The sequence below is a fragment of the Pongo abelii genome, chromosome 9, assembly GCF_028885655.2.
Source record: "Pongo abelii isolate AG06213 chromosome 9, NHGRI_mPonAbe1-v2.0_pri, whole genome shotgun sequence".
In the NCBI taxonomy this organism is placed as follows: domain Eukaryota; kingdom Metazoa; phylum Chordata; class Mammalia; order Primates; family Hominidae; genus Pongo; species Pongo abelii.
The window spans coordinates 77,646,381-77,768,276 of NC_071994.2; the positions used below are offsets into that span (position 1 = coordinate 77,646,381).

A 121,896-nucleotide genomic window follows, 5' to 3' on the forward strand; every position below is an offset into this window, starting at 1 on the left:
GGTCCGCAGTTGCTGTGACCTCTCACAAAACTGCCCCTTTCATGGGAGCAGAGACAGTTATTAGTCAGAGAAGAGCCTTGTGGAGGCACCATGGTGAATGTGGAGGCAGACAGTGAATCTTATCATTCATTCACTCACTCATTTTTCATTCAGTGAGCACTTTAGAAGACACTCTCTATGGTAGGCTTTGAACCAGAAGCTAGGGCTACAAAGGTGAACAGAGACCTGGCCCTTGCCCTGGGGGAGCATGGTCTAGTAAGGGGGATTACACACATGAGCGGATGACACAGTACATGTGGCAAGTTCCATCATGAAGACACACAGGGAGCAGCTTACCCAGCTTGGGAGGTGCGGGAAAGGTTTCCTGGAGCTGTCCCCTGAGCGGAGTCTTGAAGGATGAGTTAGCCAGGTGGAGAAGCAGGAGAAGGGCATTCCAGGCAGGTGGACAGCGAGGGTAAAGGCATGGAGGTGAGAAGCAGCATGGTGCACCGAGGGAACAAGAAGCTTCTGCGCCACGAGGAGCCCACGGATGGTTTAAAGCACGGGGTGACATGGTCAGATTTGCATAAAGATCCCTCTAGCAGCTTAAACCAGTAGCAAGCAGTGGCAGTAACTTTTAAATCTCAGCATCTGAAGCTCTCTTGGCCCCAGATAAGAGTTCTGGGGCCATCTGTTGAGATCACTATATACAATGCCAGGTTAACAAGTAATTGAGGCTCATTACATGAGGACAAGGGACAGAAATTTAAGCTCAATTCCACTGGCTGAAATAAAATGCTCAAAATGGCAGTCTCAGATCCAATACTCATATATTGCAGATAATAATGGATACTAGTTTTATCTTGGTACCTCCAGGACTGAGTATATTTCTTGTGAATGAAGAATCTGCTGGACCATTCTGCATTTAGTAACCTACATTGCAGTCACCCAGGCAAGCTAGTACCAGAAGGAGAAAAACTGTGTATTGGCTGTGATAATTGGTCAGTACAGCCAGGACGTCTGAGCTAGATGTATATGGATCTGACCCCATTCTTATTTTCCCTCAGTTTGTATCCGGGTCCCAAGATTTAAAGAGGGTACTAGGCAAGCTTGCTGGAGGACCTGGAATGGCCCAGCCAGAGTGTAGCACTGTGGGGTATGGGCTTAGTTTTTATTGGGGGTCCCACTTGTCTGAAACCTGATTCTTTTCAGGCCAGCTGAGCCTCCTTCAGGTGAGAGGGATAGACAGCAGGCTATGGAGCTAGAAGCCTGGATTCCAGTGCTTCCTCCATCTTCCAAGCCTGACCAGGCTGGCAGGTGCTCCCTCCTCTTTGAGCTTCCCTTTCTCCTCTGTTACGTGGGGCCAACACCTGCCCCATAACATTGGGAGGGTTCAGTGGAATGGCACAGAAAGAAACGCTTCGTAAGCAACGCATACATATACATTGTTAGAATATTACCATTTAGGTCTGTGGACTCAAGGTAATTCAATAGCTGTAATTCTTTAAAAGCAATCTTCTTAAGAATGTTTGCCTCAATCAACTTCATGTATTACTAACAGCTAAGTATAGATCTGTCAGAAAGTGGACAAGTACTTTCAAGTACTCTAAAGGGAGGGGAAGGGCGTGAAGTGACACGTTTAGTGTCCTCCAGGGGTTCCCTACAGCCCTCATGTCATTTCATCCTCACTGTGCTCCTCTGAGGGGGGTATTAGTGTCCCCATTTTCAGAGGAGGACACTAATGCTCCAGGAGGTTAGTGAGAGACACAGCGTTGCACGGCAGCACTGATTTCCACTCACGAACCTTGTAAATGCCTAAGTGCACTGTCCATGTTAACCAGTATTCATAGGGTAAATAACACAATACATAATGGTGTTAATTCTAGTTCTCCTTGTTGCAGGAATCCTAGGATGGTCTAGGTGTTATGAGGATATATGCATCAAATGGCAGCGGGGTGGAAGTGGGGGTTGAAACACATGCCTGGTTCTGTGAGAGTGGAGTTTGGGCTCCCTTTGTTTGAAGTAGCTGTCTTTCCTGTTTCAGTGGCCTTGGCTGCCCCAGCCGCTTTGCTAGCCCTGCTGGTCTCAGGTGGTGCTAGGGGTGGAGCCTTGCTTTAACGCAGATGGTCCACAGGTTACATCCTGAAAGAAACTTCTGTACCTATGGTCCTGAAAATGTGAACTGCTTTGAGACACTTTAGCAGTAAAAGGAGCCTTAAACCACAATGACACACTAAAGGAGTCCATAGCCTTTGTGAAATGAGACTTGACGCTCCTCAAATCTATGAGAAGCAGGTTGTAAAATCTTAAACCCTAGTGAAACAAAAGAGGGAAGAATTTCACGAAGAACACACAAACTCTAAGGAAGAATTGAAATACATTTATAGCTAACTTAGCAACAACGACCTATTTTGAAAATAGGGGGCTGGTTTGAATTTTGTTTGTTTGCTGTTTCAGGGAGGCAATGTGAGTGATGGGTTATAGATTTGCCTCCTGGGGCTCTGGGCAGCAGAGGGGAGCATGGTGGGAACCACAGGCAGAAGAGCCTCTGGGGGAGCCCTGAGCACGTGGGCAGCACTGACAAAGCTGGCAAGGCCCCTGCCTTCCTGCCTCCTCCATTGCCCAACGCTTGTCCTTTCTCTGACTCTGAGCGTGTCTCACCTTCTCGCACTCTCTTAGGTTACTCTAGGTGTCTTCATATGTGTGCTTTCCCGTGTCTTTTTCTCTCTGTGCCGCTATTTCTACCTCTCTATTTCTCGCCTGTCTTTCTTACCACCTCTCTCAATCCCTGTTTTGTCTCTCTCCCTTAATTCGTCAAAAGAGAGCTTAATAATATGCTTTTATGTATTTGTTTTATTTCTTGAGCAGCTTTTGTGTTTTCTGCCTCATACAAAAGTAGACAGGTGGGTGGGATGTTTTCTATTCATCTGGAAAACAAATACATACGGCTTTTCATTTATACCACCCTTGATTGATTTCTACCCCTGCCTCCCCCAAAACTCAGCAATCAGGTCCAGCAATAAAAGCCCACCCTAGGGCTCCTAGCTTAGAGCAAGAGAGGATCTGTGGTGTCGCCTGACGCATAAGCAAGCAAGAGAAGCATGACAGGGGAGCATGCAGGGGTGTAGGTACGATCTGGGCATATGGAAATGGAGATCCCTGTTAGCAACCGCCCACTCATGTGCACCAGGCCTCTCCACCACCGAGCTCTGCCACTCTCCAGCCTGTGCCATGACCCTCCCAAGGGAGCTACCCCCCAGAACTGAAGTTCACCTGGTGTTTGATGGCCCCCCTCCGACCTCTGCTTGGGCAGACCCCTCTATCTGGCATGCCTTGGCCACCCCCGGCTCTGTTCACCTGGTCAACACCTACCCATCGCTGAAGTCCTCCCTGATCCATGGAACCAGCTAGAATGGCCTCCTCCTTCGTGCCCTACTGTGATCAGAGGCGGGGTCTCAGTCATCCTGGTTTCCCTAGTGCCCAGCACAGTGCCTGGCACATAATAGGTATTCAATCAACATATGTTGGAAAAATGAAGAGTATAAAATCTTTTGTCTTCCACTTTACCAGAAGGATAACAAAGTGGGCAAACTTGGTCCTAGCTTTCAGGTTCCCACCCAGCCCCCCAATTTTCCATTTCTAGACTTGCTCCCTGCAGTGGCCTTGTCCTTACATATCCACACCCCAGCTGCTTTCCAGGGCTCCCTCTGCCACAAAGCCTTCCGCGACTCCCCAGCCCTAGCTGGAAGAAGCCTGTCCTTCATCTGAGTTCCCAACTACCTGATCTGTTGTTGCTTGGTGGCCTGTCTGGTGGCTGTTTCAGCACCCCCACATAAGGCACACACACGACTGTCACCCCCACAACCCACAGTGAGCCAGCCCCCTATGGGTGGAACATCCACAGTGACCATAGATTAACTGAGCAAGTGAAGGCATCTCTGCCATCCCTTGGGAGGAGAAAAAGCCAGAAACGACAGTCCTGCCAGTCGACAGGAAGGAGGCAGACAGTCAGAGCCCAGCCTCCCAGCGTGGCAAGGTGGTGCTCAGTGCAGGCGGTCGCTCTTCCCGGCAACATTGGATCAAAATGTTACACTACCTTTTTGGCCAGTGCGTCTCCCGGTCCATCTTCGCTTTCCCAAAACTTAGCTCTGACTGCTTGCCAATAGTATCTGAGAAGCAATCTAAAAGAGTCAAGCTGCATTATGGAGAGCCCCAGGAAGACTGCAGGGCACAGCTCATCTTGCAGAGAATGGCTCAAATGGAAAAGGTTCGTTCCTTCACCTACTCAGGTGGGCCTCACCAAGGAAATAAGATCAAGAAAGTGGTGTTCGTCTTTAGCATTTATTTATAATTGGAAAAACTGTTTGTTTGTTTGTTTTTCTGAGCAAGCACAGACCACAAGCACGTCACAATCAATTGGCTATACATGAATATTTTTGTCATTCTCTTACAGCAGGAATGAAATAGCACCAAGAGAGGTGTGCGCTACATGTTACATAGACAATCTGTGGTATGCAACAAAACCCAGGCCACAAAATCGTAATTAGACACTTCCTGTCTGCCTCAGAGAGGCAAAGCTATGTGGACCGAATGGGAGCACAGACAGGACAGATTGCTGAGGGAAGCCAATGCGCAGCTCTTGGGGCTGCTTTTGCAGGCAGGGAAACAGCGGGAAAGCTTCAGTCCCAGCTCCCTCACCAGGGAAGGACGGGGAACCACAGGGAAATGTACAGAGGCCAGTGGGACAAGCTTTGGAAGCTTGGTCACCATCAGGAAGGCAACACCCAAACACTGCTTGTGGAACCAAAATCGGTTTCATTCAGTACATTTGGGATATAGAATGAGACTGGCTGAGTTTTATTTGTAAACAGCAGAAATCAAAGGAAGTCTCTTGCCAGTAAAGTGACACATTCAAGAGTCAAAGTGACAAACAGGGTTTTCTCAGTGGGTGTGTTAAGCAGAAGGGGATACTGACAGGTTGAAAAAGACATGCTACAGGTCCTCTAAAGCCTTGGGTGGGCAGGGCAGGAAGTTGGTCCCTGGGGCAGTGAGTGGAGGTAGGGGGTGGGGAAGCCTGTGGGACCCTTATGGCAAACTGCGATTTGGGCAACACCAACTTGACTTGGTCATAGGGATCAAGTCATGTGCACTCTCTGGTTGTGCGGCTGTGGAGACAGATTTCTTTATACTGCCCACCACGCCTAGCACAGTGCCTGGCACACAGGCTTCTAACAAGGGAATGCTAAATAAATGATCCCCTGTGCATTGTAAACTCTGATTTATTTGATCTGCAAAAATAAATGATTATTCTATGGAGAAATCCAAATTGTGGCTAGCATCAACATGTCTGACTAATGCCAAATCTTGAGAGACTGAACATACATTGGCAAATTCTCTGGATACAATTAAAATCATGTTGCTAGAGCTTTCTGCTAAATGTTAAGATTAGCTGGCAAAGAGTTGGAATCAGTACTGGGATCCATCTAGTCATTTCCTGATAGCTTTCAAAATCTGTGACTCATAAACACGGAGACCCACCAGCATTTTCTACGTTCCTTCATACTTCTCCTTCCTCACAGTTTCAAACCCTGAGATAGAAAGGAAGGTCGCAGTGGGCCTGATCAACAACTTCGTTTCTGATATTCCTGTTCTGTTAATAATTATGGCTCATGTAGCACATGCCGAATTAATTTGCAAAAGACTTCTCACTCAGCCCCAAGGTGACAACCAAAATGATGTAAGCAGAGACTTTGCTGCCTGAATGGTCAGAGTAACAGAGAGTTCGTGGAGGCTCCACTTCCTCCAAACCAGAAGGACCTAAAGGGACTTTGAGGTAAGGAACTGTGAGACCCTCACTCTTCACCCCTTTCATTATAAAAGAAAAGCAGGCCTGCGCCGGGGCTTGACACCGGATGGCAGCCCAGTGTGTCAGAATGCCGGGGACAAGAGGATTTTAAGGACAGGAGATACAGAGTGTGCTGAGCAATATACACGTCACATTGGCAAATATTATTTTTCTGGTAACTATTTTGCGTTCCCTCACAAGCACTGGGGTTTTTTTTTCACAACAACTCCCTGACTAATTCCTACAACACAACTCTAGCACAGCGAAGGTGGCACTTGCCACCCTTGGGGGCTTTGGCCACACACACACACGACACGGAATATACTGAGAGCTGCTTTTATATATTGAGGTCAAAGCTGCTTGCTAATTAGTTAGCAGGGCAGTCTCCTAGTCTGCAGCTAAGTCACAGACATTCTCCCTGACCTGAGGCCTGGCACCGCTGCCCTCTCTGAGGAGCAGACCAGAGCGGCTCAGGAAGGGAGAGTAAACATCGCCACACTTGCCACTACGTCTACGCCCCCTTGGGTCTCAGAAATGGAAAGTCAAATTCCAAACACACTATCCCTACACCTTGAACTTTCTTCCTCAGACATCTCCAACCGGTCACTCTGCGAAACCAGCAGCATTGGACAGGTGGTCGGCCGAGGGGAATCAGGGGAAAACAGCCTCCTCATTTCTGTGATCTTCCTACGACAGCTAGAATGTACCTAAAACACCTAACCTTTTTCACCAGCCCTGATCTAGTTTTAGTTATCAGTGGCATATCTATGACTTGGTATACAATTTAAAGCCCACTGATAGGAAGCTAAACACAGGCACACATGTCTAATGGACAATTCTATGAAAAGACCACTTAACAGACACAACTCCCTTTTATTGACGTTAAGGCCAAGGTTGTTTCTTTTTTTGTTGTTTTTGTTTAATATTTCCTCAAATTTTGTCAATTGCTGAAGCCCAGGCTGAGCTTCTGTGGCACATGACGATTCTCTGAATTTTTTAAAAGAACACATGTACCTAAAGTTCAAAATCGACCAGTGACACAGATCTTGGGGATCTGGGAGGAGGAGACCCCACAGACACTTCCAAGCACTGCCGGGAGATTCGTTTCGCCTCTCGGACCTGCCTGCCTTGCTCATCAGCATGCAGTCAGAGTGCCAGGGGAGGGCACAGCCAGCGGCAACGCTTCCTGGTGCTCCAGGGGCTGCCCTCAGGAGGAGGCCTGCCACTCAGTCTGTGAAGCAGGATTCTTCCATCAAAAGAAGCCAAACCAAAGAGCTCCTGGAACACTCAGGACCAAGGCAGATGAGAAGCCTCTAATTAATTTTGTGGCCTTTTTTGGTTTGTTGGTTAAAAAAAAAAAAGTTGGGGGGAGGGAGAGAGAGAGAAGAGTAAAAGGAAAGTGCAGGGAAATTTACTCTTTCGCCTCAGCCAGTTTATTGTTCATCTCTTTGCTTTGCTCCTTGTCGTCTGGCTTGGTGGTACTCGGGCCCTCCGTGCTCTTTTTCTTGGCAGCCTGGCCTGACACCGCCTGCTTGTCTTTGGCCTTCCTCGTGGGCTTATGGCTCGCTGAGGTCTTTTTTGGTTTGGAACTCTGAACACTAGGTTTTTCCACCTGTATGGAGAGACAGACCGCAAATACAGAAACACAAAAAGGTGGGGAGTGGGAGGGAATTTAGAGAGAAAAGATATGGTTAATTAAGGAATAACGGTAATGACAGAGGTTGGCTCAGGTGGAGCACAATGCATAAGGTGTTCCCAGGGACATTAGGGCATTCGGCATCTCCCGTCTGAACTCCCTGTTCCGTCGCTTTGGCAGCACTCACTGGCCACGTGGGCTCCCTTGTCCTGCCAGCCTTCCACTGACCACCCCAGGCAGTGGGCCATACCACTGTTGGGCAATATTTGAGCCCCTCCCTATAGGAAGTTAACACCTCATCATGTTGCTCAACTCACCCACAGGCATAGGATTTTGCTTTAGTCAATGAAATGTGAGCAGTGACTTGGGTCACCTTCAGGCGGAAGATTTGAGAGTCAGCCTGTGCTGCCCAGTGCTCTCTTTTCCTCTGCCACAGAGAGAGGCTGCTCTGCCACCCGAGACCCAGATGAAGAGGCAATGACGGTTAGAGCGGCAGCCAACCCACAGTGGATATTAATGAGAAATAAACCTTTGTTGATGTAAGATGCAGATGTTCTGGGGCCGGTGAGTTGCTGCAGCACCTGCTGGCTTCCCCTGTTCTATCTCTAGGCTGGCTCACCCATATGGAGAAGCATCCTCGCTGAGATGCTTTGGGCAGGGGGGTGTCTCCAGTCTCAGCTAGGCTTTCTGCCGCCAGCACTCTGCTCTTCCTCTCTGCCTGGCTCCCCCACCATTTTCCCCAGAGCAGCTGTTCTAAGCTCACTCGACTCTCCCCAGCCTCCCTCCTCTAGCTCTGTCCCCTTCATCTGGAGAAGATGGCCTTGCCTGCTCTTTCTCAGGAAACTTCAGAGTCACTGAAAGTGATCCCTCAATGGGCCACCCCCCTCATCTATCTCTAGATTTAGTTTCCCTCATTTTCCCTTGTTCCTTTTCTACGTCCTCTTTTGTCCAATGCTGACCCCATGCCCCAGGTGCCACACCATCTCTGGATGGACAGAGCTGATGCTGGGCCTTGCAGGCTGGATCATTCACTCACTGAGGTGCAGCGGCTTTCAGTCACTCCTGACCTGTAAGGAAAGGAACCAATCGTCCTGGTTTGCCTGGAACTGAGAGGTTTCCTGGATCACAGAACTTTCAGTGCTAAAATGGAAGAATCCCAGGCAAACTGGGTCGGTTAGTTACCTCACCCATAAACTGGTCCTGGGCCAAATAGGAAACTCCACTTAAGTGCAAGACTTTAGGACAAAAGCAGAGAAAAGGATAATTAGGTTCCAGAGTTATTTAGGTTCTCAGACATTTTCTGCTATTATAGAGAGGACAGTGGATATTTGTACAATTCCATGGGGCCTGACATCAGAAGATGCTAGGTTGCATGGCTTATATGATTCCTGCTTCACCAGCTATATCTCCAACATGCTTCTCCTGATCACGAACTCCTATGTAAGGTGGAGGAATGTTACCTTAGGAAAATCCTTGAGTCCACGTTCACAAACTGTTCATTTTGGTAACAAATTGCTGGGAACATATATTATAGCTGATGTGACAGGTGTGTTGTGACAGACCGAGAAGTCATAGTGGATGGTGTTTAGCCCGAGAAGATGAGAGAGGGCAGGTGCTTTTCAGGGACTAGGGAGGGAAGAAAGGGTCCAGTGATTGGAGCCAAGGATGAGGCAAGGCAGGGTCTGGTGGGAGGGGAGCCGGGCCTGGGGGCCTACAATACTGGGCCAGCCCTTCTGGGGCCCAAACACATCTATTTTAAGACAAGGGGATTTAGGGCTCAGGTGAGGTTTTCTGCCACTGTTTATCTGGATTTCTCAAAATCAGAAGCTAATTCCCTGGAAATCTGCCAGCCTCTAAGCTGTCTTTATTTTAGGTGATGTTCCTCTTTAATATTCCCTTTGAGTTTAACAAAGGTTCCTATTGAAGATGCCCCTGGGTCTCAGTGTGCTTTAGAGGAAGGAGGGATTTTAAAGGTGCCCATGGGGGCTGGGCCAGATTTGACAGCAGCCCACTCCATGCTCTGCTGCAGTTAACCCTTACGGTCCAGGCTGTGCTGATGGGTTCCCACAAGGTCTGTCTCACCTTTGGGGGTTCCTTGAAGGGTTCGCTGTACAGGCTGCGTATTCTTCTGCGATCAATGATCTTATTGTCAGCTGCTGTTGGCTTGTTGGCCTCTCCTTTGAACTGAGCACTGTAGCTGGTCTCATGAACCATCTTATCATCTGGGGGCTTGTACTGGGGCTTGGCCTTTATTGGTTTCACAGGCTTGATGTCCGTCCATGCCCTGAATTCATTCCTGTTAGTCAAACAAAGCATATGTGACATGAAGCATCATCTGCCTGGAAGCAGAGCTCCTGACACAGAGCTGCAAACACAGCAAGCTCTCCATCAGTGCTTGCAGCATTGACTGAAGTGTGGCTGGAGGGTTAGCCTCACTCTTTCATAAGGAAGAGTGAAAGTCTCCCTTCTTGCAAAGTTGACCCAGGTTGGGTTGTGGCAATAGCAGTTGTGCCTTGGAGAAAGAGATCAGGTTCCCAGCTCCACACTGTGTGACCATGGGCAGGCAATTCTAATCTTCAGGGCTCTTTTTCTCAATCTTGAAAATGAGACTGAAAAAAACCCAGCCCATTCAGTCATTCATGGAGTCAAAAAATATTGAGTGCCTATGTGCAAAGTTGAAGAGTTGTGAAATTAAATGAGACAATGTATTAGGCTCACTGTCTGATATATTGTGGCATATCAATGAATGCCAGTTCCCTTCCCCCCTTTTTCATAATGAAGAACTTTTGTTGCCCAGATTCCTTGAGGATAATTCCCCCATTTGAATAGCAGAGGGCTTGCTTCTTGGAGTGCCAGAACTTTAACAATCTTAATCACTTTAGATGAACATCCTCGTGAAATGTCTAAATATTTGCAGATCGTTAGTAAGTAACACAGACTGAACGTAATTTGGAGATCACAACTACGACTTGTGTTGGGCTGTGTGTGTGTGGGAGCATCTTCGTGTGCTCTGGTGTAAATGGCTATTGGTCCTTATCCTAAATGATCCTTATCTGCTGCTTTTTTGAGTCAATATGTTAGTTTTCTTGTTCTCTGCAATCCATCTCGTGGTTTCTAATCAGCTGTTTATGATCTGTTATAGAGCTGGAGAGTAGATGGCTGACAATGTTCAAAACAGAGTTTAAAAATGTAGCTGTTGACGGAGGCCACGAGGGTCTATTCTGTTTGTTAAGTGCACGAGAGTCAACTCATGAGCTCTGTGGCTTCTGGGGTCTTTATTGGGTCTGTTCTCCTTTGGGGGCACAAAAAGCTGCATTGTGGGAAAGGAGGAGTTAGGGCATGAATATCTGTGGAGTTAGGTTCTTCCAAGGCCCACTGTCTCCTTCACTGATGACTCCCTCCTTCAGGGCTGAGAGAGGAATGCCACGAACAAGGAGGCCGCAGGAGGCAGGAGAAAGAGCGTGGACTGCGACGAAGACACGCGGGCTCTCGTGCTAGCACTGCCTTATGCTGGCAGGCCTTTCCCTGCTCTGAGCATTCATTTTCTCATTTGTAAAATGAAAGAATTAGGCCAAACAAGGTCCTTATATTGTCCTTCTAGCTCTGAGGCTGTCTTAGTTGATAAAGCTGATTTGGTAACACTGAGCCACTTGCCGGTTATTTGACCTCCTGATCTCCGTATTTCTCTAGGGGAACTGGCTCATATGTGAAGAGAGACTACTGGCTTTTAAGAGACCCTTCCCTGAGCTTCAGACTCTCCTTTCCAGTACAGCCTGGGTCCCCACCTAGATGCCCCATTGTCATGGTTCGAATGTTTGTCCCCTCTAAAACTCACGTTGAAACTTCATCCCCAGTGTGGCAGTATTGAAAGGTGGGGCCTGTAAGAGGTGACTGGGTGATGAGGGCTCTGCCCTCATGAATGAATTAACCAATTCCTGGATTAGTGTATTAATAGGCAATTGATTGATGAGTTGCCATGGGAGTGGGACTGGTGGCTTTTATAAGAAAAGGAAGAGAGATCTGAACTAGCATACTTGGCCCCCTCGCCATGTGACACCCTGTGCTGCCTCAGGACTCTGCAGGGTCCCCACCAACAAAAAGGCCCTCATCAGATATGTCTCCTTGGCCTTGGACTTCCCAGCCTCCAGAACTGTAAGGAATACATTTTATTTCTTATAAATTACCCAGTTTCAGATATTCTGTTATAGGCAACAGAAAATGGAAAAAGACACCTACCAACAACTCAGACTCAATGTCCCTAGAACCAAATCATCTTGTTTTCCCTGCCAAAAATTATTTTCTCCTCCTAGATTCCCTCATCATTCATTTTCACCCATTCATTCATTCATTCATTCATTCACGAAATATGTACTGAGTGCTTATGGTCTGCCTAACAGGATGCTGGGTGCTATGGAACCCAAGTGAGTAGGAAAAGGCCTCGTGGGGACCTGCAGGCAGTGTGGGTGGCTGGGCTCACATTTAGTGGGGAAGGGCATAAGAGGCTAGACAGGCCATGGAGGCCATGCCAGCCATGTTAAGGGGACAGTCTCCACTGTAGCTAAGAGTTGCCAAATGATTTCAAGCCAAGGATGAGTGTGGCCAGGTTAGTTTTGGAAAGAGAATTTTGAGAGCAGTGTGAATGGTGGACAGAAGCGAAGAGTGGAGGCAAGAGGCCAGGCAGGAGACTGCCGTTAGGAAGTAGGGGAAGCAGGGGGAGGAGAAGAGGGTGCTGGGTCAAGAGGGAGAATGGGCAGGACTTGGAAACTCATGAGGTGAGGTCAAGGGGGCATCTTGGGAGACTCCAGGACTCTGGCTGGGGGGCGGTAGTCCCCCATTGAGACATGGAAATTGGGAGGAAAATAGGCTTTGGAAAGAGGTTGAGGCTCTCCTGATTCTGTTCACGGCATCCCACACAGCCCAGCAACAAGGCTGTTCTTGGATCCCTTCCTCACCCCTCCTCCTCACTTCTCCACCTTCTTTAGGTTCAGTCCTCCTTCCTGACTTGACTTCTGAACCATTTTGGCCCTACACACAGGCCTAGGGCTGGCCCAGGGAACATTTGGGGCTGTGGCCACTGTTACCTGCCAGAGGCTATAGTCCCTCCCTCCTTCCCTCTATCCTTCAGAGTCGAAGCCTTGCCTGTTAGATGGGCTCCTGGTATTTGGGCCTGGGCCTCCCAGGACCCAATCAGTGACAACCTGGCTCCCAAACACATGATGGCAGAAACTTGGATTCTCTGTCGCACCCCTGCCCACTTTCAGAACTAGCACTGAGATAGGTGTACCCTATTCCTAAGCGCTGTTTCTGGGTCACCTCTTGCAGACCAACCTCTGCAGCCTCCTGCATCCCTGCAGTGGCCCCTGTGGGCTGGGGAGCGTCTCACCTGTGAGCACTAACAGTGGGACATATCCCTGTGGGAAAGTATGGTAACCCCTTATCTTGAATAACTCTGGTACATCATCTTCACATGAGACCTTGTTAATGAGTTGCAGGATAGGTTCACTGTAATTATGACAGATGGTTAGGTTTAAGCCCAAATTCCATTTCTTAGAAACTTCGTCAAGGTGTGAAAATGAGCCAAATAATAAAAAAATGAAAAAATAAAAAATAAAAGAAAGAAAAAGAACTTTCTTTGAACTCTCCATAAAACCTTCTCTAATCACATACAACAACTAATATTATGTCATAGAAAGAAAATTAGCTACCATTCATTAGTTGCCTTTTATAAGCTGGAGGATTTTGTTTTATTTTGTATATTCTCTATAGTTCTTATAGAGAATATAAGTTCTTTGAGAACAGGTACTATTATGCCCTTTTAACCAAGGCTCAGAGAGGTTAAGTGGCTTGCATAAGGCGATGCAACCAGCAAATAGCAGAGTTGGGGTCTGAGCTCAGGTCAGTCAGGCTCCACAGCCCACAGCCTTCCCACTACACTTCGGCAATGTGCCAGAGCTGCAGTGTGCTCAGCCTGCCCTCACTGGAGGTGCCTGTGCAGGGCCTGGCCTGCTGCCTGCAATGCTGTAGAGGACTTACATGACACAGACCGGGCTAGATGGCACCTAAGCTCCTCCAGCCCTGAGATGCTAGACTGACAGCAGTATGGGCCACACTCTTGCCCTGTCATGCCCAGTGCCTCTTGACAGAAATTCATGGTCCCCTGTAACATGGTCTCCCCTTCCTGTGCAACTATATTTTTTCTTGATCATTCATTCATTCATTCATTCATCCATCCACTCATCCATTCATTTGGTATCTGCCACACAATAGCCAAGGGCATGGAATGTACCCCACAGGGATGTGTAAGCCATGGATGAGGTGTCTAGACTTCAGGTATTTAGACTTGACCATGTGTGATCCTAAGAAAAGACAGGATGAATCAAATGGGACAGGGTTCAGAGGGCAAGAGGGAAAGGAATGCTTAACTCTAAGGGGAGTGAGGACTGGGGAAAGGGTTATTGAAGGAAGTCAACAGAAAAGTGGATGAAGGGAATTCAGGCACCAGTCTGAGTCTGTATGGCAGGTTCAGAAAGAGCAGATGAACTGATGAGGGTGGCTGCTCAGGGTGCAGGGTGGGGTCTTGGAGGCTGTGCAAGGTGCCCAGGCTGGATAGGAGCTGGGGCCAGGCGACACAGAGCCTGCATGTCATGTTTGGAAGCATGTGCCTGGGAAGATGCTGAAAGTTTCTGAGCGAAGCAGCACTGTTTCTCCATTGACGGTGCTCTCCTCCTATCAGTCTGCCCCAATACTCGCTATTCTTTAAGGCCCAGCTCAGGGTTCTCCCCTTCCAGGAACCTCTCCTGGGTTTCCCATCTCTCAGCTCCTGGCCCATTTACTTTACTGGCCATCTTTGTGGTTACCAGGCAGTTTCATGCCATTCTTCAACTCTTTCATGAGTCCATTCTGTCTCTCTTAAAGGATAAGATAAGACAAAATTTATGACAGAATCCTTCTCTTGAGTCCAGTCTCATTTGCATGGCTGCAAAGGGGTACCCTATGTCAGGCTGCAGGTTAGGGTCGAGCCAGGCTAGGACTCCAATCCCTGCCTGTCTCCCACACCCTGTGCTGCCACCCAGGGCCACACTCCATATCTTCTTGACATTCTTCACAGGATTTAAGGGCTTGACATTCAGTGGGCAGTTAATGGAAGTAGCTATTGTTAGATTTATTTCTGGTCAGCTGATGTCACCTCCTCCTGAGCCCTTCCTTCCCTGCCCTACATGGGGCAGACACTTGCTTCTCAGTGGCATAGGAATGCCTGACTCCAAAGTTCACACCTGGGGATGGATGTGTAACCCAAGCTTGTCTTGGTGTCTTTCAAGCTCATGGTCACTTTGGCTCCTGGAAGTAATCACAAGAAAGCCCTTCCCTTCAGTCAGCCTGGGTGTACACCACAGTGAGGCCCTGGGCACACTGGGAGGGTCCCATATCCGTGAGTTTCTACTCCTGATATCCCAGAGATGCTCCTCATGCCACAGCTTCTCTTGTATTGTGATGTGTAGAAGTCACAGGGACAGGGTGCTCTCTAACTGTGTCACCAAAGGCCCGCTGTCCCCTCCACAACAGAGCCTCTGGTGGACCCTGTTATTTGAGCCTTGATGCATGACCTATCTCATACACAATCCTGCAGGGGCAGAAAGAGGGTCTGGGGCTATGATATCCCCCGGTGGGTGGGTGAACTGCAGATGAGTGGGCTCAATCAATATATTCAGATCTGGGTTTAAATGACTCTTTGATGGCTTATTTGTGTTAGGAAAATTTATGGAGAGAAGGCTGGGCCAGCCTTCAACCCCCTACTAAGGGATGGCAGAGCCAGGCCCAGTTTGAGCCATCTCATGGAGACTTAGTGGGCAAGATTTTTTTGGGCTGCTTCTCCAGAACCTTTGAACAGCCTTATAGTCACATTCAGAGCAGCTGCCAAAGCAGGACTTTGGGATCTTGCTGATCAGGCAAAGTTTTCAGAGGAGTCAACAAACACTCTACCTTCAACTCATCCTTTCTGGTCTCTCTGTTCCTTCTCTGACATGCACCTCTCTGTAGCATGCACTGTGCTATATTTTACCTCAAGCTACCTGTGTAGATGACTTTCTTCCCTCCCAGACTGTGCCATCCCTGAGAGTAAAGACTGTCCTTTTGCATCCATGTAAGTCTCATCATGTCTACGACAGGGATGTGGAATGCAGCTCCCACCTCCCCGCAGCTGCTCCAGCCAGGGAGGGGGTGTAAAGTTGCTATGCAACATCTCATGGCATCCATATAACTTCCTACAATATGCCCACAAGTTCTCTGATACTTTTACCTTACATAGAGCTTAATTCCTTCCTCTTCAGTGTGGTTGGACTTGGGGACTCACTTCTAACAAACAGAAGATGGTGGGAGTGGTGGTGCATGACTTCTGAGAGTGGCTTATTAAAGGCTTTGCAGCCTCCTCCTTGTACTCTCTCTGGGATTACTCTCTCTGGGGCAGCAAGCTGCCACGTCATAAGGACATTCAAGTAGCCCTTGTGGATAGGCCCGTGTCGGGAGGAACTGAGGCTTCCTACCAAAAGCCATGGGGGTGAAAAGTCCTAGAAGACCCAAACCACCCTTCACATGATTTCCTGAGAGACCCTGAGCTCGAACCATCCAGCTAAGCCATTCCTGGATTACTGACCCTCAGAAACTTTATGACACCAAACATATGTATTGCCATTTACATGGCTAAGTTTTGGAGTAATTTGTTACAAGCAACAAATTCTAATACAAACCCCAATCAGAAAATTTTCTCTTCTCATCAAAAAGGGTTTAAAACACTTGTGTCATCTCAGCAAGACAGAAAATACTGGTGTAAGCAGAGCACGGAAGTTCAAGTTTCCAGCACAGCTGCAGCATGACCTTAATGGAGAGAAGTCATGCTCTGCTGTAAGAAACAGGGCGAATGGTCTGCAGCCTTCTTTAGAAGGTAGCAAAGCCTCCAGTGCAGCAAAGCTGATAAAGATGCACCTGCCTTGGATCCAGGTCATAAGCAGAAAAAAGAAACACAGGCCATCACAGAAGAAAATGATGTCTCAGAGCACACAGCACATGCAAGCCTTTCGGAAGGGCACACAGAGGTTAACAGGGTGAGAGAAAGCATGGAACCTGGGCCAGACGATGATGATGAGTTACTAGAAAGAGAACTGGCTCTGGAGTGAGATACATCCATCCTAGCTCCAACCCATGGGCCAGGTCTTGCCTGCTCTGAACACTGGTGAACTCATTTGTAAAGGATTTACACACGGCCTACTCATAGAATTGATGCGGGGGTTAAATAAGAAAGAATGTAAAGCAGTTCTTTAGTTGAAGAGGACCTGGACATTCATATCAGAATTACAAAGCCCATGGTAGACACGTGCATAATAAATGTATTTGGATTTCATTACAGAGTCGTTTATTCAAGAAAAATTATTGTGTTTCTTCTGTGCTCCAGACACGGAGCTAGAAATGCAGTGTGTACAGACAGATGAAGCTCTTCCCTGCACAGACCTTGTTGTCAGGTGGGGAGAGATCAACAATTACACAGATAATCAAATATCTGTGATAGCTATTGTTATACTGCTGAACGCTGCAGTCAACGTTCTGGTGCCCAGAGTGGGCAAAATTTGGGCAGCAGCTTCCAGCGCCAGGCTTCTTTCTGAGCACATTTCAAGTTAGACTTGAACAAAGTAGCATTCAACGAATGCCTGATTAATTGAATCTCCAATACTGAGTACCCACTATAAACAGATGTTCCCTTTTTAAGACCTTGTTCCACTTAAGCACAGTTGCTCGCAGTCATTCAAGGGGAGATACTGAAAGAGCAATTATAGAGGGAGAGCCTGAAGACAGCCTGTCGCTGATGAGGCCAGGCCCCAGAAGAGGGAGGGAGCCAACAGGAGTGCGTGGGGCAGCCGGGGGCGGGGGGTGGGGGGTGGGGTTTGGCCCTGGAAAGTGTTGTAAAAGAACAGAGGGGAGGCTATGCTTTCATTGCTAATTTGAAAAACGCTGACATCAACAAGAGACAAGGAAATAGAATTATATAAGGAACAAGTTTTACTGCTGTGAAGAACATCTACATGTGTTAATTGGTACAAATCATTTCTTGATAAGAGCAGAGACTTAGAATAATGGATTGCTGCCAACTATGATCATACAAAAATTCCATTTCTCTGTTCATAAGGGAAGAGGAATTTATTTATTATGTATCTAAGTATTTATTATTTATTATGTGTCTAAATCCTGGGAAAATAAAATTCTTTCCCCATCTTCTTCATAAATTTTTTTGACATTCCTCGACTGCTTCACGAAGGAAGAAGACAGTGCTTTTAAGTCTTAACGGTCTAAAGTCTTCCTACAGATTTTCGTAGGTGATTTATGTTGCCATGGAAGCATGTTAAGTCTCCGTTCAAAAATCTTGTCTACATTTGTTATTGTAAAATGTTCCTGAAGAAGGCAAACCGTCTCCTTTGTGCACTCTGATGGAGGCAGTCACTGAATGCTGTCAGTTGCCAAGCTATTGTCAGGAGGTGGTTAATGGAAGTAGGATCTGTAGATTAAAAAGAAAGAACAACCTGGGGCCTAGAGGGTTGCAAGTGGCGTAGAGAGCTTCTGTCTCCTTTTAGAAGGTAGTGGAAGATTGCTTTCTCCTGGCCAGAAATGACTGGGCCAAGAGAGGAGCTTGAAGATCTATGTATGTGTACATGCTTGTGCGCAGCTCTCAGTTTCTTTTGTGTGAAAGGGAGAAAAAAGTATTGCATAGAGAATGACAGTATTCTAATTATTCAGGATCATTTTTCTCCTCCGTTAATATCCAGTAAGTACATGTATACCATGGATGATGATTTTATAAAATGAGGAAAGCACATACTTGGACAAAAGATGGTCTAGTATATAAAGAAAAGTTTGAAGCTAATCTGAGTAAATAATTAATAGAAAAGAATGCTCCCTCTCTCTTACATAGAAAGATCTGTATGGGTAACATCTGGCAATGATAGGTGTCAAGGTTTGGGCCCCTGTACTAGGTAAATGGCTCATTCTGCATATAGCTGCTATCTAAGTCTAGTTATGGGTGGCCTGCAGCTTAGAGGCCCTTGTGCATCTGGGAAACAATGTCTCATTCAAAGAAAGTCCACAGGCACAATGTGTATAAAACCATGAGGATGGATAGTTAAAAATGAAAACTGCTCAAACTAGGCTGGGCACGGTGGCTCAAACCTATGATCCCAGCACCCTGGGAGGCCGAGGCCGGCAGATCTCTTGAGGCCAGGAGTTCGAGACCAGCCTGGCCAACATGGTAAAACCCCCTCTCTACCAAAATACAAAAATTAGCCAGGTGTGGTGGCGGGTGCTTGTAATCCCAGCTACTCAGGAGGCTGAGGCAAGAGAATGGCTTGAACCTGGGAGGCGGAGGTTGCAGTGAGCCAAGATCATGCCTCTGCGCTGCAGTCTGGGCAACAGAGCAAGACAGTCTCCAAAAAAAAAAAAAAAAAAAAAAAAACAAAAACCCAAAAACTCAAACTAGGAGTCAGTTTGATTCTACACAAATTAATTTCAATTGCAGTATTTATTAGAAACTGTAGGAAGAAAAATAGTGCAAAATAAGAAAACCTACGGTTGGCCGAGGTGGAGGATAAGAGTGGGGGAGCGTGAGAGTTAAGACAAGTACACTTACAAATATACCTCAAGTAGAAAGAAATAAGAGATAGATGAGAAGTGATAGGTTGTAAGAAAACTTCCCCATAACCATTTCCCCGTCACTGTCAGGGTTTACCAGTCCTAGGAATGCTGGGGTGGTTGTGCCACAAGGCCATAGAATTCTCAGTTGAGATTGAGGAGAGGAGGCTACGCTCTTTTGGTTAGCTGGGTCCCCAACGATCTGTGTCTGTCCTTGCAGAAAGATGGTTCCCTAGACTGGAAATGGAAATGTTGAAGGGAGATAAGCCCTGAAAGGTGGGAGGGAGTGCTGCTCCTTCGGGGGGTAACCTAGAGTTCTGGCAGTATACTCTGTAAAAACTGCCAAGGACACAGTATGGTACATCTAGTGAAGTACTCCATAAACCTAAGTTTTTTTTGTTTTTTGTTTTTTGAAAAAGTGCTTAATGTGTTTTAAACAAAGCTGGCACTAAAAATAACATCATTTTATGACTTCTTGAGAACCATGCTAGTTTACTCTTTAAAATATTTTACAAGGGAATACTGGGAACAACTCGATGTCAATAAATTTGACAATACGCATGAAGTAGGCAAATTCTTAGAAAGATGAAAATTATAAAATTGACTCTTGGCTGGGCGTGGTGGCTCATGCCTGTAATCCCAGCACTTTGGGAGGCTGAGGTGGGAGGATCACTTGAGGTCAGGGGTTTGAGACCAGCCTGACCAACATGGTGAAACCCCATCTCTACTAAAAATACAAAAATTAGCCAGGCATGGTGGTGGGCGCCTGTAATCCCAGGTACTTGGGAGGCTGAGGCAGGAGAGTTGCTTGAAGCTGGGAGGTAGAGTTGCAGTGAGCCAAGATCATGCCATTGCACTCCAGCCTGGGCAACAAAGTGAGACTTAAAAAAATTGACTCTTATCCCTGAGTGCAGGGGGAGTCCCTCTCACCTGCTTCCTCAGATGACTCTGGAAGCTTCCCCACACCACTGGATACTGAGAGAAAGCTCCCTGACAGTCGAGACCAGCACACCTCCATCTGGTCCCTGCCCTGGCCAGAGGCCCCCCTACATTGACCTCCTGTTGATGCCCTGGTAGAGCCGACAGGTGCTCTGGGAGTCCTGTGCTTCCTGATCCAATAGTGCCAAACCCTTTATCTCCCCCAGAAGCACAGCATATCCCTGGGACCCCTCAGCCACTGCCCGATTCGTGAGCCTTCTCTGTTTCTGGGGCCTCCCCCACCACAGCTCTGACTCCTGCCCCACAAAGGACTAGGCCGGCTGAGGGGGAAGGGGTGGGAGAGAAGATACAGACATGGGGAGGGGAGGCTGCTCTGGAAAAGTCTTTAAGGCTTTTGGAGATCCAGGCCTGGGGCCAAGCAGGAAAGTGTGTGTGAGTGTGTGCGTGAGGCGTGTGTGTGAGGAGTATGTGTGAGCATGTCTGTGAGTGAGGCGTGCATGTTAGTGTGTGTCTTTCCTAGGACACACCATACCCTGTGTATGTAAGGATGTTTTTGTAAAAAAGAGAAAAATCTGAAAAAATATTTTATTTGCTTTAAAAAAAATGGACTCAAGAAGAAATAGAAAACCTGAATAAACCTATATATATCAGGTATAGAAATTGAATTCATAATTTTAAATCTTTTTTTTAAATCTGTACATATCTTTTTTATTTGTTATTTATTTATTTTTTAACTTTTAAGTTCAAGGGTACATGTACAGTTTGTCACAGGGGTTTGTTGTACAGATTATTTCATCACCCACGTATTAAGGCTAGTACTCACTGGTTATTTTTCCTGATCCTCTCCCTCGTCCCACCTTCCACCTTCTGATAGGCCCCAGTGTGTGCTGTACCCCTCTATGTGTTCATGTGTTCTCATAATTTAGCTTCCACTTATAAGTGAGAACATGCAGTATTTGGTTTTCTGTTCCTGAGTTAGTTTGCTAAAGATAATGGCCTCCAACTCCATCCATGTCCCTGCAAAGGACATAAAAAAAGAAATATGTATCACATTTTCTTTATCCAGTCAATCATTGACGGGGCATTTAGGTTGGTTCCATGTATTTGCTATTGTGAACAGTGCTGCGGTGAACATATACATGCATGTGTCTTTATAACAGAATGATTTATATTCCTTTGGGTATATATAGATCCAGTAATGGGATTGCTGGGTTGAATGGTATTTCTGTCTTTAGGTCTCTAAGGAATTGTCTTCCACAGTGGTTGAGCTAATTCACATTCCCACCAACAGTGTATGGGCATTCCTTTTTCTCCACTACCTCACGAGCATCTGTTATTTGTTGACTTTTTAATAACTGCCATTCTGACTGCCATGAGATGGTATCTCATTTTGGTATTGATGTGCATTTCTCTTAGTAACTTAAAATCTTTACACAAAGAAAGTCTGATGCTTGATGGCTTCACTGGTGAATTCTATCAAACATTAAGGAAAAAATAAACATCAATCCTAACAACTTCTTTTAGAAAATAGAGAAAAAGAGGCTGGGCATGGTGGCTCAAGCTTGTAATCCCAGTACTTTGGGAGGCTGAGGTAGGTGGATCTCTTGAGCCCAGGAGTTTGAGACCAGCCTGGCCAACATGGTGAAATCCCATCTCTACGAAAATATATATAAATTAGCTGGGTGTCGTGGCTCATGCCTGTAGTCCCAGCTACTTGGGAGGCTAAAGTGGGAGGATGGCTTGAGCCCAGGAGGTGGAGTTTGCAGTGAGCAGAGATGGTGCGACTGCACTCCAGCCTGTGTGACAGAGCAAGACTCTGACTGACTCAAAAGAAAAAAAAAAAAAAAAGAAAGAAAGAAAAAAGAAAATAGAGGAAAAGAGAATGATTCTCAACTCATTTTAAGAGGACAGCATTTCCCTGATGCCCTGATACCAAGCCAGTCAAAGACATCGCAAGAAAAGAAAACTACAGGCTAATATTCCTCACGAATACAGATGTGGAAACTCTTAACAAAATATTAGCATATCAAATCCAGCAACATAAAAAGATTTAAACACCATGACCAAGTAAAGTTTATCCCAGGAGTACAAGCTCAGTTTAACACTCCAAATCAATTAGGATAATACATCATACAGTAACAGAATAAAAAACAGAAACCATATGATCATCTCAATATTCTTAGAAAAAGCATGTGACAGGCTGGGCGCGGTGGCTCACGCCTGTGATCCCAGCACTCTGGGAGGCCGAGGCGGGTGGATCACGAGGTCAGGAGATAGAGACCATCCTGGCTAACACGGTGAAACCCCGTCTCTACTAAAAAATACAAAAAATTAGCCGGGCGTGGTGGTGGGTGCCTGTAGTCCCAGCCACGCGGGAGGCTGAGGCAGGAGAATGGCGTGAACCCAGGAGGCAGAGCTTGCAGTGAGCCAAGGTTGCGCCACTGCACTCCAGCCTGGGTGACAGAGTGAGACCCTGTCTCAGAAAAAAAGAAAAAGCATGTGACAAAATCTAACACCCTTTCATGATAAAAAGAAATATTGCTGGGCGTGGTGGCTCACTCTTGTAATTCCAGCATGTTGGAAGGCCAAGGCAGGCAGATCACTTGAGGCCAGGAGTTCAAGACCAACCTTGCCAACATAATGAAACCCTATCTTTACTTAAAAAAAAAGAAAGAAAGAAAGAAAAAGAAACATCACCAATCTAGAAATAGAGGGGAACTCCCTCAACTTACTAGAGGATATCTACAAAAACCCTACAACTAACATAATACTAAATGGTAAAAGACCAAATGCTTTCCCCCTAAGATCAGGAACAAAGTAAGGACGCCCACTTTCAACACTTCTATTCAACATTCTTTGACAGTCATAGTCAGTATAATAAAACAAGAAAAGAAGTTAAAGGCATATAGTTTAGAAAAGAAGACACAAAACTGTCATTATTTGCATATAACATAATCTTGCATTTAGAAAATGCTCAGGAATTGGCTGGGTAATCCATAATAAAACAAGAAGTTAAAGGCATACAGATTAGAAAAGAAGACACAAAACTGTCATTATTTGCATATAACATAATTTTGCATTTAGAAAATACCCAGGAACTGGCCGGGTAATCCCTGCACTTTGGAAGGCCAAAGTGGGTGGATCACTTGAGGTCAGGAGTTCGAGACCAGCCTGGCCAACATGGTGAAACCTCGTGTCTCCTAAAAATACAAAAATTAGACAGGTGTTGTGGTGGGTGCCTGTAATCCCAGCTACTCGGGAGGCTGAGGCAGAAGAATCGCTTGAACCCGGGAGGTGGAGGCTGTAGTGATCTGAGATCATGCCACTGCACTCCAGCATGGGTGACAAAGCAAGACTCCATCTCAAAAAAACCAAAAAAACAAAACAACAACAACAAAAAAACCCAACAAAGGCTACTAGAAAAAATGAGTGAGTTTAGCAAGATTGCTGGATGCTAGATCAATACATAAAAATTAACTGTATATCTACATACTAGCAACAGACAATGGGAATATAAAATTTTAAAAGTTCATTCACAATAATATCAAGCAGAATACAATAGGAATAGGTTTTTTTAAATTTTTAATTTATTTTTTAATTTAAAGAGACAAGGTCTCACTCTGTCAGCCAGGCTGGAGTGTAGGGGTGTGATCATGGCTCATTACAGCCTCAAACTCCTGGGCTCAAGCAATCCTCCCACCTTGGCCTCCCAAAGTTCTGAGATTACATGTATGAGCCACTGCACTCAGCCAGTAATAAATGTAAAAAAAGAAGTGCAATGGCTGTACACTGAAAACTACATACTGCTGCTGAGAGAGATTGAAGAAATATTATAAATAAAGAGATACACCATATTCATACACTGACTGCAAGAGTCAACATTGTTAAGATGGCAACTCCCTAGAAATTGATCTATAAATTCGAAGCAACTAATATCAAAATCCCAGCAGGACTCTTTGTAGAAAATGACAAGCTGATCTTAAAATTTACAGGGAAATGCAAAAGATCTAGAATTGCCAAAACAATTTTGAATAGGAGAAACAAAGTATGAGGATTTACACTACCTGATTTCAAAATTATAAAGCTATTGTAATCAGTCAGTGTGTTACTCGCATAAGGATAGACATATAGATCTATGAACGGAATAGAGTGTTCAGAAATAGATCTTTGCATACAGAAGTGTGCTAAAGCTGGCTCACACTGGCTTATAGAAACAATTTTTATATTTTCAGGAATTTGATGAACTGATTGTTAAAGTATTGGTAGCTTGAAAGCAGCCATGTGACAGTATTCATATCAGGAAATTGGCTAACACTATAAATAAGACAAATAAGGCCCTTCTTTTTTTTTTCCAGACAGTCGGAAAAAGTTATTAAACATTTATCATCATACCATTGGCTCACATATATGGTCAATTTGTTTTTGACAAAAAGATGGAAATAGCCTAAATGTCCATCAACTAATGAATAGACAAAATGAGTGTATCCATATAATGGAATACTACTTAGCAACAAAAAGAAATGAACCAGTATGGATGACTCTTAAAAAGCATGCTAAATGAAAGAAAGCTAACAGAATATACCACATATTGTATGATTCCAACTATATGAAAATTCTAGAAAAGGCAAACTGTAGAGACAGAAAGATCAGTGGTTGCCGAGGCTTGCGAGTGAGAGGGAGGATGCTAAAACTGTCTTTCAGAGACGGCTGCACCAATGTATAATTTTACTAAATCTCATGAAAATATACACTTAAAAGGGGTGCATTTTATGTTATGTGAATGATACCTCAATAAAGCTGTTTAAAAATCCAGCTGGAACATCTCCTTTCCTGACACCCCTCCCTTTGCAAGGAGGTGATCCCTGCCTCCTCTGATGCTTACCTTCTTTGTCTGACTTATACTGTGATCTTTGTTATTTGTTTCCAAGCTCATCTGTGGGGCCTAGGAGAGCAGAGGTGGCATCTGACCCATCTCTGCATCCCTGGTGCCTGGTTTGGAGGCTGGCACGTTTCAGCATGCACTCAAGTCAGTGTTACTGAACCAATGAATAAACACCTTTGTCTTACTTTTTTATGAGATGGAGTCTCGCTCTGTCGCCCAGGCTGGAGTGCAGTGGCGCTATCTCGGCTCACTGCAACTTCCGCCTCCCGGGTTCAAGCAATTCATCCATGATGAAAGTGGCATGAAACACCACTTCTATTGCATTTTGTGCTGCTTTTGATTCTTGTTGCTACTGATTCCCTGGAAGTGATGCTGATGAAGCCCGGCTGCCCACACTGAGACCCTTGGCTGCCCACACTGTCTCACCTGCAGTGGCCAGAGCTCTGGGGTGCATCAAGGATGTACAGCCGGGCCAGCAGCAGGTGGGCAGTCTGGTGAGTGAATCATGGACTTCATTTACCCAGGCCCAACTAACCTTCCCTGGCTTCGATATCTCTCTTTCTTTTCACATTGTAATTTTACTTTCGGCAAGCTTTTCAGCAACCTGCTAACTCTAGGAGAAGTAATAGACATACTCAGAGGTGTCAGTGTCTGAGAAAATGTGAGACTTGTTTTTTAGGCCATGAAATCCAGAGAGGCTTCCTGAAAAATGGGATGTGGAATTTCATCATGAAGCTGCAGCACAAAACTTGCCTGGGTTGGGACCCAGGGTGACAGTGATGTGCTGTGGCCGGCACCTCAGAGGCCAATTGCTCAGGGTGGCTGCACGACTTCCTTAATTCCTCTCTATGCCAGAGAGGTGGGCGGCACTTACATGCACTCACTCTCTCACCGTCAGCACAGCCCAGTAAGGCTGGAGGCCCCCTGGCTCCCAGAGAGGTTCAATGTCTTCCCTGAAGTGTCATGGCCAGTCAGGGCCTGACTGGAACCCAGGCCCATCCAACTCCATATCTCAAGCTCCACGAGCTGCCCTGTAGATGCTTGAAGCATGTTCATTAGTCTGTGTCTGCATGAACTACCCCCGCCTTGAATTTTCTGCTTCTCTTTTCTACCCAAGATGCAACTTAAATATAGGCTAGAAAAGGAAGTAGATAGAAAGAGGCTAAGGGCACAAGTCAGCATAATGCATGGACCTATCAGGAGAATAGCCATGTTCTTTCGAAAGGCATGATCACCTGCACAACACGTCCTTACCTGGCTCCAGGCTCATATTCCAATGGACAACAAGTGCCTACTGAACACACTTTGCACACAGCAGGGGCTCAGCCTACATAGTAAGCATTGTTTCATGCCGCTGGGCCTCTGCTGGCAATTCTGTTCAACACGCATTGAGGATGCATTCTAGAGTAACACAAAAATGTGAACTGGCCTCTAACAACGTTCAGCTGAGTGGGGAAGTAAGCCTTACTCAACACAAAGGAAACAAAAGTGCACACCAGGGCCTGGGGAGAGCAGGTGCTCTGGGAGTTCAAGGGCCTCGCCGAGGAATCTCAGGGCAGTTTTAGAAGAGTAAGGATTTTCAGGCAGGGAAGGAGACGCACTGACATTTCTGCAATCCTTCCCTCCCAGTATTCATAGGAAGATCATCCCCACAAACTCATTAACACAGCCACAGCGCTTGGAGTCATCTTTAGGGGCATTTTCCAGGCAGCCTGGGATGGCAGGTCCAAGCCCATTATGTCATGTGCATTCAGCTGAGCAAACAAAGCCCTTGAAAACACCTAGTCTTTGGGGGAAGCAATTAATATTTCAAAGGAAGCCTCCTTCAGATCAGCACCCTGCATTCTTTATCTGTCAGCTCTGCAGGTCGTCAGGCTGGCATCCTGAGACTGAGGGGGAGAGAAGAGAAGACGATGTTGGGGCCTACAGTGTGCACCAGATGCTGCACAAACATGCCCTCAATCCCCATAAAGTGCCACCAGGCAGGGACTTCCCCTCATTCTAATGAGAAAACCAAAGCCCAGAGAGCTGAGCAATTTGCTCAAGGGCACACAGCTGACAAACAGAAGGACCAGAACTCAAATTCAAGAGTGAATCATTAACTTCAGATGTGACACTTTCCTACTGTTCTACAGCAATCAGTTTCTGCACAGAAAACAAACAAACAAACAAAACAAAAAAAGAATCCCACAACTTTTTTCTCTTACTTAAATATCAAAATAAAATTTGGTACCAATCACATGCACAAATTACACTACCAGAAGGGAGGCACACTTCTGCCATGGTTGAAAATAGGCTTGGCCTGATTAAAAGACCTCTGTTAATTCCGCATCTGGAGGATTAAGGCCAGACCCCCAGCCAGACCCCCCAGCCAGACCACAGGTCCAGTCCAGCACAGCCCACTTCTGTAGGCCCTTTGCCTCCCACTCTCGTTCTCTGAGTAGCTTATCCATACCCCTGGTCTTTGCTTATATTGCTCTCTTTCTAGAATGCTCTCCCAGGCCCCATGCTCTTTGCTTGACCTCACACGTGTCACCTCTGTGAGCCATCACTGACCCCTAAGACAGGATGAAAACTCTCACTCCAGCTTCCACACAGCATCCCAGTCTGCTGCAGTCATCTCTTGACAAGCATATATCCTCTCTGAACTGGATGCCCTAGAGGACAGGAGCGTATCTGAGCCTAGCCCAGCACAGAGCAGGCACTGAGAAAAGGCTTGCTGAGTGAATATGACTGCATAAGAATCATAGAGTAGTAGAGCTGGACAGACATCTGAACACTTTCATTTTATAGCTAAGAATTATATGAAGGCCAATAGAGGCAAAGAAGGTGGAGAGATGAGGAGGGACCACACACTGGAGCTCAGGCTTGACCCTGGAAGCAGCAGGAGCCACTCAAGACCTCAGAGCAGAGGAGTGACGTGATGATGTGGCCTGGGAGGTATTTTGTTTTGGTGACTCAGGCCACTTTGGGACAATAAGAGGCTGGGATAGGGAGAGACTGGAGACTGCAGATTCACGTATGTTTTATTTAATAATAATCTTAATTACAAACAGTGTCACTTCTGCTAATAAATTATTTAGGCATTTATTGAGTGCCTGCAGCAATTATAATATGGGTACCCTTTACTGAGGGCCCACTGTGTATCAGGTGCTTTGCATTCATTATTTAATTTAAACCTCAGAGCCACCTTTTGAGTTAGGCACTATTACTTTCTGTTTTATGGATGAGGAAGCTAAGCTCAGAGAGGTGAAGTTACTCATCTAGGGCCTCAGAGATACTACGATCCAGGCCCTGGGAAGAAAAGACAAGGAGCCCACAATCTAGTGAAGGGCAGAAGAGGAAAATAAATGATTTGAGTCATTTGAGATCAGAGGTGCTATAACCCATAGAAACAGAGGGAGCTGAGGAGGCCCAGAGTGGGGCCTGTAACCACTGGCAGGAGGCGATGAGTGAAGTCTAATTGTGACGGGTGGCAGAAAAAAATGCATTACAAATTGAAAATAGGCCTACTGTCCTATTACTTATGTTTTCTCTTTTTGGAGCAGAGCCAAACTGTGTATAACCTAGGAAATGGCTGAAAGCAGAGAAGAAATATGCAGAACATCCCTCTGTGAGATTCAAAAATCATCTTCATGCTTGTAATCATTCAACACAGACACTCCGCACCTGACTTCCCAACAATGGGATTAGCCCGTCTTTCTGCCCCAGGGAACTCTGTGCCATTTGGGGAGACCTAGGGGTCCTGGAAGAGAAATGCTGATGGTCCAGCAGCAGCTGGCCTCACACAGGCCTACAACTTAATTAGGTTCCCGGGAGGGCAGTGTGCAGTGATAAACCAGTTAGTAAGGGGCACCAGAGTGCTGGGTGTGGAAGCGTCAGCATCAAAGACATGCTTAAACGGCCTCTGCTCTGCACATGTGGCTGTGCTTGCACGTACGTCCATGTCTGTATGTGTCTTTGTGTGTGTGTGCTCTGGCCAAACAGTAGGAGGAGGGAGGGTTGGTAACAAAAGGACCTGAAAACAAGGGGACCGTCACAGTGAGAAACTGATTTGCTTTGAGACTAATGATGGTAATGGTGATGATCGTGAAGGTAGATGACAGAGAAACTTCTCGGTTCCAGAAACTGCATGAGGCACACTTTTTCACTACCTCATTTCATCATCATGGAGATCCTATGGAGCAGACACTGTTATTACCATCCTTGTTTTACAGATGAGGAAACAGGAGCTGAGGGGGTTCCGTGTCTTGACCTTGGACAGCAATAAGTAGAGATGTTAGGATTAAACAAAAATACTACAATTAAGAGCCGTGTCCCAGAACTGAAATGGAACATTCAGCTGAGGCACTGAGACAATACCAAAGCAGGCACAAAGTCACAATGCAGGATCCTCAAAGGAAAGGCTGAGAATGGTGGAGGGAGAGGACGTTGGCAAGAGCTCTGTATGCTGTGATGGGGCTACTTCTCCCTTCGACTGAAATCAAGAGAGAGGCTCAAGGACACCCGGACCTCAGGGGCTGTGCTGGAGCCATAGCTGACTCATCTGAGAGACAAGGCCCAGGAGACAGCTGGCTAGCTGGTCTTGGAGCAGAGGGAGAGAGAAATGATTGTGTTGGGGGTGGCAAGTACTCTGTACTTGTTTGCTGGAGCGAAGAATGCATGGTGCTGTTTTCCTGGAGCAGATGGGGTCAAGAGGGCCAGCTGAAGTGGCAAACAGATCCCACTAGAAAGAAGCTGGAGGGACTGCAGGATGCTGGGGGTGAGGAAGGAGTATGCGAGCAGCTGGAGAGATTCACATTTATCAAGGGACTGTGGGATGAGATCCAAAGTGATGGGTGGGAGCCTCCAAAGACCCCAGCAAAGCGCCCGCAAGACAAAGTGCTGGGGGACAGCAGTCACCGTGGCCACACGGGTCCAAGTGAGAGCTCGCCTCCTCCCCACCCTTGCTCCCCAAATACCAACCCTGGAAAGGTGAGGAGCTGGGAGAGGGGAGGACAGGGCAGTAGAAGCCCACTGTAGGCATTTCCTCTGCGGCAGGCCAGAGCGGCAGGAGAGAGAAAAACATTCACTTTAAATAGACTGACTACTTTGACTATTACACGGGACTGAACATTTAAATTACTGGAGGACCTTTATTTCCTGACATTTGCCAAGTTACAAGACTTCCCTAAATATTGTACAAGTTATGAGACCCGTCCAAAATTTTGTGAAAGGGGAGGGGAAGAACTTGACCTGGAGAATAAATTTAAAGGGATAGTGGGAGGCAAAAATAAAATCACCTTGTAATTATGTCTGATGAGCTGCATTTGTTGAACGTAAAAGTTACATTTACAATGAATGAAAACTTACTGTGTGCCAGAAGCTTTAATAATAGATTTGCACACTTGATCTAATTTAATCTCAAATTAACCCTGCAAGATAGAAGTTACTACTCCTATTTTACATGTTGGAACACAGAGGCTCTGTGAGGTAAAGAGATCTGCCTAAAGTCACAGAGCTGGCAAGTGGCAGTGCTGGGACTCAGGCTCACAAAGATGAAAACCCTGCGTCTTTCTTTTTTTATTTTTATTTTTTGAGACAAAGTCTTGCTCTTTACCCAGGCTGGAGTGCAGCGGTGCAATCTCGGCTCACTGCAACTTCCATCTCCTGGGTTCAAGTGATTTTCCTGCCTTAGCCTCCCGAGTAGCTGGGATTACAGGCACGTGCCACAACGTCTGGCTAATTTTTGTATTTTTAGTAGAGATGGGGTTTCACCATGTTGGTCAGGCTGGTCTCCAACTCCTGGTCTCAAGTGATCCTCCTACCTCAGCCTCCTAAAGTGCTGAGATTACAGGCATGAGCCACCACCCCCTGCCAAGCCTGGGTCTTTCTATCATGTCTCTGCTTGGGACTTCTGCAGGTCAACTTGCACCAATAAAAGTGGTACTCAGGGTGGGAGCTTTTTTGGCATCCTGCATATGAAGTACATTTTTTTTCCCTGAATTAATTCTGTCCTCATGCATTCAATGAAGTTTTCACTATAAAGGGCAGAAGACTTTGCTCAAAAGACTGACTTTATATTCTTATATTCTTTTATTTTGAGGTCAAAGGGATTGGAAAAAGTTTATTCCACAGCTGCTATCACTTGCTTGTTTGTCAAAGGGTTAATATAAACTGCAGTGTCATAACCAAATAATTAGATCTAGGTCTGAATGCAAGTTTGTAAACAGGGCTATAGATATACTGACAGAGATGGTGGTATTTGAAGGGAGCTGTTACTGAAGGACAGTGAGGGCATTGCCGGGAGGGGAGTGGGCTGAGGGGGATGAAGAGGAGAAGAGAAAATAAGGCAGTGAGAGGAAGTCTTGTTGACACAGGAACAAAAGTCTCAGTTCTTGTTCATCAGCTACACACTGAATTCTCATGTCTTCTAATATCCACCACAATAAGTAACTACAGCAAAGACAAGGCTAGGACCTACCTTAGAGAAGAATGTTTGATAAAACACACTACTGGATTTCAAATCTGTGTTCATATGAGTGATGCGAGTGTGTGTGCATGTGCTGCTGTAACTATCAACACCATCACCTTCACACCACTGTCTTCATCGCGGTCTTCTGAGCTTTCCGACTCTACCCTCTCCCAGAAATCCACCCGGCCCTGTTAGAGAACCAGCATGGGACTCCTGGGCTTAAACTCCTCCCACTTTCACTGGTAAATTCTTGTGTCATTGTCTGGTTTTGGTGTCAGGGTAATATTGACTTTATAGAACGAGTTATGAAGTGTTCTCTCTTTTTCTATTTTTTGGAAGAGTTTGTGAAAATTGGTATTAATTTTTCTTTGCATGTTTGGCAGGAATCACCGGCTTAATTGTTTTTGTAAACCATTGCACCTAGTTCACAGTTGATGTTCATTAAAGGTACTGCATTGAAATGAATCTGTTTCTATAATGTTGTATCTTACCTGATATAATTTAATGATGAATATTTAATTTAAAATTTTAAAAGAGGCTTCTATCTGATATATCATAGAATACTACAAAAGTCCAGACTGAAGTCCAAATTTCAGACTATTTATACCAGATCTTGAATTTTATAGGTGTGACCTACTAGTCACGCCTAAAAATAGAATCCTTCAAATTTCTCTGGGTACCAGGTAATAGTCATTCAACTAAGCCCTGACATGAGTTCCAGCTTCCTATCTGTATCTCCCTAAACTCATTACTAATTAAAGGAAGCCATAGCTACATTTTAAATACAAAATGCTTAACTTACAAAGGCTTGTTAAAAGGTAAATTATTCAAGTGTTTTGTTAATAACAAGGACTTATTACCTTTTAAGAACAATTGTCCAAATGTATCATACAATTTGTTAATAATGAAAATTCCACTGTTCTTACCCTTGTGTGAAGCCCTGGAATCTGTATTTTAACAAGTTCTTTGGGTGATTCTAATGCAGTTGGTCAGAGGAGCATACTTTGAAAAACACCACTTTAAAGTTATCATGACTTTGTGGATAAACGTGATGAATAAAGTAAATTGTGTCTATAATAAAGTGCCTGGCACACCACTTGGCTCAAGGTGGCATGCTGTGGGTGCCAATGTGACTGGTTTAAGAAGCATAATTCGAATTACCTTAAAGAGGGTTACAGCTGGGTAAAAACTTAATTGTTGATAGGACTGCAGGCATACCTAGGTATTTTTGGTCACTCTCCCACAATCTCCACTCATTCTCAGCAATAACAAAGCATGGACTATGAGAAAGGGCTTATGTTTGGAATCCCAATTATGCTGTGTATCAGTTGTGTAACTTCAAGAACTACTCTCCCTGAGCCTCAGCTTCCTCATCTGTAAACAGGGATAACGTCATCTACCTTGGTGTGGTGGTGTGCAGATTTAATGAAATACAGTAGACTTTTTTTTTCTTAATTGCCCTTTGCCCTTTGCCCAACCCTCTCCCACTCCCCTCCTCCAGATGGGTTCATGTAACACAGGGCCAGCAGGAGACGGCACAAATGCACTTTCACAGCTACAGTGATGGATGGCTGTCAAGTGGCTGTCTCAGCTAAGGAAACTCAAACATGAAAAGGGAAGAAAAGGAAGCAGATTCAAAGGCTGGTGATGAGATGATCAAGTGCTTGCTTCAGAACACAAATCTCAACATGAGACCAGTGAAATTCAACTGAAGCAGAGCACACTTATATCCTCGGGTGCTTTGATATATTTAGGAGGAAATGAGGGAATATCAAGGTCAGGTCTAAAAGGAGATCAATGAAAAGTGATAATTTCTGCTGTTGCAGGAGATAGGCACTGGGTGTACAAATATTTCACGTAGACGGAATGATCCAATTTCATTCAGCAAATACCACCTGTGAACAAATTTCTGGTATATTTTGCTGAATGGACACCAAGTTTGTGAGTAAGTGAATTTCTAGCAATGGTGAAATTATCTCTGCGAGCCCCATACAGACATTCCTTACTTTAAATCCATCAATTTAATCAACGGAGAGTGTAAAATTATAGGAGTCTCTTTTGATTCCTTTTATATTCATTTCCTACTATGGCTTTGGGATTCAAATGATTAGCTCTGTGACATCAGAGGCAAGTTACTTTACCTCACTGAGCCTTCTTGTTTAATCCTCACTTCAACCCTATTAGCTCTATTCTATTTCCAGGAACATGGGGGTAAAGGGTGCCTTACCCAAGGTCACCCAGCTAGTAAGAAGTAGACCGAGCCCAGGGCAGGCTTCCTCTGTGTTCCATTCCAACTCTGGGGACTTGCCAAGGGACAGCAAATTAGGGGGCCAAGATCACTTTTTCAGATGTTATTCTGGATCTTTCCATGTTCAGCCATCAGAGTTTATAATCCACCAAAGGGAAGATTCAATGTCTGTATAAGGTCTCTCACAAACAGACAGGCATGGTGAAGTGGACTGCATGAACTACTTTGTATGCCTTCCTGAATCGTGGTTGTAAGTTAATACACCCATCTTCCTCTTTCCTTTCTCACAGAATAAATACCCTTCAGTTACCACCACTTTTGTTTTGTATAATTCTATAATCTACTGGCTTCTAACTGTTCACTGTTCAAAGAAGATAGACGCAAGGACCTAAGGGTAAGGTGTGCACATAACCTCAGATAAAGGGTAGTATTCTCTGGACTAGGGAATTGTGGGAAGAGCGTGATAAGAAGAGATTAGAACTAACCACTATTGTTATGACTGCGTAATGTGGAAATTAGAGTCATCTATCCATCCATCCAGCCAGCCAGTAATTCCTAGGACCCTAGAATTTTAGAACTGGCAGACAATCATAGAGATAATTTAATTCAATATGTTAATTTTTACAGATGGAAAAAAATTAGATGGAGAGAGAGGAAATAACTCCATTAAAGTCACATAGCAACTGATGGCAGAGCTGGAACCAGCATTCCAGCTTCTCAGTTCCTGGTCCAGTTTTGTTGTTGTTGCTGCTGTTTCTTTTCTTTTTTTCTTTTTTTGGCATCAGAAGAGACAGTATTTTAAAGGTACTAATAGTATATTGTTATTAAAAACAACAATAGACAATGTCTCCACAAAACCTAACTGCTTGTAACATACTTTTACTTAAGTATTTCATGTGAGTTACCATGTACAGGGCATTGGAAATTATTCCATTAAGTATATCCTCTGAATTGCTTGGGTTTGCTCATAAATCCCAATCCCACGGGACTTATGAAGGCAAATGATCTTCCCAAAAGGTCCATGTGCCTTTTGTTCTTTAGGCTAATCCTCATATAACTTGAAAATAAATCTCACTCCACTGACAGATACTCTGGGCAAACTTTGGATTTTTCTGTCAGTAAGTATTTCATGAGGACATGCTAGTGAGAGATGCTAAAAAATTCACTCATTAATTTGTTTAACATATATTAACTTAGATGCTGTGGGAAGACATTGGGATACAACAGAGGACAGAGGATACAAAGCCCCTGCCCTCTCAGAGAGCAGTGACTTACATTCCAGTGAAGGGAGAGGGACCATAAGCCAATAAGCTGGTATGTCAGGTGGTGGGAAGTTCCAACAAGAATAATAAAGGTGACATGTGCTGTGTGTGTGTATGAGCGCTTACCTAGGGTCAACAACAGCCTCTCTGATCAAGTAACAGTTGAACAGAGACCTGAAGGAAGTGAGCCTTGTGGGCTTCTGCAGGAAGAATGCAAAGACCCTAAGGCAGGAGGATGTGTCTGAGGAATGCTGAAGCGGCCAGTGAGGCTGAATGGGAGCTAACAAGGAGTAGGAGAAGAGATCAGAGAAAGGCGAGCAGAGTGGGGAGGGCCTTGGATAGCAGAGAGAGGGATTTGGTTTAATCCTCTGTGTGATGGGGAGCAGCTAGAGGATTTGAGCAGACCTGATCTAGCTCCGAGTGGCATGATTTGACTCTTGGTTTGTGTTTACTTCAGCTGCTGCGTTCAGAACAGACACTAGCTGGGCAAGGAAGAAGCAGAGAGACCTGTTAGGAGACTCCTTTGATAGTCCAGACAAAAGATTATGACGGGGTGGGTGAGAGTAGCTGCATCCCCATCCCCAGGCTGGGCAGAAGAGACTCTTGAGTAGAGATACTTGCTGAAACTTGCTGAATGAATGAAGAATCTTACACAGGAAGTATGTAAAGAGCGTTAAGAGCACATAAATGAGAAGATTTATTCTACTTTATGGAAGTGGAAGCATGACAAAAATGTCAAAGAAGACACGAGTCTAATCTTTTTATTCTTTTTTGTTTTTGAGACAAAGTCTCTGTCACCCAGGCTAGAGTGCAGGTGCACGATCTTGGCTCACAGCAACCTTCGCCTCCTGGGTTCAAGCGATTCTCCTGCCTCAGCCTTCTGAGTAGCTGGGACTGTAGGCATGTGCCACCACATCCAGCTAATTTTTATATTTTTGGTAGAAACAGGGTCTCACCAAGTTGGCCAGGCTGGTCTTGACCTCTAGTGATCCACCCACCTCAGCCTCCCAAAGTGCTGAGATTACAAGTGTGAGCCATGGCACCCGGCCAAGTCTAATCTTTATGATACAAATTCACCAAAGATGGGAGACACAGGGCTTTTCATGGCCAAAGGATGGCAAAAGCAAATTCCACAGAGATGGCTCTTATTAGAACTTTCAGAGTACCTTCGCTTGCTTGGAAATGGGCTCTTCAGATGAGAAAGCCTCGGCCTCTTTAGAAAACCATGCACGGGTTAAGAGAGATGCTGACACTTTTCAAAATATTGTGCAGGAAAATTTATTTTTCTATTAATGAGTGTTTAAGGGCTATTAAAACTGTGTTTGTCATCTATAATCTGGCAGCTATAAAGAGATGCCCTTTTACTATTCTTTCATTGAGCTTTCTCACACCAAATTACTAATGAGGTAATTACCAACATTGTAATTATTGTATAATTACTAGGGGAGTGGGAAGGAAAATGTGGAGCAAAATAGGCGGCCAGGATTTTGGTTGTTCTGTCAGAGATTTGATAACAATGATCTCTGTGAAAGTCGGTGAACCGAAAGTTTAAGGCTCATAAAATGGGAGCTTTGGCACCCGGGTATTGTAAAGCAATTAGTAGGAGGTGCAGGAGCAGCCTCTGGGTTCCCCTGGGGACTCTGCTCTTCTTGGAGGCAGCCTACCTGGGATATAAAGGAGCCTCTGAAAGCAAACAGAGCCGGCCTGAAGTCCTCGTTCACACCTCACTTCCTGTGAAATCTTGGGCTTGCGACAGGACAGAATGTGTCTGAGCTTCATTTTATTAAAGTGAAAAGGGAAAAATGTACCTCCTAGGTCTGCCGTGAGAGTTAAACACATCAACACCAAGAGAAAACGAGTGGCATCTGGTGCTTACAAAGTGTTCATCTCCTTAAGCCCCTTCCATCAGCACCAGGCCAGGCGGCGTCTCGCTGCCAAAAGCCCAATTAGGCAAGGCCAAAAGACTTAGCAATTTTTCAATAATTTTTACTCAAGTTTACTTGAAACTGCTAAAACACTTTCAATTAGTTTGTCAGTTCATATTTTTAAATTTTTGAGGTAAAAATAGAAACTCATGGGGATAAACATGGCATTTGAAATCACACAGCTGCATCAGCAGCCAAGCTGTGACTCGAGCCTTCTCACAGTCTGAGGACTCGGTTCCTTGGCTTCATTCCTTTGTGAGCCATATCAGAACATCTGTAACGTTAGCCTCCCCGTGCAGCTGGCCCAAGCCGGCCAGAGCTGCAGGAGGCAGGGCTTTGGGGAGGTATCTTCATTGTGTCTGTGTGTTTAACATCTAGCTCAGAGGATGCTACGCCCGTGTAAGGAGCTGCCAGGCATGAGATACTGAAGCACGAGAAAGGCTACAGTTGTTTTATAATAAGTACACAAAACCTCTTTACCCAAGTGTAATGTTTTACCCTTTAGATCCTAGAATGCACCTAGCATTATTTTCTCCACGCTGGTTCCCAACTTTAGTGTTCCTAAGAATCACCTCGGGTGGGAGTGAGGGGCTTGTCAGAATGCAGGGTTCTGGGCCCCACCCCCATAGTCTGCTTCTGGGTCCCAGGAAGCTGCACTTGAAATGACCACTCCAGATGATTCCAATGCAGGTCCACAGATGGTGCACATGAGAGAAACTCTAAGATATTTACTGAATCTGCCCAACAACCTTGGGATATAAACAGAATAAACATGGTTCAGAGGGTTTACGTAATTTACAGTGGGCAACTTGCCAATGAGTGATGAGAGCTGGGCTCCTTCCCCTCACCTGCCCTGCTGAAAAGCTATTTCTTCTATTAAGCCTATGCCAGAACAAGAATACTTGAAATAATCTCTTCCTGTTGACCAAAGAGTGCTTCTCTTTTGTTATAGCCTTTCATCTTATACAATGCTAGCATGAAGCACCTGCTTTGCCTCTGTATTAAGTGCATCTTTTTTACTCTGATGTTTTGGCATCTGGGGACTTAGTGATGCTCTGGAAACTATCACTCGCTCCCCAGCCCCCACATACACCCCAGGACTAGCCAATTTTTAGAGACAGTAAACAACTTGTCTATGAGGGTACCTTTTATATGCAAACCAACCGACCCAATAACCATTCTCCATCCACCTCCTTTAGCAGGCTCTCACACTTGGACCACGATTCCCCTGCCCTAATCACTCCAGGGCCAGGTACCAGACCACTGTGGACAGCCCCCGTGCCCCAGAGCCCACCGAAACTATTCAAATTAGTCAATCCTAAGCCCACTTAGCCTGCTTGCCCCAGCTTATCCATTCCTTCCTGCAAAAATCACAAAGAAGCTTTTCATCCATATTCCCCCTCAATCCTTCTTGCCTCCTGACCCAACTTGGTGCTTCCCTGTGTGGCCCTGCATGGCACAATATTCCTTCTGGGAGCGAAATATCTCTTTCAATGGCAGTTGTCTCCTGATCTGCTGGCCTCACCGTATATGAGTAATAATGAAGCTTGCATTTGAAAATAGCCTCCCATACTAAACTGGAAGCAACCTGAAGACAAAGCCCTTCTCCCTTTTCAACAGCTATTAATTAGATTAACTTGGTGTTTTGTTCACTGAAGATGTTCCAAAACTATTTGTTAAGTCAAAGAGTCAAGAAGCTTAAGCAAAGCCTTCTATTAGTGATTTTGCTAATCTTTGGGGTTAGAATTTTAAATCAATTTTCAAGCTGCTGCCAAACTGATGTTTTTCTCAAGCAAAAATGTAAAAGTTAATGGCAGACCATATATATGGAGCAGTTGAATTATTCACAGGCTCCTTTCAATCATGCAAGAAAAGCATTTACTGACACTAAGTTGAAAAAGATACAGTCCCTGCTTTCTGGTTTGCTGTGAAAACAGTATTGACTCATAAATAAACATTTAAAAGGGCAGAAACACATCTAATAAAATAAACCCAGCTATTTATAGGGTCTTGAATGGGCTAATTTTGTAGTATTTCTGGGTGATGGGGTGTGAAATACGTGATCAGGCAAAACGAAAAGGTGGAGCTAGAGGCTGCTTGGTGAGAGAGAAGAGAGCACTAGAGCAGGAGTCCAAAAAGACTTGGATCCAATTCACTACTCTGAACCCCACCGTGGATTTGCCACTGAATAAATCACAAACCCTGCTGTCAGCCTCAGATGTCACATCTCTAAAATGGGAGGGCAGGACAGATTACTTATAAAACTCCTTCTGGTCAAGAAACTATCAGTGGATCAAAATTATTGCCTTGAAATGGAGCTGTTTCTTAAGGAAGGAAGAAGGAAAGATAGGAAGAAAGGAAGAGAGGGAGGGAGGGAGGGAAGAAGGAAGGAGGGAAGGAAGGAAGGACTGAGGGAGGGAGGGAGGGAAAGAAGGAAAGAAGGAAGGATGGACAAAATGACATTCACTATAACGTTTTGAATTAACAGGGGTGAAAAACTGAAAACAAGTGAAATGTCCAATAATAGGGGAATGGCTAAATAAGATGTGCTACATCTACATGCTAGGACAGTATGTAATCATTTAAATGATGTAAATAAAGAGTTTCATTGCCTTGGGGAAAATTCAAGAACACCAGGGTGGCTTAACTAGGCCTGGATCTGCCCAGTGCTCTGCAGAGCTCTCCTCACAGACCCCTCAGGCCTGGCTTACAGCAATCCTGGTGGCTGTTACCACTCCCACAAAGTGTCCTGCTCAAGATAATATACAACTAAATGAATTGATCAGAAACAGAACTCATCTAGACAATGGATGAATCTGAGAAATATTCTGCTTGAAATGGTATCTTGATCTCCCTGGCAGGTAATGCCCATTTTCCCCTGAAACATGGTTGGTCACTAAGGACTCCGCACTGCCCTTGGGGTACTCCTGCCAACTTCCCCAGCTGTCACCTCTAGTGCTCTTGGGGTGACAGGAATAATGAGGCCTCTGGTTGTTATACCACTAAATGGGGAGAAATGATCCACTTACATGTTTCTCACTCTATTAATGTCACGCTCCAGGGTTAATACAGCATTTTACATCTGAATGCTCTTTTCAAAAATATCTGAAACAAAACAATGAGATACCACCACACACCAGTCAGAATGGTTATTTACTAAAGAGTCAAAAAATAACAGATGCTGGCAAGGATGCAGAGAAAAGGGAATGCTTATATATTGTTGCTGGAAATGTAAATTAGTACAATCTCTATGGAAAACAGTATGGAGATTTCTCAAATAACTAAAAATAGAACTATCACGCAATCCAGCAATCCCACTACTGGGTATCTACCCCAAAAGAAAAGAAACCATGATATAAAAAAGACAGCTGCTGCTGTTTATCACAGCTCTATTCACAATAGCAAAGATATAGAATCAATCTGTGTCCATCAACGGATGAGCGGATAAAGAAAATACGGTATATACACTACAGAATACTATTCAGCCATAAAAGACAATGAAATCATGTCTTTTGCAGTAACACATATAGAACTGGAAGCCATTATCTTAAGTGAAATAACTCAAACAGAAAGTCAAATGCCACATGTTCTCACTTGTAAGTGGGAGCTAAATAATGTGTACACATGGACACAGAGAGTGGAATAACAACTTTGGAAATTCAGAAGGGTGGCAGGGTGGGAGGCGGGTAAAGGATGAAGAATTACTTAATGGCTACAATATACGCTATTTGGGTGACGGGTACACTAAAAGCCTAGACTTCACCACTACCTAATATATCCATGTAACCAAGCCGCACTTGTACTCCCTAAATCTATAAAAACAAAAGTTAAAAAATATATCTAAGCAAAACAATCCCACATTCCTTTCTTCCTGTTGGAAGTGTTTTTTTCTTTATGCAGAAGGCTTTATCAAAGCTGCTAAATACAAACACAAAAAAACCCCAACTTGAAAACTGGTGAAATGAGTAAAATGGATGCCGCTGGTTGAGATGTACAATAGCATTCACTTAGGAATATCCATTTTGGGCCAACTTGTCATTTTGGCCTCAAGCACTAATTTTTGACCAGGCTGATGCGGGGTGCAAACACAGGAGACATCTCACTCTAAATTCTATACTTTCTTTTCAAAGCTAAACCCCTGACTCAAAGGAACTTTTTGTAAAGAAGAATCCAGAATTGGAAGTGCATGATTTCAACCCTATAAAAATATGTATAGAAAGACAGATGACCCAACACCACAATTAAAGCATCTGCTTTAGGAGTGGAGGGAGAAAACAAGGGAGGGAGGCGGTTTGTGTGCAGGAGAGAGAGACAGACACACACAGAGAGAGATTACTGTTCAGATTGCCTAAAGTGATCCTCCTGGGCACAGCTGTGCAGTCACTGTTGTCCAGAGGCTTCCTCTGGGTGCCCAAGCGCTAGCTTGGCTGTGCCATGCCCCACCATGGCTCTCACAGCTGACTGCCTCCCACTCCATTGAACACACACAAGTCTGTCACTTTCAGTTCCACTTAATTTCCACTCTCCCCTCTGGCTGGCGGCCACAAAGTCCTCTTGGCAACCTCCACACTGGTAACCATGGATACCCTCCACTCCCAGACAGGCAGCTCCTAGAGCAGATGGTTGCTGGCACTGGGGGTGGGGAACAGGCTGAAGGGACAATCTGAGTTATCCAGTCCCTTGCATACACCCCTCCCCAACCAACCCCCACCCCCCACACACACTCACACACACACACACTCTCTCACACGTCTTTCCCTAGATCATGCTTAATTCTGGCCTGGACAAGGAACTCATGATGTTTCAAATATCACAAATACTGCAAGAACAATTGCTACCATTGGTGCAGTACCTACTGTCTGCCAGACAATGACCTATATGCTTTGCATACAAAGGGAAGGGAATAGTTTACTAGGAGGGCTTAAGAAGGAGTTTCATTTTTCTGACCCAATTCAAACATGACTGTTTGGGGCCAAGTCTTTTAGTGTGGACCGCTGACATGCATAATAACAATCTCAGAAGCATATTGAAATTCCAGGTTCCTGGGCCCAACCTTAGAAATTCCAATTTAACTGGGAGAAAATTTTTGCAATCCACTCATCTGACAAAGGGCTAATAGCCAGAATCTACAATGAACTCAAACAAATTTACAAGAAAAAAACAAACAACCCCATCAAAAAGTGGGCGAAGGATATGAACAGACGCTTCTCAAAAGAAGACATTTATGCAGCCAAAAGACACATGAAAAAATGCTCATCACCACTGGCCATCAGAGAAATGCAAATCAAAACCGCAATGAGATACCATCTCACACCAGTTAGAATGGCGATCATTAAAAAGTCATGAAACAACAGATGCTGGAGAGGATGTGGAGAAATAGGAACACTTTACACTGTTGGTGGGACTGTAAACTAGTTCAACCATTGTGGAAGTCAGTGTGGCGATTCCTCAGGGATCTAGAACTAGAAATGTCATTTGACCCAGCCATCCCATTACTGGGTATATACCCAAAGGATTATAAAACATGCTGCTATAAAGACACATGCACACGTATGTTTATTGCGGCACTATTCACAATAGCAAAGACTTGGAACCAACCCAAATGTCCAACAATGATAGACTGGATTAAGAAAATGTGGCACATATACACCATGGAATACTATGCAGCCATAAAAAATGATGAGTTCATGTCCTTTGTAGGGACATAGATAAAGCTGGAAACCATCATTCTCAGCAAACTATCGCAAGGACAAAAAACCAAACACCGCATGTTTTCACTCATAGGTGGGAATTGAACAATGAGAACACATGGACACAGGAAGGGGAACATCACACTCCTGGGCCTGTTGTGGGGTGGGGGGAGGGGGGAGGGATAGCATTAGGAGATATACCTAATGTTAAATGACGAGTTAATGGGTGCAGCACACCAACACGACACATGTATACATATGTAACAAACCTGCACGTTGTGCACATGTACCCTAAAACTTAAAATATAATTAAAAAAAAAAAGAAATTCCAATTTAGAAGGCCTGGGGTAGAACCCAGGAGCCTGAGTGGGGCCCGGGATCTGCACTGTAAACAACCACTTTGTGTGATTCCAATGTAAGTGGTCTGGACCACTTGAGAGAAAGCCTGCTCTGGCTCAGGGAATCTCAGACTTTAAAATGCTGATGAGGGTCTGGCTAAAATGCAGTCTGATCCAGTATTTCCAGGGCAGGACTTGGGGATTCTGCATTTCTGTTAAGCTTCCAGGTGAAGCTAATGCTGTAACCCTGGGAGGTATCTTTCCTCGTTCTGTTCATTTCCTCTGCCTGAGATGCCACTCTCTACTTCATCTAGCAGAATTCTACTCAACCCCCAGAGTCCCACTCAAATGTTAGTCTTTCAGGAAGCTTCCTCTGGTCTGCAAGTCTATTTTAGAGGTCAGTAGTGTGCTGAAGCCAGTTCACAATGGCTGAAGAGAGCCACAGCTAAATTTTCTGGAATTTTATGAGCCCGTTATTAAGCACAACCATTATACAAAATTTATATAAATATACAATTAAATAAATTACATTAAAATTAAAGTAACAAAAGCTCAAAACTCATCATTTCCTAATTCTTTTAGCACATTTACTATTAGCTATGCTTTTGAGGTGATTTCCATCTACTGTAGCCTTAGGGTGGAAATGCTACACAATGATGTGCTTCTGCACAGCTCTTCCCAACTCTGTGGTCTTCAGTGTCATATTGGCTGACTGAAATTTGCCATAGTGGGCATATTGACACCCTGGAAATCAGCAAATGTTACAAATCAGCACTAAGTCTATCACTCTGTTGACTGAGTAGATTTAAGAAAGTAATGGAGTAAATGTTAATAATGCAGATTAGGCTTAAAAATGAGTTGTATCTGTAGTTGTTACATTGTAAATAGCATAAAAAATTGAGGAACTACATTTCCAAGATTCAAAACTATTATTTGATTGAACAAAGATACCCACAACATTGACTAACTAGTTCTGGTATATGTCTTTATACAACTTCATTGTTTCTCTCTTACCTTCTCCTTAATACAAACAAAAATATCAGCCAACATACACACCAGGCTCTCTGTTCTTGGCACAGAAACAAGACAATGAAGAGAACACCCCATTCGTCATTGTTTGGAAACCTTGCCGTGAGACACACATTGTGCTTCTGTGGTGGCACTTAGGCCTTCCACTTTCAGAAGGTGACCTGTGGCAAATGTTGCTACCCTACCAAGCACAAGAGAAAGTATAGCTGGAATGCCAAGGCTAAAAGCTGAAATACTACTGCAACTAGTCGAATGAGACACCTAAAAATTGTCACCGCAGACCTAGGCATGGATTCTATAAAGGAACAACACATCTAAATCCAAGAGGGCAGCTGTTGCAGCATCCAGTTCATCTCAAGCATTTCAATGATTAGTCAGCACAATAAATGTTCTGGTTTAAAAAAATTCATGTCAGAATACACTTGTTTGTCAATAATGTGAGTGACTTCCTTGCTAAATCAAATAGTAATCAAGCCTGTATTCACAGTCTATTTTGTGATACTATTATTGGCAGTAGAAATATAAAAACTGATGGTAGACTTTGCAGGAAATAGAAAGACATAATGTAGTAATAGGTATTTGGAATTTACTGTAAAGAATACTGTGTATTTTATTATTATTTGTAAATTGTGTGTTCACATCCACTATGTTACTAAAGTTTATTATTATGTATGTGTTATATATATATACAAATATATAAATTTTTTTTTCTTGCAGAGCTGGTTATTCACATTTGCCAGCACACTACTGCAGATGTCCCTCCTTTGTGTTTTATAACAACCCAATCTTGCCTTGTTTTGTATGCTTATGAGCCTATACTATAAATCCTTGATTTACATATTTGTTTCTTCATCCAGAATGAAGGCTCCTTAACAGCAGGGATCCTGGACTTTCTAGCTGTATAACCCCAAAGATTAGTAAGGTGCTTGGCACAGAGGAAAACCTTTGTAAATGTAGAAGACAAACCTCACTTCAACTGTGAAGTCTTTTCTGACACTCACAATTGATAGAACTAGCCACTACTGCACATCCACAGCAGTTTCCACACATCTCACAACTCCATCCTGGCAGTCCCAGAAATGGAACTTGGAAAAGGCTCTTGACTGTATATTGAACACAGTGATAAGAATAAATGCTAGCATTTCCTGAGTACATGTTATGTTGCCAGGCACTTTTCTACGTGCTTTACACACATTAACTCATTTAATCCTCACCCCTATGAGGTAGGTGCTGTTATGATTCTTCTCACTTTACAGATGAGGAAGGTGAGGCTCAGAGAAGGTAAAGAGCTCCCCCAAGTTATTAAGGAGGAGAGCTGGGATTAGAACCCAGGTAGTCCAGCTCTAGCCCTCAATGAATGAATGCGTGAATAGATGGATGATTTGAAAAGCAGCCCCTCTCCTAGGCAGTTTCTGATTCTATATATACCAATTTGCATTTCAACATCTTAGAAAACAATTCTATTCTTAGAGGTTCATGGTTACAAACTTATTTTTCATTTTTTGAGGTCTTTCTCAAGGCTTGGGACAGGGCAGAATTCTCCCAATCTGCTCGGGAGTGCTAAACATTATTTCCAGGGCCCCTCTTCTCCAGTTTTCTACTGATGGATTTGGCAAATACTCTTCCCAGGGCCTGATTTTGCAATAGTGTATAAATCACTACCATAAAGGGCACATGATCTAGGGAGGGGAAGACATAGGCTTCAGAGCACCAATTCAGGAAAATTAAGCCTTTAGTTATTAGCTGTGTGATACTGGGCAAGGTATTCAACCTCTCTGAGTCTATCTATCTGACACAGTTGTGAAGACTAGATATAATGTACACAAAGCTGTTACCATTATTTTTACTACCACAACTACAAATAGTTAATATTTATGGTATTAATTTTGTTGTGTGTCAGGTACTAATCCAAGCAGTTTATATAGTAATTCATTTAATCCTAAAAATAATTTTTCATGGTAAATGCCATTATTATCTTTATTATCTCTTAATACCAGAGGTATTAAATCACAGAGCCTGGATTCAATCCAGATGTGCCTGATACCAAAGTTTACCAGTACACAGTATTTATTCATCCACTACAATAGACTATGACAAAAACTTTGCAATATTGTACTGGTATTCCTAGACAGTGATATCAGACAAAATTGAAGAAATAAGAAGAAGAAAGATTGTGAAGGCAGAGACAATACTGTCATCATTTGCAGATAATACAATTGTTTATATAGAAAATCTAAGAAAGAAAATTTGGTTGACTGTTTTAAGCTCCCCTCTCCCCCACAAAATGCATAGAAATGCTGCATAAACTATAGTAAAATATAATAAAAATCTTTTTTACATTCATGGATGAGCTCCAAAGAAAGAGAATCTTCAGATGCAGGAAACCCTGAATCAGAGCAGTAAAGGCAGCTAAAAGCTGCAATACCTCTGGAACTGGTCGAATGAGACACCTAAAAATTGTACGCCACAGACCTAGGCATGGATTCCATAAAGGAACAACACCTAAACCCAAGAGGGCAGCTGTTGCAGCATCCAGTTCATCTCAAGGATTTCAATGAAGGCACCCCTGAGTCAGAGCAGTGAACGTGAGAAGTGACTGCATTGCTGCCGAGAGGACACTTTGGACCCCAGTGTCAGCTCTAACGGCAAGGCAAGGAGAAGAGACCTGGCCTTCTGTAGAATGGGGAGTGGGAACTGAAACTCATGCATGAAGCAGGGCCACAAAGGTTGCCCCATGGTGTAATGGAGTCACTGGCCCAGGGAAGTCTAAGGATGTCCCTTTCTGTTTAGGGTTCTGGGTGGGGGTGGGATGGAGTCGGGGAACCTGCCACTATCCATCAGAACCCTAAGTGAGAGTCATGCATGGGTGTGGAATCCCTATTTGCAGCACCCACAGAGTGCAGAATTTCCAAGCTGAGGAATTAAGGTAAAAATGAACCCCAGACCAGTGAAACCCTGAAATATTTCTCAGGAACGGAAGCACAATTGCTCCAGAGGGCGATTTTCACAATCCACAATAAAAACTTAAAACCATATGAGGAAATGATCTGCCATCAGGATTAACATCCAAAGAACTTGAGAAAACATCTAACTTAAAAGACACTATAAAATAAATGTGTTTAAAAAGTTTAAAGACTTAAACAAAAAAGAAAACATAGTGAAACAATAGGACATGATGAAAAAAGAATACACATATTTGAAAAATCAAACAGAACTTCTAGATATGAAGTATCATAGAAATTACAATTTTACTGAATGAGGTAAATATCCTATTTGAGAAAATTAGTGAAAGACTGAGAAAATTTCCCAGAATGAAGCACAAATAGATAAGATATATGAAAAATAAGGAGTGGTTTAAAGACAAGGAGGATATATTGAGAAGAAATAAAATAGGTGTAATACAAGTTCTAGGGGAAATAATAGAGAAATAAAGAGAGGCATTATTCAGGGATACTAGATGAGAAATTCATGGAATGGAAAAAGTTACATGTCTTCAAATTCAGGAAAATAACTAGTCTCAAGCATAATCCATAAAAACAAGTCCATACTTAGATGCATAATAGTGAACTGCAAAACAGCAAACACAGAGAGAAATCTTAAAACAAAGAGGAAAGATTCCATAGGAAGGAAGGACAATTACAGTGATAGCAGACTTCTCACAGGCAACAGCAGAGGCCAGCATACCATAGAATGGTATCTTCAAAGTGCTAAGAAAACATTATTGTCTTTCTAGAATTCTTTGCTCAGTGACACTATCTCTAAGCGGGAGAGTGAGATAAAGATCCTTCAGGCAAAGGCCATATTTTCAGCAGAAAAGAGTGGGATTCAAGAAGCAATGGCTGGCTGGGCTTGGTGGTTCACACCTGTAATCCTAGCACTTTGGGAGGCCGAGGCAGGCAGATCACTTGAGCCCAGGAGTTCAAGACCAGCCTGAGCAACATGGTGAAAACCCATCTCTATTTAAAAAAAAAAAAAAAAAAAGCCAAGAGCAGTGGCTCATGCCTGTAATCTCAGCACTCTGGGAGGCCGAGGTGGGCGGATCACCTGAGATTGGGAGCTTGAGGCCAGCCTGACATGGAGAAATCCCATCTCTACTAAAAATACAAAATTAGCTGGGTGTGGTGGCACATGCCTGTAATCCCAGCTAATCGGGAGGCTGAGGCAGGAGAATCACTTGAACCCAGGAAGTGGAGGTTGAGGTGAGCTGAGATGGCGCCATTGCACTCCAGCGTGGGCAACAAGAGCAAAACTCTGTCTCAAAAAAAAAAGAAGAAATGGTGAGTAAAATATTAGTAGATATGGGGGCAAATCTAAACAAGCATTGGGTATAAAAATTGTATTACTAATTATTTATTTTATTTTATTTTATTTTATTGAGGATTTATAAAGCAAAGATGAGGTAAAATATAAGACAAGAAAAACATGGAAATTGGGAGCAGTAGAGCTTGATTAATTTGAAACTTTTTTTTTTTTGAGACAGAGTCTAGCTCTGTCACCCAGGCTGGAGTGCAGTGACATGATCTCAGCTCACTGCACCCTCCGCCTCCCAGGTTCAAGTGATTCTTCTGCCTCAGCCTCCCAAGTAGCTGGGATTACAGGCATGTACCACCAAGCCCGGCTAATTTTTGTATTTTTAGTAGAGACGATGTTTTACCATGTTGGCCAGGCTGGACTCGAACTCCTGACCTCAAGTGATGCCCGCCTTGGCCTCCCAAAGTGTTAGGATTACAGGCATGAGCCACCGTGCCTGGCTGAAACTGACATTTTAATTCTTAAATAAAAATAAGAATAGCTACTAAAAAAAATAAACCACCTGATCAAAAAAAAAAAAAAAACCCACAAAAATGAATATGTAACTTCCACGTAGAAGGGAATACAGAAAAATGTAGTTCAATAGAAGACAGAAATACATCGAAAAGGAGTAAAGAAAAAGAATCAAAGGAGAAAATATTAGAATTAATAAAAGAATTAGCAAGTTCATAGGTAAAAGACGTAACAATGCTGTTCCTATATACCACAACAACCAATTAGAAACGATAACAGAAAAAAACTCATTCATAATAGCAACAAAATCTAGAAAACGTATAGGAAAAATCCCAAGGAAAAGAGACCTTTTTGAAGAATATAAAAGAAGACTTGAGGAAAGGGAATGACATCTTGTTTATGCATAGAAAGACTCAGTATTATAGAGATGTTAATCCTCAGATTAATCTATAAATTTAACCTGAGGCCAATCAAAATCCCAACAGTATTTTTTGCAGTACTTGAGAACTGAGTCCAACATAAATATGAAAGGATAAATGTCTGAGAAAGGCCAAGACAATTCTGAAAAAGAACAACCAAGAGAGATCTGTCCTGTTAAAAATCAAAGCATATTACAAAGCTATGACAAATAAGTGTGGCATTTTTTTTAGAAAAAGACAAACAGACCAATCCAACAAAATAGAGAGCCCAGAAACAGATCCAGAAACAAATGAGGGAACTTGCTATATAATAGTGGGAACTTTTTTAATCAAGGAAAAAAGAATTACCTGTCAGACAAATAACGGATTTGGGATACTTGACTTCCTACATACAAGAACAGGAAATTGTACTCTATCTCACACTATACACAAAATTGAACTCCAGATGTATTACACATCTAGACGTGAAAAACAAATTTTAAAACTATTAGAAGAGGCTGGGTGCAGTGACTCAAGCTTGTAATCCCAACACTTTGGGAGGCCAAGGCAGGTGGATCACTTGAGCCCAGGAGTTCAAGACCAGCCTGAGCAACATAGTGAGACCTTGTCTCTACCAAAAATAATTTTAAAAACTAGCCAGGTGGAGTGGTGCATGCCTGTGGTCCCGGCTACTCAGGAGGCTGAAGTGGGAGGATTGCTTGACCCTGGAAGGTCGAGACACAAATGAGCTGTGATTGCGCCACTGTACTCCAGCCTGGGCGACAGAGTGAGACCCTGTCTAAAAACAAACAAACAAACAAACAAACAAACAGAAAACTATTGGAAGAAAATAGTGCCTTTATAACTTTGGGATAGTGAAGCATTTCTTTTTTTTTTTTTTTTTTTTTTTTTTGAGACGGAGTCTCGGTCTGTCGCCCAGGCTGGAGTGCAGTGGCTCGATCTCGGCTCACTGCCAGCTCCACCTCCCGGGTTCACGCCCTTCTCCTGCCTCAGCCTCCCGAGCAGCTGGGACTACAGGCGCCCGCCACGATGCCCGGCTAATTTTTTGTATTTTTTAGTAGAGACGGGGTTTCACCGTGTTAGCCAGGATGGTCTCGATCTCCTGACCTTGTGATCCGCCCGCCTCGGCCTCCCAAAGTGCTGGGATTACAGGCATGAGCCACCGCGCCTGGCCAACATTTCTTACATTAGCAATAAAAAAAAATGATAAAGGCAAGGACTAAGTCCACTGAATACATTAAAATGAAAAATTTCTGCATGACGAAAGATACTATAAAGAAAGGTAAAAAACAAACCACAGAAAAAAGATTAGTAATCAGAATCAATGTAGGCAAGTAAGAAAAAGGTAACACCTGAATAGGACAATGGGAAAGGGTAGGAATATGCAATTCACAGAAGAAGAAACGCAAATTGTGTATAAACACATGGAAAGTTTCTTAATTTGACTCAAAATCAGGGAAATATGAAGTAAACAAAACATTTCCATTTTATGAAGTTGGCAAAAATTTTTAAGTCTGACATTATAAGAGAAAGGGGTTACTTTTATATGCTATTAGTTGAAGTATAAATGGGTCCAGCCAGCAAAAAGAACATTTTTTCAACATTTAATAAAATACAAAGTGTGCATAACCCAACACCCAACAATTTCTCTTCTAACCCTTTAATATATTCACAGCTAGACATGTATAAGGATATTCACTGCAACGTTATTTGTGATAGTAAAAATGTACAAAAACCTAAACATAAGTAGGGAAATAAATAATATGTGATATTGTCATATGATGGCAGATTATACAGCCATTAAAAAGAACGATCTGTATACGTATGGGTATTTAAGTATATGTGTGTGTTTGCATTTTCTCAAGATATGTGATGTTGGGTGAAAAAAACAAAGTGACAGAATGATACACAGTATAGGATGCCATGTCAGAAAGCACACATAAATGCAAGGCCTTACACAGCTCATGGATGAAGAGGTATACACAAAAGTTACCTCTTTATAACAGTGGTGACTGCCCAGGGAGCAAGGGAAGAAGCAGAATGGGTCTGGGCCTAGTGGGGGAAAAAAAAAAACTTTATCTGAAAAAATATTTTTTAATACAAAAAAAGACTAGAAGAAAATATTATTTATTTATTTATTTATTTATTTTTGAGATGGAGTCTTGCTCTGTTGCCCAGGCTGGAGTGCAGTGGTGCAATCTCGGCTCACTGCAACCTCTGCCGCCCGTGTTCAAGCGATTCTCCTGCCTCAGCCTCCCAAGTAGCTGGGATTACAGGCACGCGCACCACCATACCCAGCTAATTTTTGTGTTTTTAGTAGAGACAGGGTTTCAGCATCTTGGCCAGGCTGGTCTTGAACTCCTGACCTCGTGATCCACCCATCTAGGCCTCCCAAAGTGCTGGGATTACAGGTGTGATTAATAAAACGTTAATTTTTAAAATTCTGAATAGTGAAAATATGTGTGTTTTACCCTTGTTAGTGATGTATTTTTGTTAAGTTCTCCAAAAAAACCCAGAAAATGCTTTGAGGATTTATTGGAGCAGGCACCATCAGACACTTAAGCGGGAATGAGAGCAGTATTGAATGGATGGAATTGATTCTTTGGCCATGAGCTCCCTCCCTCTTCAATGTCATCGGATTTTCAGATCCGTCGTGCTCCTTCCTGTGTTCCCCACTCCAACGCGAGACCATGCTTTGGCATCATGCACCCAGGCCTTTACAGGGATCTCTGAGTGTGGCACTGCAGTGCTGGAAAGGACTCCCCCAAAAATTGGGCCAATCCCTAATAACAGATGAGGACAATGAAGCAGGAAGGAGAGACTTGTCCAGCGTCACATAGGAGGCAAAGCTGGCCTCAAGGTTCATCTTTAACCTTAGGCTCTGTTCCAACACCACTTCCTCAGATGACAGCTCCAACTCCTCACCTAGGTTAGCCTGTCAGCTCCCATTAAATGCTCTGTTAGCACCTTGTACTTTCCCTGCCAAGCATTTATCACAGCTGAATTTAATAATTAGTTATTGAAATGCACGCTTGACACCTTATCTGTCATTACACTGCTCATTCCATGATGAATTTTGTCTTGTTCATGGCTGTAATCCAAGAACATAGTTCAGAGTCTGTTCCCTGAGTGACTGCTTTCTTGGTGTCTAGACTGGTGTGCATTCAGATTCCATGCTCACCTCTGAGTATTAATATTTAGGAATTACAACTGCAAGGACCTAAGAGTTTACACATTTGTATCCTGTATCATATGGCATGTATCATACTGTCCTATTTTCTGAAGGAGGAAATTGAGGCTCAGAGACTTGAAATAACTTTACCAAGGTCACACAAATAGTAAATGGAAAGGCTGGAATTTAAGCTGAGGTTTTCTGATCCCAAGCCATTTGATCGGTCCATTGCACCATGGCTACCAGATGAGTAGCTGTGATTACTAATTTCTCTTGTGCTCCTCATCTTTTCTTCAGAACACTTCTCCCCTCCATCACACACTCCTAGCCCTAAAGACCTTCCTTATTTAAGAGCATTCATGCTTCTGCTGCTCTGTCCTCTCCTCCTCACCCACCAGCACCACAATCCCCATCATTATCATCATCTTCATCATCACATTTCTCCCTACTATTGAAGTAGGAGCTGACACAGAGTAAATCAGCATGTCCCAATCCCTGGGGATATGACCCCAATCTGGGGATATGACTTCATAGTCATATCCCCAGAGCCTAGCTCAGAGTCTTGTTTGTAGGAAGAGCTCAACAAATATGAATTGAATGAACAAATGACTAAAGTAATGCATTCTACCAAGGGCTTGCAAAGAATCTCATTCTCACAAATGCAGTCTGGACTGGGACTACTATGATGTGCTAAAAGGCTCCCCAGAGAATGGTGTTGTTATAGTAGATTTTTAGAATCACCAAGCCTCTCTCCAATTCACAGCCTGCCTTTGGCCTGCTCTGGAGGAATGCTGGACCAGGGCTTCGGTGAGGCGTCGTAACAGTCCCTCATGGTAGAGCTCTCTTCTGTGCTATTTTTGGGTGCTAGATCCTGACATGTTGATTATCTCACTGTATACCTTTTAATACCATTTATCCCTCGTCTATTTTTTAAACAATTCCATGTTGTAGCCCCGAAGGGAACCCCACACAAAAATGGTCACAGTAGCCAGAGACTAATAGTATTTCACAATGGTGACTCCTGTACCTTGCATTCTTGGTTGCTATGAGAGATTGGTTGGTTATCCATTATATATAAAGACAAAGAGACTCTTACATGTACATCAGCTTCCCGTTGCTATTCAGTTGTAAGGAAACAAGAGAAAGACTATGTCACTTTCGAAGAATGAGTGATGTGCTTAATAAGGCACAGCCGAACCAAGTATTCTTACGCACTCTGTTCAGGGGGTTACTTGCTACTTAAATACAGAGTCTGAAACTTGGTAACACAGTATTCTGTCCTCAATAACCTAGATCAGAAATTGGCAAACTATTGCCTACCAGCCAGATACAGCCCTCTGCCTGTTTTTCAGCTGTGAGCTAAGAATGGTTTTTGTTGATGAATGTTTGCAATCAACCTGATGAAAGGGAACACTAACTTTGAACCCCAATTCAGCAAATGTTATTACCCAAAAAAATTATTCTCATTAGCAGAGTTGTATTATAAAAGATTCTATTCAATAATTATTATTATATTTTGAATTTTAACAATAAAATTTTGGTGGAAATTTGTTTTCTCTCTTGTTATATAAGTACCTACTTAATAACCTTAATTTTGCATCTTAGCCTGCAAAGCCTACAATATTTACTATCTGTCCCTCTATAGGAAGTTTGCCCACCATTGGTCTAGACTAAAGCTATAAAGCTTGTCTCCCGCCATGTCACTTCTTCTACTTGGAACACCTGTTATATGGGAATATCTGTGGTTCTCCATAGGCATGTCTAGCTCTCCATGCCCCAGCTGTCCCTTCTGCTGGGACCTGCCACCTCCCTCACTGCCTGCCTGATTGTTTTGCCTGCTGATATCAGACTAATCTTTCTAGGTCCAGCTCAGATGCCATCCTCATTTCTGAAGTCTTCTCTGACTTTTCAAGTTAGAATTGATAAGTTCCTCTGCTCAAAAAGCATGTGACATCTGGGCCATGCATGGTGGCTCACGACTGTAATCCCAGCACTTTGAGAGGCCGAGGTGGGTGGATCACCTGAGGTCAGGAGATCGAGACCATCCTGGCCAACATGGTGAAACCCCGTCTCTACTAAAAATACAAAAAGTTAGCCAGGCATGGTGGCACATACCTGTAATCCCAGCTACTAGGGAGGCTGAGGCAGGAGGATCGCTTGAATCCAGGAGGCGGAGCTGAGATCATGCCACTGTGCTCTAGCCTGGGCGATTGAGACTTCATCTCAAAAAAAAAAAGAAAAATACTGTGAATCCATCTTTAGAAACCTTGACAATGCTGTCTTCTCGAGTCATCAGGCTTGGGGCACAGTTCTGCTTATGGACAGGAACACTCTGACTGCCACCCCTACTCCTTTTCCTCCTCTTACTTCTCTCCCACCCATATTACATCCATGATGCCTCATTTTTCCTCTCCCTGTACCCTCTAAACAGAATCTCAGCATCTGAATTGCATATTTAATCCGGTGGCTCACTCAATCCACAAGGGAGAATGTGGTCATCAGGAAGCTCTGAGAAGAACGGCAATGGACCCATTCACTCGCTGAGAGTCATTCTTCAAACACTGGTTGAACTCTCTTCTGTGCCAGGCCTGAGAAAGGGATAAAAGGACAAGGCCCAGGCTCTGCCTGCAAGGAAAGCAAGCCGAATGGACTTTCTCATACATCCCTGAAAAATCATGTGAAATATACCAAATCCTCGGGAGGAGTCCTTGGGGCCCCTGGGCTTTTTGAGGAGATGCAGGCATAATGCTGTCAGAGTGGCACAGATACTTGGCTGGCAAGTCATCACAATCCAAGAAGGAAAATTCGACCTCGAGTTTGTACACAATTAACCCACTCTCTGACCTGTGGCACTTAGATGCCACCCAAATCCAGACTTTGGCAAAAATTAGATAACATCAAAGCACAGAAACATTTCTGAATTCATTTTCAGAGCAAATTTAAACTTGCTAAAAATCATTCTTTTCTAATTGCTTTTATTACAGTTCTAATTTTATGATTCTTATTTTACTCATGCAATAAAATAAATAATTTTTGTGTATGCAAAGTGGCAAAAGCCAGGCCTCTCCAAATAATTCATATTTGCACAGGTAGATTAGAACATGGTAACTCAGAGATGCTTGCTGGACTAAAAAAATACACATAGAAAATCTTTGACCTGAGAATTTAATGGTTCTTTACCCAGAAATTCAGAATGTGTGCAATGAGAAGGGCAAAGGACCTCTGTATATTAGCCAAGTAGTACTCAACCCACCAGGGACAATGATGATGAGGATAGTTGCCATTTATTGAGTGCTTACTACGGGTGAGGCACTGTGCTAAGCACTGTATGTACACATCTTTCATTCATTTGTTCAATTAATTAATATCTATTAAGCATCTATTAAACTCCATGCACTAAGCTAGGTGCTGGAGGTACAATAGTAAATAAGATAGGTAAGAGAGTAACAGACTTAATGGAATGTTAAGTCTTTCAACAACTTGTAAGGTAGACATTAGTGATTCTGTTTTACCACTAAGGAAACAAAATCAGAAAAGAGTGATTATGTAACTTGCTCAAAATCATATAGTTAATACATGGTAAGCAGGACTTGCAACCAAAGTCCCAAATAAAGCCAGACATCAGAGGAAAGCAGGAATTATAAGAAAGTATTGTACTTTTAAGTGCCCTTCTGAATTTTTATCTCATTGATAAAAACCTCTAGGAAGGAATTTATAGTTCCTAATCTTTTTCCTTCCCAGTGGAACTAACTCCTAAGCTTTTGACACACTGTACAGGTATACCTCTTCAGGAAGTGGTTCATGACTCAGGCCAGAAACCCCCTTTCCTCTACATCTCCTCAATATCCTGTGCACATTTCTATTCTTGCACTTACCACTATGACTATACTTTCGAAAAATATGCCTTCCTCCCACTAGACCAGGAGCTCCTTTAGGACAGCTGCTAGGTGTAATTTATCTCTCTACCCTAGCATAGTGATTCATCTGAGATGCAATAAATGTTTCCTGAATGAGTAAATGAAAAACTTTCATTGGTAACCTACTCTACTTCATTATGTCAGTGATAATAATAAAAGTAGCCAGCACTTACTATGATGAGTATGCACTGTGTACAAGCATTATCTCCCCCAATCTTCATCATGACTCTGTGAAGTCACAACTGTGTAGTTACCCCCATTTTATTGATGAGAAAAATAGAGACTTTCCCAAGGTCACACAGACTTTAAGTTAAGATGCATGATTCAAACCCAGCTTTGATGGACACTAAATTCTTCACAAGACACAAGGGCACCTCCCAGGACTCATACAACCATTCCTTTCAACAATCTTCTGATAGTGTTAACTAGCCACTGTTGTGCCCCTAGAGAACTCTGGCTCCCAATTTTTACTCTCACCAGGGCCTGCCTGGTACTTTCAGATACAATACTTGCATCCATATTATCTCCCTCAAAAAACAGCAATCTCCTGCAAACAGGGGTCATGTGCTCTTCACCTTGAATCTTCATAGCCTGTAGTCCCAGCCTTGGCATGCTCTTAAGATGTTACATCGAACTCTGAGTAAAAATAATATTAGGCCCACTGCATTATTATTATGGAATTAGGATCAAATAAATCCAACCTAATTCCCTGCTTTTACAGTATAAGCCTCTTTCTCAATGGACTAAAAGTCCTGAAGGATAGAAAGGATTTAGAAAGAAGATGGGAGGAGGGCAGGGGGGGAAACTGTGAGCAAAATCCAGCAGTAGTTTGAATGTGGGGCTTGTGAGACCCAGTTTAGGCTGTGATTTGGTCAGAGCACCTGCTGAGGCCCATATGATTTTAACGTGCAACCAGGGCTGAGAATACCCAAGAAAAGGCATCGAGTGTGTGCAGGGAGCAGTGGGCAAAAAGGCTGGAAGCATCAGATTGGTCAGATAATGGAAGGCACTGACTGCACACCCAGATGCCTGGGCCTTGCCCTGGAGGAGAAGGGAATCTGTTGAGAGTTTAGGAAAAGAAGAGGTGAGACCACCCACACCTCCTCCACTGTAGAAACAAGATTAGTGGAGGGAGATGGTATGGGCTTAGCAGAGTTGGGACCAGAAAGACAGCATAAAGGTTGAAGTTGGCAGCAGCCCTCCCAAGAATGGCATGTTGGACTAGGGGAACATGAGGGGACTTGGCAGGGGCCTGCTGGAGCTGCACAAGCTAGACACAGCTGTGGCTGAAATGAGGAGAATTAGATTCCTGAGCCAGCTCAGCCACTGACTGTTTCTATAACCTCAGTCCCCACACCTCCCTGACTCTATTCTGAATCTTTAAAGATAGAGATGTTTACCTTAAAAGGTCATTATGAAGTCTATAGAAAAAGATAGTTAAAGCAGTTGGCACAGAGTAAACACTCAGCAGATGAGCCTGAAACTCAATTATGTCTCTGTTCTTTCTAATATTCTGCTCTTTTGTATTCTGGCTTGATCTACCTTTTGCCTGATTATTATGGTTTAATAGGGAACAATCCTTAAGGGCTAGGAGGCTTGCAAAAATGCACTATGCACTCAAGGATATGCCACAATGTGGGCCAGTGTTTCGAAGACCCTGCACAACATGGACAGTGACCACAAGGGGACAGCTCAGTGGAGAAGGCATTGTTTCAGGGATGCACTTGCAGTGGGTTTTGTGGCTTGAGGCTTGGGCACAATTTTCCCACTAAAAGAGGTTACACCAGGCCTAATCCTGCAAAAGCCTCTTCTTTCAGTTTGAAAACAAATACCCACTGACAGTGGACTATGCTAGGATCAGGAAAGGATAGCAAAGATAATAACGATGTGTATTATGTAATACACAGCACACATTAAACACAGGGTAGTTCCTGTGTGTAATGTACAAGGCCAGCAGCACCAGAGGTGGGGGGTTGAGACCACAGTGAGGCCTATGCTCCTGCTCTCTTTCGGACAGGAGAGGCAAGCACAGACACCAAGAGCTCATCCTTTGCTGACTCCCCCCTCACATACCAGAGATGTTGATACTTACTGGGCGTTGACCTCAGCATTCTTTTCTTCTCACCCTCTCTCTCCCCTACCCGCCCTAATACCTATGGGTTTGATTCTCACCAACAGGCTGATGTCCTGATCTTCTTTTCTGTTCTACCCTTTCTCCTGAGCTTCAAGCTCTATCTCCATTTAGTTCTTTTGTATTTTGTTTCTTATTTTTTGTTGAGGTATAACATACAGAGAATAAAGTCCATAAGTCTCAATTGTTTGTGTGTATAAACCCATGTCACCACCACTCAGATCAAGATATAGAACATTTCCAACACCTCAGAAGGTTCTCCTGTGCTCCTTCTCAGCCAATTACCCACCTAAATCCCAGAGATTACCATTATTCCAACAACTGTCACCATCAATTCTTTTGCCTGTTTTTGAACCTTCTATAAATGGAATCATTCAGTAAATATACTTGTATCTGGGATCAATTTTGTCATCCACTAGGAAGCTTTTGGCAATGTGTGGAGACGCTTTTTTTTTTTTTTTTTGAGACGGAGTCTCACTCTGTTGCCAGGCTGGAGTGCAGCGGCGCGATCTTGGTTCACTGCAAGCTCCACCTCCCAGGTTCACACCATTCTCCTGCCTCAGCCTCCTGAGTAGCTGGGACTACAGGCGCCCACCACCATGCCCGGCTACTTTTTTGTATTTTTAGTAGAGACGGGGGTTTCACCGTGTTAGCCAGGATGGTCTCGATTTCCTGACCTCGTGATCCGCCCGCCTTGGCCTCCCAAAGTGCTAGGATTACAGGCGTGAGCCACCGTGCCCAGCCCTTGGAGACACTTTTGATTGCCACAACTCAGGGTAGGGAGGGCTGGGAAATATTACTGGTGTGTAGTGCATAGAGGCCAGGGATGAGGCTAGACATCCTACAATGCACAGGACAGGCCCACAACAAAGAATTATCTGGCCAATAATTGATAAACCCTGTGTATCAATCTCCCATAGCTACTGCAACAAATTACCACAAACAGAATGGCTTAAAGCAACACAGATTTATCATCTCACAGTTCTGTCATTCAGAAGTCCAAAATGGGTCTCATTGGAAGCTCTAGGGGAGAATACTTTCTTTGCCTTTGCCAGCTTCTAGAGGCGGCTTACATTCCTTGGGACGTGTCCTTCCATCTTCAAAGCCAACAACCGCCAGTCAAGTCTTGGTCACACTGCATCACCCTAATATTGACACTTCTGTCTTTCTCTTTCACTTATAAGGACTCTTGTGACTACACTGAACCCAAGTGAATCCAGGCTATACTCCCCATTTCAAGGCCCATAACTTAATGACATCTGTAAAATCCCCTTTGCCATGTAAGATAACATATTAACAAATTCCTAGAATTAGGATTTGGACATCTTTGCAGGGGGGATTATTCTGCCTTCCATACCCTGCTATATAATATTCTGCTGTATGAATATACCACAATTTATGTATCCTACTGTTGATGGACATTTGGGCTGTTTTAGTTCTTAGCTATTAATAATGCTGCTATAAACATTCTTATACACGTCTTCTGCATTCATTTCTGTTAGGTAGATACTCAAGAATGGAATTTCTGGGTCATGGTAAATGTATGTTTAGCTTGAATAGATAATGCTAAAGAGTTTTACAATGTGGTTGTACCAATTTACACCCTTAGCAGCAGTATGAGTTTCCATTTTCATTCTGTACTGAACATCTCCATGTAGACCTTCCAAAGACACCCTGAACTCAACTTACCCAAAACTGTGCTATCTAGCTCAGTGTATACCATTTCCCCACTCCCCCGCCCTGCCCCAGACAGCCAAAACATGAACCCTAGAAACATCCTAGGCTCTTTCCTCTCCCTTTCTGCCTACTTTCATTCAGCCACTATAATTTTATTCTTATCAGCACTTGCTTAAATTCTATTCTTGCTGGAGATCATCATCTCTCACCTAGACTGTAGTTTCTTTCCTGGACTCTGTTCCCAGTCTAATCTCTCCAGTCCATTCTTCCCACTGCTGTCAAAGTCACCTTTTCTAAAATCTAAAACTGAATCCTGATTCTCCTGTTGCTTATAAGACAAAGGAGCTAGGCCCAGCCTACCTCCCTCTTCTGTCCCTTGCCATTCTAACCTTATGCAATGATACTTCCAAGTTCTGCCCACACAGAACTGCTTATAATTTCTCTTCTTGTACTTTTACTCAAATTGATCCATTCTCCCACTTACTGCCAACTCATCTTTCAAGACTCAGGCTACTAGTCACCCTCTCTACTGAATTTTCCCAACAACCCTCAAATCAGGCAGACTTAACCTCTCTCTTCTCTGTGCTCCACCATGCCCTGCACAGACATTTTATCAGGGCACCTGTAACTTTTCAGCACACTTGTCTCTGTCCAATAAACATAAGACTCCTGAGAGCGGGGACCACTTTGTCATCCAGGGACTTGGTCCAGGACCTGACATAGTAGATACAAATAAACATTTACTGAATGGAAACTGAATGAAGAAAGTACATATTAATATGACATGCAGGAAGTGCTGAGTGTAGAGAAAGACAAGCATAGACAAAGTCTGTGATTTTAACAGTCTTAAAACCTAAAGGGGCCGAGCGTGGTGGCTCATGCCTGTAATCCCAGCACTTTGGGAGGCTGAAGCAGGTGGATCACCCGAGGTCAGGAGTTCGAGACCAGCCTGACCAACATGGTGAAACCCCGTCTCTACTAAAAATACAAAAATTACCCAGGCGTGGTGGTGCGTGCCTGTAGTCCCAGCTACTCGGGAGGCTGAGGCAGGAGAATCACGTGAACCCGGGAGGCAGAGGTTGCAGTGAGCCAAGATGGTGCCACTGTACTCCAGCCTGGGCGATAGAGGAAGGGGGGGATCATAAGCTCTAACAGGGAAGTAACAGCATGGTTCCTGAAGAGTGACTGCAAAGATTTCAGGGAGAAAATGTATCTAAGGTTTCTAGCCTTCTGCCAGGCACATGCTAGGCACTAAATTAGCTACTATTAGTATTATTATTTCTGATGGTGAAACTAGAAGTTTTTAGTTTGCTGGTTCAGGCCCATGTTGAAGTTATCTTCATTCAGCAGAGAATGAGAAACTCACCTATTTACATTAATACAGTTGACACAATTTGTAAAGCCAAAGCAGCATTGTAGAGATAGCTCCTTAATCCTAATGAACACTTGTTGATTTATTTTAGTTTTATATTTGGGACATTGAATGATTCTTAGTGATTGTTGATTTAGAACTATCACTGGCTTGACTTTTTTTTAAAGTTCATATATGCATTAGATACAATCCTTCCCTATGAGAGCAACAAAGAATTAATCGTATATATCTTATCTTCTTTGTGGATTAGTCTTGGTCAGCACTGTATTTCTGAGAGTTAATTGCACAAATTTAACCAATGATCTAACAAAATGCCTCAGTAAAAATGTCCAAAGGGACATAAAACACTGCTGAGTTCATATGAGGTTTCCATGCCAAGTTTCTCTCCTGGCTTTCTTCCCTCCTCACAGGACTCCTCCTTCAACTTTTTCATGGATATCCCTTCTGCTGTCAGTACTCCAAATATGTGTATCCCCCATGGCTCCATTTTCTGTTGGTTAATTTTCTCTACTCCTTTTCCAAGGGTAATTTTGCCTCTTCCTATGACTTTCACAGGAAGTGAAACATCCACAAGATGATTGTTTCCAAATCTATATTTACAGCCCAGGCCTCTCCCCAAACTTTCAGATCCATTTACTCAACCGACCCTCAAACACCTCTTGTTAGATATCCCATAGACCACCCAAATTCTATATATTGAAAAGTACCTCAACTTTCACTTCTGACTTTTTCCCCCTCTATATTCCCTGTTCCAGTGACTAGCATCACTACCAGTTACCAAAACCAGAAACACAAGGGTCATCCTGGGCCATATCCTCTTCTTTGCATCTCAATTGGTCATTTAGATCTGTTGTTTTGTACCCGTATTATGTTATAAATCTCCAATCTCACAGCCATGGTTAAGACTTTGTCATTTTCTCCAAATTATCTCAATAGCCTCCTTATTGGCCTTCCCTTCTCTAAACTCCCCAGGTCAGCCAGCCAGTGGGAACTTTATAAAATTTGAATCAAACCATGTTGTCCCTCTGCTTAGATTTTTTCAGTGACTCATTATTGTCTATAGAAGCAAATCCAAATTTCTTAGCCAGGAATACAAGGCTGTTGATAAACTGACCTATGCCTACCTCTCAGAGCACAAAAAGAAAGCGAATAGTAAAAATAAGAGTAAAATTTACTGAAAAAAGAGATGCTCGACAAAATAAACAATTTATTCTTCGGAAAGACTAAAAAACAAAACAAATCTGAGCAAGACTAATCCTAAAAAAAAAAAAGCGAGAAGGTACAAATAAACATTAGGTATGAAAAAGGAGACATAACTACAGGTAAGTAGAGATTATTTTTAAATCCACAAGATAATGCTATGATCAATTTTATGTCAATAAATTATAAAATTAGAAGAAATGTACATTTTTCCAGAAAAAAATAAATTATCAACATTGGCTCAAGAAGAAATATAACACCTGAATAAGTGAATCAGTATTAAAGACATCAAATTGACAGTTAAAAAAAAAATCCATGAAAAAGACAACAGGTCCAGCAAGTTTTAAAGGAGAATTTTATCAGATATTTGAGGAGGAGCCCTTCTTATATAAACTTTTTCAAATAACTAAAAAGGAGGGGAATCTACCCATTTAATTTTATAGGTATAACCTTGATTCCAACAGTACATAAGACTAATATAAAAAAGGAAAAATTATAGGCCAATCTTATTTATGAATATATACGCAAGCATTTCAGATAAAAAATAGCAAACCAAATTCAGCATAATAAAATATATTTTTATCTAAGCAAGATTTATCCCAGAAATGCAAAGATGGTTCAATATGAGAAAAAAAATCTATTAACAGACTAAAAAAGAAAAATCACAGATCATCTCAGCTGATGCTGAGCCTTCAATAAGAGAAAAAGCATTCAATAAGATTCAACAGCCAAACTAATTTTTAGAAACCCCTAGCAAACTAAGATAAATAGAAATTTCTTAACCTTATCTTATAAAAACATAAAGCAAACCTCATACTTAATGATAAAACTTTAGAAACTTTCCCACATCCCAAGGCAAGGATGTTTGTTATCACCTACTATTTGAAACCATACCAGATGTCCTAACCAACAGAGCAACACACACAAAAAAAAACAAGATATATAAATCTTGGAAAGGAAGATAATAAATTTTATTTGCTAAAAACATACATTATCTCCACAGACAATCCAGGAGAGTCTACAAACAAAACTAATTAGAAAGTGTGATAAGGTTCCTGAATACAAGATTAACATACAAAAATTAATGCATATGGGCAATAATAAATTAGAAAAGGTAATAAACTCTTCACAATAGGAACAATAATTAAAAGCCAGCTCAGAATAAAATAAAATAAGATAATGTAGTATTAGCTCAGACTGATGGAATAGAACAGAGAACCCAGATATAATATCTAACGATATGTGACCCTTATGTGATAGAGGAGATATCATAAGTTAGTGGGTAAAAGTAAAGCTTTAGAAAACAGTGTAAGGATAAATGACTTTCCATATAGAGAAAAATTCAATACTTACCTCACTCCATTCATGAAGATAAAATTTAGTTAGATTATTAACAATTTAAATACAGAAATAAAACTTTAAAACTGTATATATGTGTATATATATGAGTATATATGTGTATGTGATTTTGTGGAGAAAATTACAAAATATAAGTGAAGAACATAAAAGACTTAAATAAATGGCAACCTTTGCCATGTTTGCATGTGGGAAAACTCAATAGCTTAAAGATAGCAAATCTCACCAAGTAATTTTTTCCCAAGTAAAGCTTGCATTCATCTGCATTAAAATTATCTAGAGTGCTTGCTAAAAATTAGATACTTAGGCTCCATTTTAAGCCCATTGAATTAGAATGTATGAGGATGTGGCCCAGGAATCTGCATTTCAGAAAGCTCTCCAGGTGATTCTTTTGTGTACTAAATTTTGAGAAGCATGTCTTATAAAAGTAGATCATAACGTGAGTTGCACATTAGAATCACTTGAAATAGTGCTTTTTTTTTTTTTTTTTGAGATGGAGTCTCGCTCTGTCGCCCAGGCTGGAGTGCAGTGGCGCGATCTCGGCTCACTGCAAGCTCCGCCTCCTGGGTTTACGCTATTCTCCTGCCTCAGCCTCCGGAGTAGCTGGGACTACAGGCGCCCGCCACCACGCCCAGCTCATTTTCTGTATTTTTAGTAGAGACGGGGTTTCACGTGTTAGCCAGGATGGTCTTGATCTCCTGACCTCGTGATCTGCCGTCTCAGCCTCCCAAAGTGCTGGGATTACAGGAGTGAGCCACCGGGCCCGGCCCACTTGAAATAGTTTTTAAAAACTTGGTTGCCCAGGCTACACCCCAGACCAATGAAATCAGATTTTCTAGGCAAGGCACCTATGCATCAGTCTTTTGAAAGTTCTCCACTGATTCCAATGTGTAGCCAAGGTTGAGGACTGCTGCCCTAGGTGAAGGTCCATGTAGAGTCAGGTCTGTAAAGTTTGCTGCCCTTCTCCGTTTGAACATTTACCTCTAGTGCTAACCTGGTAGGATCTGTACTTTTTTTTTTTTTTTTTTTTTTTGAGACGGACTCTCACTCTGTCGCCCAGGCTGGAGAACAGTGGCACGATCTTGGCTCACTGCAATCTCTGCCTCCCAAGTTCAAGCGATTCTCCTGCCTCAGCCTCCTGAGTAGCTGGGATTACAGGCGCACCCCACCACGCCCGGCTAATTTTTTGTATTTTTAGTACAATTTTTTGTATTTTTAGAGACGGGATTTCACCATGTTGGTCAGGCTTGTCTCAAACTCCTGACCTCGTGATCTGCCCGCCTTGGCCTCCCGATGTGCTGGGATTACAGGCGTGAGCCACCGTGCTTGACCAGGATTTGGATTTTAACTTGATTGAGGAAGACACAATTTTCTTACATTAAAATTGGTATTCCCAGCTCCTTGTCTGGTACATGGCAGGGGCTTGGTGATCATTTTCTGAAAAAAATTCAACTCAATGAAATTGACTCTATCAATATGCAGATAAATAAAATTTTCAACAAGCCCTAAAAATTCCATTAGATTCAACAAATCTATATGGCACCTAGGCTGTGAGAGGTACAGAGTGAACAAAATACAGCCTTCTCTTCAGGTGTTCATGACCTGGTCGGGGAGACAGATATGGACAAGAGTATTTTACAATCAAGCAGACAATGATAAGGGTTCAGAAAGTAAAAAGGGAATAGAAGAACAATTGATTCTGAATGGCTGGCTCTAGGAAGGCATCGCTGTAGACTCAGTATCCAAGATTGGCCTCGAGGCATTGCTGGGATTGCCCCAAGAGGAAATTAGGGAAATGGGCAGTTAGGGAATGGGGCAGTTCTGCACAGCATAAACTAAGTCAGATGGGTCTTCCTGTAACCTTCATGCAAGGCTGGAGGGCAGACATTAAAGGCTCCTTTTCTTTCTAACTTCCTTGTTACTGCTCTTATTTTTCAAGTATTTCACCCTGGTTTATTAATTCTACCTCCTGGTGCCTCAGCTGGTTTCTTCCAGGAAAAGCTTTTCATTAGCATTTCTATAGGGAGCAGCTGCTACCCTATCTGCCCCTATTATCTGATGGCCAGGGCAATGGGGTTGACTGGGAGAGGAATTTTAATCCCCTCCTTATGACTCATCTATTTTCTAATTGAGAACGTCAGGTCTAAAGTCACAAATGGCTTCCCAGTGAAATCCATCCTTAACATTAAAAATGGTAATAAAGACATGCGTCTCAGTTTTATAATATCATCTATGTAAAATCAATGTATTAAAAATTAATCAAACTCATGTTTGTGAATAATCCTAAAGCTATCTTGGATACTACTTGAATGCAAAAATCTCAGGCTGATATGAATGGATTGGGAATTAGACGAGCTATTGAATAGGGAAGGTTTCTCAAAACCATAATGTCAAAGGGTATCTAATGTTATTTATGACTGTAAATTGTAAAGTAAAACAACGAGCATGTATATGATTCTGAATTTTGAATGTCTATTTTACATGACGGACTGTGTGTCCCTTTCTGTTTAAGCAGACTGTTCACATTGATGTCATGTGGCAGGTGTCATTTGTAAAGTCCATGAGATGAACCAGTCACTGTGGTGTAAACACACCATAATTTATGTAGAATGGCAGAAGAAAAGGGTTTGTAAATCAAATTATCATTGAAGTGGAGCACAGCTTGGCTTCTAAGCCTTCTAAGGCGACATAAGGCCCATCTTATGTCAGTGGACATGGTACTTACTTAAATTCAGAAGATATCCTAGAATCATAGCAAGGAAAAGAATGTGAGACAATAGGGAAGGAAAATCAATGTTCTAGATAAGCTTATAATTGCCAAACATTTTTTCTTTACAGTGTATTTAATGTATTGAATAGCTTATTTCTTTATATCTACTTTCAATCAAAGTGAATTTCTCAATTATTTGTTAATTTTTATTCTGGAACAAAAAAAAACCCGTTAAATTTCACATCAAATTTGTCACGCACTTAAATTGTTCATTAAAGAAATTGATGTTTCTTAGCAATAATCATTCCCTTAATATTTCAAACCCTTTTGATTATATAGCAAAATAGTACTCCTGGCCCCAAAGCCATAGGTATAATTAAATTTTACGAAAGACCTAAATTTAAAAAGTTTTTTGAGGTGTTCAAAGATTTTTTTGACAGGTTGATAGAATTGATAGGTGCTAAAAATAATCATTCTCACCAGCTCCGAGGGCATAGCCTTCCCCCCCAAATCCAGTCATTTCCAGTATGTGTGTAATGTGAAGCATGGCATGTGAAGCACGACATGCTTACTGCACAGTTAAACTGTTGTTTTGAGGAAAAAGGCTATATGGAACAAGGTACAACCCCAAATCTGGAGTGCGTTATATCCAAAGGATGTGGTCATTCCTTGACTGACAGGCCACTCATCCATAAACAAAGCAAGTCCTGCCAACTTGAAATCATAAACTGAGCAGGATCACCCAAGGAGGCTTAAGAATCTGGAATCTCTCTTGATTGGCATTGACTGTATGGTGGTGAGAAGAGACAGCTCCTGCTAGTGGGTAGTAAGGTTCCACCTGCCACAGGGTGCTAGAATGAGAGTGGGAAGATGAAGAGGCCAGGCCAGTAATCTATGATGTTGGGCCAGACGTGGGCTTCTCAGGGTAGGAAGATCAAGAAATGAAGTAGGGTCTTGAAGCAAGCAAGCCATAGCAGAACTAGAAAACTACATCCTGCCTTTGTTTTTTATGTCTCTTGCTTGTTTGTTTCCCCTCTTTTCTTTTGCTCCCCGCTTGGTAGTAGCATAAAAACATAGTGAACATTCTATCATGTCATGGCTATTCAAGGAAAAGGATTTATGTCCTTGTTTGACCAAGAGCTCAAAGGAAGTGCTGTACTCCTGGGTTCCCAGTGTGGTTGTTGTGATAGCAATAAACCAAGAGAGAGATGCCAAGTGGGAGGTGGAATTCAGGAAGATGAGAAATGCAGGGGTAGGAGTTGGGGGACAGATTTTCTCTTAACATGAAGGATGTCTGGATATGCTATTCTTTCCTCAGCCTATGAGAGAGTATTGGTAATGTTCACTGGAGAAGGACATTAGTCTAACATGAGGCTACATACAGAGTCTTGGCAAAGGACTAACTCTCTAGTCCTTCCCGCCTCCCACGCCCTCTTGCAGGAAGGAGGCAGCAGAAAGCTGTGGCATTGATAAAGGACCCCATAAGCTGCATTTTGAACACCTCTAGCTCAATTACTATTCATACACATCTTCCCCGAGAGACCCCAAATGCAATGTTGCATGTCCAGAGTCAACTGTGTTCTGTTAGCTAATTGATGTTGGTTGAAACATAAGGGGAGAATTGAAAGCCAAGACTTCAGAAGTATATACTGGATGGATGAAGGGCAAGAAAGCAGACTGGAATGGCTGAAGCTGCAGCAGAGGGAAAATTCTAGAAGGAAAGAGACAGAGATTTTCATGCTTGAAAGCATTCATTTGCAAGGAATTGAGTGTGCTGGAGAAAGGGGTTTTTGGTGGCAAGAGAATGAGAGACATTTGGGGAACATGTAGGGAAAGGAGAGAGAAAGAAGATGCCTCAATAGCAGAGAAGGCTGGAGGCCTCCAGGAAGTAGGATCATAAGGCATCATGTGGAATGTAGGAATGGAACCAAGATGTGCTAATTACCACTATGTGCTAGGCACGAGCTGTTCTCCTGATTGTCTCATTTAATCCTCACAATGTCCAGCACACTGCTGGCATATAGTAGGCACTCAAAAATATGTTGAATATTTAATATTAATTAAATAAAAATAAAATGTTTAATATTAAATCAATAAAAGTGTGAACAATCCTAAGAGATGTCTATTACCAATTACATCTTACGGATAAGAACCTGAGGCCCAGAAAGGTTAGGAAACTTGCCCAATATGTCACAGCTAGGGAGAGGTAGAAAGACAATGACTTCAAAGTTCCAGCGGTGGAAGGTGGGGGGTGATTTGTAAAGATCCTGTGGGTAATCTAGAAAAAGGTATGGTGCTTGGGTGTTGCCCAGAGACTGAGAGAGGGAGGAAAGAATGAAGGGCCAAGGGAACTGGGCTAGGGAGGAGGGCGAGAGGCCACTTGGAAAGAATTCTTCTTCTGGAAGAATGGGGACCCTGCAAAGGGCAACATCCAGGCTAACGCAGCAGGTGAGCTGGGTGGGGACAGGACGGAAGCACAGCCTCTGCTGACATTGCAAAGGGTCTCTGTGGGCAGGCAGGGATCTGAGGTGGGAGGGATGGAGAAAAGGGCTACAGAGGTAAAGTGAAAGAGCCAGGCAGGCTGAGATGGAAAATACTAACAGCTTGCGCATAGGACAGGGCAGAAGAGAAGGCTTCGGCGGGAGGTGGCCTGGGAGGCGGCTGGGGAGAGGGTGTGGCCTGGGACTGGAGGGAGGCTGCACGCTAGGCCTGCGCTGAGGGTCCTGGGCCCCGGGCAGCCCGCGGGGAGGGTCTGTGTGGTGACTCCCCCGCGCTAGCAGCGGCCGCGTCTCACCTGTAGGAGCTGCTCACTGCACTCGCCACCTCCTCGCGGATTTGCCGGTTGAGGGCGTCCGCCGCGGCGCGCCCCCTGCCAGCCTCGGGGCCGGTGGCCTGGACCTGGGCCTGGGCCGCGGGCAGCGGCGTCTCCTCGTGCCCCAGGCCCTCGGCGCGGCGCACCATCCAGGCAGGCCCGGCCTTCCTGCGCGTGTCGCGCTCGTCCGCCCCGGACGCCTTTCCGGCCGCCAGGCCACCCGCTCCGCCGGGGGCCGCCTCCTGCTCCCGGGCCTCAGCGGCGGCCTGCACTGGCCAGCGCTCCTGGCTCTGCGGCCGGCGCTTGGGCGCCCCGAGGATGGGCGCCGACGCCTGGGAGGCCGCAGAGATCTGCACTGGCTTGGGGATCCACGGGTGGTCTCCGCGGCGCGGCAGCGGCCAGGCGCGGAAGTCCTTCTGGTACTGGGTCTCGCGCTCGAAGGGCGCGTCGGAGGGCTGGTATTCGCTGCGCGGCCGGCAGCTGGGCTCGGGCCGCTGCACCTTCCAGGCGCGGTAGTCCTGCCGCATCACCGAGTCCGCGGGGCCGGAGGTGGAACCGGAGCCCAGGCCCGGGCCCGGCCCGCTCCGGCCGGGGCCCGCCGCCGGCTCGCGCTCGCCGCTAGGCCCAGGCGCTGGCCCCGTTGCCCGGGCAACTGCATCCAACTCGCCCTGGGCTGGCTGCGTCTCTATGGCAACCGCGCGCGCTGAGGGGGGCGCGAGCGCCGGCTGCGCCTGCTGCTGCTGCTGCGGCGGCGGCGGTGGCTGCGGCGGGGCGCCCGGGTGCTCGGTGGCCTCCGAGTACTTGGTGAAAACCAGCGGCACAGCGATGTCCGCTTTGTCCAACTGGTTCCAGAAGCGGGCGATGCAGCAGGCCCTCGTGATGCACGGCCACGCCATGATGCTAGCTGAAAAGCCGGCCTCCTCTTTCTTCTTGTGGTTCTAAAGCAAGTCTCTAATCTTCCTTCAGCCTCCGATCCTGACCGGCCAATGTGGTTCCCACCGTTTTCTACCCTCGATCAGCCGGAGCTAGTTCGCCCTCCTCCCTCAGCGAGCACCCGGGGAGAGCTATCCTAAGAGAGTCTGTAGAGTCCCTCGATTACCGGTCGCAAACGCCTTTGGGAGCGCAGTCTGCTGCGGGCGCCGAAGGGTGAGAGGCACGGCGTTCCCGAGTCCCCGGCGAGGGTGTCTGGGACGCGCCCCTCCCTGCGGCTGCGGCGGCGCACAGACCTCGGTCGAGCGAGGCGACGTGAGGAGAGGTGGCTACAGGCTTAAGCCATGGCGCAGAGGAGGGGCCGGGCGGTGTGGCCGCAGGGTCCGCGGACCGGGCTCGAGTCTCCTTCCTGCCGGCGTCCTAGTGCACCCGGCCACCTAGCAGGGCTGGGAGGCCATCACCTCCAGCGGAGACTGAGCATTGCTGCCTCCGCTGCTGCCCGCGAGGATGCCGCAGCCGCCGCCGCCACCGCCTCTTCTCCTGGGAGGCGACCCCACCCTTTTCTGCAGCTCTCGGTCTCCGCCGCTGCCCGCGAATGATGCTGCAGCCGCTGCCGCCGCCGCCTCTGCCTCTGCTGCAGGGAAGCGGCCCCACCCTTTTATGCCGCTCAGCAGGGAGAAAAAAATCCAGGAACGATGCTGACTGAAAGAGTGCTGCAGAACAAAACAAAACAAAACAAAAACACCTGCTATCGTCAGCTCGCGCTGCTGGGAGCTTGCCTTCTCTCGCCGCCTCCCTCCGCCCTGGCAGCTCCTCCCTCCTCTACTCCCGGGCAACAGCAGAATCTGGGGCCGTAGTGGGTTCAAGTCCCAAGCTCGTGAGGACTTTCTGTCCTTGTGCTTGTCGCTTCATCCCCAAGAGTCGGAGGCTCCTCTTTTGTAAAATAGGGCCAATCATGGGGGGGGGGGTGGCTATTAAATTTTAAAACATGGAGGAAACTCCTAGTGAAATGTCTGTCCCAGAATAGATGCTTTGAAAAGGGGAGCTGCTGGTATTGGTCAAAACCGGCGGGCTGTGTTTGAGCCCAGTTTGGTTGCCTCCTGGTTCAAGCACTTGCCAGTCTTACGCACAGGCCTTGCTCAGATGTGTGGGAATGGGAGCATCAGGGCTGGTGGTGCCCTAGATGTTCCTTTCCTAGGGAATCTTTGCGAAGGTATGTTTTAGACTCCCCCAAGAACCACCCAGTCCCTGTTCAGTTCAGGTGCCACACTGGGGCAGAGGTAGAGAAAAGAAAATTCTGGAAAGTGACTTAATTGTGGAGGTTGGGGGTAGGTAGGAGCTGTGCCCTAGGAAAGGGCAGTGCCTGGCCTGCAGGGGCCTTCTGGCACGTTCTCACTCCTCGCCGTTGCTCTTCTTCTATCTTCAAAGCAGAAGAGATTTTGGAGTCCGAAAGACCTGGTTTGGCTTTGCTACTCTCTGTGTCACTTGGGCAAGTTGAGTCATCCCTGGGTTTCAGTCTCCTCATCTGTAGAATGGAGGAAATACTAGCTGCCTCAAAAATGGTTTTGTGGGCCGGGCGTCGTGGCTCACACTTGTAATCCCAGCCCTTTGGGAAGCTGAGGCCAGTGGATCACCTGAGGTTGGGAGTTCAAGACCACCCTGGCCAACATGGTGAAACCCTGTCTCTACTAAAAATACAAAAATTAGCTGGGCGTGGTGGTGCATGCCTGTAATCCCAGCTACTCAGGAGGCTGAGGCAGGAGAATCTCTTGAACCTAGGAGGTGGTGGTTGCAGTGAGCCGAGATAGTGCCATTGCACTCCAGCCTGGGTGACAAGGGCAAAATTCCATCTCAAAAAGAAAAAAAAAAGTGGTTTTGTGAGGATAGTTAAGGACCCAGGGCAGAAGCTTTGAGTCAAATCTAATCTGCAGAGATTCAAATCCTGGCTTTTGTAGCTCTTAACTGTGTGGCAATGAGCAAATCACTGCAATCTTCTGACCTTCAGTTTCATCTATGAATGGGGGTACCAATACTGAGCTTGCAAGGTTGTTCTGAGAATTAAAATGAGATAATGCACTAAAAATGCTTACCACAACGTCTGGCATATGGCAATGGCTCAATAAATGGTAGCTATTAGTATCCAAAAGGCCTACCCAGAAGACCCATAAGTGGAGTATCCTAAGAAGCCACTTGGACACCTTCTCCAGGAGATCTCTTGTTCCTCCAAGTAACTTTTGTTGTGTCTTTGCTATCTCTCCATTTATGTCTCCTGCACTCCTCCACTAGCTACATCCACTGGACTTCAGCTCTTTTCCCCTCCAATATAGGCAGAGTTTTCAGTATCAGTTAAACTGGGAGCATTGGTGTTTCAGGGGGAGAAAGTCATGTATGTGTTTAGATTATAAATGGATTGCACAACACAGATTTTCTTTAACCCTAGAATCAAATAGGATGAGAAGGCAGCTCTGATTAGTCAATTATCTGCTGAACTTCCTCCTACTTAGGTCTTTGCCTCTTGGTGATTTGATTTGAGTTCCATGAATAAAATAATGCCTGGTGCTGTTTTCCAGTTGTTAGGAGATATATTTGTATAAAGAACATAATCTGGTCGCACATTTCCTCCCCTCACCCCTGCAGAACTCCCTGGGATTTGGCTGATGCATTTCCAATAATGATTTCCAAAGGTTTTAAAAAGGCTAAAAATTGGAGGGAGGATGTCTATTCTGAGAATCACTGATAGTTTATCCTTCTTTCATTTAACAAGTCTAGTCTCCTGATGCCCACTTTGTGCCTTGAGGACTATAGGACACATATGGATTATAGCTCTGGAGGAGCCCTCACTTGAAGGAATGTGTTATTGGAGAACTGAGAGACCGACACGTAAGTAAATAATTATCAAAGAGTATGGTCAACATAACAGAGGTTAACACTGGTGCTGAATGAATGAGTAGTAAGAGATGAGAAGGAGTTCTCCCAGCATGAGAAGTGTGAGGAAAATTTTATCATTAACATCACCTTCCACATTTATTTACTTGGATTTGAAAAATGCATTCAACCTCCCTGGACCATCCAATGACCCTGTGGGACAGACAAGTCTAATGGTCATCTGTTATGTGGCTTATTTAGCAATCATTCGGGTGGTCACAGCACCTCATCATTTGACTTTTGAGCGCCACTCTTCTACTTTCAGGCCGTGTGGTTCAGGTGGGGGTAATCCTGCCCCACCTACCTTCCAGGGGTGACCATGTGACTCACACCTGTTTGCCAGGGGGATGCATCTTCCTGGTCAAAGTGACTAGTTTAGTGATGGGGGTGTGATCCACATTAGACCAGTTAAAGAAACCCCAGACTTTAGCTGAAACTATCCTAAAGACCCACTCTCCTTTTTTTTTTTTTTTTCTAGAATTACTAAAATGGAAGACTATGAAGCTATTGTTAGTGGTCATCTTTGCCATTACTGGTGGGGAGGCTTCCTAAGGTTGAAGCAAACATGGAGAAAATCAGAAGGGGGCACAGGATTCTGATGATATCTACACCCCAGAGCCCATTCTTCTCTTCTTCCCTATAGTAACAAAAGCCCCCAAGTTTTAGTTGGGCACTGGGCCACCCAACCAGAAACCACATTTCCCAACCATCCTTGCAGCAAAGAACAACCATCTGCACTTCCACGTCACTTCCTTAAAAGAAGTTGCTTGTGTTCAACTTTGTCTTTCTCCCCATTGGGTAGGATGTGGACATGGTAGAGGTGAGTTATCATTTGGGTAGTTAAGACAGCTCTGAAGGTTTTGGTGTTGTGGTTAAGAACATTCCAGTGCCAAGATTCAACCTTGGGGAAGGAAGGGGAGAGGAACAACACAGAAGAAACCTGTCTTGGATGATCCCATGGAGCAGAGCAGCCTAGCAGCCTTGGGCTACCTGCTTACTGCTAGACTGCATGCAAGAAAGAAATATAGTTCTCTCTTGTTTGAACCACTGTTTGGAGTTCTCTTAGTATTTTAGTCATTTGAGCATGTGGATCTGGCCATGCCTGAACAAATTTGAGGTATATAAAAACAGTAGAGTACCAAAATACTGGGAAATACTATGATGTTAAGATACGAAGGAAGGAGTTAAAATATTCTAAAGTCCTTATTTGTTTGTGAGGAGAGTAGAAATCTTAACTTATTGTATTAGTCTGTTCTTGGACTGCTATAAAGAACTACCTGAGACTGGGTAATTTATGAAAAAAAGAGATTTAATTGACTCACAGTTATGCATACCTGGGGGGCCTCAGGAAACTTACAATCATGGCAGAAGGCAAAGGGGAAGCAAGGTACCTTCCTCATATGGCCAAAGTAGGAGGAGGAGAGAGAAGGGGTAAGTGCCACACACTTTTAAACAACCAGATCTCATGAGAACTCACTCACTATCATGAGAACAGCAATGGGAAATCCACCCCCATGATCCAATCACCTTCCACCAGGTCCCTCACCCAACACTGAGAATTACAATTCAACATGAGATTTGGGTGCGGACACAGAGCCAAGCCATATCACGTATTAACCTAAAAAGTTTATGAACCTAAAAATTCACATTTAAAGAAAGAAAGAAAAGGGACTATAGAAAACTTTATTAAGGCCAGAAATAAGTACAGAGAAAACAGGGCAAATAGCAAATCCATAATAGGATGTTAGAAATATTTCCAAATATATGAGTGATGGGGTAAATGTAAATGATCAGAACTTTCCTGTTAAAAGACAGAGAATCTCAGATTAGAGAAGAACATAAAACAAAATAAAATGTACCTATACATTATTTTCTTATGAATTTTTAATGATGCTTTTTGAGACAGGGTCTCACTCTATTGCCCAGGCTAGAGCGCAGTGGTGCAATCATAGCTCACTGCAGCCTCAACCTCTGCAGACTCAGGTGATCCTCCCCACTTAGCCTCCCAAGTGGCTGGGACTACTGGTGTACACCACCATGCCTGGCTAATTTTTGCTTGCTTTTTTTTTTTTTTTTTTGCAGAGATGGGGCTTTGCTCTGTTGCTCAGGCTGGTCTCAAACTCATGGGCTCAAGTGATCTGCCCACCTTGGCCTCCCAAAGTGTTGGGATTACAGGTGTGAGTCACCACACCTGGTCAGATTATTTCTGAGTGTCATATTTAAAATGCAAAGATGGCCGGGCGCGGTGGCTCACGCCTGTAATCCCAGCATTTTGGGAGGCCGAGGTAGGCGGATCACGAGGTCAGGAGTTCAAGACCAACCTGGGCAACATGGCAAAGCCATGTCTGTCTTTTAACAGGAAAGTTTTGATCGTTTACATTTACCCCATCACTAATTTATTTGGAAATATTTCTACCATCCATGGTGAAATCCCGTATCTACTAAAAATACAAAAATTGGCTAGGCATGGTGGTGCACCTTTGTAATCCCAGCTACTCGGGAGGCTGAGGCAGTAGAATCCCTTGAACCCAGGAGGCAGAGGTTGCAGTGAGCCGAGATTGCGCCACTGCGCTCCAGCCTGGGCAACAGAGCAAGACTCCGTCTCAAAAACAAAAATGCAATGACACATAAATATTGAAACAAATGATAGAAAAAGATGTAGTAGACAAGGCAGGAGAATACAGTCTGAAGGCAGGGAACCTAAGGCTGATTCATGCTGACTTCCTAGAACTGAAAAGGAAAATCCCGCCTCTCCGTGCTCAAGTAACAAAAAGACCAGAGGCTACTACCTTTGCAACCTCCCACCATCACCTCTTTTCTGCCTTGCAGATGAAAAATGAAAGTACCTCTGATTGGTTCTCTCCTGTAGCCAATCAGACTGGCTGCAGGCCAAGTCTTCATAAGTAACTTTGTAACTTCACTTCAGCCTCTGATTGGTCACCGTCCACAACCAATCAAACTTGCTGTGGGCAACTACTTCATTTACATAGGGTGTGACCAATGGAAACCTTTAGAGGGTATTTAAACTCCAGAAAATTATGTAACTGGCTCTCTTGAGCTGCTTCCTCTAGCCCACTGCCACTCTGTGGAGTGTACTTTTATTTCTTTTGTTGCTTTGTTTGTGCATTTCTTCCAATTCCTTCTTCAAAATGCCAAGAACCTGGCCACCCTCCACTGGTAACAGTAGATAAATACTAGTGAAAATGAAAAGCTGATGCCGTTTTATTAATAACAGACAGATTTGGTTTTAAAACAAAAAGCACTATTATGAATAAAGAGGATCTTCATATAAAAATAGAAGAAACAATCCCCCAGAAGTATATAATGTAGTTTTCCTCTAACAATATAGCCACAAAATATAGAAAGCAAAACTTGTAGAATTTTAAGAAGAAATGCAAAAATCTATAATCATCATCATCATCATAGAGCTTTTAAAAATACATATGAGTAACTTATAAATGCAATACATAAAATGTTGTTAGGGATGTAGAAGATTTAAGTAATTAATAAGCTTGATCTAATGGGCCCCTCATTCAACAATTAGTGAATGTGTATTATTCTTAAATTTATATGGAATATGTAAAATTTGACCATGGGCCTAGGCCACAAAACAAATATGAACAAGAAGCAAGGACACATACATACCACATTTATGATGCCAGTACAATGATGTTAGAAATCAATAACAAAAAATAATCACAAGCCTAGACATATTTAGAAATTAAACTAAGAAAAACAAAAGAACATATTTCTAAATTAATTTATAGCTTTAAAATAGATTATAATAGATATTAGAAAATATTTAGAACTAAAAGGAAATGAAAACATTGTATACCAAAATTTGTAGGATGCAGCTAAATACAGTATTAGTAAGGAAACTTATAACCTAAATACATAAGTTAGAAACTAAGAAAGACTGAAAATACGCTCACGATTAGACTCAAGAAGTTAAAAATCAGTGGCATGCACCTGTAGTCCCAATAACTCAGGAAGTTGAGTCAGGAGGATCACTTGAGCCCAGGAGTTTGAGGCTGTAGCATGCTGTGATTGCACCTGTGAATAGCCACTGCATTGCAGCTTTGGCAACATAGCAAGACTCCATCTCTAAAAAAAAAAAACAACAACAAAAAAACAAAAACCATAGTACAGAGCAAACTCATAAGAAAATAAAAGGGGAAAAATAAAGAAAACAGCAAGGTGATTAAATATAAAATAACCATGCATTAGCTACTGTTAAGAAATCTAAAAGTTGCTTCTTTGAAATAGACAAATCTCTAACAAGTTCATCCAGAAACAGAGAGAGAGAGAGAAAGAGAGAGAGAGAGAGAGTATCACACATCAAAAATTTTAGGATTGTAAAGAGGGATGATTGTTGATATGGCAGATTGAAAGAATCGTAGATAAATACTAAGAACTACTTTCTTCTGATAAATGTGAAAAACTTTGCATGGTAGCCAGCCTCCAAAAAGGCCCACAGTGACCCTAACTTCCCAGTGTTCACAGCCTTGTGTAGTCCTCTGCCCTGAATCAAATCACTTAGAAATATGCATTTAAATTTCCTCCCTGTCTTTTCATGGCTTGTTAACTCATTTCTTTTTGGAGCTGGATAATATTTCATTATCTGGATGTACCACAGTTTATTCATTCACCTACTGAAGGATATCTTCGTTGCTTCCAAGGGTTGGTAATTATGAATAAAGCCACTAGAAACATCCGTGTGCAGGTTTCTGTAGGGACATAAGTTTTCAACTCCTTTGGGTAAATACCAAGGAGTACAATTGCTAGATGACACAGTTAGAGCATGCTTAGTTTAGTAAGAAACTGCCCAAATGTCTTCCACAGTAGCTGTACCATTTTGTGCTCCTACCAGCAACAAACAAGAGTTCTCATTGTCCCATGTCCTCTCAGGTATTTGGTTTTATCAGTATTTTGGATTTTTCACATTCTAACAGGTGTATAGTAGTATCTCATTGTTTTAATTGGTAAATCTCTAATAATATACCATGTTAAGCATCTTTTCATATGCTTATTTGCCGTCAGTACATCTTCTTTGGTGAGATGTATGTTCCAGTGTTTTGTCCATTACATTTATTTTTATTTATTTATTTTGTTAAGAGATGGGGTCTTGCTCTGTCACCCAGGCTGGAGTGCATGATCATAGCTCACTGTAGACTCAAGCTTCTGGGCTCAAGTGATTGTCCCACCTCAGCCGCCCAAGTAGCTGGGACTACAGGTGTGAGCCACCATGCCCGACTTTTGTCCACTTTTTAATTGGGTTGTTCATTTTCTTACTGTTGAGTTTTACAAGTTGCTTGTATAGTTTGGATGATAGCTTGATACCCTTCATCCTAAATCTTTTGCAAATATTTTCTCAGTCTGGTTTGTCTTTTCATTCTCTTCGCCGTGTCTTTTGAAGAACAGAAGTATTTAGTTTTAACAAAGTCCCATTCATAAATTCTTTCATAAAAGGGTCATGCCTTTGGTGTTGGATCTAAAAAGTCATTACCATGGCTGTTTGTGGTAGCTCATGCCTGTAATCCCAGCACTTTGGGAGGCTGAAGCAGGAAGATCACTTGAGCCGAGGAGTTTGAGACTAGCCTGGGCAACATAGCAAGACCCCATCTCTCTAAAAAACACAATTTTGTAAACTTAAAATAAATAAATAGTTATCAGCAAACCCAAGACTATATGTTTTCTCCTATGTTATCTTCTGAGAGTTTTATACCTTTGTATTCTACATTTATGTCTATGAGCCATTTCAAGTTAATTTTTGTGAAGGGTGTAAGGTCTGGATCAAGATTCATTTTTTTGGCGTGTAGATTTCCAGTTTTTCTAGTCCCATTTGTTGAAAAGACTACCTCTGCTCCACTGTATTGCCTTTGCTCCTTTCTCAAACATCAGTTGACTATACAGATGCTTCTTGACTCATGATGGGGTTAAACTCATTGTAAATTGAAAATATTGTATGTCAAAAATGCATTTATTACATCTAACCTACCAAACATCATAGCTTAGCCTAGCTTACCTTAAACGTGCTCAGAACACTTTCATTAGCCTATGGTTGGGCAAAATCATTTTTTAAAAAAAATCCCATTTCATATAATGAAGTCTTGAGTATCTCTTGTAATTTATTGAATAGTGTATTGAAGTGAAAAACTGAATGTTTGCACAGCAATCCCCCTTGATCTGTGCTTTCACTTTCTGTGATTTCAGTTACCAACGGTATAGTACAATAAGATGTTTTGAGAGAGGGGGAAAAAGAGAGAAAGAGACCATATTCATATAACTTTTATTATAGTATATTGTTATAATTGTTCTATTTTATTATTTGTTATTGTTGTTTATCTCTTACTGTGCCTAACTTATAAATTAAACTTTATTATAGACCTGTATGCATATGAAAAAACAGAGTATATATATAGGGTTTTACTAGCCTTGGTTTCAGGTAACCACTGGAGGTCTTGGAATGTCTTCCCTGCAGATAAAGGGAGACTGCTGTATACTACTAATGCAAGTCACTTTTGCATCATCTCAAAATTTAAAAATCATAGATTGAACCATCATTAGTCAGGGACCCTCTGTATGTATGTGGGTCTATTTCTGGACTCTATTCTATTCAATTTATCTATTTCTCTTTTCTTCACTAATATCACACTCTGTTGATCATTAGGCTTTATAATATGCCTTGAAGTCAAACACTATCAGTCCTCTTGTCATGGGATCCTTTGGGTGTGCTTCGCCAGCTGGAAACCTCTGTGGCTGGAGGCGCCTTCTGCCTAAGTATTGCTTGCGCCGCTGGGCTCATTCCGCCCACTTGGCCCTCTCAGCTATAGCTACCGCCCCGATCCCACACCTGCCAAGGGCGATCCAGGCGTGGAACAGCAAGGGGTGTGTGGGCAAGTGAGCGTGGGGTCTGATCACTGTGCACATCTGACTGTGGCTGGACCAGATGTATAGCATGCAGTTTCTACAGTGGGCACCTGCATCTGGACAAGGGGAGCATGGTGGCACCTGGAAGCTTGGAACTGCAGAGCCCCTAAGAGGGTGTCACAGCCCTGGCTTGGGAAGCCCCTACATCTGGGTTCCCTGAAGGCTGCAGCTCTTCTCTCCTTCTAGTCACCCACAAATTGGTAAGCTGGGGGGTGTATTTCAGCCCTATTTGTGTTACAGCTCTTTCAGTCCCGCCATCTGGTGGGTCCCAAGTTCTTGTCCTGCTTCGGGAAGAATGAGGCATGTGGACAACTGGAGGGTGAGCAAGGCAGAGAGGGGCTTCACTGAGCAACAGAACAGCTCTCAGGAGACCTGCAGTGGGTAGCTCCTCTCTGCAGGCAGGTCTTCCGACAAGTGTCCAGCTCTCAGCAGAGAAGAGACCAGCAGTGGGTAGCTCCTTTCCACAGGCAGGTCATCCTGACGAATGGAGACCTGAAGTGGGTAGCTTATTCCCATAGCTGGTAGTCCTGAGGTCTATCAGAGTCTGGCTAAGACTGGGGATTTTTATAGGCTCAGAAGGGAAGAAGTGCATACTGATTGGTCCATGCGTGGCCATGGGCGGCCCAGAAAAAGCACCACAAGTTCTCACTCTGGGAGGTGGACTCCTCCCGGAATTGGCAGCCCAGCTCCCAGGCTTCAGGCATCCATGGCTTGAAGGTGAAGTTTCACCAGGGACCCGCCACTTTCTGCCCAGAAGCCTGTCTGCCTCCTGCTGCCATCAACATGCCCTCCATGGTGCCCAGGCTGTTTGTACGGAGGGGCACCTGCAGGCCCGCACTGAGCTGCCCTTAGCCCCCTGCCTCACTCCCATGCTCACTGGCATCCGAAGTCTGGAGGGGGCCAAGGCAGCAGGGGGCTGGCATGTCAGCACTGTCCCAAGCATGCACACACCTGGTCGTGTTGCAATAGCACCTGAGCTCGGCCACAGCTTTGTTCCACACTGAAGCTGGTGTGCTGGGAGATGGGAGAGGCCAGAAGGTGAGAGAAGGCACTTTCTTTCGTTTGTTTGCTTTATTTTGTTTTGTTTTGTTTTGTTTTGAGACAGAGTCTCCCTCTGTCGCCCAGGCTGGAGTGCAGTGGCGCAATCTCGGCTCACTGCAACCTCCCCTTCCAGGGTTCAAGCAATTCTCCTGCCTCAGCCTCCAGAGTAGCTGGGATTACAGGCGTGCGTCACCACGCCTGGCTAATTTTTTATTTTTGGTAGAGACAGGGTTTTGCCATGTTGGCCAGGCTGATCTCGGACTTCTGACCTCAAGTGATCTGTCTGCCTCACCCTTCCAAAGTGCTGGGATTACAGGCATTACAGGCATGAGCCACCACCCCAGGCCTGGAGAAGGCAGTTTCAAGCCTGCGGGGGCAAGAGGCTTCCTGGGTCCCTGAGAGTGCGGGGATGCTGAGGTCTGGAGCTGTGGCTGGGCGGCTGCGGCTGCACTTGGGAGTGTGAGTTCCTGCCCCACCAACCTGCTAGCCCCGCGGAGTGGGCAACCCCAGCCGCGTCTCCCCCACTGCAGCTGGTGTCTTCACAGTGGTCGCTTCAGACAGGCCGCAGCTGCCATCATTCTGACTTTCTTCTCCTCCTTCAATAGTGTATTGGCTATCTGGTTCTTTTGCCTCTCCATATAAACTTTAGAATCAGTTTGTCAATATCCACAAAATAACTTGCTGGGATTTTTATAGAGATCGCATTAGAAGCTTTGGGGCAGCTTTTAATGCACCAATCAATGACTAATATACCTAGGGGAAATAGACTATTACTCTAGAAAATAATATATATCTTACTAAAACTGATTTAAGAAGGAGTGGAAAACCTGAATAGCTCAATAAATTGAATCAATAGCTAAAAATCTGCCCACAAAAGAAAACAAAATTAGATAAAATACCTGATCCACTTGACTTTACAGGTGAGTTCCACAAAACTTTCATGGTATGAAAAATCTCTATGTTATATAAATTATTCCACAGAACAGAAAAACTTCCCATCTCAGTTTAGGGAGCTGATATAATAGTGGTACCAAAACTAGACAAAGATGATACAAGGAAGAAAACTTATAGGTTAATCATAGATATAAAAATTCTAAATGAAATCTCAGCAAACAGAATTCATAATTATACATAAAATAATAATTTATCAACATTCGGTAGTGTATATACAAAGAATAAGCACTGGTTTAATAACAGAAAATCTATAGGTGTAATTCCACAAACTAACAGATTAAAAAGAAACATCATACAATCATCTCAAATAGACATATTTTGAAAAACATGATAAAAGTTGACACTCATTAATTGATTTATAAAAACCTTAGCAAACTACAACTTCCCTAATATATCAAAGGGTACCTACCAAAAACCTAATGGAAATAGTACGTTTTATGGTGAAAAGCTTGAGGCTTTCCCTCTGTTGTTAGGAATGCAACCAGGGGAGAGTTTGATCCCAGTCACAAGACTGGGTCCAGGGGATTTGGATTTTTAGTTATGAAACTATGTGAGAATTAGTGTCAAATACCTCAGTGCTTTTGCTATGGCTGGGATGACCACAGAAGTAGGCATTATAGCAAAATCGTGAAAAATCTTGGAATCAAAATAATAAATAGAATATAGAATCACAAAATATTTATTTGGAGTCCTAGAATATCAGAATAATTGAATTACATAGCCCTAGAATCCTAAAATAAATGAATGTTAAAAATCCTAGAATCTGAGAATCAGAATATTTTTCTTAATTTGGGGAAAGTTGATTGTTTTTGCAGACTGCTCTGCACTGCATGTTTGTGTCCCCCTGAAACTCATATGTTGAAACTCTAAACCCCAATGGGATGGTATTAGGAGGTGGGGCTTTTGCACGGTAATTAGGTGTAGTGTACGTGAGTTCACAAGGGTGGAGCCTCTGTGATGGGAATCATTTCCTTAAAAGAAGAGAAAGAGACCAGAGCTTGCTCTGTCCACCATGTGAGGGTATCATGAGAAGACAGCACACGCAGACCAGAAAGTGGGTCCTCATCAGGCATCAGATCTGCCAGCACCTTGATTTTGGATTTCCCAGGCTCCCGAAGTGTAATAAATAAATGTTTGTTGTGTAAGCACTCTATCTATGGTATTCTGGGATAGCAACCCAAGCTGACTAAGACACAGGCTAACAAATTCCTCCTTCTCTTGAGCCAAAATAATAATTATTATAATTTTCATCTTTCCTTGAGACCACCATATGACAGCATTGTAAAGATACATTTGAAAACAACTATTATATCTCCCAATCTCTTCTCAAGCTAAATATTCCAAATTTTTCATTTAGTGTAATATCCATATGTGATACTAAAGCAAGATACTTCGAGACTGTATATCTCCTGTTACTCATCAAACATTCACCTACTAGTTTTACTAATTATTGGTGGTTCTTGCCTGAAACAATTATTACTACAGTATTTGCCAAATAGGAATTTTTCTAACTCCATCATTCCTTCTACATTTACTACTTGTCATCTTTCTTTGTTTATAGCAGTATGGATACACAAATTCTTATTTATTTTGATGGGCTTAATCCATTACTCCCGTTTTTATTTTTTATTATTTATTTATTCATTTATTTATTTATTTATTTTGAAACGGAGTCTCGCTCTGTTGCCCAGGCTGGAGTGCACTGGCACGATCTCGGCTCACTGCAAGCTCTGCCTCCCGGATTCACGCCATTCTCCTGCCTCAGCCTCCCAAGTAGCTGGGACTACAGGCACCTGCCACTATGCCTGGCTAATTTTTTTGTATTTTTATTAGAGACGGGGTTTCACTGTGTTAGCCAGGATGGTCTCTATCTCCTGACCTCATGATCCACCCACCTCAGCCTCCCAAAGTGCCCATTTTTATTTTTATTTTTTTATTTTTTATTTTAAGATCTGGGGTATGCGTGCAGGATGTGCAGGTTTGTTACGTAGGTAAACGTGTGCCATGGTGGTTTGCTGCACCTATTAACCCATCACCTAGGTATTAAGCCCAGCATGCATTAGCTCTTTTTCCTAGTGCTCTCCCCCACCGCCCTCCCTTGACAGGCCCCAGTGTGTGTTGTTCCCTTCCCTGTTGTCCATGTGTTCTCATTGTTCAGCTTCCACTTATAAGTAAGGACATGTGGTGGTTGGTTTTTTGTAACTGTGTTAGTTTGCTGAGGATAATGGCTTTCAGCTTCATCCATGTCCCTGCAAAGGACATGACCTCTTTCCTTTTTATGGCTGCATAGTATTCCATGGTATATATGTACCACATTTTCTTTATCCAGTATTTGGGTTAATTCCATGTCTTTGCTATTGTGAATAGTGCTGCAATGAACATATGTGTGCATGTATCTTTATAATAGAATGATTTATATTCCTTTGGGTATATGCCCAGTAATGGGATTGCTGGATCAAATGGTATTTCTAGTTCTAAACCTTTGAGGAATCCCCACACTTTCTTCCACAATAGTTGAACTAATTTACATTCCCACCAACAATGTAAAAGCATTCCTATTCCACAACTTCTCCAGCATCTGTTGTTTCTTGACTTTTTAATAATCGCTATTCTGATTGGCATGAGATGGCATCTCATTGTGGTTTTGATTTGCATTTCTCTAATGATAGTGATGTTAAGCTTTTTTTCATATGTTTCTTGGCCACATGTATGCTTCCTTCGAAAATTGTCTGTTCATGTCCTTTGCCGACTTTTTAATGGGATTGTTTTTTTCTTGTAAGTTTGCTTAAGTTCCTTGTAGATTCTGGGTATTAGATCTTTGTCAGATGGATAGATTGCAAAAATTTTCTCCCATTCTGTATGTTGTCCATTCACTCTGATGATAGTTTCTTTTGCTGTGCAAAAGCTCTTTAGTTGAATTAGATCGCATTTGTCAAATTTTGCTTTTGTTGCAATTGCTTTTGGCAATTTCATCATAAAATCTTTGCTCATGCCTATGTCCTGAATAGTCTTGCCTAGATTTTCATCTACGATTTTTATAATTTTGGGTTTTACATTTAAGCCTCTAATCCATCTTGAGTTAATTTTTGTATAAGGTGTAAGGAAGGGGTCCAGTTTCAATTTTCTGCATATGCCCATCCACTTGTTAGAGCACCATTTGTTAAATAGGGAATCCTTTCCCATTGCTTGTTTTGGTCAGGTTTGTCAAAGATCAGATGGTTGTAGATATGCAGTTTTATTTCTGAGTTATCTATTCTGTTCCATTGTTCTGTGTGCCTGTTTTTCTGCAAGTACCATGTTTTTCTAGTTACAGTAACCTTGTCGTATAGTTTGAAGTCAGGTAGTGTGATGCCTCCGGCTTTGTTCTTTTTGCTTAGGATTGTCCTGGCTATGTGAGCTCTTTTTTGGTTCCTTATGATTTTTTAAATAGATTTTTCTAATTCTGTGAAGAATATAAATGGTAGCTTAATGGGAATGACATTGAATCTATAAATTGCTTTGGGCAGTATGGTCATTTTTGCAACATTGATTCTTCCTATTCATGAGCATGGAATGATTTTCCATCTGCTTGTGTCCTCTCTGATTTCCTTGAGCAGTGGTTTGTAGTTCTTCTTGAAGAGGTTCTTCACCTCCCTTGTTAGCTGTATTCCTAGGTATTTTATTGTCTTTGTGACAATTGTGAAAGGGAGTTCATTTATGATTTGGCTCTCTGCTTGTCTGTTATTGGTGTATAGGAATGCTTGTGATTTCTGCACATTGATTTTGTATCTTGAGACTTTGTTGAAGTTGGTTATCAGCTTAAGAAGCTTTTGGGCTGAGTCCATGGGGTTCTTTAGATATAGGATACAGTTTGAATACAGTTTATTTCTTTCTCTTGCCTGATTTCCCTGGCCAGAACTTCCAATATTATATTGAATAAGAGTAGCAAGAGAGGACATCCTTGTCTTGTGCCAGTTTTCAAGGGGAATGCTTCCAGCGTTTGCCCATTCAGTATGATATTGGCTGTGGGTTTGTTATAAATGGCTCTTATCATTTTGAGGTATGTTCCTTCAATACCTAGTTTATTGAGACTTTTTAACATGAAGCAGTGTTGAATTTTATCAAAGGCCTTTTCTGTGTCTATTGAGATAAGCATGTAGTTTTTGTCTTTAGCTCTGTTTATGTGATGAATTACGTTTATTGATTTGCATATGTTGAACAACCTTGCATCCAGGGACTTGATCATGATGGATAAGCTTTTCGATGTGCTGCTGGATTTGGTTTGCCAGTATTTTGTTGAGGATTTTTGCATCAGTGTTCATCAGGAATATTGGCCTGAAGTTTTCTTCTCCTTCTTTTTTTTTTAATCTCTGCCAGGTTTTGGTATCAGGATGATACTGGCCTCATAAAATGAGTTAGGGAGGAGTCCCTCCATTTCAATTGTTTGAAATTGTTTCAGAGGAAATGGTACCAGCTCCTCTTTGTGCCTCTGGTAGAATTCAGCTGTAAATCCATCTGTTCCTGGTTTTTTTTGGTTGGTAGGCTATTTATTACTGCCTCAATTTCAGAGCTTGTTATTGGTCTGTTCAGGGACTCAACTTCTTGCTGGTTCAGTCTTGGGAGGGTGTATGTGCCCAGGAATTTATCCATTTTTTTCTAGATTTTCCAGTTTATTTGCATAGAAGTGTTTATAGTATTCTCTGATGGTTGTTTGTATTTCTGTGGGGTCAGTGGTGTTATCCCCCTTATCATTTATGATTGTGTTTATTTGAATCTTCTCTCTTTTCTTCTTTATTAGTCTAGCTAGCAGTCTATCTATTTTATTAATTTTTTTTCAAAAAAACAGCTCCTGGATTCGTTGATTTGTTGAACTTTTCATGTCTTTATCTCCTTCAGTTCTGCTCTCAGCTTCATTATTTCTTGTCTTCTGCTAGCTCTGGGGTTTATCTGCCGTTGGTTTTCTAGTTATTTTAGTTATGATGTCAGGGTGTCAATTTGAGATCTTTCTGGCTTTTTGATGTGGGCATTTAGTGCTATAAATTTTCCTCTTAACACTGCTTTAGCTGCATCCCAGAGATTCTGGTACATTGTCTCTGTTCTCTTTAGTTTCAAAGAACTTCTTGATTTCTGCCTTAATTTCATTATTTGCCCAGAAGTCATCCAGGAGCAGGTCGTTCAATTTCCATGTAGTTGTGTGGTTTTGAGTGAGTTTCTTAATCTTGAGTTGTAATTTGATTGTGCTGTGATCTGAGAGACTGTTTGTTATGATTTCAGTTTTTTTGCATCTGTTGAGGAGTGTTTTACTTCTCATTATGTGATCAATTTTAGAGTAAGTGCCATGTGGCACTGAGAAAAATGTATGTTCTGTTGTTTTGCGGTGAAGAGTTGTGTAGATATCTATCAGGTCCACTTGGTCCAGAGCTGAGTTCAAGTCCTGAATATCTTTGTTAATTTTCTGTCTCAATGATCTGTCTAATACTGACAGCAGAGTATTAATGTCTTCCACTATTATTGTGCCAGGGCCCAAGTCTCTTGTAGGTCTTTAAGAACTTGTTTTATGAATCTGGGTGCTCCTGTATTGAGTGCACATACATTTAGGATAGTTAGCTCTTATTGAATTGAACCCTTTACCATTATATAATGTCCTTGTTTATCTTTTTTTAACTTTGTTGGCTTAAAGTCTATTTTGTCAGAAACTAGGATTGCAATCCCTGCTTTTTTCTGCTTTCCATTTGCTTGGTAAATTTTTCTTCATCCCTTTATTTTGAGCTTATGTGTGTGTTTGTACTTGAGATGTGTCTCTTGAATACAGCACACTGATGGGTCTTGTCTTTTTATCCATCTTGTCATTCTGTGTCTTTTAATTGGGGTATTTAGCCCATTTACATTTAAGATTAATATGGTTATGTGTGAATTTGATCCTGTCATCAAGATGCTGCTTGGTTTATTTTGCAAACTTGTTAATGTAGTTGTTTCATAGTGTCGTTGGTCTGTGTATTTCAGTTTTTGTAGTGGCTGGTAATGGTTTTTCCTTTCCATGTTTAGTAGTTAGTGCTTCCTTCAGGAGCTCTTGCAAGGCAGGCCTGGTTACGAAATCTCTCAGCATTTGCTTGTCTGAAAAGGATTTTATTTCTCCTTTGCTTATAAAGCTTAGTTTGGCTGGATATGAAATTCTAGGTTGGAAATTCTTTTCTTTAAGAATGTTGAATACTGGCCCCTAATCTCTTCTGGTTTATAGGGTTTCTGCTGAGAGGTCCACTGTTAGTCTGATGGGCTTCCCTTGGTAGGTGACCTGGCCTTTCTCTTTGGCTGCCCTTAACATTTTTCCTCATTTTGACCTTGGAGAATCTAATGATTATGTGTCTTGGGGTTGATCTTCTCATGGAGTATCTAACTGGGGCTCTCTGGATTTCCTAAATTTGAATGTTGGCCTGTCTTGCTAGGTTGGGGAAGTTCTTCTGGATGATTTCCTGAAGGGTGTTTTCCAACTTAGTTCCATCCTCCCCATCTCTTTCAGGTACTCCAATCAGTCATAGGTTTGGTCTTTATACATAGTCTCATAGTTCTTGGAGGTTTTGTTCATTCCTTCTCATTCTTTTTTCTCTAATCTTGTCCACCTACCTCATTTCAGCATGATAGTCTTCAAGCTCTGATATTCTTTCTTCCACTTGATTGATTTGGCTATTGAAACTTGTGTTTGCATCATGAAGTTCTTGTGCTGTATTTTGAAGCTCCATCAGGGCATTTGTGTTCCTTTCTAAACTGGTTACTCTAGTTAACAGCTCCTGTACACTTTTGTCGTGGTTCTTAGCTTCTTTGCATTGGGTTAGAACATAATCCTTTACCTCAGTGAAGTTCATTATTACCCACTTTCTGAAGCCTACTTCTGTCAGTTAATCCATCTCAGCTTCAGCCCAGTTCTGTGCCCTTGATGGAGAGGTTTTGCAATCATTTGGAGGAAAAGAGGCATTCTGGCTTTTGGAATTTTCAGCATTTTTGCATTGGTTTTTCCTCATCTTTGTGAATTTACCTACCTTTCCTCTTTGAGGCTGTTTACCTTTGGATGGGGTTTTTGTAGGGCCTTTTTTGTTGATGTTGGTGTTGTTGCTTTCTATTTGTCTTTCTTCTAACAGTCAGGCCCCTCTTCTGCAGGTCTGCAGCAGTTTGCTGGGGGTCCACTCCAGATCCTGTTTGCATTGCTATCCCCAGTGGATGCTGCAGAACAGCAAAGATTGCTGCCTGCTACCTCCTCCAGAAGCTTCATTGAAGAGAGGTACCGACCTGATGCCAGGCAGAACTCTCCTGTATGAGGTGTCTGGCCACCCGTGTTGGGAGGTCTCACCCAGTCTGGAGGCATGGGATCAGGGTCCCACTTAAGGAAGCAGTCTGGCTGCCCCTTAGCAGAGCTGGTGCACTGTGCTGGGGGAATCCCCCTCATCTGGATTGCCTGGACTCTTCAGAGCCAGCAGGCAAGAAAGATTAAGTCCACTGAACCTGAGACCGTGGCCGCCTGTCCTCCCACATGCTCTGTCCCAAGGAGATGAGAGTTCTGTCTGTACACCCCTGGCTAGAGTTGCTGGAATCCTGCAGGGAGGCCCTGGCTAGTTAGGAGGATGGATCCGGGTCCCACCTAAAGAAGCAGTCTGGCCACGATCTGCCACAGCTGCTGTGCTGCACTGTGGAGAATACTGCTCAGTCCAAACTGCCCAGCCTCCCTAACACTGGCCAGGGAAAACCACTGACTAGAGCTGCAGTAATGGTGATCATCTCTACCCCTGGGAACTGGTCGTCTTAGGCAGACTCCAGGCTGTTGTGCTGGCCTACGAGGATTCCAAGCCAGTGGGTCTTAGCTTGTGAGGTTCCATGGTAGTGGGACCCACTGAGGGAGGCTGCTTGCCTCCCTGGCTTCAGCACCCTTTCCATGGGAGTGGATAGTTCTCCTGCCACCCTGGAGTTCCGGGAGCCACCAGAGTATGTAAAGATCCTGCAGCTCAGTGCCTGCCCCAGTGGTTGCTGACTGGTGCCCCTGTTGTGGGTATGCCCAGTTTTGTGCTTGGGACCCAAGGTCCTGGTGGTGTTGGCACACGAAGGAATCCACAGATTGCAAAAATCCGTGGGAAAAGTGTAGAATCCCAGGCAGGTAGCATAGTCCCTCACCACCTCCCTTGGCTGGGGGAGGGAGGTCCCTTTGCTCTGTGCAGCTCCTAGGTGAATCGTCACCCCACCCTGCTTTTCCTTCCTCTCCATGGGTCATGCCAACCATCTATCCAGTCCCACTGAGAACATCCGTGTCCCTCAGTTGACAGAAATCACTCGCCTTTTGCGTTTGTCTTGGTGGGAGAAACAGACCAGAGCTGTTTCTACTTGACCATCTTGGCCCTTCCCCCTATTTTAAATTTTGATGCCCAAATTGTTCCAGATTTTCCAGTGAGAGACCCTTGGTGACAGCTCTGTAGCTCACTTAAATAAAATGACACAGATACATTTTAGGTTCCATACTGAGCATACTCCGTCTTCCTTCCTTCCTTACCACCATATGGAAGATGACATGGATGCATGTTTTTGTTTTTGTTTTTTTACACATATGCATACCTATAATAAATCTGTATTCTTTGTGCATTTAACATTATTTTTTTCCTGAATGGTATCACGCTTTGTGAAACTCTTACAATGTACCTTTGTCACTTGTCAATAGGAATGTGAGATTTACCCATACTGATACATCTAAATCTGGTTAGGCCATTTTAACTGCTCTCTAGTAGTCTGTTGTATGATAAACCACTTAAATACACCACCACCCCCGCCCCCACAACACACACTCACCCACATATACACATATACATCTGCTGAGGAACAGTTAGGTTGTTCCTACTTTTTAGCTATTACAAATAATACAGCGCGTTTTTTCTTGTATGTCTCCATTGCCCATGTGAAAACAATTCTCTAGGGTTGATAATCCAGAAGTAGAGTTTCTGAGTCATAGGGTATATGCTTCTTTGGATATATGAGGAACAAATTCTCTCCAAAATGGTTGTACCAATTTATACTCCCACCTGCAGTATGTGGGAGTTTCTATTTCTCAATCTCCTCACCAATATCTGTTATAACCAGACTTTAAAACTTTTGCTGTTCGGAAGCGTGTGAATGTTGTATCACGGTGTTTAAATTTGAATACTAGTAAGGTTGAACATCTTTTTATGTGCTTATTGCCTATTGGAGTTTCTGTTTTGCTGCTCATGTTTTGTTCTGTTTTACCTTGACCCACTTTTCTATCAGGTTGTTTGACTCTGAAAAATTATTTTATAAAAGTTTCTAATATAGCCTGCATATTAATCACCCATGGTTTATTTGCATTGCAAATATCATCTCCCAGGCTGTGGCTTATCTTTCAGTCTTGTTTATAGTATCTTTTGACATACAGAGCCTTCAAATTTTAATGTAGTCAGACTTATCAATCTATTACTTTGTGAGTTGCACTTTCTGCATGTTTAAGAAAACTTCCCTGCTCTGATGTCATGAAGATATTACCTTACATTATATATTTTTTCTTTTTTTTTTCTTTTTATTATTATTATTATTATTATTATACTTTAGGCTCTATGGTACATGTGCGCAACGTGCAGGTAAGTTACATATGTATACATGTGCCATGCTGGTGCACTGCACCCACCAACTTGTCATCTAGCATTAGGTATATCTCCCAGTGCTATCCCTGCCCCCCTCCCCCCACCCCACAACAGTCCCCGAAGTGTGATGTTTCCCTTCCTGTGTCCATGTGTTCTCATTGTTCAATTCACACCTATGAGTGAGAATATGCGGGGTTTGGTTTTTTGTTCTTGCGATAGTTTACTGAGAATGATGATTTCCAATTTCATCCATGTCCCTACAAAGGACGTGAACTCATCATTTTTTATGGCTGCATAGTATTCCATGGTGTATATGTGCCACATTTTCTTAATCCAGTCTATCATTGTTGGACATTTGGGTTGGTTCCAAGTCTTTGCTATTGTGAATAATGCCGCAATAAACATACGTGTGCATGTGTCTTTATAGCAGCATGATTTATTGTCCTTTGGGTATATACCTAGTAATGGGATGGCTGGGTCAAATGGAATTTCTAGATCTAGATCCCTGAGGAATCGCCACACTGACTTCCACAAGGGTTGAACTAGTTTACAGTCCCACCAACAGTGTAAAAGTGTTCCTATTTCTCCACATCCTCTCCAGCACCTGTTGTTTCCTGACTTTTTAATGATTGCCATTCTAACTGGTGTGAGATGGTATCTCATTGTGGTTTTGATTTGCATTTCTCTGATGGCCAGTGATGGTGAGCATTTTTTCATGTGTTTTTTGGCTGCATAAATGTCTTCTTTTGAGAAGTGTCTGTTCATGTCCTTCACCCACTTTTTGATGGGGTTGTTTGTTTTTTTCTTGTAAATTTGTTGGAGTTCATTGTAGATTCTGGATATTAGCCCTTTGTCAGATGAGTAGGTTGCGAAAATTTTCTCCCATTTTGTAGGTTGCCTGTTCACTCTGATGGTAGTTTCCTTTGCTGTGCAGAAGCTCTTTAGTTTAATTAGATCCCATTTGTCAATTTTGGCTTTTGTTGCCATTGCTTTTGGTGTTTTAGACATGAAGTCCTTGCCCATGCCTATGTCCTGAATGGTATTGCCTAGGTTTTCTTCTAGGGTTTTTATGGTTTTAGGTCTAACATTTAAGTCTTTAATCCATCTTGAATTGATTTTTGTATAAGGTGTAAGGAAGGAATCCAGTTTCAGCTTTCTACATATGGCTAGCCAGTTTTCCCAGCACCATTTATTAAATAGGGAATCCTTTCCCCATTTCTTGTTTTTGTCAGGTTTGTCAAAGATCAGATAGTTGTAGATATGTGGCATTATTTCTGACGGCTCTGTTCTGTTCCATTGATCTATATCTCTGTTTTGGTACCAGTACTATGCTGTTTTGGTTACTGTAGCCTTGTAGTATAGTTTGAAATCAGGTAGCGTGATGCCTCCAGCTTTGTTCTTTTGGCTTAGGATTGACTTGGCGATGCGGGCTCTTTTTTGGTTCCATATGAACCTTAAAGTAGTTTTTTCCAATTCTGTGAAGAAAGTCATTGGTAACTTGATGGGGATGGCATTGAATCTGTAAATTACCTTGGGAAGGATGGCCATTTTCATGATATTGATTCTTCCTACCCATGAGAATGGAATGTTCTTCCATTTGTTTGTATCCTCTTTTATTTCCTTGAGCAGTGGTTTGTAGTTCTCCTTGAAGAGGTCCTTCACATCCCTTGTAAGTTGGATTCCTAGGTATTTTATTCTCTTTCAAGCAATTGTGAATGGGAGTTCACTCATGATTTGGCTCTCTGTTTGTCTGTTATTGATGTATAAGAATGCTTGTGATTTTTGTACGTTGATTTGTATCCTGAGACTTTGCTGAAGTTGCTTATCAGCTTAAGGAGATTTGGGGCTGAGACAATGGGGTTTTCTAGATATACTATCATGTCATCTGCAAACAGGGACAATTTGACTTCCTCTTTTCCTAATTGAATACCCTTGATTTCCTTCTCTTGCCTAATTGCCCTGGCCAGAACTCCCAACACTATGTTGAATAGAAGTGGTGAGAGAGGGCGTCCCTGTCTTGTGCCAGTTTTCAAAGGGAATGCTTCCAGTTTTTGCCCATTCAGTATGATATTGGCTGTGGGTTTGTCATAAATAGCTCTTATTATTTTGAGATACGACCCATCAATACCTAATTTATTGAGAGTTTTTAGCATGAAGGGTTGTTGAATTTTGTCAAAGGCCTTTTCTGCATCTATTGAGATAATCATGTGGTTTTTGACTTTGGTTCTGTTTATATGCTGGATTACATTTATTGATTTGCGTATATTGAACCAGCCTTGCATCCCAGGGATGAAGCCCTCTTGATCATGGTGGATAAGCTTTTTGATGTGCTGCTGGATTCTGTTTGCCAGTATTTTATTGAGGATTTTTGCATCAATGTTCATCAAGGATATTGGTCTAAAATTCTCTTTTTTTGTTGTGTCTCTGCCCGGCTTTGGTATCAGGATGATGCTGGCCTCATAAAATGAGTTAGGGAGGATTCCCTCTTTTTCTATTGATTGGAATAGTTTCAGAAGGAATGGTACCAGCTCCTCCTTGTACCTCTGGTAGAATTCGGCTGTGAACCCATCTGGTCCTGGACTTTTTTTGGTTGGTAAGCTATTGATTATTGCCACAATTTCATCTCCTGTTATTGGTCTATTCAGAGATTCAACTTCTTCCTGGTTTAGTCTTGGGAGGGTGTATGTGTTGAGGAATTTATCTATTTCTTCTAGATTTTCTAGTTTATTTGCGTAGAGGTGTTTGTAATATTCTCTGATGGTAGTTTGTATTTCTGTGGGATCAGTGGTGATATCCCCTTTATCATTTTTTATTGCATCTATTTGATTCTTCTCTCTTTTTTTCTTTATTAATCTTGCTAGCGGTCTATCAATTTTGTTGATCCTTTCAAAAAACCAGCTCCTGGATTCATTTATTTTTTGAAGGGTTTTTTGTGTCTCTATTTCCTTCAGTTCTGCTGTGATTTTAGTTATTTCTTGCCTTCTGCTAGCTTTTGAATGTGTTTGCTCTTGCTTTTCTAGTTCTTTTAATTGTGATGTTAGGGTGTCAATTTTGGATCTTTCCTGCTTTCTCTTGTGGGCATTTAGTGCTATAAATTTCCCTCTACACACTGCTTTGAATGCATCCCAGAGATTCTGGTATGTTGTGTCTTGGTTCTCGTTGGTTTCAAAGAACATCTTTATTTCTGCCTTCATTTCGTTATGTACCCAGTAGTCATTCAGGAGCAGGTTGTTCAGTTTCCACGTAGTTGAGCGGTTTTGAGTGAGATTCTTAATCCTGAGTTCTAGCTTGATTGCACTGTGATCTGAGAGATAGTTTGTTATAATTTCTGTTCTTTTACATTTATTGAGGAGAGCTTTACTTCCAAGTATATGGTCAATTTTGGAATAGGTGTGGTGTGGTGCTGAAAAAAATGTATATTCTGTTGATTTGGGGTGGAGAGTTCTGTAGATGTCTACTAGGTCTGCTTGGTGCAGAGCTGAGTTCAATTCCTGGGTATCCTTGTCGATTTTCTGTTTCGTTGATCTGTCTAATGTTGACAGTGGGGTGTTAAAGTCTCCCATTATTAATGTGTGGGAGTCTAAGTCTCTTTGTAGGTCACTCAGGACTTGCTTTATGAATCTGGATGCTCCTGTATTGGGTGCATATATATTTAGGATAGTTAGCTCTTCTTGTTGAATTAATCCCTTTACCATTATGTAATGGTCTTCTTTGTCTCTTTTGATCTTTGTTGGTTTAAAGTCTGTTTTATCAGAGACTAGGATTGCAACCCCTGCCTTTTTTTGTTTTCCATTTGCTTGGTAGATCTTCCTCCATCCTTTTATTTTGAGCCTATGTGTGTCTCTGCATGTGAGATGGGTTTCCTGAATACAGCACACTGATGGGTCTTGAGTCTTTATCCAATTTGCCAGTCTGTGTCTTTTAATTGGAGCATTTAGTCCATTTACATTTAAAGTTAATATTGTTATGTGTGAATCTGATCCTGTCATTATGATGTTAGCTGGTTATTTTGCTCATTAGTTGATGCAGTCTCTTCCTAGTCTCGATGGTCTTTACATTTCGGTATGATTTTGCAGTGGCTGGTACCGGTTGTGCCTTTCCATGTTTAGCGCTTCCTTCAGGAGCTCTTTTAGGGCAGGCCTGGTGTGACAAAATCTCTCAGCATTTGCTTGTCTGTAAAGTATTTTATTTCTCCTTCACTTATGAAGCTTAGTTTGGCAGGATATGAAATTCTGGGTTGAAAATTCTTTTCTTTAAGAATGTTGAATATTGGCCCCCACTCTCTTCTGGCTTGTAGGGTTTCTGCCGAGAGATCTGCTGTTAGTCTGATGGGCTTCCCTTTGATGGTAACCCGACCTTTCTCTCTGGCTGCCCTTAACATTTTTTCCTTCATTTCAACTTTGGTGAATCTGACAATTATGTGTCTTGGAGTTGCTCTTCTCGAGGAGTATCTTTGTGGCGTTCTCTGTATTTCCTGAATCTGAATGTTGGCCTGCCTTGCTAGATTGGGGAAGTTCTCCTGGATAATATCCTGCAGAGTGTTTTCCAACTTGTTTCCATTCTCCCCTTCACTTTCAGGTACACCAATCAGACGTAGATTTGGTCTTTTCACATAGTCCCACATTTCTTGGAGGCTTTGCTCGTTTCTTTTTATTCTTTTTTCTCTAAACTTCCCTTCTCGCTTCATTTCATTCATTTCATCTTCCAGGGCTGATACCCTTTCTTCCATTTGATCGCATCGGCTCCTGAGGCTTCTGCATTCTTCACGTAGTTCTCGAGCCTTGGTTTTCAGCTCCATCAGCTCCTTTAAGCACTTCTCTGTATTGGTTATTCTAGTTATACATTCTTCTAAATTTTTTTCAAAGTTTTCAACTTCTTTGCCTTTGGTTTGAGTATCCTCCCATAGCTCGGAGTAATTTGATCGTCTGAAGCCTTCTTCTTTCAGCTCGTCAAAGTCATTCTCCGTCCAGCTTTGTTCCGTTGCTGGTGAGGAACTGCGTTCCTTTGGAGGAGGAGAGGTGCTCTGCTTTTTAGAGTTTCCAGTTTTTCTGCTCTGTTTTTTCCCCATCTTTGTGGTTTTATCTACTTTTGGTCTTTGATGATGGTGATGTACAGATGGGTTTTTGGTGTGGATGTCCTTTCTGTTAGTTTTCCTTCTAACAGACAGGACCCTCAGCTGCAGGTCTGTTGGAGTACCTGGCCGGCTGTGTGAGGTGTCAGTCTGCCCCTGCTGGGGGGTGCCTCCCAGTTAGGCTGCTCGGGGGTCAGGGGTCAGGGACCCACTTGAGGAGGCAGTCAGCCCGTTCTCAGATCTCCAGTTGCATGCTGGGAGAACCACTGCTCTCCTCAAAGCTGTCAGACAGGGACATTTAAGTCTGCAGAGGTTACTGCTGTCTTTTTGTTTGTCTGTGCCCTGCCCCCAGAGGTGGAGCCTACAGAGGCAGGCAGGCCTCCTTGAGCTGTGGTGGGCTCCACCCAGTTCAAGCTTCCAGGCTGCTTTGTTTACCTAAGCGAGCCTGGGCAATGGCGGGCGCCCCTCCCCCAGCCTCGCTGCCGACTTGCTGTTTGATCTCAGACTGCTGTGCTAGCAATCAGCGAAACTCCGTGGGCGTAGGACCCTCTGAGCCAGGTGCGGGCTATACCCTCCTGGGGCACCGTTTCCTAAGCCTGTCGGAAAAGCACAGTATTCGGGTGGGAGTGGCCCGATTTTCCAGGAGCCATCTGTCACCCCTGGAAAGGGAACTCCCTGACCCCTTGCGCTTCCTGAGTGAGGCAATGCCTCGCCCCTGCTTCGGCTGGCGCACGGTGCACTCACCCACTGACCTGCGCCCACCGTCTGGCACTCCCTAGTGAGATGAACACGGTACCTCAGATGGAAATGCAGAAATCACCCGTCTTCTGCGTCGCTCGCGCTGGGAGCTGTAGACCGGAGCTGTTCCTATTCGGCCATCTTGGCTCCTCCCCTACATTATATTTTTTAAGTGTTTTGTCTTTAGATTTTTAGTCTATCTTTTGTGTGTAATGTGAGGTAGTATAGCAGACTACCCTTCTTCCTTACTTAGAGCACCCTAGGTTATTCCTGTTCGGGTCAGCAGTGTACTTCTCTTTCTGGACTTCCTTGTAGCCAGAAAAGGTCATGAGACATGGTTCTGCCCATTGAGGCATAAGAGAAGGGGAAGACTGCCAGGGATTTCTGTGAAATGATATGATTTCTTTCTTTCTTGATATGAGTGCATTTCCATCTACCTTCCTTCTTCCTTCTTCCTTCTACTTCTTCTTTTCTGAAAAAATGGACGTAGGCTAGAGATGAATCACCCTTTTGCCACCATGAGGTCACAAGCTTTGACACAGGAATAATACAGGGTGGTCACAGGGGAATAGAAAATTCCAGGCAGCAGTTTTACATGACTAGCAAAAGAAAACTTGAAATAGCTACAGAAGCTAGGGATTGACAAGACTCTGAAAACCAAAGTTTTGGACCAAGCTGGCTAAGACCAACTGGACACTACGTGGTGCTGGATTTGACCTAAGTTTCACTTAGGACCTCATTATGCATTCATTAACGTGCATATCACACTCGCACCAGCGCCATGACAGTTTCAGGAACACCCATATTTGGTGTAAAAATGGGTGGCACTACAATTCTGAGAAATCTTCACCTTTTTCCAGGAATTTTCATGAATATTCCACCCCCTGGTTAAAGAAACCCCATAAAGGTGGAAACCCCAAACTCCACTGTGTGACTCGCTTGAGTACACCCGCTCTCCCCTTTCTTGAGTATGTACTATTTGCTTTGCAATAAATCTCTGTACTTTCACTGTTTTCCTGCTTGTCCTTGAATTCATTCTCTTGACGGTGTCAAGAACATGGACACTGGCTGGGGCCGCAGTCCCACAGGTGTTTGGGGACCTCTCCCCACCCACTGGGATGAACTTGAAGACAGAAACTGCAAACTAAAGATTGTAAATGGACAGACAGAAACAATATGAAACATTAATGGCATTGTGGAGATGCTACTTCACTCTGCCTCTAGGTTCTTTTTAATCTTCATAGCTTTCTTCTTTTGTTCATTTTTGGGTTTCTTTTTATGAGAGAAAATTAATCCATTTTTCATTAGGCTGCTTTCATGTGGCTTGTAGCTGAATGTAAATCCTAGTGATAAAGATAAGAATCTATTTTTTTCATGTTTCTTTAAGCATGGTTATTTGAATAGTTTACCCTTTCCTCACTGATTAATAATGCTTCCTCTAGTATATAACAAGTTTTTGTATGTATGTGGATCTGTTTCTAAACTCTATATCCTGTTTTATTGGTCTATTTATTTACCCTGTGCTTAAATTATACTCAAGAGTTATTCTAGTTCTTAATACATGGTAGGGCAAATCTCTCCTCCTTCTTCTCCTTTTCTTCTCCCTTTTCTTTCTTCCCTTTTTTTTTTTTTTTTTCTTTCTGACACAGAGTCTTGCTCTGTTACCCAGGCTGGAGTGCAGTGGCCTGATCTCGGCTCACTGCAACCTCTCCCTCCCGGGTTCAAGCGATTCTCCTGTCTCCCTAGTAGCTGTGATTACAGGTGCGCACCACCATGCCTGGATAATTTTTGTATTTTTGTAGAGGTGGGGTTTTGCCATGTTGGCCAGGCTAGTCTCGAACTCCTGACCTCGGGTGATCCACCCCCCTCCGCCTCCCAAAGTGCTGGGATTACAGGTATGAGCCACCACGCCTGGCCTCCTTTTTCTTTTAAGTTGTCATTCATTTTTCCACAATTTTTTTTGAGCACCTACTGTGTACCAGGCACTGTTCCATACTCTGGGATGTAAAATTTATGCACTGTTCCATGCTCTGGGATGTAAAATATTTCTGTCATAGTGCTTACATTGCATTGGAAGCCTTGTCCTTAAGACTTCCCTGTTAATTTTAGAATCAGCTTGAAAAACTCTGAAAACTTTTATGAAAAAAGTTTTACGGAATTGCATTGAACTTATCAAATATTTAAGAAGAATTTTCGTTTTATGATTTTTGAGACATTCCACTCATAAAGATGGAAAAGTTCTCTATTCACTTCAAGAGTGATTTTTGTTGTAATTGAAAATGGCATATCTTTTTAACATTTTATTTTTAAATAATTTTAGACTTGCAGGTTGCAAAAATAGCACAGAGAAGTCCTGGTACCCATCATCCAGGCTTTCCCAATGGTGACATCTTAATTGCAGCACATTATCAAGACAAGGAAAGGACCACAAAATTAACTAGACTACAGACCTTAATTGGAGTTTACCAGTTTTTGCATGACTCATGTTTTGGGTACATTTTTGCATGTAGTTCTGTGACTTTTTTTTTTTTCTTTTTGAGATGGAGTCTCGCTCTGTCGCCCAGGCTAGAGAACAGTGGTGTGATCTCGGCTCACTGCAACCTCTGCCTCCCGGGTTCAAGTGATTCTCCTGCCTCAGCCTCCTGAGTAGCTGGGATTACAGGCACGCCCGGCTAATTTTTGTATTTTTAGTAGAGACAGGGTTTCACCATGTTGGTCAGGCTCGTCTTGAACTCCTGACCTCATGATTTGCCTGCCTCGACCTCCCAAAGTGCTGGGATTACAGGCGTGAGCCACCGCTCCTGGCCAGTTCTATGACATTTTATTCCATCTATAGATTTATATCACTACCACCACAATCAAGATACACAACTGTTCATCACTACAAAGGAATTCCTTCCTGCTACCACTTCATAGTCACACCCTCTGCTGATTACCCCGATTTCCTCTGGCAACAACTGATCTATTCTCTATCTCTAAAATTTTACGTTTGAGAATGTTACATAGGTGGAATTATATAGCATGCAACCTTTTGAGGTTGGATTTTTCATTCAGTATAATGTCTTAAGATCCATCCAAGTTTTTGCATGTATCCATAGTTTGTTCCTTTTTGTTGTATGTAGTATTCCATTGTCTGTATAGACCATGTTTTGTCTAAATATTTACCCATGGAAGGACATTTGGGTTGTTTCCATTTGGGGATATTAAGGCATTATACATCTACAAACATTTATGTACAAGCTTTTTTTTGTGAACACATTTTCAATTCTCTAGGGTAAATACTTGGGAACATGATTTCCAGATTATAAGATAAGTGTCTGTTTAACTTTTTAAGAAACTGCCAAACTGATTTCCAGACTGGCTGTAGTATTTCACATTCCCACTAGCAATGGATGAGATATCTAGTTTATCTACATTCTTATCAGCATCTGACACTGTCAGTACTTTTTATTTTAGCCATTGTAACAGGGGTGCAGTGGCATTATATCATGGTTTATTTTATTTTTATAGTTTCAAGTTTTATTTCAGATTCAGAGGATAAATGTGCAGGTTTGTTACATGGGTATATTGTGTTATGCCGAGGTGTGGGGTATGAATGATCCCGTCATCCAGGTAGTGAGCATAGTACCAACAGGTAGTATTTTAGCCCTTGTTTCCCTGTCTCTCCCCACTCTAGTAGTCCCCAGTGCCTATCGTTCCTATCTTTATGTCTATGTGTACCCAATGTTTAGCTCCCACTAATAAGTGAGAACATCTGGTATTTGGTTTTCTGTTCCTGTGTTAATTTGCTTAGGATAATAGTTTATAGTTTGAGGTCTTAGATTTACATCTTTAATCCATCTTGAGTTAATTTTTGTATACGGTGAATGGTAGGGGTCTAGTTTCATTCTTCTGCATATGGCTAGCCAGCTATCTATCCCTCCAGTTGAGTTAAGTGTTTAAGTTCCTTATAGAACATACATCTTGCTGCTGCAAAATACATTATTTCATTTTTTTTTTTTTTTTTTTTGAGACGGAGCTTGCTCTGTTGCCCAAGCTGGAGTGCAGTGGTGCAATCTCGGCTCACTGCAGCCTTGACCTCCCAGGCTCAAGTGATCCTCCTACCTCAGCCTCTCAACTAGCTGGGAACACAGGCATGCACCACCATGCCTGGCTAATTTTTGTGTTTTTTGTAGAGACAGCAGTCTCACTACGTTGCCTAGGCTGGTCTGGAACTCCTGGGCTCAAGCAATCCTCCTGCCTCAGCCTCCCAAAGTGCATGAACCACCACGCCTAGCTTGATTTCATTCTCTTTTATGGCTAAATAGTATTCCGTGATGTATACGCACCACATTTTCTCTATCCAGTCCACCATTGATGGACACTTACTTTGATTCCATGTCTTTGCTGTTGTGAATAGTGCTGCAATGAACATGTACATGCATGTTTCTTTTTTGTAGAATGATTTCGTTTCATTTAGAGATTACACCATAGTGGGATTACTGGGTCAAGTGGTAGTTCCATTTTTAGTTCTTTGAGAAATCTCCAAACTACTTTCCACAGTGGCTGAACTAATTTACATTCTCACCAGCAGTGTATAAGCATTCTTTTTTCTCCACAGCCCAGCCAGCATCTGTTATTTTTTGTCTTTTTAATAGTAGCCATTCTGACTGGTCTGAGATGGTATCTCATTGTGGTTTTGATTTGTGTTTCTCTGATGATTAGTGATGTTGAGCATTTTTTCATATGTTTGTTGTATATCTCCTTTTGAGACTTCTCAAAAGGAGTGTCTGTTCATGTCCTTTGCCCACTTTTTGATGGGGTTGTTTGTTTTTTGCTTGTTGAGTTGTTTAATTTCCTTATAGATTCTGGATATTAGACCTTTGTCAGATGCATAGTTTGCAAATATTTTCTCCCATTCTATAGGTTGTCTGTTTATGATGCTGATAATTTTTTTTGCTGTGTGGAAGCTCTATAGTATAATTAGGTCTCACTCATCAATTTTTTTTTTTTTGCAATTGCTTTTGAGGACTTAGTCATAAATTCTTTGCCAAGGCCGAAGTCCAAAATGGTATTTCCTAGGTTTTCTTCCAGGATTTTTATAGTTTGAGATCTTAGATTTATATCCTTAATCCATCTTGAATTAATTTTTGTAATTGGTGAGAGGCAGGGGTCTAGTTTCATGCTTCTGCATATGGCTAGCCAACTATCCCAGCACCATTTATTGAATAGAGAGTCCTTTCTTCATTGCTTATTTTTGTCAACTTTGTCAAAGATCAGATGATCATAGGTGTGCAGCTTTGTTTCTGAGTTCTCTATTCTGTTCTATTGGTCTATGTGTTTGTTTTTGTACCAATACCATGCTGTTTTGGTAACTGTAACCTTATACTATAGTTTGTAGTTGGGTAGTGTGATATATTCAGCTTTGTTCTTTTTGCTTAGGATTGCTTTGGGTATTTGGGCTCTTTTTTGGTTCTATATGAATTTTAGAAGAGTTTTTTCTAATTCTCTTCTATCTCTTTTATCTAATCAAATAGCATTGAATATAAATATAGAAATAGCATTGAATCTGCAGATTGCTTTGGGAAGTGCAGCCATTTTAAATTATGTTAATTCTTCCAGTTCATGACATGGAATATTTTCCATTGCTCTGTCATCTCTGATTTATTTCAGCAGTGTTTTGTAGTTCTTCTTGTAGAGATCTTTTACCTCCTTGGTTAGATGTATTTCTAACTATTTTACTTTTTGTGTGATGATTGTGTATAGGATTGCATTCTTGATTTGGCTCTCAGCTTGAACGCTATTGGTGTATATAAATGCTACTGACTTTTGTACATTGAGTTTGTATCTTGAAATTTTACTAAAGTCATTTATCAGGTCTAGGAGCCTCTTGGTAGAGTTTTTAGGGTTTTTTAGGTATAGAATCACATCATCAGTGAAGAGAGAATTTGATTTCTTCTTTTTCTATTTGGATGCCCTTTATTTCCTTCTCTTGCCTGATTGTTCTGGCTAGGATTTCCAGTACTATGTTGAACAGGAGTGGTAAGAGTGGGTATGCTTGACTTGTTCTTTTTCTTTAGGGGGAGTGCTTCCAGCTTTTGCCTGTTCGGTATGATGTTGGCTGTGGATTTATCATGGATGGCTCTTATTACCTTATTTTGAGATATGTTCCTTCAGTGCCTAGTTTGTTGAGGGTTTTTATCATGAAAGAATGTTGGATCTTATTGAAAGCTTTTGCTGTCTATTGAGATGATCATATGGCTTTTGTTTTTAATTCTGTTTGTGTGGTGAATTACATTTATTGATTTGAGTATTTGAGCCAGCCTTGCATCCCATGGATAAAGCCTACTTGATCATGATGAATTAATGTTTTTGTTTTGCTTTGTTTTGTTTTTTTGAGATGGAGTTTTGCTTTTATTGCCCAGGCTGGAGTGCAATCGTGCAATCTCGGCTCACTGCAACCTCTGCCTCCTGGGTTCAAGCAGTTCTCCTGCATCAACCTCCTGAGTAGCTGGGATTATAGGCACCCTCCACCACACCTGACTAATTTTTGTATTTTCAGTAGAGATGGGGTTTTACCATGTTGGCCAGGCTGGTCTCGAACTCCTTACCTCAGGTGATCTGCCTGCCTTGGCCTCCCAAAGTGCTGGGATTACAGGCGTGAGCCACTGTGCCCGGCCTGAATTAACTTTTTGATGTGCTGCTGGATTTGGTTTGCTGGTATTTTGTTGAGGATGTTTGCATCTATGTTTATTAGGGATATTGGCCTGTAGTTTCCTTTTTTTCATTGTGTCTTTGCCAAGTTTTTGTATCAGGGTGATGTTGGCTTTGTAGAATTAGTTATGGAGGAGTCTCCCTCTTCCTTGATGTTTTGCAACAGTTTCAATAGAATTAGTACCAGCTCTTTTCTGTAGGTCTCGTAGAATTCAGCTGTGAATCCACCTGAGTCAGGGCTTTTTTGTTGGTGATGGTAGTAGGTCTTTATCGACTGATTCAATTTTAGGACTTGATATTGGTCTGTTCAGGGTTTCAATTTCTTCCTGATTCAATCTTGTGAGGTTGTGTGTTTCCAGGAATTTATTCATCCCTCTAGATTTTCTAGTTTGCGTGCAGAGAGGCGTTCATAGTCTTTGAGGATCTTTTGTATTTCTGTGCGATTGGTTGTAATGTGACCTTTGTTGTTTCTGATTGTGCTTTTTTGGATCTTCTCTCTTTTCTCCTTTGTTAGTCTAGCTAGTGGTCTATTGATCTTGCTTATCCTTTCACAATATTAAAACCATATTATGGCTTTAATTTGTATTTCCCTAATGTCTAGTGATGTTAATATATTTTCAGTGCTTCTTTTATTTTACTTTTTTTGTTTTTTTTTTAATTTATTATTTTCATAAAGATGGGGTCTTACCATGCTGGCCAGGCTGGTCTTGAACTCCTGGTCTCAAGCAATCCTCCTGCCTTAGCCTCCCAAAGCTCTGGGATTACAGGTGTTTGCCACCATGCCCACCCTCAGTGCTTCCTTTACATATTTAAAAAATTACATTTATCATTTTAATTGTAATTATAAACAACATGGTTATTAAAATTTTTGCATGTATTGATCTCCATTCAGCAACTATACTAAACTTCCTAGTTTTAATAGTCATAGGTTGTCTTGAATGTATTGTTCACATAATGACAATTTTGCCTCCTTTCTCATTTTTATACCTCTCATTTCTTTCTCTTATTCAATTGTTCCTCCTATATCTCTAGAATAATTTTTCTGACTTTAATGGAAGTGTTTCCAGTATCTCACCATTAAGCATAATGTTGACTTTTGGCATAAAATATTTAGAAACTGTACATCTACTGTTATTTGACTAAGAAAGTGTTTTAAAAATCAAGAATTGATGAATTTATCAAATGCCTTTCAGTCTGTTTAGAGATGATCATGCCTCTTCCACTTTAATATTAAATCATTCTTGCCTTTTTGGTATAGTATCAATTTGGTTGTCATGTGTTGTTCTTTCAATGTGCTTCAGAATTCTACTTACTAAAATGTTAAAGATTTTTTGCATTAATTTCATAAATAAGCTTGGTTTGCCCATTTCCTTTTGCTGCACCTTGTTAGAATGGCCAACAGTATCACAATGACTATATTTATTCATTTATTAGAGACAAGGTCTCGCTTTGTCACCTAACCTGGAGTGTAGTGGCACAATCATGGCTCACTGCAGCCTCGACCTCCTGGACTCAAGCCATCTTCCCACCTCAGCCTCCCAAATAGCTGGGACTACTGGCATTCACCATCACACCCAGCATTTTTTTTTTTTTTTTTTACTTTTTGTGGAGACAGGGACTCATCATGTTCCCCAGGCTGGTCTCAAACTCTTGGCCTCAAGGGATCCCCCCACCTTGCCTTCCCAAAGTGTTGGGATTACAGGTGTGAGCCACCATGCCTAGCCATATGACTTCATAAAAAGCATGTGGATGCTTACATTCTCTGTGCTCTGTAATGGTGCAGATGGAATTGGAGTTATCTCTTTACTACTGCCTTGACATAACTCACCTATGAATCATCTGCACCTGGGGCTTCTGGGGAGTAGCCTGTTGCCTACTTGCCAGAGGGATCATGTCATTCCCATTTTAAGACTCTTCAGTAGCTTCCCACTGCTCCTAGAATAAAATCTGTACTCCTTCCCAGGGCCTTCAAGGCCCTGCATAACCTTGCACAGGTCTATGAAAAACCTCCTCCCCCGTAGTCTCCCACTGTTCACTGCCCTCCAGTCATACAGCTGCCTTTCTGGTCCTGAAACACATCAGGTGCTTCCCAGCCCAGGGACCTTTGAACTTGCTGGTTCTTCTGCCTGGAATGCACTTCTTTCAGCTCTTTACTTGACTGGTGTATTCTGTCCTTCAGGTGTTGCTTCATATCAGTTTTCAAACAAGCTCTGCTTAGCCTTCTTATCTGGTATGAGATCTGTTCTCTTTCATCACCCTCTTTCCTTAATGTATCACTCATTATGCTCTATAATTATCTTGTTAATTTTTTACTTGCTTATTGTTCGATATCCCACTTTCCAACCCACTGTTGACTGCAAATTCCTTTGGGGGAATCCCCCAGGATTTTGCCCGTCTTACTTACTCGTTTTTTATTCCCCAGAACTGTGTTTGGCACATAGCAGATAGCAAAAAAAGAAAAGAAAAAGAAAAACAAACTAAAAACATTGACTGAATGAATCAATCAAAGAACCCATGCAGGAGGGCACTGGGAGGAATAACAGTACTGTAACACTGGCAGAAAAGAGGTAAGCAGGAATTAGCTAGGTTTAGTTTCGGATGACAGCAAAGGAGCCAAGTAGAAGCTTCTGGTAGACATTTGGAGATTTAGGGATGGAGAGAAATGAAGAGGGTTAGGAATGTAGATTTTAGAGCGATCCTTAACCATCAATTAATGTCTTATTCACCCCTCCACTCTTCTATCAATGCATCTGTCTTTTCATCCACCTATGCGTGCATTTGTTCACCGATTCATCCCATAAACTTTTGAGTAAATCATGAGCCAAGCCCTGGACATCAGGGATGCAGTGACCAATAGACAGTCTCGGCCATCAAAGACTATACATCTGGAGGGAAAGGGAGGGGAGTAGTAGACGTAAATTTAAACAGATTGTAGTAAGTAGTGCTATGGGGGAGCCACAAGTGCATCACACAGATTATAGTTGAAAACATGCATGTGAAAACAGAAGACTTAATCTTGAGGGCATGCCAGAAATTAGGCAGCACTGGACAGGAGAAACTGACAAGGGCTGACAAGCAAAGGAAAAAGTAGATCATGATGATAAAAGGAAAAACAGAAGAAAAATTATCTTTTTTTTTGAGACAGAGTCTTGCTCTGTCACCCAGGATGGAGTGCAGTAGTGCAATCTCAGCTCACTGCAACTTCTGTCTCTCGGGTTCAAGCGATTCTCCTGCCTCAGCCTCCTGAGTAGCTGGGATTACAGGCACATGCCACCATGCCCGGCTAATGTTTGTATTTTTATTAGAGACGGGGTTTCACCATGTTGGTCAGGCTGGTCTCAAACTCCTGACTTTGTGATCCGCCTGCTTGGCCTCCCAAAGTGCTGGGATTACAGATGTGAGCTACCGTGCCTGGCCAGAAATTATCTTACAATAGGAAAAACCTGGGCTTTAGAGTCAGAGTGACTATGCGGTGAATCTTAGCCCTGTTTCTTACCAGCTCAGTAACTTTGGAGAAATGATTTATTCTCTCTGAGCCTTGGTCATCTTCTCTGGAAAATAGAGATAACAGTACAAACCTCATAGCAATGTTATGGGGCTGGGTCCTGCCTGATGCACAGGAGGTGCTCACAGATGATGGATGGGTGGTGGGGATGGCGGTGGTGGTGATGATGATGATCAATCAGGAGAGTGGTGACTGGGAGGCACTTTAGAACCCCTGGTCCCTGCTTGTTGAGCAGTATGTTCAACCCGGGGATTTCTTGAGATGTGGATGTGAGAACACCACAGTAAATTTTCATGGAGAGAAGAGTGGGCCAAGTCTGTGCCTCCATCTTTTGCAGAGTGACTGCAGTATGGATGGAAACTGGATACCAGCCATCCACTTTCTGGAAGGAAAATGCATTAGCTGCAATCCATTACACTGATTTGCTAACTCAAAATCTTTCATGATGAGTGCTGAAATTAAGTGATTACATTTTTTTCTATTTAAAAAAATATGCCTTCCCCCTGGACTTAAATAGTAAAATAGTAGGTAGGGTCAAATGCAATGGTCAGGGGAAGTAGTTTTTAGTTAGAATCAATTTTGATTTTGATGTATACGGGGGACTGTGGCTTGGAACTTGGCCAAGAGGATCCGCATTCTGCCTTCTGCACCTCTGCAGAGTGGCGGCACGCTGGTGGCACGCTGGACGTACTAGCGGTAGAAGTGAGGGAGCGGAGCCTATTGGGAATAGATCAACACATCTGTCAGGCAGGTGAAGAGTAATAATACTGCCTGCTTAGGCATCCAGCACTGTGCCCGGCACGCATCAGCTATAAAGCAAACAGGCCTCCCAGCCCTTTCTCACATAGGTACCCTGGCATAGGGTACCTCACATAGGCATCCCAGGTACCCTGGTGGCAAGGACTCTTGTAAAAGGAAAGGAAGCCAGGATAGGGTTGGTCAAACGCTGTGACCGATGAGATTGCCAAAAGTTGCGAGGGAGGAAACTCCTCTTTATCAAGTGCCTACACAGACTGCCAAGCATGTTGCTAGTGGTTTCATCCTATCACCCATAAGTTGGTATTACTTACCTCATTTTGCAGATGAGGAAATCAGGGCTCAGACGGGGGAAGGGACTTATCCCAAATCATGGAACTCATTCATATGGAACCAGCATATGAATCCAGGCTTTTCTGACCCCATAGCCTCCATTCATTCCCCAAAGCCCTGTGATGTTGGAGTGCTGGGGAAATGGCGTATTGAAAATAAGACTGAGATATGGGAGAGCCAGTGGCTCTGACCTCTCTCCACTTAGCTCAGAGCCCTAAATTCTTGGAGAAGCCAAAGCTTCAAGAGAGCTGAGTCTGAGCCAGCGTCACTAGGATGGGTAGAGGGGTGGTGTCAGGGCTGGCAGGAGAGGACAGCAGAAGTATACCAGAGGGGGTTTGGGTACTCAGGATTTCCTGGATCCCACTGGAGAGGGATCCCCAGGCTCAAACCTCTTTCCCTCTTTTTTTCATCCCCAGGCCCTCTGTGACACAGCAGGTGTGGCCTGGATACCCATGGATGTGAGGAGCCTGCCACTCTCCCGCCCCAGCCACCCAGCCCTGGTGCGACTCAGCCCTAAGTTCTTTGGGAGGCCTGGCCTCTTTGCAGAGACCCAGGGACCTTTTATAGCTTCACGGCTTTGGGCCCATAAATTTTTCAAGAACTTACACAAATATTCAAGCCCTGATTTAAAAAAATATTGATGCTAAAATGTGAGCAGAAAACAACAACGTTAAAATTAATACATGTTTAATTAAGTGTCTACAGATGTGATATTATATCAACTAGCCAAGCATAGCCCAGATCAATTCTTACTTAGGTATAATGAATAAATTCAAGTTAAAAAACAAAATGAATAATTTACTCTTCACAAAATTCAAAATTATAACAAACTTAAAAAAAAAAAACTTCTGCTGCAGTAAATAGTATTTAAGGCAAGAGCTGTGTTATTATACGTGTCATGACCAGGGTGGACATTGGGCCTGTGAAGGCCTCAGAAGGGCTCCACTGGCCTTCCAGGACAAGGACCCTCTGGGTCACAGCAGCGGCTGTGGATGAAGGAGGCTGCAGCTGCCCTCTGGGTGGAGCTGGGTCTCTCAATGCAGGGGGCTGGGGCATGGCTGGGGCTGGGGGCATTTGCCATCAGCAGCTGTGGTCTCAGGAACTACTGGAGATGGCGAAGGGCAAGGCAGTCCCTCTGGCTACACACAGGAGACCAAAACCCCATCTGTCCTCTTCTCTGCCTGAGCAAGGAGAACAACGCATTCAGCTGTAGGCTCCAAAAACTGCCTCTGGCTGCTGCTGTGTGGAGAAGGGGCTGCATGGAGTGAGCCCAGGGGCAGAAAAATCAGGGAGGTGGCCGTAGCAGGGTCCAGTGAGAGGTGATGGTGGTCTGGCCTGCAGCACGGGTAGTGGAGACACAGAAAAGAAGATGGATTTGAGAGATGTGTCTGAGGTGGAAATAATGGGACTTTGTAAAGAACAGAGAGTGTGAAGTGAAGGAGAAGGAAGAGGCTTGGATGATGTCAGAGTCCTGGGTTGGGGTAGGGGCAGGCGGTGGTGCCCACAGGAGCCAGGGAACGAGGAGGGGCACGTGTTTGGTATATGCTGATGTCAGTTTGGGATGTGGTAGCCCTGAAGGGCTTGTGAGACATCCAGGGGAAATGGTCCAGGAGGCAAAGTGGTGTGTTGGCTTCACAAGGTGGATCCAAGATGAGGGCACAGATGAGGACACTCCCCAGGTTAGGCAGAGCACAGGCCTAACTCACTGAAGGCCCAGAGGGCAGAGCCCTTTCCACCCTGGGCCTTCACCTTCTACACCTTCCATTTACATCATCCACAAACCTCCCTGGATGTTCAGTTTGGTGAGGAATGAGGCTTGAATGGGGCACCAGTGGGAAGGGTTCCCCACTTTGAGTACTGTGGGTTTCTACTTTTACCTGATGGGTGTGGTAGGGTCATAGCAAGCCTCATGAAGAAAGTGGAGTTTGAGGTCAGGAGTTCGAGACCAGCCTGGCCAGGAAGTGGAGTTTGAATTCTTTCTCAAAGGTGGGCCAGTGGTGCATATGGGAGATGACAATGTTAGGCACAGAGAGAAGAGCACAGATGATTGGTCATGGCTGTTGAAGAGAATAAAAGAAAAGACAAACTTTAGAACCAAGACATCATGAGCCCCTGTGAGGTGGTGTCTTCACTTCCCATGGCAGGCACAACAAATAACCACAAACCGAGTGGCTTGAAACAATTCACATTGATTCTCTGAAGGTCTGGAGGTCGAAAGTCTGAAACATTTCACAGGGCTAAGGTCAAGGTATCAGCAAGCCTGGTTCTTCTGGAGGTTCTAAGGGGAGCCTTTGTTTTCTTGCCTCTTTTAGTCTCTAAGGGCTGCCATATTCCTTGGCTGAGGCCCCGTCTTCCATGCTCAAAGTACATCAGATTGGTGAGGACCTTCTCCTGTGACCCTGCTCCTCCACATCCCTCTTACAAGGACAGTGTGATTACACTGGGCACATCCAGCTCCTGCAGGCTAATCCATGATGATTTCAAACTTCTTCATGTAGTCACACCTGCAAAATCCCTCTTGCCATACTAAGTATCATTCCCAGGTCCTGGGGATTCAAACATGAACATCTTTGGGGGCTTTATCCAGCTGACCACAGGCACCAGCACAGTCATCATCACCAGGGCATGGAGAGCCACATTCAGCCCAGGACCGTGTCTAATCCAAGGCCCAGGCTTCATTGCCACTCCAGGCTGACTCTCCCTTTTTTTCTTTCTTTTTTTTTTTTTTGAGACGGAGCCTCGCTATGTCGCCTAGGCTGGAGTGCAGTGGCGGGATCTCAGCTCACTGCAACCTCCACCCTCCCTGGTTCAAATGATTCTCCGGCCTCAGCCTCCCAAGTAGCTGGGATTACAAGTGCGAGCCACCGCGCCCGGCTAATTTTTGTATTTTTTAGTAGAGACGGGGTTTCACCATATTGGCCAAGCTGATCTCCAACTCCTGACCTCGTGATCTGCCTGTCTCCGCCTCTCACAGTGCTGGGATTACAGGCCTGAGCCACCGCGCCCGGCCTCCAGGCTGACTCTCTAGCAATTCTGGGACAGAATGGCCACAGCTCCTGAGCTGAGGGCTTGTCTAGTTTCCCATTAAATTGTATCCCAGTAGATAGATAAACAAGGCTGGGAATGTCTGGGTTGAACCCAGCTAAATGGGCTCCTTACAGCAGGACTTCTCAGGGCCCTTACCCCATGCTGGATACTGTGACGCTCTAAACTTCATTCACCACGGAACCTTTACGAAATAACAACATTTCAAACAGAACACAGTTTGAGCAGTGCTGCATAGGCCAGGCTACTGCATGGGGTGTTCAGCCAGAAGAAAAGAAACCTCAGAAGAGCAGGCACTCCCTTCAGCTCTCAGAAGGGCTATAGTGGGAAGAGACAGCCTTAGTTCCAAGTTCCTTTATTCAACAAGCACACCTGGGTGCTGAGGACAGATTGGTGAATTACATAAACCTGTTTCCTGCCCTAAAGGAGTTTACCATCTATTGTAATAGATAAGGGCTGTGGAGGAATAGACATGGTACAAAGAGAGGAAATAGGGTGTTCAGAGAAGGTGTCATTTAAACCAAGATTTGGGCTGGGTGTGCTGGCCCACGCCTGTAATCCCAGCACTTTGGGAAGATGAGGTGGGTGGATCACCTGAGGTCAAGAGTTCAAGACCAGCCTGGCCAACATGGTGAAACGCTGTCTCTACTAAAAATACCAAAAAAAAAAAAAAAAATTAGCTGGGTGTGGTGGCATGCACCTGTAGTCCAAGCTACTTGGGAGGCCGAGGCAGGAGAACTGCTTGAACCCAGGAGGGAGAGGTTGTTGTGAGCCGAGATCGTGCCATTGCACTCCAGCCTGAGTGACAGAGTGAGACTCCGTCTCAAAACAAAACAAAACAAAAAACCAAGATCTGAAGGAGGACTCGGCAGCACACAGAGTGAGGGGAAAGGGCACTCCAGGCCAAAGGAACAGCATGAGCAAAGGCCCTCAGCTGGCTGGCAAGGAATATGGCCTAGTTGAGGAATCAGAAGGATGAAAGGAAGGCAGTGTGTTTAAAACCCAGTGAACATGGATGGAGAAGAGGAGAGGCTTGGTGGGAGAAGCTGCTAGAAATACCAGGTTACACAGGCACTTTGGGCCACAGTGAAGAGTTGAAAGTCAGCATATACGTGTTAAGCGAGAAACTGCATAATTAAAACACACAAACACAGACACACAGAACAATAACGAGCCCATTGTTTGGAGAATAGACAGGGAGAGGCTAGAGGGCAATCTTGCATCTGCTGTTTCCACAGTGTCCAGGATAGTTCCTGGTAAGCAGCATGTGCTCATCAATGATTTGTTGAATGAATAAATCAGTAAGAGAGGTAGGAGGCTGGGTGCGGTGGCTCAGGCCTGTAATCCCAGCACTTTGGGAGGCTGAGGCAGAAGGATCATTTGAGGTCAAGAGTTCGAGACCAGGTTGGCCAACATGGTGAAAACTCGTCTCTACCAAAAAGACAAATAATTAGCCAGGTGTGATGGCCCACACCTGTAGTCCTAGCTACTCAGGAAGCTGAGGCAAGAGAATCGCTTGAACCCGCAAGGTAGAGGTTGCAGTGAGCCGAGATGGAGCCACTGTGCTCCAGCCTGGGTGACAGAGCGAGACCCTGTCCCCCCCCCCACCAAAAAAAAGAGGTAGAAACATTAGCATGAAGGCTATTGCAGAAGTCCCTGCAGGTGAGGGTGACTTGGAGATGGAAAATGGATGGGAAGAAGCGGTTGTGTTCAAGATATATTTTGGAACTAGAAGCAACAGGACCTGTTCATGGGTTGAAGGTGAAGGTGTAGGTAAGGAAGGAATCTAGAATGTTTCCTGGGTTTCTGCCTTGAGTAACTGGCTGGAGGATGATGTCATTTCCTGTGAAGGGGAAGATTGGGAGAGATTAAGAGATATAGTCCTGGGTGACCAGGAAGAGAAGCAAGAGTCCACCCCTGAACATGTTGGGTTTGAGGTGCCTCAGAGCTACCCAAGTGAAAATATCCAGTTGGCAGTCTGGAGCCCAGAGGAGGGTGAGGGGTGGAGATCTAAACTTGGGAGGCATTGTGCGCAGATGGGTTTTAAAACCATGTCATGAGCAAGATCACCTGGGGAGAGAGGGCAAATAGAGAAGGCGGCCAGGAACTAGGTGGGTTCAAAACAGTCTTATTAAAACAAACAAACGAAAACAAAAAGCAGATGAAGAAAGGCGTCGTTACTGTGGTGAGCTGGAGCGATTTGTTTAATACCTCTGAGTTTGTTTCCTCCTCCGTCAAATGAGATAATAACTCCTTCTCGTTGGACACACTCCAAAGCATGCCTGACCACGGCCGGGGGCTCAACAACTGATGGAGTCCGAGCAAAGCTCAGAATTCTCCATCCTGACAAGTCCTGGAGAGGGACAGACTTAACTCTCCTCCAGCCAAAGGCAGCAGGACTACAGCCTTTAGCCACCTCGGTGGGTGATCCCCCTTATAGCTCGGGCCCTTGCCATGCTTCTCCCGAGCCTGAGCCCGCCGCACGCTGGGCACCAAGTCCACCTTGTCCGCAGCTTCTCAGAATGACCACCAGAGGGCGCAGCTCCTCACCGCGGGCGCTTGCCTGCCTCCTCCCCCCTGCCTCCTCCCCCTTCCTCCTCTCCTCCCTCTCATTCCCCTCCTACTGCGCCTCCGCTGGATCCTTCATCCAAACGTCCCTCTCACCTGGCCTGCGCGAGGCTCTGTGTCTCACATTGAGGACATGGGGTCCCGGAGCCTGAGGATTTCATGGGCTGGGCAACAAAGGAGAACAGTTATAATCATGGAGGGAGAGTATGATGAAGGGGAAAGCAAGCGCTGGGGTAAAGAGGCCCAAATTAAACCTAAATTCTGCCGCCTATTAACTGCGAGACCTTAGATACGCAGCTTCACTTCCTAGAGCCCGGCGGGACTAACCTATGTTGGAGGGTTGTTGTGAGAGGTACATGACATGTCAGTTTGTATATGTGCCGGCTAGTGATTCTAACAGCATCCACCTCAGAAGGCTGCTTTGAGAATTAAATGAAATAATACACGTAAGTTGCCTATTTAATAGTAGACACTCAAAAATGCTAGCTCTTTAAGAAGTATTAATATAAAGAACAACTCACAGTAGGCCCTTAATGCTAGTTCTTTCCCCTATAATTCTATCCCCATCCCTAGTCTGTGGATTTGGAAACAGGCCCGGAGAGGGTCTGTGCTTCCTCAAGGTCACCTAAGGAATAAGAAGCAGAACCGGGACCTGTCATTCTTCTGTGTCCGGCCTAAAGCCAGTAGCACAGACAGAAATCCCGGGGCCTTAGGGCCAAACTGTCAAAAAAACAAAACAAAAAACTCCTCTTCATTCTTTGCTAAGGGCAAGAGGCCACCAGGGCAGGCCACGCCTTGCCAGCAGAGGCGGGCACTCAGCACCCAGTGGCTAATGGGGTCCTCTGTATGGCACCCACCAGCAGCACTTGGCTTTGGTCACGGGTTCATTTGGTCATTTCTTGTTAGATGAATCAGCCTGTTGGCTGAGAGCTCTGAGGCATTCAAGACCTTTAAAAACTGGGCCTAGTGAGGAGCACCTTTGCCCGGCCACCCCACCGTCTGGGAAGTGAGGAGCGCCTCTGCCCGTTCACCATGCAACCCTCCAGGTTCCCCTGAATCCAACATGTTCAAGGGTGGACTCTTGCTTCTATTCCTGGTCACCCAGGACTATATCCCTTAATCTCTCCCAATCTTCCCCTTCACAGTAAATGACTTCTGTGTAATCTTTCTGCCCTCCCCAAGTTTGCATTTTCGACATTAAAGTTTACTTTTAAATTAAAAAAAATAAAAATAAAAAATAAAAACTGGGCCTAATTTAATTCCTAATTTTTAGTTCCATGCTTGTCTTCTCCCACTCCTCCACCACTTTATGTTCCAGATACTTTCATTCATCCATTCATTCATTCATGCATGCATGCATGCATTCATTCATTCAATACATTCTCTAATATATGCCAGACCAGAAGGTCTTGCCAGGAGGTCTACAAATAATCTATAGTTAATATCATGCTTAATGATGAGAAACTGGATCCTTTCCCCTTAAGCTTGGGAACCAGGCGAGGATGTCGTCTCTTACCATCTAGTGCAATAAAACAAACAAATAAAAAGAAATAAAAGTTATACAGATTGGGAAGGAAGAAATAAAACTGTCTTTACTCACAGGTGACGTCTCTGTCTATGTAAAAAAAAAAAAACCCCAAAGAATCTACAAAAAGTCTCCTGGAACTAGGAAGTTGCCGAGACCAGCTCGGTGGGGGAGACCCTAACCCAGTGGCGCTAGAGGAATTAAAGACACACACACAGAAATATAGAGGTGTGGAGTGGGAAATCAGGGGTCCTACAGCCTTCAGAGCTGACAGCCTTGAACAGAGATTTACCTACATATTTATTAACAGCAAGCCAGTGATAAGCATTGTTTCTATAGATTATAGATTAACTAAAAGTATTCCTTAGGGAAACAAAGGGATGGGCCGAAATAAAGGGATGGGTTTGGCTAGTTATCTGCAGCAGGAGCATGTCCTTAAGGCACAGATTGTTCATGCTATTGTTTGTGATTTAAGAACGCCTTTAAGCGGTTTTCTGCCCTGGGTGGGCCAGGTGTTCCTTGCTTTCATTCCGGTAAACCCACAGCCTTTGTCACGGCCATCACGAACGTGTCACAGTGCTGCAGAGATTTTGTTTATGGCCAGTTTTGGGGCCAGTTTATGGCCCGATTTTGGGGGCCTATTCCCAACAGAAGTAAAAATGGCAAAGTCCCAGGACACAAGATCAATATATACAAAAGTTAATTCCTCTTTATTTAATTTATACATTTAATGCAACCCCAACAAAAACACCAATAAACTTTTGTTTTGTGGAACTAGACAAGTTGATACTGAGCCTCATATGGAAGACGCTGTCTTTAGTGTTTTCCTGGCTAATCCTTCATACCTATTTTTCCATATAATGCTCAGTATCAACTTGTTTAGTTCCATTAAAAAGTTTATTAGTGGCCAGACACGGTGGCTTAGGCCTGTAATCCCAGCACTTTGGGAGGCCGAGGCAGGCAGATCATGAGGTCAGGAGTTCGAGACCAGCCTGGCCAATATGGTGAAACCCCGTCTCTACTAAAAAATATAAAAATTAGCTGGGTGTGGTGCTGCGCACCTGTATTCCCAGCCACTCAGGAGACTGAGGCAGGAGAATTTCTGGAACCCGGGAGGCGGAGGTTGCGGTGAGCCAAGATCGTGCCACTGCACTCCAGCCTGGGCGACAGAGCGAGACTCTGTCTCAAAAGAAAAATTTATTGGTGTTCTTACTGGGATTGCATTAAATTTATAAATTAAATAAGAAGGAACTTATATTTTTGTGATGTTGAGACATCCTAAACAGGAACAAGTGATGTCTTTTCGTTTATTTTACTTCTACTTGAGCATCTTCCAGGAGTGTTGTAAAGTTCTTCTTATATAGGTTTTGCATATTTCTTATCACGTTTATTCCTAAGTAGTTCATCTTCTTTGTTGCTATATAAATAGAGTTTTCTCCTTCATTATATTCTCTAACTAGACATTGCTTGTGTATACTGAGGTTATTAATTTTTGTATGTTAATTTTATATCCTGCTATTTCAGTGAATTTTCCGTAATCTGGGTTAATTTTACCATTCATTCTCTTGGGTTTTCCAGGTATGCAATCATATCATCTGCAAGGGATAAATTTACTCCTTTTCCCCCAAATTCTTGTTTCTTATTGATTTCTCTGACTGCTTTGCCTAATATCTCCAGTACGACATAGAATAGTAGAGGGCGTCTTTGCTTTTTCCTGTACTTAGCAGAAACACTTCTAGTATTTCCCCATTCAAATTCTAGCTTTAACAGGAGTTTGAGACACACCTGGCCAACACAGTGAAACCCCTTCTCTACTAAAAATACAAAAATTAGCCCGGTGTGGTGGCACATGCCTGTAATCCCACCTACTTGGGAGGCTGAGGCAGGAGAATCGCTTGAATCCAGGAGGCAGAGGTCGCAGTGAGCCGAGATCGCGCCACTGCACTCCAGCCTGGCGACAGAGTGAGACTCCATCTCAAAAAAAAAAAAAAAAATCTAGCTTTAGGAACAAGGTATGTATATTTTATTATATTGAGATAACACCCATTAATTTCACTCTGTGTTGAGTTTTGTCAACAGCTTCTCCAGCATCTGTGGAGATACTAATATGATTTTCTCCTTAAATTGATTAATCCTTTGTATTATATTAATGGCTTCCTTAATCCTACCTGTTCATGGTGTATGGTAACATGATATTGGATTCCATCTTCTAATATTTTCTAATATAAGATTTCTAATATTTTATTTAAATATTTTGCATCAATTCTCATAAGTTATTTGATAAATATGTACTCTTCTTTTTTGCTCTGCTTTTTAAATTCAGTATAAATATCAATGTTATACTTGCTATGTAAGAAAGAAATTGGAAATTTTTCTTGAATTTAAGACCTTTGAATCAATTTATGGAGCACTGGGGCTATCTAATCTTTCCAGATTTGCTAAAATTCACCTGTGACACTGTCTGTGCCTGGTACTTTTTTTGTGGGATAATTCCTTGATAACCTTCTCTGAGTCTATTATGGAAGTTAACCTGTTTAAGTATTTCTATCTTTAATTGGGTCAGTTTAGTTTACAGCTCGTTTGTATAGAAGTTTACAAAGTAGTTCTAGTTTCTTATGGTTTTTAGAAATTTCTTTTGTTTTAATATTTCATTCATTCTCCTTTTTTATTTTTTGTACATGTGTGATTTATCTCTTTTTGTGATAACATTAGCTAGTAGTTTGTGTATTTTTTAATGTAATCTATTAATTATATCTTTGTTTTTTCATCTCTATCATTAATTTCTGCTTTTGTATTTATTACTTTCTTCCTTGGGCTTTCTTTTGAGTTTCTTTGTTGTTCTTTTTCTAGATTTTATAACCTAGGAATTTAATTCATTCATTCTTAATCTTTCATTTTTATTTATATATGTGTTTCCTCAAAATGAGTTCCATTCAGTGAATTCCAATATTCCAAGAAAACTGTTTTTGAAATTTAAGATGACTATATAATGTATATATAATATAATAATGTAATGTATGTATAATGTATATAGAAGAATTTATATGTATTCATGGAACATATATGTATTATATGTGTATCTATATATATAATGTACATGTAAGGTATACCAATGTAGCCTGGACACTTACACTAAACCTCCACTCCAGTAACACCCATAGATTGCCTCTCCTAAGACACATGGGACACCTTAAGGGCACTTTATGTTGGATCACTACAATCTTAACACCCTGGTCCCATCTGTCACAGCCTCCTTAATATTATGTAAGTTGCTGATTCTATTCAATCAACAAGTGGTAAATACTTTGCTCTTATATATTTGGCTAACCTTGTCTATTTAGTGCCTATTCCAACAGCCTCTCAGCTGCTGTTTGCCTCCACTGCTGAGGGGACACAATATACCTTTCCAGGGTACCAATGGGGGACCTCCACAGCTTTGTCACCACACACAATCTTTGCAGACAAGATCTTAATGACAATCGCCTTCTCCAGAGGCACAGATATGACATTGCATTGAGGATGTCCTACTCCAAAGAAATGCATTTGATACACACATTCAAGATATTTAAGTCCAATATTTCTCAATACTTTTTGGCTCTGGTGGCAACGTATTTCTCATTGACAAATTTTATTGCTAAATTAAAATCAACAGGCACTCCTGTGTGTGATCTCAAAAAGCTCCTTCACTGTAAACCTTTGGCAAGCTCCCGTAATGCCTCCTGGAGTCTCTGGATCACTTATGACAGTCATTAGTTGCTTCAGGGCTTCTGATGCAAGATCTTATCCCTCTTGGCCTCAGGCTATACGCCATTAAAGCAGCAAATGACTGGCTACCTATGAGCTGTCTTGGACATAGAGGCTCTCACAGACCCTGAGCCTGTGACCCTCCCTACCCAGTTGTCCATTATGCTTTGAGTTATGGAAACATCACCCCACAAGCTCAGCTTGGCTACCAAGGCCTCCCTAAGACAGGATGGAGCCAACCCTGGGCCCTCTGGGATATTCCACCTGCAGGAGGGGGTGGCCTTCTCATTCTCTCGGTCCCTTGCCAGATGCCAGGGTGCTGGAAGAGGTCACCCCTCCCCAGGCCCCTTGGCTACCTGGGAAGCTCTTTGGTGTTAACTGAGTGAACAGGAATGGGAGTTCATGGACTGTGGGAACGGCATCGTTAGCCATCACACGTGATGCAGCTTAGTGGAGAGCTTTTGCTTTCCGTCCCTCAGCCAGATGATGAAGGACAGGACCCAAGGAAAAACACACTTGGTCAAACTTCAGGAAGTCATCCTGGCCCTGGCTGTCCTGGCCAACAAATGGTCTCATCTTCACATTCATTATTAATTATTGGGCCATTACCTAAAAATTGTTCCCATCAAGGTAAAAAACAAATAAACCCCGGGAATCTCTTATTTCACAGACATCAAAATTATAAATCAAAATCGCATAACTCCATGTTGCAAGGCCTTGCTAGTCCACTGCTTGTTTCTTTCAGAGTTAGAGACATTACTAATAGTTGTGAAGGCACACATTTCACTCCTTAGAATACACTACGCTGGGCTTCCAGAGGAGGCATCCAATATAAACTTCATGTCCCTGATAGGTCCCAATGGTTGCTCTAATGATGTCCTCAAACAACTTCTTTTCAAATTCCAATACAATAAATAAACTAAAGATCTTGAGTTTACCCCAGGTCTTAACCTATTCTTTATAAATTTCAATCTCTCCCCCATCCCTCAAGGGTTAGGGGCCAGATTAAAGATGCATATACTCCTGGGACTCATAACCATAGATTGTTCCTTAGATGAGGCAGCTGCCCCTCTGATAGGGGACCCATTTGAACCCAAGCTTCCACCCAAAACAAACCCTGTCAGGTGCAGCCGCACACTGTCCTGTTGATGGTTGGTCTTATCACTACTGCCTTGGCTGCTTTCATTGGTTACAATCAGAGGCCCAAAACCTTCAGCAGACCACCATTTTAACCAATTATGACAAGTGCTGAGGCCCACATTAACTCAAGTAGGTCCCCATGAAAAGGACACACCTGTCCCACATCTCAGATGACATTACCTTTGCCCTGTAATTCACCTCTGAAGGTGACATTGTCTCAGATGACACATCTGAACCCAAGACCTTGATGTTGGAGATAGCTTTGCCCCTGGTGCCACAGATGGCTTCACTTCTTACACTAAACCTGCACTCCAGTGATGCCCATGGACTGGCTCTGCTAACACACAAATGGACAGTGGGTATTTTTGCTTTTCTTTCTGTACTGACTGCCTGCTTAGCTCCTGATCTTGGTATACTCCTTGCTCTCTGCTCAAAGGTACACCACCACACAGTTCTATACCTCAACAAAACTCTAGCCTGGTGAAAGCCAATCTAGAAGCAATGACACAACAGATAACAGGCATTTTGTAACCTTACCCGGGTTCACAACAACGTTCCTACTCTGCCCTAGGTGAAGTGTTGCTCTATTCACTTGGCTGAACCCCACACAGTGGAGTGGTTGCCAGTAAGTGGGGTTTCAGGTCACAGTGGTGCCTCCACATCGTTTGTGTGTTCAATGATGCTCATCAAATGCCTTGCTCCATGCCTGACCCACATTTCTCCAGTAGCCTTCAATGTCTCCACTATTTAAACAGTACTCGTCACCAAACACAAGGTCATATGCCCAGGCATCACAGGGTCAGTTGTAACAGGAACACACAGAAAAGGTTGCTGTCTAGTCATAGAAATAGACTGGCACACCCAAATGTCTCAAACAGGGGGCCAGAGTTAAGAACTTAGAGGCATCTCTCTAGCCCAGCCCAATGGGCTTTCTGCTTTGCCACTGATTCCTTTAAAGGGACAATTCAG

The 121,896-nt window shown here is 43.3% G+C and overlaps 1 protein-coding gene and 2 long non-coding RNA genes across 3 annotated transcripts; 1 reads left to right on the forward strand and 2 right to left on the reverse strand.

Moving 5' to 3' along the window:
* Positions 1 to 7,219: 7,219 nt before the first annotated feature.
* Positions 7,220 to 70,362, reverse strand: LOC100441479 (microtubule-associated protein 6). The gene is made up of 3 exons (XM_024255946.2): positions 69,407 to 70,362; positions 9,543 to 9,756; positions 7,220 to 7,436 (listed from the first exon to the last, which is right to left on the reverse strand). Exons 1-3 carry the CDS (start codon positions 70,318 to 70,320, stop codon positions 7,236 to 7,238), a joined length of 1,329 nt encoding a protein of 442 aa, XP_024111714.2. The 5' UTR covers positions 70,321 to 70,362; the 3' UTR covers positions 7,220 to 7,235.
* On the forward strand, positions 70,112 to 74,323 carry LOC129048718 (uncharacterized). The gene is made up of 3 exons (XR_008511296.1): positions 70,112 to 70,570; positions 73,119 to 73,234; positions 73,758 to 74,323. It is a non-coding gene; the product is annotated as an uncharacterized LOC129048718 (long non-coding RNA).
* A 35,254-nt stretch (positions 74,324 to 109,577) lies between these two features.
* On the reverse strand, positions 109,578 to 114,458 carry LOC129048719 (uncharacterized). The gene is made up of 3 exons (XR_010135511.1): positions 114,162 to 114,458; positions 110,783 to 110,962; positions 109,578 to 110,240 (listed from the first exon to the last, which is right to left on the reverse strand). It is a non-coding gene; the product is annotated as an uncharacterized LOC129048719 (long non-coding RNA).
* Positions 114,459 to 121,896: the final 7,438 nt, after the last annotated feature.

Bases quoted from the DNA above. Each gene is read 5' to 3' on its own strand.
- LOC100441479 (XM_024255946.2), bottom strand. From the start codon at position 70,320: ATGGCGTGGCCGTGCATCACGAGGGCCTGCTGCATCGCCCGCTTCTGG. The intron at 9,757-69,406 runs GTGAGACGCGGC...TTTGACTAACAG, and splicing joins GCAGTGAGCAGCTCCTACAG to GAATGAATTCAGGGCATGGA. The intron at 7,437-9,542 runs GTGAGACAGACC...CTCTCCATACAG, and splicing joins CCTTCAAGGAACCCCCAAAG to GTGGAAAAACCTAGTGTTCA.